At 33.1% G+C, this 144,179-nt stretch overlaps 2 protein-coding genes, 2 long non-coding RNA genes and 1 other non-coding gene across 10 annotated transcripts; 4 read left to right on the forward strand and 1 right to left on the reverse strand.

Moving 5' to 3' along the window:
* The first annotated feature begins 3,625 nt into the window (after positions 1 to 3,625).
* LOC107908118 (uncharacterized) lies at positions 3,626 to 7,270 on the forward strand. Of its 2 annotated transcripts, none has more exons than XR_001686914.2 (3): positions 3,626 to 3,775; positions 4,248 to 6,303; positions 6,756 to 7,270. It is a non-coding gene; the product is annotated as an uncharacterized lncRNA (long non-coding RNA). The 2 variants fall into 2 exon arrangements; XR_005910287.1 differs by having other exon boundaries at positions 7,079 to 7,270.
* Positions 7,271 to 41,182: 33,912 nt separating this feature from the next.
* On the forward strand, positions 41,183 to 45,717 carry LOC107908425 (uncharacterized). Of its 2 annotated transcripts, none has more exons than XR_005910289.1 (6): positions 41,183 to 41,442; positions 42,058 to 42,207; positions 42,760 to 42,826; positions 43,750 to 43,820; positions 44,465 to 44,686; positions 45,400 to 45,717. It is a non-coding gene; the product is annotated as an uncharacterized lncRNA (long non-coding RNA). The 2 variants fall into 2 exon arrangements; XR_005910288.1 differs by lacking the exon at positions 41,183 to 41,442 and adding an exon at positions 41,464 to 41,908.
* A 3,462-nt stretch (positions 45,718 to 49,179) lies between these two features.
* Positions 49,180 to 49,295, forward strand: LOC121215092 (U5 spliceosomal RNA). The gene has a single exon (XR_005910824.1). It is a non-coding gene; the product is annotated as a U5 spliceosomal RNA (small nuclear RNA).
* Positions 49,296 to 50,691: 1,396 nt separating this feature from the next.
* On the forward strand, positions 50,692 to 54,983 carry LOC107908424 (uncharacterized). 3 transcript variants are annotated; one of them, XM_016835585.2, is made up of 10 exons: positions 50,692 to 51,117; positions 51,372 to 51,471; positions 51,565 to 51,715; positions 51,931 to 51,988; positions 52,076 to 52,197; positions 52,313 to 52,405; positions 52,564 to 52,836; positions 53,017 to 53,240; positions 54,253 to 54,456; positions 54,733 to 54,983. In XM_016835585.2, exons 1-10 carry the CDS (start codon positions 50,996 to 50,998, stop codon positions 54,835 to 54,837), a joined length of 1,452 nt encoding a protein of 483 aa, XP_016691074.2. In that variant the 5' UTR covers positions 50,692 to 50,995; the 3' UTR covers positions 54,838 to 54,983. The 3 variants fall into 3 exon arrangements, with proteins under 3 accessions (XP_016691074.2, XP_016691075.2, XP_016691076.2); XM_016835586.2 differs by having other exon boundaries at positions 50,702 to 51,117; positions 51,375 to 51,471; XM_016835587.2 differs by having other exon boundaries at positions 50,705 to 51,079.
* Positions 54,984 to 55,166: 183 nt separating this feature from the next.
* LOC107908423 (potassium channel SKOR) lies at positions 55,167 to 77,457 on the reverse strand. Of its 2 annotated transcripts, XM_016835584.2 has the most exons (13): positions 77,175 to 77,457; positions 70,179 to 70,403; positions 70,036 to 70,099; positions 69,088 to 69,427; positions 68,252 to 68,547; positions 60,074 to 60,154; positions 59,392 to 59,490; positions 58,233 to 58,457; positions 57,834 to 58,022; positions 57,417 to 57,492; positions 57,020 to 57,314; positions 56,397 to 56,518; positions 55,167 to 55,541 (listed from the first exon to the last, which is right to left on the reverse strand). In XM_016835584.2, exons 1-13 carry the CDS (start codon positions 77,384 to 77,386, stop codon positions 55,300 to 55,302), a joined length of 2,466 nt encoding a protein of 821 aa, XP_016691073.2. In that variant the 5' UTR covers positions 77,387 to 77,457; the 3' UTR covers positions 55,167 to 55,299. The 2 variants fall into 2 exon arrangements, with proteins under 2 accessions (XP_016691073.2, XP_040944568.1); XM_041088634.1 differs by lacking the exon at positions 60,074 to 60,154.
* Positions 77,458 to 144,179: the final 66,722 nt, after the last annotated feature.

Below are 144,179 nucleotides of genomic sequence, written 5' to 3' on the forward strand. Positions count from 1 at the left end.
AGTGAATAAATTGCGTAATTTAGATTGATAGTGACAGATAAAATCTAGGTGAATTCTTTCCTGGGTATTGTTTCACTTATTGGTTGTTTACTCGATTATTTTCCTGATTCATTCTTTGTCATGTTCGCAATTAATTAACTTAGTTAATTTTAGTTTTAATTAATCACTCCAATTATTCGATTAAATAATAGAAATACGGTAATTACTTCTACTTTTAGTCTTTGTGAGAACGATATCTTTGCTCGCCTAGCTATACTATTAATCTATAGGTGCACTTGCCTTAGATTTTTAGTTAGTTTCGTGGATATCACTTCCCTTTTCCCCCATGGTTGAGGCAACCCCTGAAAAAGATTCAGAGATAGTAATTTTCAATTTTAGAGTTTCACTTAAGGTAAATAAAGTAAAAGAAAGGGATTAGCAATATTTTTATCTAATTATGTGGAAAATAAACACGAAAAGAATGATCCCGTGTGGAAATGAGGTGGCATGCAATGTTAGATGTCGTTAAGGAGTTAATAGTCAAGTGACTAACATGAAAGACTTTCATAACATGGGTGATTAAATTGCAAGTTTTTTGTTCTAGGTGACCAAAATGAAATTGCCCCAAAAGTTGGACCACCGATTGAATATTTTATCCTAATTTTTAAATATAAAATTTATTGAGTTAAAATAGGATGACTATTGTTTTTGGTTTGAATTATAGTTTTTTTGGGGAATAATATGAAAAAAATTACCTGAATAATATGGAAAAAATTTTAATTACCGAAATAATATGAACTATGAATGGGAACACCAAATTGACATGGTGGTTGAGGATTTGGGGTGACTACAAGGCAATAAATGTGTCAGAAAGAGATATGAAATCCTCGTAATGCAAATCAACAATCGACATGCTAATTTGGGTTCTAGATAGCTTCTCATGTTAGAATTTTAATTTTTTTTATATTTTTAAAATCATTTTTTATTTTTTGAATTTTAAAGAGTTTAATTTTTTTATAATTTTTATTTTTAATAAATTATAACTATTAAAATTTTATGTTTTTATGTAAAATATAAAAAAATAAATTTTAAAATTTATTAAAAATTTTATGTACTTTTAAAGGGTGAAGACCAAATTTACAAATATTATAAATTTTGAGGGCTAAAAAAATTATTTATTTTTACATTATTAATTTTATCGGCAAAAAAAAGATGAAAGGATCAAGATTTTTAAATAAAAAAGTATAGCGACTCAATGTCTCGAAACTAAAATTATAATAACTAAATTTTAAAATTTAAAAGAGTATAAAGACCTTTGATATATTTAAGCTTATAAATTAACGAATCCATAATCCAGTATAAAGCTAGAAATATTCCAATATACATAAACAATGTTAGATTTGTAATACCTAAGATTTTGTGTTTCCCTGAAATGCATGGAGACATATTATTAGGAAATAATTTTATATATCAACATTTACCTTTTTCTATAGATAAAAATCTAGTTATTTAATCTATAGAAAATTTTTCAGTGGAAATACCACTGATTGAAAATCATAAATTTATATGAAAAAACAACTAAAGAAAATGAAGCTGAAGATTTATTATTAAAATCTATTTTATACAGAGAATGGGATGAATTCCAATTAGAATTCATGGATATTGAGGAGATAAACAATCTTCTTAATATTGTATAATATTTATTCATAAAGGGAAAAATAGTCCTATTATGAATAAGGTATTCAGAATCTGTTTATATAACAAATCTAGACAAATTTTAAAAAATTATAAAAAAAACATAAAAAAACGTAAAAAAAATGATAAACAAAAAGAATATGATTTTCAGTCCTATAAAACCCTTATAAAACATTGGAAAGAAAAATTTACTAATAGTAATGATCAACTTGAAAGAGTTGAATATTTAAAATTAATAGAAGAACTTTATGAAAAACATAAAGATCTATTTAGTATGTTTAATTATCATTATATGTTAAAATAATAAGACTTTTTGTCATTATTATTAATGGTTGCTTCCATCATGATGACTTCTATATTGACATTACCCAAAATGATGAACGGTAGATATATCTTGATGGCAATTTTCCCATGTACTTTTGATTTGTTGTAGAATATAAGGTGAGAAATCTTCGATTTCTTCATCAGAATTATAAGTTGAGACTTTTATATCTTCATCCTGATCTGGGAATGAAGATTAGATATATATTAAAGACTAAAAAGCAAGTAGCGAGTCCTCAATTCGTTGCCATACACATTGTGAATGGAGATTAGATATTAGGAAATGGAAGTGCAGCCATATCAAAGGGAATTCAAGCTTTAAATTACTATTTGCACCATATGAAACCCAAACTCATTTAATATTTTTCGTCTAAAATAGATACTATTATATGCTCTTGCAGTGAATTATTATTATTTGAATTAGAATTTATGCGGAATGAGAATCAAACTTTAAAATACTATTTGCATTATGTAAGTGTCCAAACTCATTTAATTCGATATTATTCAAAATTCCAACATTATAAGTTATCGAGAACCCAAATCGACATGTCAGCTACCAATTTAGGATTACAAAGATTTCATACCTTCTGACATAATTATTACTTCATAATTATCTCATATTATCAGTCCTTATATCGATTTGATGTTCTTATACACAATCCATATTATATGTAAATAATTTTTTTTATATTATTTCCAAAAAGCCCTTAAATTATTTAAATGTCCATTTCCTTTTGTTGAGATAAGGATGTCAAACTAATTCGGGAAATGCCAAGTTTTAAACAAAGTTGAGCTTAAAGTTAAAAATTAATTGAATGCTTGCTTCAGTGGTTGTGGGTCTTGGTATTGAAATAGAGATCTAGAGTTGAAATCCCTTGCATGGCCAAAGTGGATTAAAACTCTTAAAAGAGTTGTTGAGCTATGAGGAAGTTAAGGGTTAGGTTTTTGTTTCAAGTTCTGTCAGGTGGGGTTTTGCAAATTGATTATTTCTTTGTTCCCTTTTTTCCTTATTCCTTTTCAAATTAATTTCTTTCTTTTTACTATCTTTCGTTAAAACTGTTTGGTGGGGGGATTGTATTTCTTTCTTGATTCATGTCTTGACACGGGTGTGGTGTTAATCTCTTGTTCGATATTTTTGTTGGGTATTTCTAATTCAGTGTATAATTTTTGCTTTGGGCTATTTGGGTTGTGTGGATTACACGGGTGTGTAGGCCACATGGGTGCGTGTGGGCCACATGGGCTGCCCAGTTAAGCTGTGTGGGCTCAAAATTTAAGATTTTTCCTTATGGCCAAATTGTAACAACCCGGTTTTGACCCTAATCGGAATAGTAGTTTCGGGACCACAAATCTGAATTAGAAAAATATTTTTATATATTTTTTCTGTGTTTATTATGTGTGAATTTACTAGTGTGAAAATTTCGTACTTTAATTTCGCCGTTTGAGTGTCTGATTAAATAAAAGGATTAAATCGCGTAAAATAAAAATATAGTGGTTAAATATGAAAGTGCCTAATTGTTGTTGTCTTTATAATTTAGAGGTTTTATTATGCAATTAGCCCACTATGTAAGTTAGTGGATGGCAAAGGACTAATGTAACCTTATTATATATGTTTTATATATATATATATTAGTAAAGGTTAATATAGTAAATTAACAATAAGGTTAATATATGTATAATATAACAAATTAAAATGCCATGTTCTTCATCTTTTGGCCGAATTGGAGAGAAAATAAAAGGGTTTAAAGCTTATTTCATTCGGCACTTTCAAGCTTTGATTAAGGTATGGATTTTGTTCGGTTTTTGATGATTTTTATGTTTTAGAGATCGTTGCTTTGTGTTCTTCAAAACCCATGTTTTAATTTTGTGAATTGTTGATGATTTTGAAATGTGTCATTGATGAATGCTTAGACTTTGTGATAGTTGATGATGAAAAATGAAAGATATGTGATAGATTAATATGTTTTGTATTGGAATTTTTAGTGAAATTGAGTAAATAGGGCTAAATTGTGAAATTAAATTTTTGGGGGACTAAAATGTGAAATAAATGCAATGTGTGAACTTGTATGAGAACCATGAATATTCGGCCCTTGTGTGGTATGGGCAAATTTTGTATAAATTGTGTTTTATGCAATAGGGAGTAAATTGCAAAAAGTGAAAATATTAGGGGCAAAATAGTAATTTTCCAAATTATGTGTTTTTGGATTAAATTGAATGTGTTAATAAATAATTTATCTTATTTTGAATATATTTAGATTGAGAACCAAAGAAATTGGAGTTAGATCGGGGAAAAGCCAAATTAGTCGAATAATCGTCCGACTTCGATTTTCCATCGTCCGAGGTAAGTCTATTAGCTATTTAATTTTTATTAAATTAGTTTATATGTATGAATATCAAATGTATTTATGTTGAGTTAAAATTTAAAAGTATATAAATCGAATGGAAAGTATGAAAATTATGTATATATATGTGTTAGGTTCGAATGAGTATGAATACACAAATATATATACATCAATGCCGTTGTAAATAATTTAGATATGGAACTATATATATAGGTATGTGATGTATTCGAACATAGGTATGTATATATGTGAATAAAATTTGAATTTAGTTAATGTTGTTTGTTATATATGTTTACATGATGTTCGAATAGATATATAAAGATATATATATGTATGTGTATCAAATATTGGTATAAGTTGGATTGAATAAGCATGTATATATATGAATAAATACTTATATATATTGAGTATAAGTAAGAAATTATATGCATATATATGTGTTAATTTTCGAATATGTATATGTATAAATAAGTATAATCTTTGAGTTTGATTAAGGGTATATATTGTATATACTTTAATAATTTTGAATGAATGTCTCTGTGGGAATTGAAGAATATACATGTATATTTTCGAATAAGTTCTGAACATATTTCAAGGTTTAAATGTTAAGTATATTTATATATATGGAAATATCGAATAGGTAATAATATAAATATATAGTTATTTCGTATAAGTGTAAGTATATGAGTTAAAATATAATGTATGAGTTGTATATATATATATGTATTAGTTAATGTATATTTGAGTTTTATAAGTTAAAATAAATTGCATAGATTCTATTTATATATATATTTAGCCGAATATATATATGCTGAATTTTATAAGTTAGATGAAATTTAATAGATTACATGTATGTTAGCCGAATGTATGTATTGAACTCGATAAGTTGAAATTAATCACATGAATTATATGTATGTAGTTAATGTTTGCTTTGAGTTTTATAAGTTGAAGCTTATAATATAGAAGAAAATATGTATAATATTCGAATGCAGGTATTGAGTTCTATGAACCGAATTTAATGATATGAACTATAGAGATGTTATTCAAATGTATGTTTGCTACGAAGATTGGAATAATAATTCAATTCTTGCTGAGATACAATTATTGAAAAGATTTATATGAGATATAAAGAATATCTAGATTTTCTTATAAAGAATTTTGTGGAAGACCAATTTCATACCCGTGGTATTCAGGCTCGATGCTTAGCGGATGTAGTGCCAGTGAATTAATTTAACTTTAAGTCTAGCAGGCTACGTGCCGGTGATCTGAATCAGGTTATAAACCTAGCAGGCTACGTGCCGGTGATCTGAATCAAGTTATAAACCTAGCAGGCTACGTGCTGGTGATCTGAATCAGGTTATAAACCTAGCAGGCTACGTGCCGGTGATCTGAATCAGGCTATAAGCCTAGCAGGCTAAGTGCCGGTGAATATGTTAAATTAAGTGATTATATGCATGTGATATATATATAAATAATTTTGGGTTATATATAATGAATAAATATATGAATACTTATTTATATGTATTCGATGAGCTTATAAATGTTTGGATCTATGTGTTTAGTGAGTAAGTACATATATTGGTTGCTATGAAATTGTTGAATATACATGTATGAAATCGGCACATGTGGATTAGAAGTATAAATGTGCATTTGATTCATGTAGTTGATAAGTAAAAATATAAGCTTTTGACATATGTATTTGGAAGATCATAGATATGCATTCATGAAATGAAAATGATAAGTATATTTGGAATTTGTATATGCAATTAATGATTGTGTACGTAACTTGATTATAAGCATATAATGATTTTTCATATGTTCGTTTATATGTATTTTAGATATGATATAAACTTACTAAGCTATAAAAGCTTACTTTGATTGTTCTTGTTCATTTGTTTTATAGATTTTGGAGACGCGTTACGAGCTCGGGGATCATCAGCATAGTCTGTCACACTATCGACTTCTTTTGGTATTTTGTTAAAAATTTGAACTCGATCTTATGGCATGTATAGGTTTGAGTATATTTTGGTCAGGTTTGGATTGTAAAATATATAAATAGTCATGCGAAAATGGTTTAATTTCTATGTTTGTGATCAGTTTGATTATAAAAATGGTTGTGTTTGTTAGGTAATGCTTCGTAACCCTAATTCGGCGACGAATACGGGTTAGGGGTGTTACACAAACACGTTGTCCCGATCGACCGTGGGCCTTCCAGAGGGTCAGTATGTGATTAAATGTACTATAAAATATGAAATATGGTCATCTGCTTGTGTAAACTCTGTTATCTGTAAGTATTCTTTTTTTTAGATGCCATGTGATAAGTAAACCCTAAAAATGTTATGTGTGTAATTTGTTTATGATATGTCATGCATGTAAAGCTGTAGTATGTAAGGATTCTGCTCTGATTATATCTGTTTCTAGGATGAGCTATATAATGTGGGAAAGATGTTTCTATGAGTGGCAATACCTCGCCATTATACTGGCAGCACAATTGCAAATATTCTGTAAGTGTCTTAACAACACTAAGTGGCGTGTAGGGTTGGATGTGTGTTTCATACTCCATATGGTGTGTTAGGATGGTCAGAGAGGATGCGTATTGGACGGGGGTAGGAAATATGTCTGTATCCATACTGTTCTGTTATGACCCTGTACTGTTAAATCTGTCTGATACTAATTATCTGTTTGAGCTATTTGTTACACACTGAGTTTTGAAAACTCACTTTCTATTTGACTATTATTTTCAGGTAACCCTCAGACTTAGGCGTATTGATGCAATCGGGAACTTGGTTAAATCATTATTTTCTTAAATTTGACTTATTTAAATTTGAGTTTTAAAGTCATGTAAATTTTGGACTCTCCGGACATTTTGGACTGTTTTGGGTTTAGAACTTTATTTCTGTATTTTGCTTAATATCGTTTAAACTTTTAATCGACAATATTCACTTTTCAGCAAAATTAGTAGTTTTCAAACAACGAACAGTGTCTTCCAAAATATCATTTTTTAAGGAGTCTCTGCTGCAAAATTATAAGTTTTTAGAAAACATAACCAAATAACGTTTTCAATACTAAAATTCGGATAAGATATGTTTTCGAATAAATCGGGTTTTTAAGAGTTTATGACTATTATCAAAATTTATGAAAATTGAAATTTTGAATCAAATTATGTAACACTTCATGATCTGGCCATAACATCTAGGTAGGGTCTGAGTTGTTACAATTCATATAAACCATAAAATATAATTTTGATTTTTTCAAGTTCCCCCTAAGTGGAGTTGAATTGAATAGCAAATATTTAGGGCTAGTTTAGCATTGTTTTAGAAGTGTTTTTAAAAAGTGTCTGTGAAAAAATACTTTTGAGAAATACTTTTGAAAAGTTTGGTTTAAGATTTAGGTGTTTAGCATTGATGTCAAAAAGTGTTTTTGAGAAATAAAATGTCCATTTTAGACATGATATTATAAAGTAATAAATATGTATTTAAATAATGTTCAAATTAGTTAATATTATGATATTTCAGCAAGAATATAAAAATAATTTATTATAACTTGTTGTTAATATTTTAATATATGAAATATAAATTTTAAATATTTTTAAGCAATTAATATTAATTATTTATAAAATTTAATTAGAATATATAAACTATATTTTAAATATTTAAATATAATCATTAAATATTTTTAATTAGATATTAACATATTTGTATTATTTCAGGAAATGTTTTTATTTTTATTTTTAATTAATAATTTTATTTTAAAATGTAATTTGAATATATAACTCATTAAATATTAACATAACATAGAAAACATAAAACTAATAAATTAAAATATTACAGGTATTTAGATTAAAATTAAAAAAATAATATTTATATACTAAATGTAAATATTAAAAATTTTTGATTAACATTTGCAATTCAATATGAATGAAACATGGGAGACGAAAAAGTAATAATACTTCCAAAAAATACTTTTGATTTGAAAAAAAGTTAAAAATCTGAATAACAATAATTTGGAGTAATAAATCAGTAGCAAAATTTTTCTTTGCAAAATCAAAATATTTTTTTTAAGTAGGCACGGCGTCCAGATTGCTTTTTCCAAAGCAACAGTGGGGGCCATTGGCTTGACACGTTTTATGTAAAAGGAATTGTGTATTTAGAATACCGTCCAGTTGAGCCAAATCCAAAGCAGGCTATGTCAGAAGTAAATGAGTTAGAATCGGTGAGCATTGGATTTGACAGGCTCAAACGCAATTGTTGCCGTCCTTGATAAAGAAAAATGTCATCATGAGTTGGATGAATAGCTGAAGGCAAATGCATGATGGGCGTCTACTTCCAAGCGAGGTAATGTTTTTGTCCTATGATATGATCATCACCAGGATTAAGGAAACTTTACATTATGTTTGAATTAAATTTGTAAGAAATGCAAATGTGAATTTGAATTTAGAGATGATAGTTATAAATTTTAAATATAAAAAATAAAAAAAATAAAGAAATAGTATTTTATTGAATGAAACTTAAAAAGATATTTATATAAAATTATATTTCTGAAAAGCTTATTAAGAGTGTATTTGATAAATTAAAATTTTAAGTGTTGAAAAATTTAATGCTAAATTTTGTAGGTGCTAAATTTATACTAGAACATTGTTTGGTAAATTACTAAATATAAGTACAGATATAATTATGTTGTTTGATAAAAATAAATACTATTTTTAAAAGATTATTTATTATTTAATTTTTATCTTATTATTATATTATATTATATTATTTTGGATAGTTTTAGATAAAAGATAAATATGATAATTTGAATATCTCATTCTAAAAAAATGATAATTCATTTTAAATTTTTAATAAAATAAATCAATTTAATATTTTCTACATTAAGTGATAAGTAGCTATCTACCTACTTATCTTTTTGTTGAAATTTTTATATTAAGTAAAAAACTAAAATGATTGTCAAACACATTTAAAATATTAAATGTTGAAAATTTTTAGTTCCAATGGTATCAAACACACCCTAAGTCTAAAGAGTAGCTAACAATTTAACTACTAAAAGATAAAGAAAGTACAATTGTAAATGCTAAAATATAGATTTTGTTCAAAAGATAGACAAACTTTTACTAGTGAATTTTATAATCGTTAAGGCAATTTTTGAGCAGTGCCCATTGATGTTTAACATTGCTCAACTCATAAATTTGTCATTTTTTGTGTTGATAAATTTTGATAACAAAATCTTTGGGGTTTGATATTTGCTAATAACCAAGTTCATGTATGATATTCAAACTGTTTGTTGGGGATAAATCCGATTAAGCAATGAACATGTAAAATAACAAGGAAATTGAAAAGATTGAACACAAATATTTTACGAGGAAAAACCCCTCTGAAGATGATAAAAACCATAGGCAAAGATAATTTCACTATAATGGCAAAAACGAAGAGTACAAAGATGGAGATAAAACTAAACCCCGAAACCTAAAAAATAAGAACCCTCAAAATATAAACACAAAATTCCTGAAAGCTTGTAAAAGCTAATACCTAAATGTGTTGTGGGTTCAATCTTTCTAGGTAGAAAAATATCTATTTATAGGCTAAATTTGTAAGTCAAATAATAATAAAATAATCTACACTAATTAGAGTTCAACTGAAACAAATCCTCAGAGTTTAATTAGAAGAAGAAAACTGAGAAAATTGCATTACACGTCGTCATGTTGCAACGTCCCCTGTCGTGTCACCGTGACATCGTTTCTACTTCTCCCCTATTTTCGTTGCCGCGATGTCGCTTTCTATTTGCGCATAAATTTGACCAAAATGTGAGGCATACTCTACAAATCTACACCTTGACTCGTATTTCCACAATGCCTTCTTTGTCAAAGCCCACCACGAGCCTATCTCAAACTATGCAATATATTAACTGAGTCAAAGTTGTGTTTGAACTTTGAAGTTGAAAGACTTCTAGTCTTCGACTTGTGCACTGCCAAATCAAAACTGACCCAAGTCTGATTTTCACGAACGTAGTGCCCTGTCTTTTCAAGACCTATACCCAAAAAAGAACCTCTCTTATACAATATGATCATACTTTTTCCCTCCTATGACCAAGTTGCCTCTACTTCAAATGAGTCAACTTCAACTCCTTAACAGACGATGGACGTCTTGTTTTACCAGTCACCATTGATTCTTCTAGAACATAGAAACCCTTTTACCTTTATCAAAATGAGAGCCTCACGAGATACCTTAATGCTTCTTGACTCGATGTTAATTCTACAACCTTTTGAGTCTAAATTTTCCAAGGAGATGAGATTTCTTTTTAAATTAGATACATACCTAATGCCTGACAGTGTTTTAATTGTCCCGTTGTTTAACACCCTAAACTCAGTCTGGACGTTATGGCCGAATCTGGTGATGTCGCATGGTATTGTGTTAGGAAACCGTAGCTTTTTTTAAAACATTTTCAATTTAGAATTCCTCAATATCTTTTATTAATTACAAAATCGTGATTCTTATACAGTCGTTAGCTTTCAAAACATTATGCGTTGCGGAAACTTTTTTAAAAACAGTTTGTGTCCCTGAGGGTATTTTGCTAAAACACCTGCATTTCTTTTAAAACTCGTATTTGTTCTACCTCTAGCAGATATAAAACATAAAACAATATAAGTCCAAATTTTAAGAAAAAATTCATAGAGGCCTTTATTACAGTAAAATACCCCAAATAAAACTTTAAAAACTTAATTAAGTACGAAACAGTGTAAAAAGGGGTCGTATGGCCACCGCGAAGTCTTCCGCCGCTCCGATCCGCCTAAGTCTGGGGGTCTCCTGTACAGATAAAACAAAAGGGCGAGTTTACGAAAACTCAGTGTGTAAACCCCCTATAAACAAGCAGACAAAAAACAATCATAATCTGGGCCTAAGCCCATTTCAGTAACAGTTTCAGTTTCAGTTAGGGTCTTAGCCTATTACAATACAATAGCAGTCATGCGTTTGGGCCTTAGCCTATTACAGTATCCATATTCAATACAGTAACAGATATGCAATATCAAATCCTACCCAACCAGCCTCTACACTCTAACTCCGTCCAACCCTACACTCTATATGGGGATATAATCAACCCACCCATCCCTACACTCAAAAAAGTACCGAATGTGGCACTAGACAGTGGTTTACAACTGAACTGCCAGTAAATTAGGCTTGAGGCCTTTTAGTGCACTTCCTCCGAACAATATAAACCTCACCCCCACCTTAATGCAATGCAATATACATATATGGCATGCTAAAACATGATATCATGCATAAAATCATGGCATACTGTATCAAATCAGTGAGACATCATCATGCTTATTAACATGCATAATCGTATCAGTCATACAGTCATTTCAATCAATTAGGGGTCTAGGTAAGCTTACCGACCCTACAGTAGGTCTACAGTGAACTCGGGCAACCCGTGCAACCTTAGTAATCAAATAGTAAAAATGAGACCACAAGCTCATGACATATGCCCGTGTAGCCTACACAGCCCAAAAATAGCCTTGGCCGTGTGGATCACACAGCTTGGCCTAATAATCCCATATGCCCATGTGGTTCAGCCGTGTAGGCCCACACCCTCGTGTGGCCCATATGGTCCAATTCTGTCTGACCCATGTATCACACACGACCAGCCTCGTTGATCACATGCCTGTGATTAGTCACACGACCTACCGCACGGGCGACCACACGCCCGTGTGGCGTTGACAGTCCCACTTTTTAGCTTTTCCCCGATTACTGGTTTTTAGTGTTGTGTTTACACACCTGTTATGGTTTCGCAGCAAAACACTTTCGAGCTCAGTAGTTTCTAAAATTGATCATTTCAACTTTATCGTTAATCTGAACTCATGATTAGCAACAACACAAAGTCGAATATACTACCAATTCAATCACACGATACCTACCTTGAAACCGCGAATGAGTATCCTAAAATTCCACAAAAGAAGGACCTCGTTCCAAACGACTACTTGCTGTCAAGACAATAGTAACCTCCAATTAATGTTTTAATTAGGCACAAATCCAAGCCTAACGAAGTTAAAGTTAACAAAAGAATAAGTGATATTAACAAAAATTGAACAAAGATACAACAAGCTGTTTGGCTTTCAGTCATTTCAGCCTTACCACTGAAGGAAAATGACGATTCCTCAAAGCTAAAGTTTCGACTAGCTGCCCTCAAACATTGATTACCTCTTAAACATAAATCAAAACCTTAGTAACCGATCGGTTAGATAGCCATAACGAAACATATCATAAACTTACCGAAAACACGAAAGAAAAAGGTCATTGGTACAGGAAAAACAACACCAGGTTGCAAGGAAAAGAAGAAGAAACAAAAATAGCAGCAAGTAAGGTGACAATTTGATAGCAAATGAAGAGGTTTGAGAAAAAAATTGCAGCAAAGTGAAGAGGGAAAGAAGAACAGTTATGATTCGGCTTGGGGAGAAAAGAAAATGAGGAGAATGGAATTCACAAGATTTCGACAGTAGGTGGAGGTTTGGGAAAAACTGCACGGCAGCAAATGAAAAAGAAAAGAAGATGAATGCAAAAAATTTTACAGAGAGAAAAAACCCAAAATAGTAAAGGAAAACTGTCAAAAAATTGAGGAAATGAGAAAAGGTAGCCGAATTTTCCACTACTAGTTTCGGTTCTATCCAACCACTTCCACCCATATTTTTCTTCCCAAATCACTCCAGCACAGTCCCCTCAACCACCAAATTCAAACCCCACTCAAACTCTTCAGAATTTCGGTCAAACTACAACACCCACACGGCACAAGTAGTAAAAATAAGTCCCATTGATCGTACAGAGATTTGAACACAAGACTTCCAACATATTTACACTCCACTTAACTACTAGACCAGCAGGCTCATTCTGACATATTTTAGCAACATTTATTTATAAGCCTACTGATTAGAGATAGGGGTTTATTCATTAAAAAAACAAAAATTTGCCCAAGCTAAGGCTTGAACTTGGGACCTCCCAAACACTCCTAGAACACATAACCACTAAAGTAGCAAATATTTGTGTCATAAACATACAGAAATAAATATATAAGGGATTTTTGGGGCGTTACACGTCGTGCATCCTGATCTGAATAGTATCAATACCAATTACCTTATTGGGTGAATCATTCCCCATATGTGCAACTCCACCTTCAATTGAACTGTATGTAGAGAACCAATCCCTGCTGGGACACATGTAGAAAGAACACCGTGAATCCAAGAACTACTCGGACGTAAGCTTGGAGCTTTCGCTTGTTGGCACCAACAAAAAATCATCACCCTTGTCATTGGCAAAATTAGCACCAGCTAAATCTTCCTTGTTGCTTTCAACGACCCTTTTATTTTGTAAATTGTAACAATCTACCTTGATGTGACCTAACTTTTTACAATAGTGACATCTCTTGTTTCACGTCCTTGATGCTACCAAAATCGAGGCTTGGCTATCTGACTTGCTATCCGAACCAAACTCATTGTCTAGTTTATTTTTTTCTTAACAGATGACCCTTCACATCCTTGAACGAGAGATTATCTTTGCCATAAATTAGGGTCTCCCCAAAAGACTTGTATAAAAGGGGTAACAAATCATTCAAAAGAGTAATAAATTGACTAATATGACCTCTAAGCTGCTCACCTTCGTTCATGCGGAGGTTTAGCATAGCCAAAGACTTTGTTGCGTAAAGGGTTTTTAACCTTTTCCACAAGGTGTATGACGTTTTCTCCATCAAAACCTCCTGGAATACATTATTCGTGAGGCACAACTAAACTGCAAACAAGGTCTTCTCATCAAGCACTTCTCATTCTAATTGTTCTATATATGTGGGCTTCTTCCCTAAAATGACTTTTTTCAAACAGTTTTGGAATAGTATTTTCGTCATCTAAACTTGCTATAGATTGAAATTTGTGATTCCATCAAACTTCTCAATGTCGAACCTTGTTGATGTCGTCTCTAAATGGGTTAAATACGAAAATCAATCAAGTTCTGATACCAATTTGTTAGGGATAAACCCGATTAAGCAGCGAACAAGTAAAATAATAAAGAAAGTGAAAAGATCGAACACAAATATTTTACATGAAAAAATCCCTCTGAATAAGATAAAAACCATAGGCAAAGATAATTTCACTATAATAAAAAAACGAAGAGTACAAAGATGGAGACAAAACTAAACCCCGAAACTCAAAAAATAAAAACCCTTAAAATATAAACACGAAATTTCTTGAAAGCTTGTAAAAGTTAATACCTAAATGTGTTATGGGTTCGATCTTTCTAGGGTATAAAAATGCCTATTTATAGGTTAAATTTGTAGGTAAAATAATATTAAAATAATTTACAATAATCAGAGTTCGATTGAAATAAATACTCAGAGTTTAACTAGGAGAAGAAAACTAAGAAAATTGCATTACACGTCGCCACGTTGCGACGCCCCCTGTCGTGTTATTGCGGTATCATTTTTGTGTCTCCCCTATTTTTGTCGTTGCGTCGTCGCGACGTCACTCTCTGTTTATGCCTAAATTTGACCGAAATACGAGGCATACTCCACACTGTTTATAGCAACATATATTAAAGATTGATTTAGATTGGATTAAGGAAATCAACTTCTCTACTTTGAAAATTTTGGATCGAATTGGGTATACTTGGAAGCATATCTCAAAGATTAAAAACTTATCTTGGACTTATTGAAGATATTCATGGAGCTGATTATCTTGTTGTTTTAGTGGAAGGATTATTGTAATTAATATGTTAGCAAGTCTCATTTCCTTATAAATTGAAAACAATTGTATAGGTGATGTACTGATTTGAGAACACTTATTTTTGTTTAGTGATAAATTTTTATTTAGAGTGCATGTAGTGAAAAATTAAGTGTGTTACTTGGTTATTGTCCTAAGTTTTCAAGGGGAACTTAGAGGAGAATTATCCAGATCTTAGGTGCAAAAGTGAGAAGTCTAATCTGGTGAGTGTTAGAGGTTGTAATCACTTGTTGTACAAGATTCTAAGATAGTGGATTATCTCTCTGGGCAAAACCCCGTAGATGTAAGGAAACTGAATTGCATGAACATATAAAGTGTTTATTGTTTTTCCTTCTTTGTTCATCACTAGTGCTTGAAGTAGTTGGCATTGCTTCTGGCATTGCTTGAATTTGCTTGCAAATATTATGTTAGAACTTTCATTGATATCAAAGCCTATCACTTAACACATCTGGATTTTCTGGTGTTGACATTGCTTGAAATGGAAGGTTCGTTAATATCTCGTCCCCTATTGCTTAATGGTGCTAACTACGCCTACTAGAAAGTTAGAATTATGGCTTTCATCAAGCCAAATGATGAAAATGCCTAAAGATTAGTTCTTACTAGATGGTGTCTTTGGTGAAAGACACCTAAATCATAATTGACTTAAACTACTAAAGAGGAGAAGCTTTCCAATGCTAATTCAAAAGCTCTTTATGCAATTTTCTATGATGTAGATGCTTAAGAGTTCAAGAGGATCTCCAAATGTATTATTTCCAAGGAAGCCTATGATATTCTTGAAACAGCTCATGAAGGCACTAATACTATGAAGCAATCGAAGCTGCAAATGCTCACTACAAAGTTCAAAACAAATGCAAGAGAATGAGACAATTGGTAAGTTTTATACCAAACTCTGTGATCTATCCAATCAAATTTTCACCCTTGGAGATGAGTACTTAAGTTCAAAGCCAGTTAAAACGGTTTTTCGGTCATTTCCTGAAAGATTTAGTATTAAAGTAACAACAATTGAGGAAGCAAAAGACATTGATGCTACGCATATTAATGAGTTGATTGAATCTCTATAAGCACTTAATTTTGGTTAAGGCTTATGGTATGGACTTGAGCTTCAAAATTTTCGATTGTTTATGAATTTCCCTTTTTGGATGTGATTATTTCAAATTTTAAAATAAATTAATATTAATTTAATTTTGAAATTGTGACTGAAATAGGGGCTAAATTGAGTTTTTCTACTTTAAGTGTTAAAAGATTTGGAATTGAATTGAATTATGTTTTGTTTAATTTTAGTTTCAATTAGTTTAAAATTAATCTTAAAGTATATCTAACTTAATTTAATCAAAATTTTGAAATTTTGGCATGAGGTAGGGTGGAAATTTAGATATCAACATATGTTTGTTTTTAAAAATAATAATGAAATCAAATTTTGTTTTAGAAAATTTAAAAAATTTATTTCTTAATAAAAATTAATTTGGGCCTCAAACATTTTATTGGGTTTAATGTTAAAAGATGCTTAAAGCTGAAGACCCAAATTAACTTTATTTGTTAAAGTCAAGGCCTAATTTTAAACTGTTGTATAAAGCCTAAGATCAGCTAAGGCCCAATTTTAAACTATTTTCCAAATGAACGATTTTTTAATATTGAAAAAGTATACAAAATGATAAATATGTTATGAATGCTATTAAGTGGATGTTTAGCCTTTCACCTTTCATCTTCCTTAAACTTTCACCTTTTGTCTTCCTTAACTCTTCACATTTCATCTCCTTGTAATCCCTTTCCTATTTATGCATTAGAAAATGAAGAGTCTAATTTCCCTATATATATAGGAGTATACTAATTGTAATGATGATGAAAAATAAGATAACGCGATATAAGCCATCATATTCTCATATCCATCTTTTATCTATCATTCTTGTTTATAATACGTTATCAGCACGAGCGTTTAAATTAATCCAAGAGTCTTGCATTTTTCGTTAATTTGGATCCAGTTGTGTAATACATTTTATCATGATGTCCATTACAATAAAATTACTTATGTTTATAATGTGTTTCATTTTTTTAAAGGTTTCACTAATCCCGTAATTTGTTAAAATTTCTAACATAGTCAAATTACTTGTAATTTATTTTGTGACCAAATTGTTGTAATTATTTGAGTACTCTTATTTTATGTTATGCTTGAAAGTTTTGATTACTTATGTTTGCTTGAAATTTTGTTAAGGGACTTCTGATATCTATATTAAATTTACGTTTTAGTTGTATCATCAATGTCGAACCTTGCAAAACTTGAATTTGTAGCTCTTGATATTACTAGAAAGAACTATTTATCCTGGATGTTAGATGTTGAAATACACTTAGATGCAAAAGGCCTTGGTGAAACTATTAATAAAGGAAATGAAACATCTAGTTAAGATAAGGCCAAAGCTATGATATTTCTTTGCCATCACCTTTATGTGGGATTAAAGACTGAATATTTGATTGTTAAAGATCCACTTGTCCTTTGGAATAGTCTAAAAGAAATATATGACCACCAGAAAATCGTAATACTTCCAAAAGCTCACTATGATTGGCTGCATTTGAGATTATAAGATGTTAAATCTGTGTGTGAATATAACTCTGCTATGTTTAGAATCACTTCCTAATTGAAACTATGTGGAAAGAAAATAATTGATGAGGATATGTTAGAAAAAACATGCTCCTCATTTTTCGCAAATAATGTTGTCCTGCAGACACAATATCGTGAAAAAAGTTTTAAGAAATATTATGAGTTAATGTATTGTCTTATTGTGGCTGATCAAAATAATGAACTGTTAATGAAAAATCATGAATCACGTCCAACTGGCTTTACTCCATTCCCTGAAGTGAATGTGACATCATATAATGGAAAGGATAAGGGCTACATTAGTAGTCCTGGTCGAGGACATGGTCGTGGCTGTGGTCGCAGTCACGGTCGAGGACGTGGACGAGGTGGTCATTTCAAGAATACCCACCGAAAGTGGGATTATAAGGATGGAAAGAATGATAAAGTTACAATTGGGAAAGTGGAAAGTTTGTGTTATCATTGTGGATGTAAAAACCATTGGTCCTGTACCTGTCGTACACCAAAGCATCTTGTGGAACTATATCAACAATAATTGAAAGATAAAAAGGGAAGAAAATAGAGACAAATTTTTTTGTGAGAATGACGAAGATAATTATGGCATCGTTTGTACAACTCACTTGGAAGTTGTTGATTTCTTTACCACTCCTGAGGGGAATAATCGATCTTTTAATTTTATTATTATAGTTTTAAAGAATAAATTTTATGTTAATTTATTATGTTATTGATAGCATGATTATTATATTATGTTTTGAACTATTTACAAAAAATTTATATATTTGAAACTTTGTGACATTTGTTTGTTTTATTTGAAGAATATGAATACCTTTCAAATTCAATTAGTGATAAATTGTGAAAACTTATGCTTAGTAGACAGTGCAACTACTCATACTATACTTACGAATAAGAAATATTTTTCTCATTTGATAATGCAAAAAGCTAGTGTGAGTACTATATCAAGTAGCGCCAAAATCATAGAAGGCTCCGGAAGATCAAATATATTGTTTCCTAGAGGAACTGAGTTTCAAATTAATGATGCGTTATACTCTCCTAAGTCTCAAAGAAATTTGTTGACTTTTAAATATATTCTCCATAATGGATATCATATTGAGATAATAAGTGAAGAGAATGATGAATATCTTCAAATTACGAGTATAGCTTAAAGAACTAAACATATTTTGGAGAAATTGCTCGGACTCTCCTCTGGTTTTTACAACACGAGAAACAGTACAATTGAAGCACATGGTATAATAAATCAGAAGTTTACTGATGAATTTATTATTTGACATGATTGGTTAGGCCATTCTGGTTCAATTATGATGTGAAAAATTATTGAAAATTCATGTGGACACTCATTGAAGAGCCAACAGATTCTTCAAGCTAATCATTTTTCATGTGATGCTTGTTCTCAAGGCAAATTAATCATTCGACCATCACCAGTCAAGATAAATTATGAATTTAACACTTTTCTAGAATGGATACAAGGAGATATATGTGGACCAATACACCCTCCGTGTGGACCATTTAGATATTTTATGGTTTTACTCGATCCTTTGACTAAATGGTCTTATATATACCTGTTATGAACTCGTAACCTAGCATTTGCGATATTATTTGTTCAGTTGATCAAATTACGAGCAAATTTTCCAGATTTCCCTATCAAGACAATTCATTTTGACAATTCTAGTGAATTTACTTCCCACACTTTCAATGATTTTTGTATGTCTGTTGAAATTAGTGTTAAACATCCAGTAACACATGTTCATACACAAAATGCTCTTGCCGAATCATTAATCAAACATCTCCAATTGATTGCAAAACTATCCCTTATGAAGTCAAAACTTCCAATTTCTGCTTGGGGGCATGCCATACTACATGCAACATCACTAATTCGAGTTAGGACAATAAATTATCATAAGTTCTCCTCATTACAAATGGTTTCTGGTCAGGAACCAAATATTTCCCATCTGAGAATTTTTGGGTATGATGTATATGTTTCGATTGCTCCACCACAACGCTCTAAGATGAGTCTTCATAGGAGGTTAGGAATATATGTTGGATATAAATCCCCATCAATAATTAAATATCTCAAGCCATCAATGAGAATTTTATTTATAACTCGATTTGCTGAATGTCATTTTAATGAGTCAGTTTTTACAATGTTAGGGAGAACAAATAAACAATTGGAAAAATAAATAGATAAGAATAAATTATCATTGTCTCATCTGGATCCTCATATGTAACAATGTGAATTGGAGGTTTCAGAGGATAAATCATTTTCAAATTTTATCAAATCAATTACCAAATGCATTTACTAATCCAAAAAGAGTGACAAAATCACATATACCAGCTGTAAATGCTCAAATCAAAATTGATGTCCTTGAAGGAAAAAAAATCTAGTTGCTAGTGAGTCTATAGTACGTTTGAAGCGTGCTTGACCAGTCGATTCCAGAGATAAGAATCCTAGAGAAAGAAAAAGAGTAAAAACAAATGATGGCCAGATCGAAGAAGCGATGATGTTAAGAGGACATCTAGAAGAGATTTTAGACATGACTGAAGTTCAAGAAAAATATCAGGTACCTGATAATGAAGACATCTTAACGAATTATGCCATTCCTAGAATTAAGTGGAACCGAAATCAAATCGACATGACATATTTGCATGCAATATAGTGTTAGATATTTTGAATGACAATATGGATCATGGACCAATGTCAATTGAAGAATGTAGACAAATAGATGATTGGCTAAAATGGAAAGAAGCAATTGAAGCAGAATTAAAATCTCTTGCGAAGAGATATTTATTCGGACATGTAGTTCATACACCTGAAGGAATAAAACCTGAGGGATATAAATGGGTTTTTGTGAGAAAAAGAAATGAAAAGGGAGAAATTGTAATATATAAAGCGTGTTTGGTTGCACAAGGATTTTCACAAAGACCTGATATTGATTATCAAAAGACATATTCTCCTTTGGTAGATGCAACTACTTTTAGGTTCTTGATTAGTCTGGCAATAATAGAGGGGCTTGATTTATGCCTAATGGATGTAGTTACAACCTATTTGTATGACCCACTTGATAATAACATGTACATGAAAATCTCGGAAGGTTTTAAACTGCTATGAGCAGCTAATTCATGTTTTCGAGAACATTACTCGATTAAATTAAATTGATCCCTTTATGGATTGAAACAATTTGGGCACATGTGGTATAATCGCCTTAGTAAGTACTTATTGAGGAAAAAATATAAGAATGATCCTATTTCCTCGTGCATTTTTATAAAGAGGTTTGGACCAAGATTTGTTATAATTTCTATGTATGTTGCTGATTTAAATATCATTGAGACTCCTGAAGAGATTTTAGTGACAATGGAGTGCTTAAAGAAAGAAGTTGAAATGAAAAACCTTGGATAGACCATATTTGTTTAGGGTTACAAATTAAGCACCTAAAAAATGGAATCCTTGTGCATCAAACAACATATGTAGAAAAATTTCTAAGAAGATTTTACATGCATAACGCACATCCGTTGAGCACCCCAATGGTTGTTATCTCACTTGATGTAAATAAAGACCCTTTTCCGTCCTCGAGAAAATGATGGAGATTTTCTTGGTCTTGAAATACCATATTTAAGTTCTATTGATGCATGTGATGTATCTTGCTAGTTATACATGATGTGATATATCATTTACTATTAACTTATTAGCAAGATTTAGCTTTTGCCCAATCTAAAGACATTGGAATGAGGTTAAACATGTTTTTCGTTATCTTCAAGGTACAAAAGATATGAGTTTGTTCTTCCCTAACCTACCCAAAATAGAACTGGTTGGTTTTGTAGATGCAAGGTACTTATTTGATCCTCACAATGCTTGACCACAAACTAGTTATGCTTTCACATATGGTGGTACTGTAATTTCTTGGCGCTCTATGAAACAAACAATTGCTACTACTGCTTCTAATCATGCTGAGATTTTTGCAATCCACGAGGATAGTCATGAATGTTTGTGGCGAAGGTCTGAAATTCATCACATACAAAAAGAGTGTGGTTTATGCTCTGGAAAAGAAGCTCTAACAGTCTTATATAAAGATAATACAGCTTGCTTTGCACAACTTAAAGAATGGTGTATTAAGGGTGATAGAACATAACATATATCACCAAAAATTTTCTTCACTCATGATCTACAAAAGAATGCAGATATAAATGTTCAACAAATTCGTTCAAGTGAGAATTTGGTAGATCTTTTTACTGAGACTGTAACACCCATAACCTGTTTTCATTGTCGAATTAGGGTTACGGAGTATTACCGAATGATTCAAAACAATCAATAACATAAAGCATCAAGTTACCGAATTAATTAATGAAATTCATAAATAATTCAAATAAGAGTAGAACTTACACTTATGGACCTTAAATAGAACCTACGAGGCCTTTAAAATAGTTTAGGAACAATTAGGGATCAATTTGAGACAAAACAAAAGATTTGGGGTAAAAGTAGAAATTTTCAAATCAGGGGTCACACGGTCGTGTGTCCAAGCCGTGTGACAGAGCCCAGACTATGTGGCTCAAACATGGTCGTGTGGCCATTCCACACGCCCGTGTAGCTACTCCACACGCTCGTGTACTCAGGCCGTGGAGCTCACTGAGTTGGCTCATACACCATGTCCTAGCCCGTGTGTCCGCCCGTGTTAGCTACTAACTTGGGTCACACGACCGTATCATAGGCTGTGTGTCAGCCCGTATGAACCCTGCACCTAGCACAATAGGGGTACATGCCCATGTGGGTTGTTCGTATGTGGCACATGGTAATGTGGCAACCTATGCCCTAGACCGTGCATATAAAAAACCAGTCCAAATCATGTCATTTTCACTCCCAAATGCTTAGGTGGCTAAACACACTAAAAGTACCTGCATACCAACCCTCAAAACATAATCAAGAACACTCAAACCACGTCATAACAATCAACCTATGTGTCTAACCAATGTGCCACCATTCACACCACAATTCAAATATACAACATTAAACTAATTAATCTAGAATCTCAATTCATAAGTATATGTCCTAGTGATTAGAAATCACTTAAGTACTATACCATAGTCCATGTCAAGGCTTACCATTTCCTATACTCATTCAGCCACAACCTTGCATCATGGAAACATACACCAAAGGACCATTTAACACAACAACCTTACAAGCACTCCAACTATATAGGATGAGTACATAAGGATTAATACAAAACATATTCCAAATTTCCTATTACATGTCGTATAAACCAAAGTTTGTATTCAAATTCTACCAAAGGTTCTTGGGTAGTGTGATTCTTCGAGTTGATCTGATCTCCCGATTTCCACAAAAAATATCTATAAGAAATAAAACAAACAACATAAGCAAGCTGTCATAAAGCTTAGTAAGTTCATCGTTTAAACGATAAAGCTTACCGAATTAAACATAATAATTAAAATAAAAAGGTTAATGAATAGAGTTCCTGTCACAAGGTTATTGCCAGAGTTCCTGTCAATCACAGCTCATAACAGGTGGGTAATGCTTAACACAATAATACTAACAAATTTTTACATTTCAATACCATACAGAGATCAATAGAACATATCTCGATGAACGATAAGTGGATGTGAGTACACAGTTAACCATTCAACCCACTAGATGCTTGAATAAGCCAAACCAACCAACATACCAGATACTCGTATGAGCCAGACCAACCAACACACTAGAATACACTATAATATAACACGATAGTCCGCAAAAAATGCAGGATATCAATACATTAATCCACAATCAACAGATAAGTTTCATTTAATATATATTTAAAACCTATTAGAATTGACCGAACGAACTTACTAGACTAAATTGAAACGATGACGAAAGTACAGGGACTATTTAGCAACTTCTCAATGCCTCGATTTTCAACCCATTCTTGATCTAAAATAATAATTCCATTCAATTAACTAATTCCAACAGCAAAATCAACTCATTTTATGCAATTAAGTCAATTTTGAAATTTTTACAAATTTACCCCCCAACATTTCATTTTTATGCAATTTAGTCCCTAGGCCTCAAACATGCAATTTAACCAATATTAATTAAAACTAAATTCAGCCGAATTGTATAACACACCACTACAGGCCATACAGGCTGTTATTTCATATCAAGTCATTGTAATTTTATCACTTTAACATTTTAATCCTTAAACATTAAAATTATCAGAAACTACTTTACAAAATAGTCATATTTAACAACCAAGCTTACTAATGTATCATTAAACTTCAAGAATATACAAAATTTCTCAATGACATAATCCATAACATTTAACAGCTTTACAGATTAGTTCTCGGATTAGCTAGATCAAGCTAATACGAGCTTAAAAACATAAAAATTACTAAAAAAGGGAAATGTTTACTCACCAAATCGAAGGGTCTAAGCTTGGCCGAAGCTTCCTAATTCTAGCTATGGTGTTTCGGCTATAGAAAAGAAAATTCAAAGAAGATGATAGCCAATTTGGCTTTTATTTTAATTAAATTTCTTTTATTTACTTAATTACTATTATACCCTTTTAATTTACACCTAAATTTAACAATTACAAGCCCTATTACCGTCCACTATAGTTATTTATGGTTTAATACAATTTAAATCCATTGATTTTCCCTTTTAAGAAATAGAAACCATCTTTATCAACTTTTACAATTTAGTCCCTTTAAATTAATGAGGATATATTTACAATTAATCACAATCTAGAGAATTCCACATCATTCTTACCATTTGACCATCTAGGGAGGGTCCAATTACACAATTGGTCCTTCAATTATTATTATTCTTTAATTATTAATTAATTAAACTTTATTTCAATTTAACATTAAAGTATTAGGACCTAATGAATAAATAACCTAAAGGTTAGTGGAATGATTGACATCCACCACCGCTTGGACTTTTTTCCATGGTTTAATCACCATTTTAGTCCCTTTAGTAATTTAAATCTATAGCAATTAACTTTTACCTCTTTTACAATTTAATCCTTTTACCTTAATTAACTATCTAAACATTAAAATTTTTTAATCAAACCTTCATATACCAAAATAATTACTCTGTAAATATTTAATAATAATATTCATGAGCTCGATTTACAAAACAAGGTCTCGATACCTCATTTTCTGAAACAACTTGACTTTCGGGACAACTACTTATACTAACCGTTAATTCAATTAATTAAAATAAATCAAAATTTAATATAAAAATTATTACTGACTCATATAAATTTGAATACTAATTATACGAACTTACTTGTTGGATTTGGGGTCCCGAAACCACTATTTTCGACAACACTTAAAAATGAGTTTTTACAAAGACGCTCCTTCTTGCTACATTTGAGAAGTTAATTTTCAACATTGGATTGTGTTGTCTCAAAGATCTTAAGTGATGCTTACATGAGGGGGAGTAAATTCACGCTACATTTTTTGTTGTACTCTTTTTTCCTTCGCTAGGTTTTTTTTCCCACAGAGTTTTCCTAGTAAGGTTTTTAATGAGGCGTATCATTTATATAATCAACATCCAAGGAGGAGTGTTATGAATGCTATTAAGTAGATGTTAAACTTTTCACCTTTCATATCCCTTAATCTTTCATCTTCTTTAACCTTTCACCTTTCATATTCCTTAACTCTTTACCTTTCATCTTCTTAACTCTTCACCTTTCATCTCCTTGTATCCCCTTTCCTATTTATGTATTAGAAAATGAGGAGTCTAATCTCCCTATATATAAATAGGAATATACTACTTGTAATGATGATGAAAAATAAGAGAATGCAATAAAAATCCTCATATTCTCATATCCATCTTTTATCTATTATTCTTGTTTATAATAAAATAGATAATGAGTTACTTATCATGAAGATTTTTCAATAATTAATTTTAACATTATATTATTGTTTACAAGCTTTACTTTTAAATTTTTAAAATTTACATTTATCAAATAATCTAATTATATTTCGTACTTAGTAATATACCAAACAAATTTTATAATTTAAATTCAGTACTTAATTTTTTAATACTTAATTTTTATACCAATTAATTTTTTTAGTTTATCAAAGGCTTAAATAAAAAATTGTCCCCCAAACTATAACGCTTTTCCCATTTAGGTACCTAAATTATTTTTTGGTCAAAAGTGGTACCTAAACTTTAATTTCGTTACTAATTTTAGTCCAAACCATTAGTTTCGTTAAAAAAATCTCATAACCAATAAAAGTGCGACACTTTCAAATTTTTTTAATGGCTTAAATATAAATTTGGTACTTAACCTTTTCCATTTCTCCTAAATTGGTACTTAAATTTTTTTTTTTTAGTCTTAGATTGGTACATGAACTTTTCTTCCTTTAACTAAATCAATACATTTTTTTAACGCTGTGAAGTTCAGAACAAGTGGAAGAATAGGGTTTTAAAATAAATAAAAATATTTAAAAAAATAAAAAATCTAAAAAAAAAGATTTCCTATTTCTATCGTTCTTCTCTTTGTATTCCACCAATAGCGAAGCCGATGAGAGGTCGGCGTTCTCCTTCTGTCTCTGGCTCCAGTTCCTCTTCTCGTTCTCATTCACGGTCTAGGTCTCGCTCCTACTCTTATTCCAGTTTAGACTCCAAGTCCAGTTCTCGCTCTCATTCCGTGTCCCGCTCCAAATCTGCTTCCCCGTCTAGCTATCATTCTCGCTCTAGATCATTCTCCCCTTCTCTCCTTCTCGTAGTGGTAGCTCTCGAAATCATAGTCCTCTTCAATGTTGAAGGTTACTCCCTCCATAGATTTTATGATTTTTTATGAAATTTTCATATCTGAATTTTTAAAGATATAACTCTAGTTGAAAGGCACCTAAATGGTGAGGTATGTTTTGTTCCAGTTATCTATATGAATCCTTAAATTGGGATTTTTCCAGATCTGAGTAAACAGTAATTTCGTGTTTGTGATGAACAATAGTTGAAATCCATGATTTCGAATATGATGTTTATTACATTTCAATTTGTTAGTTGTTTTTTAAGATATGATTTTTTTAAAGATCTGTATATATTCGAGATATAGGTACTTAAAGTTAGTAAATGAATGATCAACATCATGATAAGAACTTGGAAACTTGGATCCTGTTGTTCTAGTTCACCTACTCACTTTATGCAGTAATTTAAATTTATTGAGTTATGGTTGCTTGGAAGGGTTGGAAGGGTGAATTCTAACATATCTGTGTTTGTTGATTGAGTTGGAATCCAATATATGTATACAATGTCGATGAACGTTATGATTTTAAATATATTTTTTAGATTTTTATTTTTTTAAAATATTTTATTAATTTTAAATATATTTTTTAAATTATGACATTATCATGATGTCATAAATGTCACGTGACAAAATCCTATTCTACCACCCATCTCGAATTTAACGATGTTACAAAAAAATACTGATTTAGTTGACGGAAAAAAATTTTGATACCAACTTGGGAAAAAAATCTTAATTACCAATCTGGGAGAAGGTGATAAGTTTAGGTACCTATTTTATATTTAAGTCTTTTTTAATTAAATAACAAAATTAAATTTAATATTAAATTAATTAAATTAGATTAAATATTTTCTCCCTATCCCACTTTCATCTTCTTCTTCCTTCTTAACAGAGGCGAGGAGTAGCTGTGAGGGAAAAGGGAAAGATTGTGGTGGTTACTCATGGTTTTTTAGGTCTTGGCAAGAAGGGAAAGGCCGGTCATATATGTGTGAATACTCTTGTTCACACTCTCATGAAAAGAATTTAATTAAATAAGATTAGAAAACATTAAATATCTTACAATTTATAAAATATGAACTATAAACATAAATTGTATTCATCATTCATGGACAAGTTAAAGATTTTAGGTTTTATAATAATAATAAAAAATTAAAGGAGGAAAAAGAAAAAAAAAAGAAGAGAAATCCAAAAGTTGGACAAGCTAAATGAGTTTTGTGAAAAGAAAAAGAAAAAGGAATTCCATTGATTAGTTTATTCTTCCCTTATAAATGACATATAAAGAGAAATCTCATATTCTTTCCTTTTCCTCACAGCTCTTCTTAGTCACTGTTATCACGGAGGCACATACTTTGATTGGTTATGAGATTTTTTTAATGAATTTAATGGTTTAGACCAAAATTAGTATCAGAGTTAAAATTTAGATATCATTTTAGACAAAAAAAATAGTTTAAGTACTTAAGTGAGAAAAATACGAGTCAATTTTTTGTTTAAGCATTTAACAAACAACACGGCATGAATTGTGAATTTTTAAAAAAAGTTATTATTATAAATGTGATTTTTTAAATATTGTGGATGAAAATGAAATTCTAATAAATGAAGATGGACTATAAGTAAATTTTATCAAGTTTTCCACTTAAAACCTCTTTGCTACTTCAATGCGAAGCAACCATTGATCTATTTAAGCTTAGATATTCTTCTTTCTATTCCACTACAAAATGCAATAAAGAATAGAAACAAGAGACCATTGAAAGCAAGAAGGGTAGACCAAAGATCGAGTCTGACACAATCCACATACCAACTGTTGTGAAGTGACCATTTATGCAATGGCAAACTCAGGCTGTGAAGCTGTGAGCTCATTTAAACTTGCAAGTTCTAAAGACGTGAGCTCATTGGAAACTACGAGCCCACTCAAAGTTGTGAGCTCAAACAAAACTACGAGCTCTGCCAAAATTGCTAGCTCACTTGAAGTTACGAGCTAATTGGAAGCTGCGAGCTGTCAAGACTTTTGGTGAAGTGCAAGATAAAGTGCAAGATGGGTTCGCATGTGTTGAAATTGATTTTTATTTTTGGTTGCTTGTTGATATTACTTGTTAAAACAAGCAAATTTAGTATTGAATTGATGTTTTTAAGTAATGATTTAACTAATCAGTTAGTGTACAAGTTTTATCTTTATTTTTCCAAGACGATTTGATAGGATTAGTTGATAACTTGTAACCGTTTCTCTTATATATTCTAATATTTTGGAATGAAATATGATGAAAAAATTGATAGCAATTCATTCAATTTGCTAAATGTTCCTTTTGCATTTCTTATTAATTATATTTTGTTTTGTTCTCTCAACTTAAAAAATACCAACAATTGGTATCGATAGCCTAAGTCTTTAAGGGTTTTGTGAGTGTTTTCTTTTTTAAAAAAGTGTTGATTGTATCTTGTTTGTACTGCAATATCATCTGGAAGTTTTACACTCCTTCTACCTCCTATCTTTGCTGGAGAAAACTACTATATTTGGGTAGTAAAGATGAAGACATATCTTTAGGCATATGAATTGTGGGAAGCTTTTGATTCATACAGATAACCACCACCTTTGCGAGCTAATTCAATTATAGCTCAAATTAGACAAAATAATGATGAGGCTGTTAAAAAATATAAGATTTTGTCTTTCCTTGAAAGTGGTGTGTCTGATGTTATTTTCACAAGAATCATGGCTTGTGAAACTCCCAAACAAGCCTAGGATAAGTTGAAGGAGGAGTTCCAAGGGACTGAGAAGATAAGGCAGCAACAAATTTTGAACTTGAGGAGAGACTTTGAGAACTTGAACAAGAAAGAAACTGAAACAATCATGTAATACATAGACAAGATCATGTCCATTGTCAACAACATAATGATGCTTAGCGATCAGATCAGTGATCGAAGGATTGTTGAAAAAGTCATCACAGCACTGCCAAAAAAGTATGAGTCCAGGATCTCATCCTTGGAGGACTTGAGAGACGTGACAACAATCTCTCTATCAGAGCTCATAAATGCCCTATATGCACAGGAGCAAATAATAGCAAGTAGAAAAGAGGGGTACACTGAAGGTGCTTACTAAGCAAGGAACAAGGAGAGTTTAAGCTCTTCAAGAAACAAAGGCAAGAAGAAAAGGAATCAAACAAAAGAAAGGCCAAAAAGAGATGGTGAGAAGGAAAAATATCCACCATGCTCTAATTGTAAAAAGATGGGTCATTCAGAGAAGTTTTATTGGACCAAACCTGGTGTGTAGTGTAAAAACTACAACCAATTTGGCCATGATGTTACAATTTACAAAAACAAAGTGCAACAGTCTAATCAGACTCAAGCTGCTGATGAAAATCAAGCTTAGGAGGAGCTTGCATTCGTTGTCTCATGCTTCGCAGTCAACAACGAAGTCAAGAAAAACTAGTTGATTGATAGTGGTTGTACAAATAACATGGTTTCAGATGAAAGCATGTTCAAGGAGATTGATAGAGCCTTCTGTTCGAGAATCAGAGTTAGAAATGGCCATATCATTGAAGCCAAGGGAAAGGGAGATGTTCAGGTTAGCACTCCTGCAGGTACAAAAGTTATTACTGATGTTCTTTTTGTACCAAATATAGATCATAACTTGCTCAGTGTTGGTCAGCTTGTTGAGAAGAATTATTCTGTTGTTTTTGAAAAGAATAAATGTGATGTATTTGAATCAACTGGTCATGAGCTTATGTCAGTTAAAATGAGTGATATGAGCTTTGTTCTAAAATGGAACTTAGTTACCTTTAAAGCCTACTTTAGTTCAACTGATGGTACTGACTTGTGGTGTAAGAGACTGAGGCATATTAATTACAGGTCACTTAATATGTTGTATAAGCATGGTTTGGTTGAGAACATGTCTAACGTTGTTGAGCGAACTGCAATGTGCGAGGTATGTCAGTTTGGGAAGCAAGCAAGGCTTCTATTTCCTGTCAACAAGGCATGACGAGCTACTGAGAAGCTACATTTAGTTTAGACTAATGTATGTGGACCAATGAAGATTGCTTCACTTAGCAATAGCAGATACTTCATTTTATTTATTGATGACTACACTAGATATTGTTGGGTGTATTTTTTGAAGGCCAAGTCCGAAGTTGCTGAGGCTTTTTAGAAGTTTAAAGCTTCTGTGTAACACACCAAACCTGGCACAGTCGTTATGGCCGAATTTAGAAAGCTACATTGGCTACCGAAATGGCTCAAAAAAATTTAATTTCAAACATACTTTTTGAACCATTTGCACAGTTTGTTCAAAACTAGTAAAATCTAATGTTCAAATTTATTTTCAATCACATTTTAAATCCATTTGTCCACGAAAATGGTCGAAATAATCTTTCAAAATTTTGAAAAATATTTTAAAACTATTGGCTTATCAATTCAAAACAAATGAAGTAAAGTGTTTATTTTAATTTCGTAAAAATTATGCAAATTTCAAGAATTGAAATAATTAATATCTCAATCGTAGACATTCAATCATTTATTCAAAGTATTTCAGATTTTCAATCATACTTCTAATCATTTGTATATTAACTTTAGAAATCAAATGCCTTTAGAAAACTCATTTGTAAACATTAATAATTTTGAAAACTTAGTCTAATTTTATTGAAAGCTCATTTTTCAAAAATGCAGCGGAAATATATGTTATTGACAGATTCTATTTTAAAAACCGAGTTTCAAGCGAAATCTTATCAAATACTAATTTATGCAGTTTTTAAAACTTAATGTCATGCAAGCAATTTATGCAAATGAGAATGAAAAATCCCCAAAATAAAATCCCATGCCACAGTCCATACATAAACTTATTACAAACCTAAAATATCAAAATAAAATTTAATTACTTTAATTTAAAAAGACTTCCGAGAAACTCCTCCAAATGTCGTCGTCGAATCCTAACCTTGGGGTTATCTGTAGCATCAGAAAACTATAAGGGCTGAGGTATAAAGCTCAGTGTGAGATTAACATAAACACAATCACATACATATAAACATACACGTTATACAATCATAATAATCATATCAATTTCATATAACTCAATAATTCACACTTATACTATGCATGATCACGTCAATGCACACTTCGTAGAACGATGCAGATTTTGTGAAAACTATCCTCCCCATCTCCGCTACTCACAAAAATCGAGTTCCCCAGAACTTGTCCATCCAATAACACAACAAATTGTGAACAGTGTCACAGTAACGCAAATAAACTACCAATAATCAATATCGCGAACAAGCTACCAAAATCGCAGACAAGCTACCAAAATCGCAGATAAACTGTCAATAATCAATATCGTGGACAAGCCACAAAAATAGCAAGTAAACTACCAATAACTTCCACCTTTCACATATCCCACCCCATGCATGTGATATGGCCAAAATCACTCAAATTCATATACGCATGTTTAACATGCAAATCACATATGTACACATGGTACCAAAATTTCACATTTTGTAATCATGCAAAAATCACATATGCCATATGATCACATAACATGAGATGAGATTTACATATTTTTCAAATCAATAATAATCATTAATATCACACAACATGCTTTTCATAACATATACGATTTGGAAAACATTTACTTGATATAGTCCATAACGATGGGTTTATCTCTCTTTATGGATACATAATGTATCATCATCAAACAACATAATTTAAATAATAATTTTTTTATCAACATAAAATAAAGACTTAATTTTGTTTAGTGTTAAAACCCACACCTGATCGTAGTAATTCTAATGCGAAAACTCCTTCTAATGCCCACTTCCGAATTTATTTAGATCTATCTCAGATCTAAACATAAAACGAATAATTTATCATTAAAACACCCTTGATAAATCTTTGATAAACGATTACGCTTTGGCTTCTATGACAATACTTACTCTTTATTAATCCAATATGATTCCATTATTTGAATCATAGGAAATTATATGCTTGAAATCGATCCTTCAAATAAGAAACACCTAGTTAGGAAGATGGCAATCAGTCACTATATAAGGATTAAGAAGTTTTGAATAAAGTAAGTATTCCAAATACTTTTGATCTCACTATTTAGGAATCGGTACGGAAGACAAGATGACTGAGATTTGGGAGTAATAGCCACAATATCTAAGATATCCAATACTAAGAAGAATTAATAGACAATAATAAATAATCTTACTATGATAAATAATAAAATCGCTATAGAAAGGAAGGGAAAATACTATTATTTTACGGTTGTTTTCAAGGCGACAATTACGGTGGTAGACAATAAAAAAAGAAAGGGGTTTGACACTTGCGAAAATGAGGAGAAAATAGAAGAAAGAAAAGAAAAATGAGTATTAAAATCGGTGGTGCAAGGTGGTTGTCACAACAGAGGAGGGTGGCACTTAGGGCGGTGGTGGAGAAAATAGAGGAGAAAAGTGGCGGCAAGGTGGAGGTCTTGTGGTGACAATGGTGGTTCGAGGTAAATGAGTGGTGGAGGAGAGGAAGAAAGATAATAAAAATGGTGGTTGATGGCTAAAACAAAAGAAAAAAGGGAGAAAATAAGGATGAGCGAAAGAGGGGGTGGAAAAAATGAATAGGAAAATAAAAGATGGACAACAAAAGGTGTCATTCACCTTGTCCAGGTTCAATGTATGACACACAAGATAAGGGTGAAGAAAATAGGCATATAGAGGGGACAACGAGCAAAAAGGGGATCATGGGAGTGAAAAGTGGGCTTAATGAGGGAAGGTTGACTCACACACAATGAAGAATCTTTCCCCATGCGTTGTAACTAGGTTTGATGGTAAGGAGTGTTCACACTAGCAAAAGTTGTTAGTTTAAAAAATTAAATAAAAATTTGAGAGTGTGGAAAATTGAACATTGGACCTCTAGATTTTTATTTAAGCACTCAACCACTTAACCACATTACTCATTGTGATAATTTTAACATAAAATATTTAAAAACATGGGATAACCTTTGCTAAGGGTTTAAAAGAATCTGTACCAAATAGAAATTAACAAGAGGGAAGGGATTCAAATACAATGACAACTCCACCACTACTCAATCATTATAATTGATATTTCTTTATTATCAAATGGGCAAAAGATTACCAAAATAAAAGTTTGGTCGTGACCACTCTCAGTTCATTAACCCAATTTCTACTAACCCAGTTTTTGAGATGTCACATGTTGAAAACCAAACTTGTTACAAGCTAAGAATACTCAGGTCAGATAATGAGACTGAAGACACTTTTGAAAAGTTTCAAAGGTTTTGCGAAAATGCTGGGATCGAGCATCAGTTGACAAATACATACACTCCTCAAGAAAACAGTATATGTGAAAGAAAGAATAGAATAATGATGGATATGCCAAGGTGTTTTTTGTTTGAGAAGAAGCTACCAAACAAGCTGTAGGTTGAAGCTGCGAACACTTATGTTTATCTGCTCAACAGATTACCAATAAAAGCTGTGAAGGATATGACACATTTTGTAGAATGGTTTGGATTCAAGCCTTTAGTGTCACACTTGAAGATCTTTGGTTGCTTGTGCTATGCACTTATTCCTGTTGTTAAAAGGAATAAGCTGGAAAGAAGAGCTCAATCAGGTATCTTTATTAGTTACAACAGTTGCAAGAAAGGGTACAGAATCTTTGATCCCTTTATGAGCAAAGTGTTTGAGAGCAGGGATGTGAAGTTCAACGAATAAGCTTTGTGGAATTGGGAAGCTAAAAAAGTTGAGATGGTTGAACTAAGTCAGACTGAGCTGAATGTACAACCAAATGAAGCTCAAAATTACGATGATGATTATCTTGATGACTTACTAGTTAGAAGCACTAGGCCTATCTCTGATGTATATGAAAGGTGTAATGTAGTTGTGTTGGAGCCAATCAATTATGAAGAGGCAGCAAAAAAAAAAAGAAGGCTGGATAGAAGCTATGGAAGCTGAGAAAGCCATGATCAAGAAGAATGAGACTTGGGAGTTGGTTGACAGACCAGTTCGCAGGAAGGTCATTAGGGTAAAATGGGTTTATAAAACTAAGTTAAATGTGGATGATTCAGTAAACAAACTCAAAGCTAGACTAGTTGCAAAAGGATTTAGTCAACAATATGGTGTTGACTATGCTGAAACCTTTTCACAAATAGTTAGATTAGATACCATCAAGTTGCTATCAACTATGGCAGCGCAGAAAGGGTGGAAAATACATAAACTCGATGTAAAGTTAGCATTCCTCAATGGTATTTTGAAGGAAGAAGTTTATGTTGAACATCTATAAGGATTTGTAACTGATGGTGAAAAGCATATGGTATGCAAGCTGAAGAAGGCTTTGCATGGCCTGAAACAGGCTCCATGAGCCTGCTATGAGATAGTTGACAAGCATCTAGTAAGCTTGGGATTTGAAATAAGCATCAGCAAATCCACCTTGTATGTGAAGAAAGGATGGAAGGAGACCTTGCTGATAGTGTTTTTGTATGTTGATCATTTGCTAGTAACTGGCAATGGTGAAAACCTGCTAACATAGTTCAAGAAATAGATGCGAGTTGAATTTGAAATGTCTGATCTTGGAGACATGACTTATTTCCTTGGTCTAGAAGTGTTTCAGTTAGAACAATGAATCCTCATTAGTCAAAAGAGCTTTACATTAAAGATCTTGAACAGGTTTTGTATGGAGAATTGCAAGCCAGTAGGAACTCCCATTGCTCAAGGTGAAAAACTCTCAAGCCAAGTTGATTTGAAAGAGTTGATGAAGGGAGCTATAGGAGCCTTATAGGAAGTTTGCTTTATTTGACAAAATTGAGGTTAGATATTATGTTTTTTGTTAGTCTGCTTTTGAGATTTATGCACTATTGTAATGTAGTTCATTTTACAGCTGCGAAGAGGGTTCTCAGATATGTCAAGGGAACTCTGAGTTATGGAGTTAAATATGTGAAAGAAAAGGAGCTGAAGTTAACTAGTTTCACATGCAATGATTAGGGTGGTTCTGTTGAAGATATGAAGAGCACTTCGGGATACTTCTTCATTTTAGGATCAAATGTATTTAGTTGGAGCTCAAAAAAGCAAAAGATTGTTGCACAATCAACTACCAAAGCTGAGTACATCGTAGCAGGTGCAACTGTAAGCCAAGCATTTTGGCTAAGAAGGTTAATGTCTGATTTAAATATTAAGCAAGTGGAAGCAATAGAAATACACTATGACAATCAATATGTTGTTGTAATTGCAAAGAATCCTATCTTCTATGGCAAGACAAAACACTTCAAGATAAAGTATCATTTTGTACAAGAGGTCGAACAATCAAATAAAGTAAAGCTGGTTCATTGCAGTTTAGATGTTCAACTTGCTAATATTCTCACAAAACCTCTTAAAAAGATGAGGTTCGAGAGTCTAAGACATAATATTGGAGTTCACAACATTATGGCCAAGGAGGAGTGTTGCGAAGTGGCCATTCATACAATGGCAAACTTAGGCTGTAACCTACAAGCTCAAAAGATGCAAGCTCATTAGAAACTACGAGCCTACTCAAAGTCGTGAGCTCAAACAAAATTGCGAGTTGCGAGCTCACTTGAAGTTGCAAGCTCATTGGAAGCTGCAAGCTGTCAAGACTTTTGGCGAACTGCAAGATGAAGTGTGAGATGGGTTCACATGTGTTGAAACTGATATTTTTTTTGGTCTGCATATTGAGATTACTTGTTAAAGCAAGCAAAGTTAGTATTGAATTGATGTTTTTAGGTACTGATTTACCTAATCAGTTGGTGTACAAGTTTTATCTTTATTTTTCCAAGATGATTTGATAGGATTAGTTAATAACTTGTGACCATTTCTCTTATATATTGTAATCTTTTGGAATGAAAATATGATGAAAAATATTGATAGCTATTCATTCAATCTGCTAAGTGTTCCTTTTGCATTTCTTGCTAATTATCTTTTTTCTATTCTCTCAACTTCAAAAACACCAACACCAGTGTATCTATTCAGTGCTGGAGCTAATGATCTAAGTTTAGAACTTGAGTCTCTATCAATGGCGGGCAAAGTTACTTTGAAGCTTTTGGTTGACATGAGAGGCCAAAGAGTTTTGTTTGCCGAAGCCGGCAAAGACTTTGTTGTTTTCCTTTTCAACATAATGTCATTGCCTGTAGGCACTGTTGTTAGACTTTTTTATCAAGGAAGGCATGGTGGGTTCACTTGGAAACCTTTATAAGTGCATTGAAAAGTTGAGTGAGGTGTATATGCAACCATTTCAGGCCAATGAAGTACTGTTGAACCCTAAAGTTTTAGCCTCTATTGCACCAAACTATCCTCAGTTGTTGTGTAATATTGATGTTGGAAAATATGGACATTACACATATAATAAGGGTAATTACATGTTTTTATTTACTATCATAATATGTTAGCCCAAATTAAAAGTGATCTAATTTGGTTATGGTTTATTGGATTTTAATTATTAAATGAAGTATGGGTCAAATATATGTAGATACTCTAGTAACTAATTTCTAATCGATGATGGGCTGATTAAAAATTAGGGCTAATGTGTCAAAGTTATATAGATTAGGGTTATGGTCCCCAAATTACATACAATGTAACTTTTCTAATATCCTATCTTTAGAAAAGATCAAAGAGAGAGCCAACTTATCAAGATTTCTTGTGTGCTAATTTGGAAGATCAAATCCCTAATATTTGAAAATTTTCTAGTGACCCATGGATTCAGGTACAATTCCGCATCTAGTTTTATTCTTGTTTTGTTCTTAATGATTTGACATGAAAGATCTTGATTTATGATTAATTAAGTTTTATATCATATCTTAATTTATGATATTAACAAGTGGCATCCGAGCCTCATCATATCGAATCATTGAGAGTTGATTAAGGTTCTTCCCTTGAATGATTGATTCATGAAATTTCATGGGTTTTATATTTCAGATATATATGTTGATCTTTGAAGGTTTATATTGAAGTATTTTTTTAAGATATTGATTATCTTGAATTCATATTAAAATTTTAAGGTTTTGTTTTAATATTTTTTAATTTGGGTGATTTTCGAATTGATGGATTCAATTACAGAGTTTGGAATATTTGTGTAATATATACTTGCATTTTAATCTATTTCTTGCGATTCAGTTTGTTTTCTTTCTTCATGATTTGTGCTGCTGTATGTTATATATATTTGCAAATCATGTTATTATTATTTGTTACTTTAGTGCCCTTTCTTTGAAAGCCATAGGTCCTATTATTATTTTTAAATGGTATAAGGAATTTAATTTGATGTTTAAAAAAAATGGTTAACATATACTCATGGCTTAATTCTTTAATATATATATTTTATTATATATACATATATAATACATGCATGTTGTTTTGGAAAAGTATATAAATACATATATATACACAATTATCTTTTAATTTGATAAAAAGATAAGATTAAGATAGATCTTTTGAAAGAAATAAGTTCAGATTTTGGCTTTAGGTTTTAATTAAGGATGTCTAATATTTTAAATAGATTAGTTGAAAGAAAATGTTGCCAAAGTGACCTCTTTTGTGTAGATTAGTTTATTTAAAATATCAAAATGATTATATGTTTTTATGATTCATGCGTTTATTAATTGGCGCAAAGGTAAGTTAATATTTGACAGATTTTTAATGACATTTGTGGTGATAAATGTGTGACAATTATAAGGTAATTTATGTGAACAATAAATTAGTCCAAATATTAATTCATTATTTGACATAATTTATTATCAATGTTTGATTGCTGCAACAAGAGTACCATTTACTGTTAATATTATTTTCCAAAGACTTGATACTAATATTGTGTTTGATATCTTGAGATGGGATTAGTCATTATCTTGAATTTATTGTTTACTTATGAATATTGATGTGAGCTTGTTTTTATTTATTTTCGTTCTATATTCAGCTAGTTCATCTTTTGTTGCCACAATAACTGCTAATATAAATTCTATACCCATACTTAATGTGACTAATTTTAAGGAATGGAAAAGACGCTTACTTATAGTGCTTGGCTGTATGGACATAGACCTTGCACTAAGGGGAGAACAACCTGCACCTCTCACTACGGAAAGCACCCCTAATGTTAAGAGGGATTTTGAGAGGTGGGTTCATTCAAATTGCATGAGTCTAATGATCATGAAACACAACATTCTAGAAGCCTTTAGGGGCACAAAATTTGAAAAGATTACTTACGCCAAGTGTTTCTTTGATGAAATTGAGAAACGTTTTGCTAAAAGTAATAAGGTTGAGATGACATCATTTCTAAATTCTTTGATGTCTGTGAAGTATAAGGGTCAAGGAAACATAGGGGAGTATATTATGGAGATGTTTCATGTTGCCTCAAGACTTAAGGCACTTAAGATCGAGCTTTTTGAGGAATTACCTTTTCTTATGGTTTTGGTATCGCTTCCTAAATAGTTTAACCAATTTAAAATTGGTTACATCTGTCAATAGGAGAAATGGACTCTAAATGAGCTCATTTTTTATTGTGTGTAAAAAGAAGAAAGGTTGAAACATGATAAGTGTGAAGGTGCTCATTTGGTCAGTGCCTTTAAAAACAACAACTTACATTCTGAATAAAATACCCATTAAAGCAGTTGCAAAAACACCTTATGAGCTTTGGACAGGTCGAAAACCTAGTCTAAAGCACTTTCACATTTGGGGATGTCCACTTGAGGCAAGGCCTTATAAGCCACATGAAAGAAATTGGACATATTTTTGAGACGAGAACTACAACATATTTTGAGGATGTTGAGTTTGGAGGGAGAAATAAAGTTAGAGACATTTCTTTTGAGAAGGAATTGAATTCTAACTCAGTTCCTGCTATCACTTTTAACGATGTTCTGGTCCTCATACCTATCATTGATCAAGAAGTGAATCCAGAACCTCAATAAGACAATGTTGAACAACTCCCTATTCAAGATGAGGTAATTGTTCCAGAAAAACAAACTCAACAACCTTAAGAATGAATGTCATTAAAAAAGGTCCACTAGAGAAAGGATTATAATGGCTTTAATGGAATATTTCACTACACCAAAACAGGCTTTTAACAGCACTTTTAGTGGCGTTTGGACAAAAAACGCCGGCAAAAATCGAGCATTAGCGGCGCTTTATGGAGATCACCACTAAAGATTGAGCATTAGCGGCGTTTTTCAAAAAAATGCCGCTAAAAATGAGCGTTAGCCACCGCAAAAACCTAAGCCCAACAGCGTCATTTTCTGACCTTTCGAGGCTTTAGCGGTGTTTTTGAAAAAGCGCCGCTAATGCTCGGGGCTTTAACGGCGTTTTTGAAAAAGCGCCGCTCTGGGCTTTAGCGGAGTTTTTAAAAAAGCGCCGCTAATGTTCTGGTCTTTAGAAGCGTTTTTGAATAAGCGTCGCTAAAAAACATTTTTATCTTAATTGATTTATTTATATTAATTAAATACAATTCAATTTATTTCTAATTGAATATTTAAAATCTTCAGAAAAAAATAATGACACGTGGAAATAATTTGAAATAAAACACATGGAAAAATTAAAATACTATTATTTAAAATAATTTTAAAGTTTTTTTGGTACATGATTACTGATTGTTTTTAATTTATATATTAAAAAATTTATTATATAATCGTAAAAGAGATAGTATTAATTTTAAAATATTGAATTAATTATCACTATAGTTTAGGGTTTTTGATTTAGGATATATGATTAATTTAAGATTTAAGGCCGATTTAGGGAGTATGAATTTAGGGATTATGCATTAGGGATTATGGTTTAAGTGTTGGGATTTAAGGTTTAAGGGTTGAGGGTTTAAGGGTTAGACATTATGGGGTTAAGAGTTAGGGATTTAGGGTTTTGGGGTTTAGAGGTCGGGTTAGAGTTTTGGGTTTAGATTAATTAGTTTTTTTATTTATATTTTAAATATGTTCTTATATAATTGTAAAAGAGATAGTATTAATTTTAAAATATTGAATTAATTATGATTATAATTTATGGTTTATGGTATATGATGTAGGGTTTAAGGTTTAAGAGTTACTATTTTAAGGTTTATGGATTATGGGTTTAGGGATTACGGTTTATGATTTATTGTTTAAGGGTTGGGATTTAAGGTTTAGGGGTTATGTTTTATGATTTATGCTTTAGGGGATAGGGGTTTGAGGTTTAGATTAATTAGTGTTTTTTAATTTATATATATTAAATAATTTCTTATATAATTGTGAAAGAGATAATATTAATTTTAATATATTAAAATTATGATTATAATTTAAATTATTTAAGAGATAATCGATAAACTTTATATATATTAAATGATTTAGGATTTAAGTTTACTTGAGATTTGTTAAATGATAAAATTTTATACAATCAGTTAATGCTTTTATATTTAAAAATATTTAATCTAAACCATTTGATATATTTAAATATTAGATTTAAAAAAATTGATAAATAAATAAAAAAAAGTAACAGATTGATATGGATATATAACTATCTATTTTGGATAGGACCAAATTTATCTAATTCTTTTAAATATTACTTAAAATTTTAAAAAAAATTATTTATTAAAAATTTATATGAAAGATAAAATAATTTAATATAAAAAATTGTAAAAATGTTGAACTTTAGCGGCGTTTTTTCAAAAACGCCGCAAAAGGTGGCAAAAAAGTTGAACAATGGTGGCGTTTTTGATTTAAAAGCGTTTTTGTTTCAAATGCCACAAATATTTATTTGCAAAACGGCGCCGTTTTGTAATTATTTTTTTTAAATGAAAATCTTTCTTTTTTTTTTTTTCTTCTGTTTTCCAAAATCGATGCCCCCAATTTCCCCCCCCCCAATTTCCCTAAATCGGCAACCCTCTGCAGCCCATACCCGCTAATTTTGTTCTTTCTTCTTCCTGATTTCGCGATTTTTTATTTGGGTTTTTATTTTTCGAGAACTTTCTTTGGTTTCTCCATTAAAAATTGTTCATCTTCTCTTCTTTTTTTTTTACCCTTTTCATTTGCATCGTATCCATTTGTCTGTCATCATGCACCTATTTTCCATCTTAGCTAAAACGGTAAGTTAAATGGGAAGTGTAGGAAAAAAGTAGCTGAAAGTTTTGGGTTTTGCTTGGTTGATTTTCTTTTTGTTTCACATTTTCCCACTGACCAAAAAAATGGTAAAGATAGAATGTTTTTTTCCAATATCTAAGAGGATTTGCATATACAATTTACTTAAGTATTTTTCTTCTTCTTCTTATTATTATTTAGGGTGCGATGCGGGTTTTTTTTTTGGGTGGAAATTTGGGTTTGAATACTGTATTTTAGATTTCTAAAGTTTCTTTTAGTAGTGTAAATCTGCAATTCGTTGTGATGTTTGGATCGGGACCGGGGATGAATTTCATGTTTATGGCATGTTTGGTTGTTGAGGAAGCTAAGGAAAATAAAAAAGCAAAGAACTGGAATTTGAATTACCAGCTGTTAAAGCTATTTAGTACGTCAAAATTCTCTATCAAAAGATAAATAGACTTTGTTTCAGTTGAGGTATACTTAAAATGTCCTTTCCTTGATTAATTGATATAGAGAATTTAATTTTCAATTAATAAGGAAAAATGAATAGGGCGGTTTAGTTCTGTGCATTATGGATGCTTTCTTGCTTTACCTTGACATGCTATGAACATTTGGTTTCTCAGCGACAAGCGATGAATGTTGTTCAGTTCAACTTATTGATGGAGATGGTTCATTCAATGATATTGGAATCGACAGTTTTATCAAGGAAGTGAAACTTCATGAATGCGGTCTGTCATATGCCGTGGTTTCCATCATGGGACCGCAAAGCAGCGGTATGCCTTGTTATCTTTGTGACTTTCTTCTTTATACTTTCCTTTCCCTGTTACTTAGGTGTCTATTCCCAGTTCATAGTAAGCTGCTTTGTTTATTTACTTTGCATTATGTTGAATGATATTGTACTAGAAATATGTGGGATACAAATGATAGTATGATAAGCTTGAAGCCTAGTCATGTCAGTTTTCAGAAAATGGCATGTCTTTCATATTGCACTTTCATGTGAACTTGTTACTACATGATACTGTTAAATTACTTTTGTAGTTAGTGTTATATCCATATTTTGTTATTGTTATTTTGAATGTAACTATTGCCGTAAATGATTTCATTTTGGCATATCTTTCATATCTCACTTTCATGTGAACTTGTTACCACATGATATTGTTAAATTACTTTTGTAGCTAGTGTTATATCCATATTTTGTTTATATTTTGAATGTAACGCATTCCATAATTGATTTCAATTTTTAGCTGTTTTATCATTCTATGGTTGTTAAATAAGCTCTGCTTATGCCATTAAAGGTTTCTCTTCACTTTCCTTGATCTTGACAGGTAAAAGCACACTGTTAAACAATTTGTTTTACACCAATTTCAGGGAGATGGATGCATTTAAGGGAAGGTAACTTTTGTTTATGTAATAGCAAATTGCATTTGTTTCAATCGGTTCAAACAATTAATGAAATGAGCTTCTTATCAGGTCTCAAACCACTAAAGGTATTTGGATGGCAAAATGTGCTGGTATAGAGCCTTGCACTATAGTAATGGATTTGGAGGGCACTGATGGAAGAGAGTGTTGCATTCTCTCATTAACATGTTTTGTCAAAAAAATTGAAACTACATTCAGGAAAATTCTCCTTCCTTGCCCCGACCCTAAAGGACAATAAAAAAGAGTATTTTTGGCATTGCATTTTGATTTATTAATCGAGTGCTTAGTGCCTGCTTTGTTGGCAATTTATCAACTACATCTTAAAAATTCTAACAAGTTTTGACTGGCTTGGTGTTGCTAATGAATTGTTAGTTGTAGGCAGTAGTTCTAATATTGAATGAATTTTTGTTTTACCTGATAGTAAAATGAAATTAAAGGTCAGTCATCAATTCTTTCTTTTTCTAATGTCAAGGTTTTAATTCTGAATGTTCCATTCTCTTTTTACTTGTTTAAACAAAGGTTATACCATAGGTGATATTTGTTCCCTAGCATTATTTTCAGCAACATTGATTAGTAGAATATACTTGAAATTGGAGCAATCAAATCGATCATGATGAAAGTACAAAATTTGGTGATTTGCACTGGAGTTTTTAGTTAAAAGAAGAATTGGTGATTTTAGACAGAGGTCTTGGTGCTCCAATAACACGTAAAGCTTAGAGTGATGTACCAAGCTGAACAAATCAATAGTGGTTTGAGATTATAAAAGTTGAATATGAAGTTGATAATCTGTTTGTTTTTGTCTGTTCCTATCTATCTTCCTTGTTTTGTGAAAAATGCAGAGGATTAGAGTTTCTTTCCAAGTTATCTTATTAATTATTTTCTTTGCATTATTCCAGGATGACACAGCATTTGAGAAACAAAGTGCACTTTTTGCACTGGCGGTTTCAGATATAGTACTCATAAACATGTAAGCGGTGGCACCTACATGGGGCTTGATATAGTTTTGAATGTTCATTTTAAGTTAATTGCTGTCAGTACTGCATGCAAATAATATTATTGAGCAACTTTCATTTAGGTGGTGTCACGATATTGGTCGTGAGCAGTGTAAACTGTTTGCAATGTTAACTTTCAAGAATTGATTTTTTTTGTGATGTTAACTTTCAAGAAAAATCAATTATTTGGTTTTTCCTGCTTCATGTCTTGTTTTTGTTTGAGAGGAATTAACGAAACTGAAAATACCCTGTAAATTGTATTTTATAAATATTCTTAACCATTATTGATTGTCTGGTCTCTTTGCTGTAATCTATGATGTTAGGGCCTTCACTAATTTTCTATTTGTCTATTACAGTTTGGTAGTTTTGGGAGTGGTTAGGATATTAATTATTTTCTCAACTATTTTGTTCTGAAGGAATTAAGTTTTCTTGGGGTTTGAATTACTGGGAAGCTATTTCTGTTGTGATATACATACTTTTACATTTTAAATTATCTTAACACCTTACTATTTTCTTCTTCCTATGGATACCATTACAGCTTGCAGTTGAATGTTTCTTTTAGGTATTTCTGCCTCCAATTCGCCTTCTGTTTGTTGATTGAATTTTTTTAAGTTATTAGGTTTGGACGTTGGTGCTAGGGAGAAGCAAGGAAATTCTAAAGTTGATGATGGATTCAATGTTCGAAAAGAAAAAATCACCTGCATTGCTGCATCTGTTGATGTGGATGAGGAGTTTGAATCTTCTGGAGTTGAAGAAACTAGGAGTACTGTTACAAATGGCAACCGAAGCCACACTAACAGACGCTATCGTGATAAGACAGCTAATTTAACAACTAATTCTGGTAAGCTTTTTATCTTTATTTTGTCTTTAATAAGATTTTTTTTAATTAAGAAACTGTTTTTTTCTTTTTAAATGTAAAACTTTTATAGTAAGCAGCAACATAACTAAATCACCATGTGCTAATAATGAGAAGATTTATTGTTCCTATTCCCTTGGCTCCAATTTTTTTGATTCAAAACTTGATGTCTAAGTGCATGCTTGAGTATTTGGCAATCAATCCTGTGAAATAGTTTCTAGTTAAGGTGGCATAGAAGCATATAGTACTCCAGGCATAATCTCTTTTTGTAGAAATTTCAGGAATAACATATCCTCCTTTGTTTTGAAGTGTTCGATCTATTTTTGTTAGCTTGGCACTGCTTATGCTTAATTTAGTCTTCATACAATTGCTATAATTTGGTTATCAGCCAGATTTATGATTGTTTTCTACTGACTCATTTATGATTGTTTTCTATTTTTATTGATTTTTGTAATCAATCTCAATTCTGCTTTTTGCAAAGTAATACTATTGTTCCTTGTTAAAAAATTGAATAGTTTAGACAATCATTAGAAAGAATGCCTATTTGTGACACATGGAAGAGCTATGATTGAGATTGTTTGTTAGTATGGTTCAACCTGCTACTAAAGCTGCACGTAATTGTTTGTTATAGATATATTTTTTGAGCCTTAATGGCTATATATAATTTTTATCTGATCATTTGGTTTTGCATCCTTTAGATATTGAAGGTGTTGTAGAGGATTCAATCTCTTCAAGCTGGAAAAGCCAAGGCTTAGCACTTCTTCAAGTGGAGTGTTATTTAATTTTTCATTCCATGGTCGTTTATCTTAGTCGGAACTTGAATTTGGTGTTATTGAAATAGGGTTTTGTAGCTACTTTGTGTACTAGCTTCTTTAACCATGATTGTTAATTATTACGTGTTTTGTAGCTTCTTTTATATTTGGCCGAGTTAATATAGATCAGATGAGCTGTGAGGTAGATTGCTCATTTATTTAAACATTATTTTTTAATTCTAAATTTAAATTCATTAATTTTTATATTTAGCTTTAAAGTTAAAATTTTAATAGAAATTTTAATTTAATTAATTTTTTATCCTTAAAAGTATATAGTTTAAAGTTTAAATTTCAAAAATAAAACATAATATAATATTTATCATAGAAATAAATATTATTTAATTAAAATATTTTTTTAAAAGTCATGTTTTTAGCTGCGTTTGTGAAAAAGCGCCACTAAAAGAACATAATATAATATTTATCATAGAAATAAATATTATTTAATTAAAATATTTTTTTAAAATTCATGTTTTTAGTAGCGTTTGTGGTAAAAGTGTCGTTAAAGTCATGATTTTTAGTGGCGTTTGTGGTAGAAGTGCCGTTAAAGGTCATGATATTTAGCGGCGTTGTCTATAGCGGCACTTTTTGTGGCGCTTAAAGACACCGTTAAAAACCTAAAAAAGTGCCGCTAAAAGCCTGTTTTGGTGTAGTGTTTTGACCTTAAGCTGCATCAGATGAATATTAAGTTAATGTTTTCTCAATGGTTACATTGACCATACATTTATATGGTGCAACTAAAAAATCTTGTGCCTAATGATGCAAAGTTAATGGTTTGCAAATTAAAGAACTTCATCTATGGGCTTAAGTGGACTTCTCGTCAATAATATTACAAATTTTACCAAATGGTTATCTCATTCAATTTAGAGATGAATTTGATCGATAATTATATATACCACAAGTTCAGTGGGAGTAAGGTTCTATATTTGGTTTTATATGTTAATGACATACTATTTGTCAATAATAAGTTAAATCTTGACCAATACCCCAAGAATTGTTTTGAGATTAAGGAAATGCACAAGATTCCCTACGTCTCAAAAGTGGAAGTCTAATGTATGCTTAAGTATTTATACGTCCTGAGATTGCGTACATTGTTGGGATGTTAGGCAGATATTTAAACAACCCAGGTATGAACCATTGGTTAGTAGGCAAGAGGGTTATGAGGTATCTTCAGAGAACAAAAGATTACATGCTCACATATCGAAGGTCTGATAAGTTGGAGATCATCAAGTATACATACTCCGATTTTGATGGAATATTTATACAAAATTTTGTCACTAGGGTGCAAATTGTGACAATAATTGGTAGTCATTTATTCCAACAACAATAGGAGCACATCAAATTCAAAGTACATAGACTTAAAGTTCTTGGTTGTTAAAGTAAAAGTTCAGAATGTTAGTTGTCTATAAAGCATATTGGGACAAACTCTATAATTGCAAGTCCGCTTATTAAGGGACTACACCCAAGGTTTTTCATGAGCACATTACTCATATGGGTGTAATATCATTTAAGGATATTTGGTTTTAGTGGAAGTTTGTACTTTTAAATGATTTTATATTATAGACACATTTTCAGTTATTTCAATTTACGGATGTTAAGTTTATTTTCTGTAGAAAGAAAGTTTATTTGGTTTATTCACACTCTGGTTTTGGTAATGTTTGATCGCACTAAGGTTTAAGGAGGACCAGTTAGAAATAGACCAGTTAGAAATAGACATGTTTAGATCATATTGCATGTAATTTCCATGCTACACGTCCATACTTGATCTATGTCATTTGATTGTGTTGATATATGTGATCAAAGATGGATTTAGTTACGATATATGTAACGAAAGTCGCATTGGTTCTATGTTAACATAATTAATGGACGAGATTGTTCGGAATACCTTTTGGATATAATAGTAAAATTTTGAGCTCAAAAGGTTATATAATGACATGTAATTATAGAGTAATTAGTATATATATGTGGTCTAAGTAGGAGATTGTTATAAAATATGGACATCGCATATATAATAAGGGTAATTACATGTTATTATTTACTATCATAATATGTTAGCCCAAATTAAAAGTGATCTAATTTGGTTATTGTTTATTGGGTTTTAATTATTAAATAAAGTATGAGTCAAATATGTGTAGATACTCTAGTAACTAATTTCTAATTAATGATGGGCTGATTAGAAATTAGGGCTAATGTGCCAAAGTTATATATATTAGGGTTATGGTCCCCAAATTACATACAAGGTAACTTTTCTAATATCCCGTCTTTAGAAAAGATCTAAGAGAGAGCCAACTTCTCAAGATTTCTTTTGTGCTAATTTGGAAGATCAAATCCCTAAGATCCGAAAAATTTCTATTAACCCATGGATTCAGGTATGCTTCCATATTTAGTTTTGTTCATGATTTATTCTTGATGATTTGACATGATAGATCTTAGTTTACAATTCTAATTTTATATTAGATATTATTTACGGTTCTAACAATTGAGTCATCAAACAATTCAAGAAACCAAGGTTTTTACAGGTGTAGCAATAATGACTGTCAGTTGTATATTATAGAAGATCCGAAGGCTGTTTGTTCTCAGTGAGGTTGTACGATGAGTAACCAAGTAAAACTTGTTAAGATAGATCATAAAACATGTTTTAAATCCCTATCTTCATCAAATGAAGGTGAGGAGGGAGGATATGTGATAAGGGTGGTTACATATAGATGATCTTATAGTGAAGCCATTGTCAACTATTTCTAGTCTAGGTTTGCTTAACAGGTTTTCTGTCAAAGATAGTGGGGCACTCCAAGAGAAAACGATCAAAATCCGTATGGATGAGGTAATTACGTACATCTTTTTTTGTTTTTAACTATATTATAGTTTGAGATATCACATTTTTGTTTTGCTTGTGTGTCAGGCTGTGAAATTGCTCAAGGCATCGTCGCCGTCCAAGACTGTGCTTAATGATATCTTCTATGGAAAGAAGGCACATGTATAACGTTCTCACCTAGTAATTTGTATCAGTCGAATGGGGTCTTTCTATGTTCTAATTTACTTGTTTGCTTTTAATTATTTTGCATTCTAAATTTGTATGACAACTTATTACGCTTTTAAGTTAATAAAAGTTGAGAGTTCTAAACTTATTAAATATATATTTTTTAAGTATAAAATGTATAATGCATATTTTTTTTATATATTATTAGAAAGATTAATATTTTTTAAAGCGTAAAACGAAATATATCGCACTAATAAACTAAAAGTGTCATAGAAATAAACATTCCAAGTTAAAATGTTAAAAAAAAAAAAAGTTCATTCCTATTCTCTATGATTAATGTGAATGAGTAACCTGTGGAGTAGGATACAAGAATGATTTTCTGGTGGGTATTGAGTTTGCATAACTTAGTTCACGACATGCATTTTCAGCTTACAGTAAAGCAGGAATATCTTACAGAACCATTAACTTGGGGAATCAATCAGTCAGTAAAGGCGTAAAACACATGGAACAGTGATAGATTTAAAACAGCTAATTTACGAGATTATGATGCGGAAATTTAGAGAACTGATGGAGAACGGCTTGCCTTGAGAGTCAGAAAAACCAATGGAGAAAAATTCCATAATAGAACACAAGCAAGCGCAACCCAATCGACTTTTATAAATAATGTCCAAATGGCTTGAATGAAAGCACGGAGCCGTCCGGTGGGCACAGAGCGAGCTATTCTTTCGCCTTTTACTAAAGAATACCGTGTGCTCGCCGCTCTTTGCGGCATACGCCTATTTTTGGAGGGCTGTTCTTTCTAGAACCGGGCCATCAATATCAAGTTTAGAAAGCTTTAGTATTCATAGATTGTAGGGTTTCTTCTTTCTCTTCTACTCCATAGGATTTTGTTGGCCTGGTCTTTACATGATTCTATAGCAGAGACCAAGCGAATTGGTTAATAATAGAGAAATATGTCATACTGAAAACTGGTATACACTAGTCAAGGTTTTCACCATATATAATATTAAAGCTGCATGACCATGTTTCATGAAGTGCCTCGTGCTAGTTGTGCAGGGCTGAAGACAAAGGGCTTCTTGTTCGTCCAAACACAGTAGGTTTGTTTTAGTATTCTCTGTTCTTAATTTTTATTCGGACACCCTCTAGATTCTTGGCTTTGCCTAGTTGGAAACTAGTGAGGTAGGGATGTGCAAGGATTGGGTTGTTGATTTTGATAGCTCTAGTGGAATAATCAATGAAAAGGGATTTGAGATCAGCAGCCTTAAAGTATAACAATGGAACAGCAGTTTTGAAAGGCATGCTCCACTGATTCTGGAAATAAACCCTTACTTTTGGTTGGGAACTTAATAGCATGTAAACTACATCCTTCTATTGTGACTGCTACACCAGCAAGGAAGTAACTCACACTCAAAGCATCACCTTCAACATAAGCATCACCTACTAGTTAACAAATGTATATACTATAAGCAATATAAATTAAAACACCAAAAAATACCGAATTCATATATATAAAGCAATTATATTTACCGGTAAGATGTATACATATTAAATAGGTAGAAAAATTTCAATAGTAAGCATTAAAGTTTTGTGTTTCCGACTTGAATTTATATAAAAAATAAGATTGAGAATAATAATATTAAGATAGATGTAATTTAACAAGTAGTAATATAATAGTGAAAAGTTAATAAAATTGGGAGAAAGCAACAAGAAAATAGCTTTAAAATAACAAAAATAGTAGATTTTTTTGTCCTTTTGTGAATTCAGGTCGGGCCGGTGCAAAAAATACCTTATTTGAGGCTCAATTTGTTTTTAAATATGCTTCTTTTTTGCCTATATTTTTATTCAAATCCTACCACTTTTAAAGTAGACTTTTGGACCGGATCTGGTGGCCCGACCTATGAACAAGTCTAGATATATGAAAGAAAATATTTTTGATAATGTTATGCGTAAATTAAAATGTATAATATTCAATTTATTATAATACTACACATAATTAATGTTTTTGGTAAGTGAGATTAAAATTATTTTATTTCCTTATATTTTATGCAATTAAGTGAAGAGAGGAGAGGAAAACAAATGCATTTACTATAACTCTATTGGTGGATCTCTCCCTCTGATATCGTCAGCAAAAGAAATGTAAAATACAATTCCATCAAGATAGTTATTTATATTATAATATTTTAGTCTTTAATTATTATTAAACAACAAATTTTTTAATGTTTTTTAACCTTTTTTGTGTTGTTGCTTATTTTCCTTTCTGCCTCTCTCGTGCTTCTGCCTCTGTTACCTCCCTTCTTCATTAAAGTAGTTTTTCTATGTTAAATATCATTTCGAACATTCTTATTTTCTTTCTACCGCTTCATTTTTGCACATTCATGGAGAATTAAGTTATTTGATTGTAAAGTTGGGGTGGGTCTTTTCTTCTCCATTTGGGGCTTTACAATAACATCCCTCGCTTTTCCTTTTTGTTCCTTCAATTTTGGTACTCTGTAAATTAAATTTCTTCACATGAAAAGGAAGGACAAAGAAAGTGATAAAACAATGGCTGTTTCCACTGAGTTGGACTTGCAGAGCAGCAGCGATTGCTCTTTTGTATGGGATCCTCAAACTCACCTCTATTTTCATGCCAGGTTGATTTATTTATTTACTTCAAATTTTCTATTTTCTATTTTCTATATCTATAAACTATTACTATTAATTCTTCCTCTCATTTTTAATAAAATTAGTTTTTATATTTGAGAAATTAATTGTAGATTTTTTCCCTTTAAACTTCGATGATTCTATCCCAATATGTCATACAATTGGGTTTTTTTTCCTCTCTCTGTCTCTCTCAATGATCGTTTGTTCATTTTGGCACCGTACGCCTTCGTTTGATTTGTTGCAGTAGTGGATTTTACCATGACCCTGATGCCGGATGGTACTATAGCAGTAGAGATGGTCTCTATTACACATTTGAGAATGGAAATTATGTGCTTTTGGACATGGTAGTTAGCTCATACCTTCTTTTATCTGGATGATTAATCCTATGTTCGGTATGCTTTTCATTTTAGGTTTTTGATTCCAAAATGATTTTGCAGGAAGGATCTGTGGCTGATAATTCTGTTTTAGATGAGCCTTGTGCCACTGCTTCTTATAATGGTCCCGAGTATAATCGCTCTTCGTCTCAGGGCAATGAAGTTGATGCTCAGAATACTACTATAAATGTTGCTGACGAATCTACTAGTACAGGTAAAATTTCTCTTTACTCAATATTATGCTGTGGAATGATTGAAGGGTAGTTGAAGGAACAAGTTTTTCTTTGAGCGGTGCAATCTGTGAATCTGATTCATTAGTACAAAATTTCATCTCAAAAAAAAGTTCTACTTCTGTAAATAATGTTCTATTGATTGGATTCTTTTTCGCTCTAGTGCTTTAAACTAATTCACGGTACTTCTGATTACCAGGTCCAATAGAGGACACCAGTGCTCAAGCATCTGAGCAGCCACCACCACCATCAGAGTGGTTTGCTACTTCTGACATTTTATATCCTATATTTTGGTTGAACTAGTTGATTACATGTTTTCTTACTGAGGTATCATCTTGATTCAGGTTAGAAGACACACTCATCGACCTTTATCTTTCTGGGTATAACTTAGCTGCCAATTCTGCTGCTGATGCAAGTATTTCGTTGGAAACAGACGAAAAAGAGAATTTCAAGTTTCCTACTGATGGTTTGTCACAAATTTGTTTGTTTGAAATTTCTAAACGCTTGCTAGCTTCTGAAGATGATTGTAAAAAGTTGGTTATGTTCTGAAGTTTATCTAATGGTGTTCTGTTGAGGAGCAGGAAATGATGAGATGTACGAGTTGGAAGAGGGTGAATGGATCCCAGAGGAAAGCTTTGGTTTGGGCGGTTCAAGTGAAGTTGTCCCATATGAAGGTCTTGCGACAATGTTGCTATTGTTACATTTGACTGATATCCAATTTATTTGAAATAAACATCTACTTCAGTTTTGCCTACAAATTTTACCACTTAAGGGATTCCTGTGGGACAAATTCCACGAGTCTAAATCAACACACTGGAAAATTTTCATTCAGGTGATACATGGGATGAAGAAAACTGGCGAGCCCAATACGGACAAGTCACACGTTGCAAAGATGAGCCCTTGCTAGAATTTCCAGTTGTGGATTTGTGGGATTGGAGTATGGTGACAAAACCAAAAGAGGATGGAAAAAAGCAAGTGGCTAGACTGATAGGTCGGCTGGTGAAGCGGTCGGCTAAAGTTCACCCCTCCGTGCCTCTTGGCGGTGGTCTATTAAAAACTGCTCCTATATGTGAAGTTCATCTTGATCTGGTACGAGTTAGAACAGGTTTGCATCTGCCACTTCTCTAGAACAACTTTTGCGAACCAAACAAAGGGTGATTCTTGGGTTTTGATCGGGAGGAAGTAAGGAAAATATGTCTTCTTCTAAAACAACTCTCTTCATGAAATCTAATGTTAGTGCTCCTAATTTGTAAGGTTGTACCCCCTCCCCCATTATTTATTACAGGACAAGTGTACAAATTGCGAACTCCATGTCCAAGGTATTTAGCTTCCTTGTCAACATATGATTCTTCTGATCCAACAAAAGATTGGGGCTTCCCTGATTTATTAGTCAATAAGAAAAGCTTCGTCCAGTTCAAATCTAGACAAAAGCAAAAATCAGAAGCAACTAGAGAGAAAGGCTTAAAGGATTTGTCTATGTTGTCAGATCAGCTCTCTACATCATTGAAGGTAGCATTTGCTTTCGTGAAGTTTAATTCCAAGTTCTTTTTCTGTAGTTATGCATGTGAAGAATATAATTAAAAACTATAAGTAGATAGGAAAGTATAAGAAATTTAATAACAATGAAAGAATTGGTCATCTACTGAAGTAGAAGACAGTATTTATTTGGGGTGTAATTAAGCTGAGCTGAGCTCAAGTTATAAGAAGTTCAAGCTCCTCTCAAAATTTGGGGTTGGAATTTGGCTCAAGCTCAAATCTCACTTTTATAGCTCAAGGTCGATTCAAGATTAAAAAAATATTGTTCGAGCTCTTTTGGTTAGGATCATTTAAACTCGTTTATGTGTAAAAAATGAGATTGATTCTTATGATCAACTTCAAACTCGATTTTTATGTGTGAGCTCAAATTGATATTTTTAAATATTACCAAAAAACAAAACTAGAGGACTCAAGTAGGCTTGCAAACTACTTGAGTCAATTATTAAGATATTCGAATTTGGTTTACTCAATAGCTTGAGCTACTTGAGCTTGACTCAAAAATTACTAAACCAGAATCTTTTTTTTGTTTTTCAAGTCAAACTCGTGTAGCTTGTGTGCACATCTCATTCACACCCCAATGAGATGATATCAAGTAAACATTCCAAAGTTTCATGGGAAAATATACGATCTTCACATGTAGTCCATTTTTCCTGATTTGGCTTGTTAAAAATTCATTTAATTCGAATACCATTTATGTTGCCAAGAGACTGCCTAATGGTCATCACACACTCAAAACCTTTACATCAAATTTGGAGGCTCAATTTATATACCTATTCCCACTTAACTGTTATTTCTTTCTTGTTTCACCCAAAAGAAGAAATTAAAAAGAAATCAGTTTTTTTCTATAAGAAAATTCATATGTAGACTGGAGGTAATTTTTGTTAGTGTCTTGGAACTCAATTATATTGGTTGCCATTTTTTATAAGAGTTTGTGTGCGCTATGCTGATTCCTTTCACACTCTGCCTTTTCCTTTGTCTCTTGCAGGGAAGCCATGCATATCGTGATAGAGCTGCTGAGAGAAGAGCCTTGCGTGGTGGCTTTGGTCTGGGTCCAGGGCAAAAGAATGCAGGAAGTGATCATGATAATGATCCTACCTGTATAAAAGATGCCAAAGCTGAAGCCTTGAACATGTCATTTGGGGCTGGTAGTTATGCCAGACGAATTATGGAAGGCATGGGCTGGAAAGAGGTGAGTGTTGATCTTATTACATGTGGTACATGAGACAAATACTTACATCTATGATGATATTGAGGGGTATGAAACCTTTTATCCTAGATGATATTTATCAGTCATGACTGACACTAATTTCTCATGTTGATTGGATGAAAGAATTATTTTTAAAAAGGAAAAAAGTAAGATTAAGACGTTAGAGAAAAATGCTTCTTCGATTATACTTGACACTTTTGTCATAAAGTCATATATAACCACCATTTTCCTACTGTTTGAAACTTAATTTGGATGCAGGGGGAGGCTCTTGGTAGCACCACACAGGGCTTGACAGAACCATTACAGCCAACCGGGAACATTGGTAATGCTGGATTAGGATGGCCTCAAACAAGGCACCGCTAGGATTGCTAGCCACCATCAACCTTCTTTTTATACTTTGGGCCGATGGTATATATTATAGTTTCTGGAAACTCTTGTGTGGACAGTAAAGCACCATGATCAAAAGTTACATAAATGGAATAACATCATAATGGTGTTCACGGTTTAAATTCCTTTATCATCCTCTCTTTTGGGTACATAAATTCCTCTTGTTTTAGGTAATACTGGCTGAGTAAATGTGAATGGGGGTGATATCATTATTGTCGTAAACGTTGTGGGTTATATCAATATTGATTTATTGCTTTCAAAGGAGGCCAACTTTTCTTCCATAATGTCCACCCATAACAAATACGTTAATTATATAAGGAAAAATATATATTCAAAGTGAAACTTCAAAGTAGTATTCTGATTTATTACTTGCTCGTAAAATATCAGATAGTGTGTTGTGTGTGTATGAAGTTGCTAAAGAACTATACGTGAAGTGTCTTACGATCCATTAACCAAAAATAGCTTTTGATCATTACTAATCATACTGGTATCAAGAACTTTAGCACCATCCTGGGACAAAATGCAGCAATAACCTTCACCACATTGTAACTGCTCCTTGGCTTCCTTGACGAGTTCATTCATGCTTTGCGGCACCCATAACACCACTCCCTGTCTTTTCTCCTCCTTTTCATGCCATGGATGATATGGGAAAACTGTGCATTTTTTCTTCCACTTCTCCCCTGTTATTGCCAACATTATTTGCTTAAATTTGTCACAAAATAAGTTGATCTGTAACATCGCATTTATAAACTAGAAAGATCATATGCTTGATGATCAAATCTAATAGACTTTAGACAGAAGTCTCACAAACTATGTAAACAAAACATTCATGATACTCCCTATAAATTTTTTAATGTGGAAACGGAATAAGTGAGCTACTGGTTAAATATATAAGTTATATATTCAGGGGATGATTGGTAATTTATTTTCCTATTCCATGTTGGTATTCTTTTTCATTAATCTTCAAATACTACAGTTCAAAAGGTTCTTCCACAAGGAAAGGGAAAGGGGAAAAAAGGGAAGATTGAAGAGAAAAGATATATCAATAGAAAAATGGAAGATACCAAAAAAAATACTCTTCATCTTGCCCTTTTATTAGGAAGATTACCTATGTAACAAAAGATTAACAACATATATTTTTTTTTTCACAACTTCCGTATCTAGTTTATAGTGAAGTTAAAGAATAGATTGAAGATGATTGCAATTCAAAGGCAACAAAATAAATGAAAATTTTTGGCCATTAAACAAAATGCATTACAGAGTAAATGAGAAGATCTCTTTGAAAATTTATGTATTTAAGAATTTAACAGAAGAGTAGTATTGTTTGAAGAGCAAATCTGTTCAGGGACCAGTTTTAGGATCAAAATTAGCTATGTACTGATTAGCGGATAATTTCCTAGCTCGAAGGCAAAATATTCTCTGGGATGGCGGTTAAGAACTTTAATTTTAGAGAATGAGTTTTCATGGCAAGTGAATGTTTCTTAGAACAAAAGCTCACAAAACAAGGCATACAACAAACACAGGTTAGCTTGTACCTCGAATTTGTTGAGGATGATCAAAGAAGTCAGCCATTTGAGAAGCTCTTGCAGCTTCAAGCAATGCAATCAAATTTCTATTTCCACCTATGCGGGCATCATCAACTGGAGTATTTCCCCATCTACGAACATGAATTGGCTTAACAAAACTCAACTTCCAGAAAATTTTGTGGCAAAGGCGATATAAAACCCAAACTGTTAAACACTGTTAGCACACAAACATGATTCTTCTTTTGAAAATTTCATATTAATTTTTGGAATATTGACACTAAAAATCGCCCTCGAAGGGCTATATCTGAAAAACTAAATTGCTCTGAGCTACAATAGTGATAAGCTACACATGGCTCATTCAACTTTTGGACAGATTATATGAACAAACAGCTATTTATAATTATATCTAGAGTTCTAAAATCACAGTTCCAAGACTCAGAATCAAGTACTTTTAGAGGTATGTACCAAGTCCAGGAAAATGAGAAACATAAGAGGTTAAACCATGCATAAATGAACCCTCGAAGGAACAAGTTTTCTCAATGAAAAAAATGATCATAAAAATGCAAAGAAGAATATAGGAACACATGACCTATTTTGGTCTTTAAAACACCAGATCAATCTATAAATTATACCTGTCTATTGACAAAACGCTAGCTCCTGCTTCAATAAGTGTTTTGGCCACAAAATATAGCCCTTCTGAGGCAGCAACATGAAGTGGTGTTCGGTAGTCATAGCTTTTGGCATTAGGATCGATGCCACCAGCCAAAGCACGTTTTAGGAGATCCAAATCCCTTCTTGCAACAGTCATACAGAGAAAAGAAGCAGCATCGTCCATTGCAAGTAATGCTCCCGCTTGAACAAGTAAATGAGTAACTGGGTCATGCCCATGCTTGATGGCTTCAAGTAAAGGAGTGTTCCCAAACTTATCTGATTATTGTTAGGAGATTTCCTCAGAAGCAATATCTACTTTGGAAATATGTGAACAATTCTTGAGGTAAATTAAAGAGAAATATCATATAAGAAAGTTACCTGATATGTTCAGGTCTACCTTTTGTTCAATAAGAAAACCGGTTATATCTTCATATCCTCTGGATGCTGCAATGTGCTGTAAAAGAAAACACTTAAGATCACCCTAAAAGAAGGTCAAGATTTGTTATATTAAAAAGAAGATGATGCAAAAAGCATGACATCATTTAATGATACTTATACGTACTGGAAGCTAAAGTAATAGCACTTGAAAGAAAATACTAAATCTTATATAGTATCTAATAATGCATCCCTCTTTAGGTAAAATTAGGATGATGATTGATGAAATACTAAACATTAAAAAATAATCAGCTTAGTGATAATCCTATGAATTACATACAGTGCTTTGTATAAGATAAGAAAAGAGTATAGAAGAGCAATTGTTTAAAAATATTAATGGTAGCTCACAAGAAACCATACCAAGGGTGATCTTCCATCATAATCAGTCTTATTGGGATCCGCTCCAGCTCCGATGAGACGTTTCAGTCGATGCAAATCTCCATTGTAGGCAGCACAATTCAATCTTGCAGCTAGCTCCGATTCAAGCTTTCCAATATAAAGGGTAACATCCGACTCCAATATTTCATTTTTCATATTGGCATCTTTTCCCTATATAAAAATAGATTTGTTTAGATAAACCTCAGTAACCCACTCATGTAACAGTTGTACACTAGAGAAAGGCAGTTGAATGTTTTTGCTGCCAATAGTGTTAATACAAAAAAAAAAAAAAAAGGACTCTCATTATGATGGACCAGTATGTAAAGATGATGATCCAAAAGATGCAGGAAAAGAAGATTATTGTTATTGATGTTAATTCACCTCAAGAAGGTTGTTCAAGATAATCCTTCCATCAGAAAAGTATATCTCAATGATCTCCATAAATGATCGTTTATCAATTCGTAAAACCTTACATAACTCACGAACTTGGATTGTGTAAGGCTGAGGAGTGTTGCAGAGGAAAGAAACTTCACCAAAAGAGCTATAAGTTTGGAGATCCATGAGAGGATTCCCAGTTTCATCATTTTTGCCTCTCCCTACTTCCACCTGTGCATATTTGTAAACTGTCAACTACCTAGGCCTACAAATTAAAAATTAAAGAAGACACTAGTAAATATAAAAGTTATCAACTTTTTCTAAATTTCAACTATATACACAAATTTAATATGTCGATCACAACATCTTATATTAGGATACTATTTATAACAACTTTTACAATAGCTTGGTCTAAAACTTTTAACCTAATAAAAAATAACATATCTAGTAAACATATTGTGCTTTTCTTCCTCAAGAGGGGTGTTTTTTAGGAAATGTCAATCTTCTTATATAAAAAGTTAAAATTTGTGCTTCCGTGGAATTCCACTTTTTTCATGCACGAGGTGAAGGTCAATACGAGAAAACAAGATTCAACAAAATGGTTACTTTTACCTAACCATAATGAATTTACTTTTAAAGGGTTTATCTTTCTTTTTTAGCTCTTTTTTTCATGTTACTTTGGGGAGGTTCGGTTAAAGTTATTTTAAGGATAAGAAATATATTTTCTTATGGATTTAATGCTATATAAAGAACTCTTGCTGCAGGCAGTAACAGTAGTATCCAAGCAAAGTGTTAATCTTTGAGTTCCCTAGCCTTAGATATTAGAATATCAGGCTTTCGCCATATAACTGATCTATATCTATATCTATATCTATATCTATATATATTCTTATATGAAATTTGGCATTATGTTTCCGTAAAACAACAAGAGTTTCTTAATGTTGGGCCCAGGAGATGTTGAAGATGCCAATATAAAAAGTCATTAGTGGAAGTAATCAGCAATCATAACTGGAAAAAAGAACTGAATCAAGATCTCTAAAATTCAATCAGTAGATACTTTATAAGGATAGTAAACTAACTAGTAAAAAAGTTTATGTAAGATAGATCATTCTTTTGAAAACATAACTAAAGACAACAACATAGAGCTGGTTGAAGAAAATCTTACCAGTTTTCCATGACAAACAATATAGAGTTGGTCGACTACATTTCCCTGTTCAATAATCACTTCCCCTGGAAGGAAAAACTCCTCATGGACTTTAATTGCCTAACAAACCACAAGGAACGATGCATTTCTTAGAAAAATTGCTACAGAGCCAAAAACTTGTGGTGTACTTGATTGGCCAGAATGGCTATTCTATCCCATTCATATTCGGCATAGTAGACTTCCTATTTCATTGGTCAAATAGGCAGAAATAGACTTCTTTATTTTCAATTTCACATTTTTTTCCCTTTTCCTCTTCTTTATTTGCACAAAAGGATGATGAAAGAATATTTACATTTAGGCCAAAAAATATGCTTAATGGCTATAAATATGCTCCAAACCGATACACCGCTCATGATTGACCATGTAGCTGAGCTAATGCTTTGAGCAATGCATTTTTTTTTTTGAAAATTAATCTAAAACAAAGATAGTTCCATGACAAGTTGCAGCATGTGAAAACAAAAGGGTCTTGGAAAAAATGGGGCCCTTATGCAAGTAGGAGAACTAGTCTAATCCATGATTGATCAACAATATTGACAAGTTCCATGACAATAACTTAACCTATTGATGCAAAAGAGTGAAATGAAAAACAATAGTGCCTATCCTAAAGGAAAAGCTACTTTAGATAAGCAATAAAATGGCTTACAATTTGCTTAATGAATCCAGTTGAGCAACCCTTGAATAGAAAAACTTCTTTGATGAATGGCTCATATAATTTCTGTGAAATCTGTCCAGCAATGCCAGATATCCAACCATAAACACAGAAAAAAAACAATGACATGATAGTTTTTTTATTTTTTTTAAGAAGGGGGAGGGTGAACTGTGTTGTCTTAGACTCAAACCCTAGATCTTATGTCAACTGAAACTTCAAATGAACGGAAAACCTTTTCCACTAAACAATGGCTTAGTTGACAATGACATAACAGTTAATAGGTGAAAGATGAAGAAACAAGCATCTAGAATTGCAGTATTAATTCAATTCAAATATTGAAATAAAACAAAATTAATATCATAACAAAAATCAAAACAATGGGTTGTGAACCAAAATGCTAGAAAAAACAACATAAACCCAAATGAGGACTAAAGATTCAACCCATGGGCTAAAAGAAGTCCATGCAACATTGAGCTGAATCCCAATAAAATGACAACAAACTATGCTTTTGACTATAGCCATGACTCTAAAAGCATCAAAGAAAGATTTTGCTACCTTATTCCACATAGATTTTAAAGTTAAACTGTTGAAACTAGCATCATAATTATGTAAAATAATTTAAGCCTTTCATATTAGCACAAGGCTTAATTTCTTGATCACTTTGATGGCTATTTATTAATGTGATTATTTAGAAAAATCCACACACCACTATTACCTAATTACCAATCATAAGTATGATTCTTTTTTTTTTTGTGTGCTTATAATTATGACCTTAGAATCATTTGTTTTTGCAACATTTTCCTCTGTTCTTACAATTCAAATTACTTGCATATGTCCATTATAAAGTCTTGTTCATAGGAAGAGGAGCAAGTAACCACATCCATATACTTTGGGGATGTGAGCCTCTTGCTAGGTTCACAAGTCTCTTTAAATACAAGGCAATGGCATTGCAACTCAATTTGGATGACTAATATGCATTTTCCCCTCTAAATAGTTTTAGTTTTGGAAGTGCCATAATTTTTTACAAGCATATATTTTGGTTTTATCTTAGTTTAATTTAAACAGTCTAAACAAAAGCAGAAATCATTTAGTTTTATCTTCTTTCAAACTTCATTATTTTTTATCAACATTGAAGAACCGTATATAAAATATCTAACCTTTTAACATGTTGTCGGTCTTGTGCTGTAATGCTTAAAACTAAAATAGGGTTCAAATGAACATAAATGAGATGAACTCTATGGATACCATAATGTTGAATTCTTGCTTCTTCTGTTCATCTTATTCCCAAGTCCATTCTTTCCTTTTACCTGCCGCATTTCTAAGCAATCATGTCAGATTCAAATGAAACTAGTCCTATCTTGGAAACTACCATGATTCAACACGTAGCTGCTTCAATCACTGGAACTGGAGATCCAACCAGCTTATCCATTCATCAGGAAGAATTATCTGAAATTGTCACAACTGATTCATACGTTCTTGAAGGGTAAAGGGAAATGAAGTCTCTTGTTGGGCACAGGTTCTCAAAAAGGAGATCCTAAATTTGAGGCATGAGAGTGACAAGATTCCACGGTGATGTCTTGGTTATGGAATTCGATGCTTTTAGAGATTAGTGATACACATATGTTCCTTGCCTTTGCCAAAGACATTTGGGATGCTATTTGGCAGACAAATGTAAAGGTCCATGATGTTACCCAAATCTATGAAGTTAAAGAAGAAATTTCAGGAACCAAACAAGGGAATCGATCTATTACGAAATATTTGAGTCTCTTGCAAGGTTTGTGGCAGGAAAATGATCCTATCAGTGCATACAGATGAGTTATAGTGAGGATGTTGCAACCCTAAAATGATCCATAGAGAAGAACGTACCTTGGAGTTTTCAAGTATCTCTTCTTCCACTTGTGTTGATAATACCTCAAAATTTTCTCCTGTGATATGGGATAGATTCTAAAACCACAAATCATATAAGTTCTTTCAAATATTTTTCTTCTTATACCCCTTTGTCTAGCCACAAAAAGATTACCATGTTTGATGGATAAATAACTCTCTTACTCTAAAAAATGTTCTCCATGATCCTAACTTTTTGCAAATCTTTTTTTTTTTAAAAAAAAACTCACTAAAAGATTCTAAGTGCTAAGTAACTGTTTTTTTTCCTTTGCATTGTCTATTTCACGAACAAGATATAAGGAGAATGATTGAAAAAGCTAGTGAGAGATGGTCTTTATTACTTGGATGGCCAAGGTGAAAGCGCTGGAATTGAAACTTCCCCATCTACATCATTCCTTTCCAAATTTTTCATGTTCAATACCTGGTTAGGTCACCCTTCATTCCCTATATCTAATATATATAGTCCACCAAAACTGAAACACTCACACACAAATCGACCATCAACATTGCACATAACCCAGTGCAACAAAATAGAGCCAAGCATGAAGAAGTAGATAGACATCTTATTAAGGAGAAACTCAACAACAGACTTACATGTACCTCATTTGTCTCAATAAGGATCAACAAGCAGTTATACTTACTAAGGGACTGTCAAATAATGTATTCCAAGACATAGTCAACAAGCTTGAAATGGAGGATATCCATTCACCAACTAGAAGGGGAGTGTCGGATAAAGTGATAATGTGGATGAGTGTTTGAGTTTTGGTGGACCATATATATCAAATATAGTGTATATATCATATAAGATTTCTAATTTTGTAGGATACTAGTTGCTGTTAAGCTTTCCTAGTTTGATAGGATCAAAATGGTGAATAAATAGACAAATTATTAGATAGGTTTTTCTTACCACAACATATATCATCCCTTCTAATGAAATTAAGCCACATAAACATATTTTTTACATGTAAGCTCTTCATTCCAAACCGCCGCTAGCAATAACCCATATCTAACCACTATTAGATTCATTCCAAACCACTTTCCATGTAAGAAAACTGTTAAAAGGTGGCAACACAACAACAACATGCAAATCTCCATGGTGTAATTCGGTTGTAGAGCTTTTGTAATAGTTGACTTTTGCTAGTTTGGTTGTAATCCTTTTTTGTTTGATTAGCTAAGGTTTAATCATGTACTTAGCTGATTTAGTAGTCATTTAGGTTGTCTTTGAGCTGATTTAACAACTTGGATACTTACACAAGCAAGCTTTGTTTTTTACCAATGTAATTAAACTACTTATGTATATGGCTTTTTGCTTATTCAAGTAATGAAGTTAATCTTTTCTTCATCATCCAACATGCGGATTTTGCTTCTGTCTTTCATCTTTCAAACACAAAATTTTATTTTTGATATTTAGTTATTGATTTAAAACTCAACAAATGGTATCAAGAGCCTCTCATCTTTGAGGGCCTTTGCTGTGTGTTGGTTTGTGTTGATTCTATGAGTGATTCATGCTTGAAAGAAAAGAAACAGAAGCTGTCTTTGTTGGGTTGTTTAGTTGCTGCAAAATGATGAGTTTTTCACCACCACCACCACTAGTCTTTGCTGGTGAAAACTACAACATTTGGGATGTGAAAATGAAGACATATCTGTAGACTCATGATCTGTGGAGTGTTGTTCTAACTGACACAGAGCCACCACCTCTGAGAGCTAATCCAACTATACCTTAAATCAAGCAGCACAATAAGGACTGTGCCAAAAAAGTATAAGACTATGTCATACCTTCAAAATGGAGTTTCAGATGTGATCTTCACAAGAATAGTGGCTTGTGACACTCCAAAGTAGGCCTGAGACAGACTCAAAGAAGAGTTTCAAGGGTCAAACAAGACCAGACAGCAGCAGCTGATCAACTTGAGAAAGGACTTCGAGAATCTGAGGATGAAGGAGTCTGAGACCATCAAGCAATATGCTGACAAGATTATGGCCACAGTCAACAACATAAGACTACTTGGAGATGAGTTTAGTGACAAGAGGATAGTTGAAAAGGTCATTACTACTCTACTAGAGAAGTATGAGTCAAAAATCTCTTCTTTAGAAGACTCGAGGGACCTATTAGCTATACCCTTGACAGAGCTAATAAATGCTCTCTATGCACAAGAGCATAGAAGAGTAAATAGAATGGAGGAGCATTCTGAAGGAGCTTTTTAGGCCAGAAGCAGAGAAAGCTCAAGCTCGAGCTCAAGTTACAAAGGCAAGAAGCCTTGGACAGAAAAGAAAGAAAAAGGGAAGAAGGATGCTGTTAAAAAGAAGTTTCCACCATGCACTCATTGCAAAAAGACCACTCACTTAGAAAAATATTACTGGTACAGGCCTGACATTTAGTGTAGAAGCTGCAAGCAACTAGGCCACATTGAAAAGGTATGTAAGAACAAGGCAAAGATACAACCACAGCAGCAGAATCAAGCTCAAGCTGTTTAAGATGTGCAATCTCAAGAGGAGCATGTCTTTACTGCTTCTTGCTTTACAAGTTCAAGAAAAGTTAGTAAAAATTGGCTTTAGATAAAGGCATGTTTAAGGAGCTAGACACCAGCCTTATGTCCAAAGTCAGAATTGGGAATAGTGAGTTCATCAAGGCCAAAGGAAAATGCAAGGCTGTGATTTGCACTCAGTCAGGTAACAAAACCATTTCAGAAGTTCTTTTTGTACTTGACATTGACCAGAATTTGCTTAGTGTTGGTCAATTGTTGGAGAAGGGGTACTCTCTTATCTTTGAAGATAAGGCTTGTGTAATCAAAGATCCCTCTGATAAAGTGCTAGTGAAATTAGCCATGCATGATAGATCCTTCATTTTAGATGTGAATTGGCTAGAAGAAAAGGCACATACAGCTCTGGCTGATGAATCATGTTTGTGGCACAAGAGGCTGAGGCATGTGAACTATAAGTCACTAAGTTTGCTGCACAAGATGAGCCTAGTTGAAGACATGTCCAAGATTGAGCCTAGGAAAGATGTGTATGAAGTTTGTCAGTTTGGCAAGTAGACCAGACTGCCTTTTCCTGTCAACAAGGTTCAAGAGCTCAAGAGAGGTTCTAATTGGTTCATACTGACATTTGTGGACCCATGAAGACTTCCTCATTGAATGGCAGCAGGTATTTTGCATTGTTCATTGATGATTGCACCAGATTTTGTTGGGTGAGCTTTTTGAAACAAAAGTCAGATGTGGCTGACTTCTTCTGCAAGTTTAAGGCACTGGCTAAGAATCAAGCCAGTTGCAAGTTGAAGATTTTGAGGTCAGATAATAGGAGTGAGTATGTGTCTCAAAAGTTTCAGAAGATTTGTGATGAAGTTGGACTTCAACACCAATTAACCACCATCTACACACCACAGCAGAATGGTGTTTGTGAAAGAAAGAACATGAGTGTTCTCGATATGGCCAGGTGCCTGTTGTTTGAAGGCAAAATGCCTAACATTTTTTGGGCTGAGGCAGTAAATACCTCTGTGTATTTGCTAAACAAGCTGCCAACTAATGTAGTTAAAGGCAAAACACCATTTGAAGCTTGGTTTGGACACAAGCAAACTGTCTCACACTTAAAAGTGTTTGGCTGCATATGCTATACACTGATGCCAGCTAAGAAGAGAACTAAGCTAAAGAAGAAGTCCATACCTAGAGTCTTTGTTGGCTACAGCAGTATGAAGAAAGGGTATATGATCTTTGATCCATCTACTAAGAGGATTGTTGTGAGCAGTGATGTGAAATTCAATGAAGGGAGCTGTTGGAAATGAGATGGAACAGATGCAAGTTTGTCTGAGCAAGACTAGCATGATCTTGATTGGCAACATGTTGAAATTGAAGCTGAAACTGAGAATGATTATGATGATGCACCTATCAGAGACACTAGAACCTTAATGGACATCTATGAGAGGTGTGGTATGACCATTGTTGAGCCTTTCTGCTTTAATGAGGCTGCAAAAGAGGGCTGTTGAAAAGAAGCAATGGAGGCTGAATTGAGAATGATCCATAAAAATGACACATGGGAGTTGGTTGATAGAATAGCAAACAGAAAGGTTATTAGTGTAAAATGAGTGTTCATGACCAAACACAATGCAGATGGGTCACTGAACAAGCACAAATCTAGGCTGGTTGTGAAGGGGTACAGTCAACAGCATGGCATCGATTTCTTTGAAACCTTTGCACCAGTTGCAAGGTTGGACACCATAAGGTTGTTGTTTTCCTTGGCTACTCAAAAGCATGGAAAGCACATCAATTGGATGTTAAATCAACTTTTCTGAATGGATTTCTCAAGGAAGAGATCTTTGTTGAGCAACCTGATCGAATTAAGGTCCCTGGTGAAGAGCATAAGGTCTACAAGCTCAAGAAGGCTTTGTATGGCCTAAAACAGGCTCCAAAGGCCTGGTATGACAGGATTGATGCATAATTGTCAAGGTTGGGGTTCGAGAAAAGCATTAGTGAGCCTACAGTCTATGTGAAGAAGGCTGAAAAGGAAACCTTGCTAATTGTGTCTCTGTATGTGGATGACTTGTTGGTTACTGGTTGTAGAGGTAAGTTGATTGAAGAATTCAAGAAGCAGATGCAAGATGTTTTTGAGATGACTGATTTAGGCTTGATGACCTACTTCCTTGGTATGGAAGTGAATTAAAGTGAGCATAGTATTTTTATAAGCCAACAAGCTTTTGCATTGAAAGTTTTAAGCAAGTTTTGCATGATAAATTGCAAGCCTGCTAGCACTCTTACGACACTAGGATAAAAACTCTCAAGCAATAGTGATCAAGATCGTGTGGATGAGAAGAGCTATAGAAGTCTGGTTGGTTGCCTACTTTACTTGTCAACAACAAGGCCAGACATCATGTATGCTGCAATGTAGCTCATTTTAAAGCTGCTAAAAGAGTCTTAAGGTATGTCAAAGGGACCTTAAGCTATGGAGTGAAGTTTGAAAGAGCTAAGGAGCTGAAGCTGGTTGACTATTCAGACAGTGACTGGGCTGGCTCAGCTGATGATATGAAGAGCACATCGGGCTACTTCTTCACTCTAGGTTTAGGAGTTTTTTGTTAGAGCTCTAAGAAACAACAGACAGTAGCTTAATCCACTACAGAGGTAGAGTATATTGCAGCTGCTACTGCTGTTAATCAAGCCATTTGGCTTAGGAAGCTTTTGTGTGACTTGAATGCTAATTAAGAGGAAGCAACAAAAATCAAAGTAGATAATCAATCAGCTATTGCTATTGCCAAGAATCCTATTTTTCATGGCAAGACCAAGCATTTCAAGATTAAGTATCATTTTGTAAGGGAGGTAGAATTGTCAAAGGAAGTCAACTTAATTCATTGTTGCTCAGAGGTTCAGCTTGCAGACATTCTGACCAAGCCACTAGCTGCTACAAGATTCGAGTATTTGAAGAAGAAAATTAGATTTTGCTGCTTTGTAGCAAAGGAGGAATGTTAAAATGTGGCAACACAACAGTAGCATGCAAATGTCCATGGTGTAATTCGGTTGTAGAGCTTTTGTAATAGTTGACTTTTGCTAGTTTGGTTGTAATCCTTTTTTGTTTGAACAGCTAAGGTTTAATCATGCACTTAGCTGATTTAGTAGTCATTTAGGTTGTCTTTAAGTTTATTTAATAGCTTGGATACTTGTAGAAGCAAGCTTTGTTTTTTACTAATGTAATTGAACTACTTATGTATATGGCTTTTTGCTTATTCAAGTAATGAAGTTAATATTTTCTTCATCATCCAACATCAGGATTTTGCTTCTGTTTTTCATCTTTCAAACACAAAATTTTGTTTTTGATCTTTAGTTATTGATTTAAAACTCAACAAAAATTTTCCATTTTTTGAGCTCTAAACAAAATATTCACTGTGGGAAATAATCCATGCTACCCATATTGAAAATAAGAGAAAACAATAATAGAATAAAAGTATGTTACAGATTGAAAACTCTATCCCTGGTAGCAATGAGTTCAAATTAAAATTAATAATAACCTTATTTTTTAATTCAATAATCTACAGAATAATTTCTCGTATAAATAGGAGATTGTAGAAGTTGTATTTTCACAATTGAATTAATTCAAGTGAGATAAATTCTCTACATAGTTTATATATGTGTCTGCATGATGTAGTTTGTTAAGCCATAATAGTTTCTAAAGAAAGGTTTTTCTAGGTAAAAGGTTATGGATAAGCTTTATAGCAAAGATGCTAATACATCAAAAAACACTTTTAAACATTGGATTATAGAATTTCAGTTTCTATGAAGTGGGGAATGTTATGAAAGATGAAAGAATTACCTTGGTGCGAATAGAAGCTGGAATATCTTGAAGAGCACTTGCCTCAGTATAACTACAATCATACTGTAATCTTAGGTGGCCTTTAATCTCCTTACTTATTTGCTTGTCAAGATTATTTCTATTCATGTATTTGATAAGGTCCGCCATTTTATCCCTAAACCTTTCTGTCTTTGATCCTTTTACTATCAAGGCTGCCATGTTACCGAGCAAATAAGCACCCAGAATCATGTCAAAAGAAACATAAATCATCACAAATATCATTTCTCTGACATTGACTGCATGTATGTCTCCATAACCTGCAGGTGAAAGAACACGATCAACAAGGAGAATAGAGAATCCCAAGTCATATGGAGCCACTTCCATTTGCTATTTTAGAAACAAGATATACCAACTAATTGAACTTTTTGAAAGTACATAAAAAACCAATTTCATACAAAGAAGAATCACATACATGGAATCCCCTCTTCAAAAGATAAATAGAGTTTGATTAGATCTCACTAAAGGGTGACTTGTAAACACAAGCATTATGTAGAGGCAATATTAAAGTCTATTCAATGGTTATAAGATCTTCAACATCCTAGGATGAAGAATCCACTAGATGGAATATGTTTCAACCAACTAATATTTGTAGAAATGCATGGTTGTGTGATGATAGTAAAAACAGTTGAGGAAAATAATGATTAATGGCTTTATTGATATAACATGTAAGAGAAGAAAATGTTAAAGTGAATCATCAACATAAAAAAAAAGAAACCAAAATATAATAAAAAGCAATTGAAGTTTCTATATTCACCAAAAATCTCCTAATGGAAATCAAACAAAGTTGAAAAACTTACCAACGGTTACCATGGTTACAACAGAGAAATAGAGAGATAATATATAACGCTTCCACAGATCAATCTCCCTGAAATTTGAATAACGATATTCACCCATTTGTAAACTTCCTATCCATGTGTAACCTTCCTTGGAAGGAGGAACTGTTGTAGCAAGATAGTAAAAGATGCAACCAGCAGCATGCGTGCAATAGTATTCAACCACAATAAGCTTAACAATCCTGATGAAAAGGTAATTGATTCGAATGTCTTTCTCCAACTTCTCGAAAAATTCTGTCACTCGTAGAGCCCGACTTAGCCTAATCCATAGCATGTATCTAATAGGCTCTTTTCGTCCACAAACCTTGTCACAGTAAAATGACTTCAGACAACTAATCATCATACTCATTCCTAAATATATGCTAAGGCTAAGTAGTTATAGTTGGGTCCTATGAGTGTGTTATACTACGATGTATCCAAAATATATATGTTCAAACCTTTTTAAAATTTTCATATATATGAAGAGTTGAATCTCTATACCTTTTTTCGTCATATATGTGGATTAAAGGAGAAAATTGCTATCTATAATGGATATTGTAATTTGCCACCATACTTTTATGTACATACCATTTTACTTTGATACTATTGGTAAATTTTCCACACTAGTTTTATTTATTTATTTAATTTTGCAACTAAACTTCTAATTTTTATTCAACTTTGCCACTCAAATTTTAGTTTTGATTACTTTTTTGATTCAATGTTTATTTAACAAATTAGTAGTTCGATTTAGTAATATAATTCTTCATCATTATCATTTTTATCAATACTAGTCAAACATTTCTTTCTCCTCGATATTTGACATTAATGAAATGCAATGGTGGAAATAAACAAACATAACTTGTATAAGAAATTTGTTAATCAATTACTAGTTTCCCTTTGAAAAAGAAAAAAAAAGGAAGAAGAAATGGGTACCTTATAAATAGCATCCCAAGGCAAACATCCAAGGAAATCAACAATAAAACGAGATTTCAAGTACCTGGAATGAGGAATGAAAGGAATGGGTAATATTTAAGAGTAAGAAGCAAAGAAGAAGGAAGAGAGGGAAATGGAGATACCTGAGGGTGATGAGCCTGCGATCGTAAACCAAATGATGGGAGTGAGTGTGGCGATAGGCAAGGAAAAAGTGTACGACAATATCGAAGAGAAAGGCAAGTTGGCCAGCAATGTCTAAGAGGAAAAGGTTCTCTGGGAGTCCTCTGAAAAACCCGAACTCCAGGGGTGTGAAGAAGGAGGAGTATATTGCCCATATCAGTATGAAATGCGTCCACGCCACATACCACCTGTGTCAATCAGTTACTCTATGCGTCATCATCCTTCTCTCAATCACTACATTGTTTTCCTATTTTGTGTCTACATCATTTCAATCACTAGAAATGAATTATTCTCAATACCTAAATTGTAGGTAATACAAAACTAAAATTATCTGAGAAATAAAATAGGTTTAAATGGAAATTTTATTAATCAAATTTGATAGTGTTCATGCATATTTACTATTCTACTTTGACCTTACATGTAAACTTTGAATATTGTATTTATACTTTAATTTGTATTGAGTTGTTGTACACAATGATTAAAGAATAACACTTTCATTTTAGTTACTCAACTTTTAAAATATTTTTATTTTAATCATTCATTCATTAAATCTTTAACGAAAGGTAATTATATATAGGGGTATAAATGAATAGAATGTTCGATAAATTGTTCGTGAATCGTTCGTTTATTAAGCTAAATAAATAAGTATGAACAAGATTTTTATGTTCGTTTAATAAACAAATGAACACAAACAGAGGTGTGTTCTGTTCGTTTACGTTCACAAACAAGCTCATTTAAAAACTCGTTTATTGGCTAGTTTATAAGCTTGTGTATTGACTTGTTTATGATTTGTTTATTTATTAATGAAATTTTCTTATAAAAATTCCATTAGTATATATTAATAAAATTATCTTAAAACTCGTTTATTGTTCTATTAGTATATATTAATAAAATTATCTTGATTTGTATTTCTTTTATTTATAATATAATTATTAATATTTATATTTGACTATTTTATATCTAAACAATATGTGTGTGTATGTATGTATGTATGTATGTATGTATGTATGTATTGTTTATTATTTATTAACATTGTTCGTGAACATGTTGGATTAAGTTAAATGAACATGTTCGTTTAATGTTTGTGAACATGTTCGATTAAATTAAATGAACATGTTCGTGAACATTAAACAAACGAACATAAGCACACATAATTTTAAATAAACGAACATGAACAAAAATTTGAACTTCTTAACGAACACAAACTGAACACGAACAAGCTTAAAAATAAACAAACGAACATGAATAGAGGTTTGTTCGTTCAAGCTTGGTTCATTTACAACCTTAACTATATACGCCACAACATGTTTGCATTTTCATTTTGGTCACCTAACTTCTAGGTCGCTTTCATTTTGATCACCCAACTTTTAAGTCGCTTTCATTTTGATCACCAAAAAAATACACTTTCTTGTTAAATATTGATTAAGGTAAAAAAAAAACTAAGGATTAAAGTGAAAAAGTAGTAGAAACTAATAATGCATTAAACAATTGTCAAATTGTACTTGTTTATCACATTGTCAAAAATTTTAATTTTTTTTAATATTGAAAATTTAATTTTCAAAACATTAAAATAAATTAAATAAATTGTTGAGAAGTTTTTATCCTTTGATAATGTCAACCGATTTGTTATTGTAACACTAAAATGAATTAAATTAATCTCTTTCTAAATTTTAAAATTTTATTTTATGTTTCCATATTATTCTTAATTAAATCAACTCGATAACTCATATTCAATAATTGTCTATAAAAATTAATTTTTTACTATATAATCTCGGATGTTCCATACTAAGTTAAAAGAAAAGAAAAGTCTTGCAATTAATTAAATTAATTGCTTGTTCTTCGTTTGGGTAAAGAAGTGATGAAAAATTCTGAATTTTTGTTTGGTATGAAAGACTCAAAATCATATAATCAAAAGAAATTTGAGTTTTATAGACGAATATTCAAGATTATTTAATTGATTTGGTTTTAATTTGAAAACATAAAATAAAATTTTAAAATTTTGAAGGAGACTAAATTAATTAAGTTCAATATTCTAGTAACAAATCGGTTGCCACTACCAAGTGAATTTTTTTCAATAACTTATTTAGGGCTAGTTTGACAATGTTTTTGAAAAGTGCTTTTGAAAAGTGTTGTGAAAAAGTGCTGTGGAAAAGTGCTTTTGAGAAATGCTTTTAAAAAGTTTAGTTTAAAATTTGAGTGTTTAGCATTGCTGTCAAAAAGTGCTTTTGAGAAATAAAATGTTCATTTTAGGCATGTTATTATCAAATAACAAATATGCATATAAATAATATTTAAATTAGTTAATATTATTATATTTTAGTAAGAATATAAAAAAATTATTATAACTTGTTGTTAATATTTTAATATATGAAATATAAATTTTAAATATTTTTAAGCAATAAATATTAATTATTTATATAAAATTTAATTAGAATATATAAACTATATTTTAAATATTTAAATATTTAAATATTTGTAATTAGTATTTTAAAAAATATTTTTTATTTTTAATTAATGATTTTAATACATTTGTAATTAAGCACCAAGAAAAAAAAGAAAGTACTATGTTATTGGAGGGGTGAAAAAGTAATTAAGCACCAAAAGTGCTTTTGGGCTTTTGGTAGAGGAAAAACTAAAATTTTTAGCTTCTCATTTTCAGAAGTGCTTTTGAAAATCACTTCTAAAAAGTTAAAAATTTCAGCAAAAACAGCTTGTTTAGCACAACTTTTTTTCCAAAAGTGCTTTTGGAGTCAGACATGTTTTTTTTAAGCAATGAAGAATAGGCCTTTAATTGATTTTGATATTTAGAAATTTAAAATTTCTTAAAAAAAAAAGAAATTTAGAACTTTCATCAATTGGGTAAACAAGTACAAATTGATAATTTTTAAAGCATTATTTTAGTTTCTACAACTTTTTTCTTTAATCCTTAATGTTTTTCTTACCCTAACCAATACTTTTTTGTGTGACCAAAATGAATGTGTGAACATGGTGTGACGTGTATAGTTAACTGCTGTTAGAAATTAAAAGGTTGAGTGACTAAAAAGAAAGTGTCCTAAAAATTGAGTAACAAAATTGTAACGATTTTATTTTGCGTGACCAAAATGAATGCCTCTAAAAGTTGGGTGACCAATTAAGTAGTTTGCCCTAAAGTATTTGTAAAAGCAGCACCCATTTAGAGTTAAAAGCCTACAAACCACACCCTGGTTCCTAATCTAACAAATGGTAAACTTCACTATTAGTCATTAAACTATGGAAAACTTTCGTTTTAGTTATTTAGCTAAAAAACAGTTACAATTTGGTCACTGAAATATTCAAAAGTTTTCATTTAAATTACTGAATTATTCAAAAGTTTTTATTTAAGTCACTAGGTTATTAAGTTTTTTTTTTTAAAATTCCACCATTGAGCTTCAAGTGACAATTTGATGATTAGTATGATGGACCAGGTATATATTAATGAGTAGAAGAACATACCTTATATCTAAGTTGATCTAACAATCAATGTTAGATATTAGAGAAAAAAGTTTGAATTTTGGTTCGCAAATTCGTGATGTCTAAAACCATTTTATGAAAAAAATTGAATTGTAGAAGAGAATGGGGAAGAGAGCTTTTGATTGGTGCAGGTAGTGCGAAGAGAAAAAACCATATAGCATCGATTTTAATAGCCTAGTGACTTAAATGAAAATTTTTGAATAATTTAGTGATCAAATTGTAACGTTTTTTAGTTAAGTGATCAAAACGAAAATTTATCCAAATATAATGACTAATAGTAGAATTTACCCGACAACAAAAATAATATTGCACATAAAAAATAAGAAATATTAAAGTTTTATAATATTTTAGCTGTACAAAAATGTTTATACAAACTTTATGTTACCTTTCCCTTTTTTGTGCAGTGTTACTAGAAACATAGAACATAAGAGTTCATTTAAGGGTTGTGAAGGGGTTATGGATTGTTTTATACATTATATTTGAAAGAACAGATGTGATAACAACTTATAATGAGATTAATGTAAAAAAAACTAAACTAATAATAATTAATAAAATTTTTTAAGGCATAATGATTTATTTTACCCTCCAACTTTAAAAAAAATAATTTTAGTCATCTATTTAATTTTTCGTCCTTTTTAGCTGAAAAAGTTAACATATGTTGACTTATTAATTTTTTAAGATTAAATAATTCTTTAAAATTTAAAAAAACTTCAAAAGATTTATTAAAATTATTAAAAAATATATTTTTAACATTTTTAACTTTTGAAAAATTAAATAGTTGCTAACACCACATACTCATAGACTACCAGGTGCCATGTACATATCACGCCAGAAAAGTTAACATAAGTTAGCTTTTCTATCCCTATTTTGCGGCGATTTTGATAAAAATATAAGTTTAAAAATTAAAAAAATAAAAAATTAAGTGAAAAGTATAAATAATTTTTTATTATAAAATTAAAGCATCAAATAAATCATTATAATAAATTTTAATTACGAAAAATTTATTATATCAAATGATAAATATTTTTAGCGATGAAAATAAAAGTTAAAAAAAGGGATTAAGTACCAACTGATATATATATATATAATGTTTACAGAAAGTTTTTGTTTAAAAATGATTAGGAATCAAAGTTGAAAATTGGGGGATACAAAAAGATTGGCTTTGCTTTTATTTCGCAATAGATGCTAAAACCTCCAAAGTCATATAAAAGAAGAGTTGGGATAGTCATATAAAAGAAGAGTTGGGATGCTCCGCACGCACTACCGTTGTTCTTCAGAGGTGTCCGCCCATTAAACACTACTTCAATTATTTTTAAATTGTTACTAATTAATTAAACAAATAATACATTATTTAATATTTGAAGGAAAAAAAAACAAAAACCCAAATCTCCTACGATTTTATTAATAATCATAATTTTTTTCAAGAAACAAGTTATTAGTTGAATAATTTTCATTTTTCTTCACCCTCAAAATGAGTGTACATAAATTGGAATCTAACAAATTGCTTCGTTTGAGGGTTGATTTGGGGAGCAAATTGAATATATGCAAATTAATTCAATTGTTGTAGATTCCAATAATTTTCAATCTTAGATACCTATAATCAATATCTAAATTAAACCCATTTTCCATTATATAGAATATACAAATATTCTGCATTTTTTAAAGGTCAAATTGGAGACTCAAATTTGTTGTTAGTGTTCTGTTCGCTAACTTAGGGTATATTTAGTATTGCTTCAGAAACACTTTTGAAATAAAAATATTCCTAAACAAGTTACTTTTTGAGAGCAAAAGTTATCCTCCCAAGCTAAAAATTTATCAAAAAACACTTTTTTAAGAAGATGGAAATTTGTCAAAGTGGTTTTAGATCTCTTGAAATAACCCATTTTCTTTTTCAAACTAAAAAATTATACTTTTAAAAACAACAACTAAAAACCTTTGCTTTCTAAAGAAAAAAAAACTAAAAACTAAAAACCTATGATATATTTAATTTTGGTGTCCTTACTAAAAATAATAACATTCTTAATAAATTTTATATTCTATATATTAACTTATGTCTCACCACAACTTAGGTGAAATAAGAAATTTATTTATATAAAATATAATTTATTTATTTTTAATTAATGGTAGTTTTTCAAAATAATTTTGATTTGTCTAAGGAGAGGTTGATTTTTTATAGGTGTTTTATAAAAGTGGTTTAAGTTAATTGATTAAAATTTTATATAAAGTCTAAATTGTGCTTTGATTGACATGGTAAAGTTGAAGGTTTTTGGTTCATATATTATTACATGTAAATTTGTATTAGTTTATAAAAATAAAAATGACAAAATACCTTATAATAATATAATTTAACTTGTAAAAAGAACAATTTTTTCTAAAATTTGTCCAATTGAGTTGGGGACTCGGTTGATAGGTGACACCAAGAGAGATGATGTAATTATATAATAGTAAATATTTTTTATTTTAATTTGAAAAACAATTATATAATGCTAGAAACTCTATCATGTGCATGGATTTGATTCACACTCCATGTTTTGAGAAGTATTTACTATCCGAAAAGCAGAAAAGCAGAGTCTTTGTTTGAAGAAATACGTTGAGAAAGGGTGGATGTATAGAACTTGAGATAGTGCTTTTTTAACTCTCTCAAAATAGAATCTATTCCAAACATAAATGTCATGGTTCCTTACTTCGATAGGGTATAAATATTTAAATTTGATATTTTTAGATACTTTTTTAGACCTATTGCCGAAACTAAGTAGCATTAAGAAATTTGTATCCATTTTTCATGATATTATGCATGGATCAGATATATCATGATATTAAATGAATACAATTATTTATCATAATGTTGTCATCAATCCTAAGTTGGTGTTGAGTTAATTTGTAACACCATCTCAATCAACAACATTATTAATATATACAATTAACGAAGGTAATAAGGTGTGTATAATAAAATTAAAATGTAAAAAAAAAATTAAAATAAAGCTTTAGTTAAGTGGTAAAATTAAGGTTTTATGTATTTATATAAGTCCAAATTCCACTATAAGCATTTTTTTATATTTTAAATAAAAAGACTAAAGCATCATCAAATAATATAATATGAATAGATATTTTTATGATTTTCCTAAATGAGTTGATGTCCGATTGACTCACGACATCATAATAATATAGATGTGAATATTAAAATTAATATACAATAGTAGAACGTAAGGGTGAAGTAGGTTGGAATTTAGGATTAGACGAAATAACTGAAATTCTACCGTCCTTCTACCCATTTACTTTTATACCACCTTAATTAAAAAAAAAAAACCTAAACGTGTGAGCAAATTATTTTAAAGCTGTATTAAATAACAAAATAAGGAAGGAAATGGACAACATGTTAAGTTTGAGTTGCATGATTATTATACAAGTTAGAGAGAGAGTTGTGACCTTAGGAGTGTAGTAATGGAAAGTAAAAGAAATATATAGGTTACCAGTTATGAGGATGAATTATGAATCCATTGGCATGGGATCTGCTTCTGCTCCCACCTTCACTCAACTCCAACTCCGTTTTCAGCATTGAAAACACCCTCTTCCACAACGGTCTTCGTCTCCGCTCCACCCTCTCCTCTTCTAACCTAATCATTTGTGGAACGAAATCAATAATTGCATATGTTTCCTGAGACTCACTGCAATTTAAAGCCATGTCAGAAGAGAGAGCGGCACATCTTAATTATTCCCTTACAGTAATTTTACTTGAAAAAGTGAAGTTCTGTGGTGACACAAAGAATCTCTCTACAGGTTTTAGACAAAAGGCAAACCCTTATCCTATGTCTCATTCATTTGATTTGGATTTACCACTACTAGGAATTATATCTTAAGACTCACCAACCATCACGGTAATGGGAAAAGAATATTATTACAACCCTAATTGAAATTTCCTACATAATAAAATTATATATTACCTTATCAATTTTCATTAATGGCTATCATCATCCTCTGGTGTTGAAATTATTTTTTAATGTTAAAAAAGTTCCCTTTACATTGTACATACTTGTTACCATGTCTCTCATATATCATCATTGCTCAATACTCGTTTAGTTGCATGTTAGTGTTTTGAGTGCTTGGAAGTTTGTGTAATATTAAAATTAATTAAATTAAACTTTTTTAAATTTTATTTTAAAATTTCAAATTGTTCTTAATAAAATAAAATCGGTAATTCATATTTAATAATTGTCTATAAAATTTAAAATTCTTTTGATTATATAATCTCTGATCTTCCATATTAAGTTAAAAGCAAAGAAAAATATTGCAATTAATTAAATTATTTGCTTGTTCTTTGCTCGGGTAAAGAAGTGATAAAAAAAAGTTCTAGGTTTTGTTTGGCACGAAAGATACATTTAATTAATTGTAGCTTGTAAGGATATATATATATATATATATTTGCTTTTAGCTTAGAATGAAAGACTAGAAACCATATAATCAAAAAATTTTTGAGTTTTATAGACAATTATTAAGGATGGTTTAATTGAGTTGATTTTAATTTAAAAACATAAAATAAAAATTTAAAATTTAGGAGACTAAATTAATTAATTTCAATATTATAGTAACAAATCGGTTAACACTATCAAGGAAAAAAAGTTTCAATAACTTATTTTGTTGGAACATTTTCAAAATATTTATAGTGTTCCAATAGTTGTAAATGAAAAATTATAAAAATAACAAAAAATTTTGTCACTTGGTTATTAACCAAAAGTTGTCACTATTTATAGTGATGAGTTACGTCTCTTAAATTCAAAAGTTATATCACTTGATTATTAACAAATAGTCATAATTATTCAAGTAGATATCTATTGAATAATTATGTTTAATGCTAAAGTTTTAACTATCCATTTGGGTAGTTATGTCCATATAAACAAACATGAGGCTACTTATAAATATGAGTGAACTTTCATTGTATGACACATTCAAAAACATAGAATAAAATTTATTTCTATTCTCTCACCATCTTTTATATTCCTAGATTGTTCTATAATGCAATAATTCTTTATAGAAAATGATATCCTCGTTGTGCTCTGCTTAATGCTCAGTAGATTGTTTCCATCAATGCAAAATGTAGACAGTCATTGGATTTCATTGTATCCTCGAGGTTCATTTGTTAGTAACTCTTTTTGCACACCATAATATAGGTGGGGGCGAATAGAAACTTAAAGAAAGTGGCATTGATACATGCCTTAAAGTCTTGGTTAATTTCTTATAATTTTATTTTTATCCCCACTCACCAACAATTTTAAGGTTCCATTTTTGCAAGTTTTGAGAAACTAATGAAGGCATGTTTGTTTACCACATATTCACATGACATTGCAAGTATGGTAATATGAGGATGGCTATCGACAAATGCGGTTGCATCGAGGTCAGTGATCTTGTCAAATTTTATTGTTTTACTCTTATTGCATGAATTAGATTTCAATTGTTATGTATTTATTGAATTGCATTATGCAAAAGATGTGGGTGTCTCATACATCAATTACTTGAAAAAAAAAATCAAATGCTAGTTCATTGTATGCATGACTTTTTAAGATGCATGATTATGTATAAGATACTTGTATATTTTCTTTAGTAATCATTCATATAGTCACATACATATCATATTTATATTATACTTTCCATGGTTTCGGAGTTCAAAGTTTGATTAATCTCCTACAAACATACTTCAGTGTAAACAATATACATGCAAGAGTCAGCGTAGAACTCACCTACCACAGTTCAAACCTCTAGATCAATATATCCATCATGAACCAGTAGCAACCACTGCTTAGAAACATAATTTCACTATTAATACTCTTGTACGTACAAATTAAATATCAATTCAATCGCTGACAATCTCATTCAAAAGCCCTATACTTACAACTTACTATTCAAAAACCACATATAGACTTAGTCATTCGGAACTTGACATGCAGAGCTAAAGCACTTACCTTGATGCAAAGTAACTACCGATCATAAAAGAACCATAGCCTCTAGATCATCGAAGTAGGATACATTCAGACTTAAAGAGGGTTTCAGTAAATACCACTTAAGGAAGAGAAAGAAGAAAGAACCTTCTCAGAACTCATCTCTCACACACATATATATAGCTTAACTTACTTAGTGGAGTTTAACAAGTGTCATATGTTTCAAAACTTGCCTTCTTAATAGCTTACAGTTTTCGAGAGAAATTTTAATAAATATCTTGAAATCACAATTACCCAGCTTGGCTATTTTACTGATTTCTAACCAAGTTACTTAAAATCTAACTAGCACAATATTCCTGATAAACCAGGCGTACTATACCTTTGGCGAATACTCATTCTATACTTACCCTTTATCTCTTAACACGAACTTCTCATTATTATATCAGAATATTTTGAAGTCAAATTCTTACTTTCTTATGTGGCGGATACTATATGCCCACACATATATGCCAAAACAATCATTTGAGCATTTAACACTACTCCAGACAACTATTTATAACTATACACCGAAACTTTTGACCCATCAGATTTGGGGTGTTACAGGTGAGTTCTAAAGCTCAACTAGTGAATGGATGTTTTTGTGCAATTTCATGTGTAGAATATGTTACTTCAGTGTTATGTGAATGATAAATTATTCAAAGGTTGAACTATAAGTACGTTATGACGAAGTTATGATGCATGGTGATTGTATGCAGTGTGACATGAAATATAAAAATGATTGTAAGCTAACTATGTTGAGTATATGATTTGTTTGGCGTAATGTGATATTGCGTAATAACATGATATGGTTGGCTGATAATAAGTGTGTTTATGATATGTAATTGGAATTGGCATGTTATATGACATGATTCATTATCGTTATTGGCAGAATGTGTGTATGATATACAATCTATTTATGTGGCTTTGAGGAGGTTTGGATGGTCATACACGAGATTCCATATGCATCATATTTATGTGGCTTTGAGGGAGGTTCGGTTGGACTAAGCTAGAAAAGAAGGTTGAATAATACAGAGTCTTGGTGTGCACCCGTATATGAGAGCCCTTTATGGGACATTTGAGAGCCCTTTGGGAAACGTATGTGAAAGTCTTTAGTGGGATGATTGGAAGTCCATGGCCATGAAAATTACCGTTTTAACACCATTATACCTAACTCAACTATTGGATCAAATATAAGAATGCTAAATTAAATATCAGAGTATTAAACAATCAAACATTAACAAGCAAAGCTTCATTTGATACATATTCGTAACTTATCGAGTCATTAATTAACCAATATCAATGTTAGGGAGGAGCTCGAAAAGTTCCTTAAACATTTTAGTATTTAAAATAGTGTTTTAAAGTGAAATATGAATTTTTGCCAAAAACATGGCACATGGTTGTGCGGCCAGGCCGTGTAAGTATCTGAGCCAGTATGGTTCCAAACTGCACTAACATAGCCGCGTGGCTAGCCCGTATAACTCTTTGAGGCCACGTGGGCCAAATTTGAAGGAAATTTTACAAATTTTAAACTTTTACACCTTAGTCCCTGCATAAAAAAATTTAGTTTCATTCCAATCCAAAACACCAATTTCAATGTAAAAGACACTCAAACACTTATGCATTACCATACAACATTAATTTACTAAAATCTCATTTAAATCTTACAAGAATTGCAAAGTTTGTAGCATGACTTATCATATTCAAAACCCTTAACTTAAAAAACTATGTACATGTCTTTTTTACACCAAAACATAATACCTACTTTCTCGAGCTTGAGGATGTGATGAGCAACTAATGACCCCAAATCAAACTTGTCAAATCTAACTGTACCTATCCATTGAAAATAAATGCATAAAGCTAATGAAGGCTTAGTAAGCACTACAAGAATAAATGAATATGACATATGTATAAAATGTTACAAATATATATCAAAATTCCATACATGAATATCATTATAATTAGACATTTATTTCTACTAACTTACTTACCTTGAATAATTTCCATGCTTACCTTAATACTTTAAATACTCATATTACTTGCATTTCACACATTTGCCCACAATAGACTATTTAGAACAATTTAGGATATACAGATCAAGTATAGAGGTGCAATTATATGCACAAATAAACGGAGGGCACATAGGAGCTAATACAGAGAGCACAACCGTGTTGGAAAACAGAGAACGCACTGAGGATCCTTAATGGCATGCTACTAATATCATAATAGTTCTAACTCTGTCTACTTGGGTAATAAAGCTGAATTTCATATCTGTATATACTTTAAATAAGTATTTCAGAAAATATTTCACATCTTTTCCATCTTTCATAATTAGTCCCTATATCACAAATCACAAAATCACACATTTTTAACACATATACTTCTTTCAGAATATCATTGCTTAATATTCAAACAAATATACCATTTCATATTCTTCACCTATAACTATTTCATAATTTAACCCTTTATTTAATATATATAATTAAATATATATTTAATTTACATTTCTATCCTAAGTAATTCCATATGACAACATAAGCATTTAAATAAAATAAATAAAAATCTTGTAGTACTTACAACAAAATGGTTGAGATGATACATTTTCTCCTCTTCTCACTCCTTGACCTTCTCTTTTCCTTTTTCTTCAATTTGAAGTTTCCCCTTCTTTTCTTTTTCTACAATTTCATAAGAAACATATAACATTTATGTGTTAAAAACATTGTGAATTTTGTCTAACTCTAGTCGTAAAGTTAACCGGTAAGCAACTAGACCGGCTCGTTCTAAAATCTTATACGACCAATGAATCTTAGACTTAGCTTCCCTTTCTTCCCAAACGAGTGAACCTTTTTCCATGACGACACGTTCAAAAATTCTTTATCACCCATATTGTATTCAATATCTTTCCTTTTGAGATCATCATAAGACTTTTGTCTATCTGAGGCTACTTTTAAATGGTCTTTGACCAACTTCATTTTCTCTTCTGTCTCTTTTATCAAGTCAAGACCCATTAATTTGTTTTCTCCCAATTCTGTCCAACATGGAGGAGTTCTACATTTCCTTCCGTACAACGCTTCATACGACGCCATTTGAATACTAGACTGGTAACTATTATTATAGGTAAATTCAACCAATGGTAAATACCTTTTCCAACTACCTTCAAATTCGATAATGTAACTTCTCAGCATATCTTCTAACGTCTAAATTACCCATTTTGATTGCCCATTAGTTTGAGGGTGATATGTAGTGCTAAAATTCAGTCGAGTACCTAAAGCTTCATGTAGTTTCTCTCAAAACTTCAACATAAATCTCGGGTCTCGATAAAAAATGATGGATGCTGGCACTCCGTAAAGCCTTACTATTTCATCTATATAAAACTGTGCGTACTTATCCATAAAGAAATCAATCTTATTGCTCATCGGATGCAATGCAAAAGAACTGTGATGTGCTTCATTCAAAATACTTTACGTTAAATCTTCTTGGTTAGGTACACATAGCCAACCATGAAATTTCAAATTCCCTTCACTATCAATAACAAATTCACCATTTTTCCTTTCTCAAGCTGTTTCTTGATCACCTATAATTCTCTATCTTCTTTTTGAGCATATTTCATCTCATGCAACAAAGTTGGTTTCACTCTTAACTCAACTAATAACTCACTATTTTGTTTCATCTCTAAATGTTCATTTATTGTTTTTAAGGTTGGCAATGGTTTTCTTCTTAAAGCGTTTGCTACTACATTCGCCTTCCTAAGGTGATAATCAATGATACAATCATAGTCCTTTAGAAATTTAATCTATCTTCTCTGTCTCAAGTTCAAATTTTTTTGGGTTAGCAAATACTTTAAACTCTTATAGTTTGTGTAGATGTAGCATTTTCCCCTGTACAAATAATGTCTCCATATCTTTAACTCAAACACCATCGTAGCCAATTCAAGATCATGCGTCGGGTAGTTCTTTTCATGTGGCTTCAACTGTTTAGAAGCATATGCTACTACCTTTCCTTATTGCATTAGCATACAACCCAAGCCACTGTAGGAAGCATCACTATAAATTACATACTCTTTACTAGATTTTGGTTGGATCAACACAACAGCTTCTGTCAATGCTACTTTTAATCTTTTAAAGCTTTTCTAACACCGTCCTGTCCATTCAAATTTTACATTTTTCTTCAGCAACTTTGTCAAGGGTGACGCAATCATACAAAATCCCTTAATGAATCTTTTATAGTACCTGGCCAAACTGAGAAAACTTCTTACTTCTGTTACTTTCTTTGATGGCTTCTAATCGAGTATAGCTTCTATCTTATTCAGATCTACTTGAATGCCATTTGCAGATGCAACGTGTCACACCTTAAAAATGAAGAATCCAAAAAGGCGAGTTTGGTATGCATGTTAACTATTTGGCACACCATGGTAGCATAATTTGCCACCCTGTTGGCTTGCCAACGCATTAGAGTATTGGCGCATACTAGCGTTAGAGTATCTTCCTGTTAGCGATATATAAGGATTTAATTACAAGGAGTCTTCAAGTTAAGAAAGAATACACGCAATGAAGAGTTTTCCCTAAATTTTTAGTTGAGCACGAAGAGCCTACCAATTTTATGAGGAAGCTATAAGAGACTTCATTGTCTTTAAGACCATGCCATACGCAAGTCACTGTCAAGGTATAGTATGCTCGATTTGCATGAGCACTGTTCAAGTTGGTTCTTCTAACAGGATTAGTTGGGAGCCAATTGAATTGATTTAACCCTCCCATGACTGGTCTGTAACACCCCATACCCGAGACCGTTGCCGGAGTCGGACACGAGGGGTTCACAGACTAAATTCGCTTACTATCGCAGTCCATTTTAAAAATTTCCAGACAGCTGGCTAACTGTGTCACTGTCACCTTAAAAATCATATCTTGAGTTTCACAACTCGAAAATCAGTTTCGTGATTTTTCCCTGAAACTAGACTCATATGCCCATCTACATATTTTTTTCTAGAATTTTTGGTTGGGCCAATTAGTACAGTTTATTAGTTAAAGTCTCCCCTGTTACAGGGTGCGACTACACTGACCTTCATGCATTGCAATTTGGATATCTCCCTGTACAGGGATTCAATACTGATGCCATTTGTTTCTATAGAAACTAGACTCAGACAGGAATCTATAAATATATGTCATGACTCCTAATTATCTCTGGTTAATTTATAATGAATTTCCAAAGTCGGAACAGGGAATCCAGAAACCGTTCTGGGCCTGTCTCACGAAAACCTAATTATCTCTTAACATACCACTCATATGACCGTTTCGTTTCTTCCATATGAAATTGGATTCATCAAGGTTCATTTGAATAATTTATTCACTATTTAATTCTATTCCTACTATTTTTAGTGATTTTCCAAATCTACATCACTGCTGCTGTCAGCATCTGCCTTTAAGGTAGACTTTACCTATTTCATAGTTTCCATGATTCAACTAGCCCTTTTAGCATAAATAGCACAAATTATGATAGTGATTGACCATTCCCATGGCCAATCCTTGTTAAGCATATCCACACCTCTCAATAACCATATCCATACTAAATGATTATAACATTATGCTCAAACATATATAAGCCATTTTCACATGGCTATCCAAAATTATACAAATCCAAAGGGTCCATGACCCACTACAAAAAGGGTAGTCCTATACATGCCATTTTCAGAGTTCAACCAAAAGTGTACCAAAAGGGCTTTGATAGTGTGGGCGACTTCGACTTCAATAATCCCGAGTCCGATAGCTGACAAACCAAAATCTATAAAACAGAGATTCAAAGAACGGAGTAAGCATTTAATGCTTAGTAAGTTTTAAGCAAGACAAAGTGTTCTCAATCACTATTATTGGTCATTCATTTCAACTGTTCGATGAAGTTAATCTAGAGCTTCATCTCGATCTATAATATCATTAAACGCAACACTTGGCTGCCACATATATACTTTCGAATAATAATGACCTAGATGGTCAAATATTTCCAAAGCACATTCTCACATTTGGAGTTATAATATTAATCACATTTACCTACCTCTTTGATACTGATAATTCACCTCGAAATCACTCCACCGATGAGTAAGTAATACGTACCTGAACATCTTGAATACATAATACTTATTTGATGGTAACTTAATGCAGATACTCAATATCAAAGTCTTACTTGAATCCTAGCATTTAGCCGTCGGGTCTTTAAAGCTTAGATATAGTACGCGCATGAAGCCTACGGACATTAATCAGGATAATATTCTCGCATAAAGCCTGCGGGGTTTTAACCCGGATATAGTACTGACACAATTGCCCTTCGGGACTTATCACATTTATACACTTTCACATCCATCACGTTGGCCACTCGGCCCTGTCACATATATACACTTTCACATTCATCACATCGGCCATTAGGCCTTATCACATATATACACTTTCACATTCATCACATCAGCCATTAGGCCTTATCACATATATATACACTTTCACATTCATCACATTGGTCATTCGGCCTTATCACATATATATACACTTTCACATTCATCACATTGGCCATTCGGCCTTATCACATATATACACTTTCACATTCATCACATCGGCCATTAGGCCTTATCACATATATATACACTTTCACATTCATCACATTGGCCATTCGGCCTTATCACATATATATACACATTCATCACATTGGCCATTAGGCCTTATGTGACAGCCCAAAATTGACCCTAGTCGGGAAGTGGTTTCGGGACCGCTAAACCGAGTCACCGAAAGGTTTGAATGTGATGTTTATTGTCTAGAATATGTAATCATGAATGTGTGAAAATTTCAAGCTTCGATTTAGTCGATTGTATGTGAATTTAGTCAATAGGACTTATATGAGAAAATTTTAAAATGTGATAGGTCAATGCATGAGGACCTATTAGTGCATGTGGAAGAAAAAGGGGACTTGCATGTCAAATTCCCCCTCCCTAATATGTAGTGGCCGGCCATGCTATGGGTGGAAACATGTCACCAACATGTTGTGTTAGTGATGTATGGTAAGGAAAATAAAATAATAAGCATGATAATTAAATAATGAAAGGAAGGGTGATGAAAAAAAAGAAAAAAATAATAATGGTCTCATGCATACACCCCATTGCCGTGAGCTAAAGGAAGGAAAAGAAAGGTTTTGTTCATCCTTTTTCAACCTCTTTTGACCGAAAATCCTAAGGAAGAGGATTAGGAGGAAGTTTGGCCATGCATGTAACTAGATTGAGGTATGTTTAATGTTATTCTTTGAGATTCATGTATATTTTAAGTTGTAAGTTCAAAATCTACCTAGCCATGGTTCAAACTTTGTTAAATGATAGAGATGACATTCGGCCATGAATGTTACGTTCTTGGTTGGTATTTTGATGTCTTTGGTGATGAGGTAAGGAGATGGTTGACTTTGGGTGTTTAATAAAAGGGTTTGGATGTGAGAGTGTGTGAGAAGTAGAGATGAGGAGTCTTAGCAACTCCATGAAGGTTCGGCCATGGTAGTTTGAGGATTAGAGATTTTATTTCTTGTTAAAAATTTGATGAATCCTAGTGTGTGAAGTGTTTGAACCAACTAAGGATTAATAGATGCATGGGTACAAAGTAGGAAGAATCGGCTACTATGGTTGACACCAATGCCGAATGTAAAGATGTTATAGTAAATAATGTATGTGATTTGAGTTGATAATGTGAAAAAGGATAATTAGATGTATTATAAAGATATAAAGATTTTACAAATTATTTTGGTTAGGTGTGTGTATGATTAAGTATATTCGGCAATATACTTAAAGTGAGTACTTGATATTATATGGGAGTATGTATATTCGGCCACATGAGTAAATATATATATGATGTTAAATTTGATTATGTATAATGGGCATTAAGATGTGGAACTTAAGAAATGTAGTCATATGTGGAATTACATGATGCTATAGTTGACATTGTACACACATACATCCATTCGGCCATCAACATGAGTAATTAGTGAGGATGGTTGCCGAATATACAAACATACATAAGCATGTGTAATTGAATTATGAATGTTTAACAAGATGGTTAAACTAGTGAATTATTGATTAAGCTCAAGGAGCTAAAGGAGGAGAATCAAGCAAAGGCAAAGAAAAGATCACTGAGTAGCCGAGTTGGAACCGTCTTACCCAACACAAGGTAAGTCATTAAGCATGTAGTTGGTATTATTTCAAATGGTCATAATGTTTATGTATTGATGCTGAATGGAATGAATAAATATACATATATATATATGCATGTACGTATGTGATGATGAAATTGTTGAATGAAAAGAAAAGAGGTAAGATGTACTGAGTTGTTGATCTCGGCACTAAACGTGCGGGTATAACCATTTATGACCATGAGATTGGCGCTAAGTGCGCGGGATTAAATTGTACAGCACTAAGTGTGCGATTTGACTATGTTGCACTAAGTGTGCGAAATGAATATGATGCACTAAGTGTGCGAATTGACCATGCGGCACTAAGTGTGCGAGTTTGACTATGTAGCACTAAGTGTGGGATTTGATTACGTAGCACTAAGTGTGCGAGTTGATTATATAGCACTGAGTGTGCGGACTCAATATACATTCGTGAATCATTATGGACACTATGTGTGCGACACTATTGAGTCGATCGCGGACAGCGGATCGGGTAAGTGTCTTGAGTACATGGCTAATAGGTGCTATGCTTATACTTGGTGTTGAGCTCGGTAAGTTTGAACCTATGTGACAAATATGCTTGAAGTCGTACATAAAATTTATCGTAGGATGGGTGAAAGGCCGTTTAGTCGTTTGATTGTAACGAAAGTAAATTGATTTATGAAAATGCTTCAATGTCCTATTGATGAGTATATGGAATGTGAATGCATGAATTGATATGAAACTGAATCGATAGGTTGGAGAAACTATGGTATGGTTCGGTATGGATGGAGTAAATTGCCTCGTTCCATTTTGTTTCCTCTTGTGATAATGTTATTGATGGATGGTAGTGCATTGCTTATGACTTACTGAGTTATAAACTCACTCGGTGTTTCCTTGTCACCCATTATAGGTTGCTTGGACTCATCTATTTTTGCGGGGTCAGGCCGTCATCGAAGTCATCACACCGGCTAGCAAGTTTTGGTACTTTCTTCTTAGTTGGCTTAGAAGAACATTTTGGCATGTATAAACTATTACGTTGTGTTTGAACTTTGGCATGTAAACTTTAAGCCATGCGAAAATGGCACGAATGTTCGATTGAGTTGGATCAAGGGTAGGCATGAAATGGACCTAGTTACTTTCGTAACAGATGCTGGCAGCAGCAGTGTCATGAGATTGAAAAATCACTAAAAATAGTAGGAGTGGAATTAATTGATGAATAAATTATATAATCGAAGCTCGATGAGTCTGTTTTCATGAGGAAGTAACGAAAAGATCATATGGGCAGTATATTAAGAGATAATCAGATTTTTGTGGGACAGGGCCAGAACGGTTTCTGGATTCCCTGCTCCGACTTTGGAAATTCATTATAAATTAAACAGAGATAATTAGGGGTCGTACCATATATGTACAGATTCCTCTCTAAGTCTAGTTTTCATAGAAACAAATGGCATCAGTATTGAAGCCCCGTGCAGGGAGATATCCAAGTCGTAATGGGAAAAGGTCAGTGTAGTCGACCCCTGCAACATGGGAGACTTTGACTAATAAACTGTACTAATTGGCTCGACCAAAAATTCTAGAAAAAAATACATAGATGGGCACATGAGTCTAGTTTCTGGGAAAAATTACGAAACTGATTTTCGAGTTACGAAACTCAAGATATGATTTCTAAAACGACTAGTACACAGATTGGGTAGTGTCTGGAAAATAAATTTTATAAGGGGTTAAAGTCAGTTAACACCTCGTGTTCGACTCCGGTGTCGGTTTCGGGTTCGGGGTGTTACATTTGATTGGTATCAGAGCCATGGTTTAGTCGGTTCTAGGACTACCATAGCGCGTATGAGTCTAGCTATACATGCCGAATGTTAATGTTTAAATGTGTGATGACTTCTGACGGTTGAAATGTTTTTGTTTTGATTAGTAAATGGACCCCGGTGAAGAAAGAACCCTAGCGGATGACGTTGAGAGCGTAGCGGCTGCTCCTGCACAAGGGACGCCGCCTGTTGAACCTCAGTCATCTGCGAATAATCAAGGTGAGGGGGCTAAACAAGCCTTCTTTACCATGATGAATGAGTGGGTCGCGCAATATGCCCGAACCAACCCGGCTGTCCAACAATTCCCAAATTTGAATAATCCACCCCAAGAGCCTGTAATGCCATCAGTCGCTGATCCTGTGAGGCTGAGTAAGCCACCTGTAGACTTGATTAGGAAGCGTGGGGCCGAGGAGTTCAAGGCCATAGTAACTGATGATGCCGAAAGGGCCGAGTTTTGGCTTGATAACACCATTCGGGTGTTCGATGAATTGTCATGCACACCCGACGAATGTCTAAAATGTGCTGTATCTTTGTTGCGAGACTCAGCCTACTATTGGTGGAGGACCTTGATTTCCATAGTCCCGAACGAGCGAGTAACTTGGGACTTCTTTCAAACGGAATTCTGAAAGAAATTTATTAGCCAACGGTTCATTGATCAGAAGCGTAAGGAGTTCTTGGAACTCAAGCAAGGCCGTATGACTGTATCTGAATACGAACATGAATTCGTAAGACTCAGTAGGTATGCCCGGGAGTGTGTAGCTGATGAGGTTGCTATGTGCAAAAGATTCGAGGAAGGATTGAATGAAGATTTAAAGCTACTAATGGGTATTTTGGAAATAAAAGAATTCGTAACACTAGTCGAACGAGCCTGCAAGGCGGAAGAACTTGGAAAGGAGAAGAGGAAGGCTGAATTTGAAGCTAGAGATTATCGTAAAAGATTGACGGGTAAAGCTCCGTTCTCAGCTGTAAAGAAGTTCAGGGAGGACATTAATAAGTCGAGGGCGACTGCGAGAATTTCCATCAGGGCAAGACCATCGATGGGCTCCCGAGCTACTTCGGTAGCTAGTGTGGGCAATAATCGTCACGAGAAACCTGAATGTCCCCAATGTGGAAGACGACACCTAGGTGAATGTTGGGGCAAGTCTACTAGCAGGGCCTGTTACGGATGCGGTTCGAAGGACCACTTCATTAGAGATTGCACGGAGCTGGATGAGAAGAATAAGATTCAAGGTGCAAGACCTAGTGGAGTGACATCTAGAGGTAGACCACCGAGAATTTTAGGAGGCAGGGGTGGTAGTCAGAGGGGGGCCTCTGATACGGCCGATCGAGCCGAGAACCGTACTCCTGCTAGAGCATATGCCATTCGCGCACGAGAGGAGGCATCCTCCCCCGACGTCATCACTGGTACCTTCACTCTCTTTGATACTAATGTGATTGCATTGATTGACCCTGGTTCTACTCATTCATATGTATGCGAAACCTTAGCAACCAGTAAGACTCTACCTGTTGAGTCTACTGAGCTCGTAATTCGAGTATCAAACCCTTTGGGTCAATGCGTACTTGTTGATAAAGTGTGTAAGAGATGCCCTTTAATAATCCGAGAATCCTGTTTTCCGGCCGATTTGATGCTTTTGCCGTTCGACGAGTTTGATGTTATTCTTGGTTTGGATTGGTTAACCGCGCATGATGCGGTTGTGAATTGCAAAAGCAAGACTATCGATTTGAGGTGCGCAAATAACGAAATAATCCGAGTTGAGTCTGCGGACTTAAGGGGGTTGCCAGCTGTAATATCAGCAATGTTGGCCCAGAAATATGTAAGGAAAGGGTGCGAAGCATACCTCGCGTGTGTACTTGATGACAAGGAGTTAGAAAAGAAACCCGAATCGGTGCCGGTGGTTTGTGAATACCCGGATGTTTTTCCTGAAGAGTTACCGGGTTTGCCACCTGTTCGGGAGGTAGAGTTTGGTATTGAGCTTGTACCTGGAACTACGCCAATTTCGATCACTCCGTATCGTATGGCACTAACCGAGTTAAAAGAGTTGAAAGCTCAGTTGCAAGAATTGACGGATAGAGGTTTCGCTCGACCGAGTTTCTCACCTTGGGGTGCACCAGTATTGTTCGTGAAAAAGAAGGACGGAACCATGAGGTTGTGCATTGACTATCGTCAACTGAATAAAGTGACGATAAAGAATAAGTATCCGTTACCGCGTATTGATGATCTGTTCGATCAATTAAAGGGAGCATCGGTGTTTTCAAAGATAGATTTGAGATCGGGTTATTATCAGTTGCGGATTCGAGATTCGGACGTACCCAAAACTGCTTTCAGAACGAGGTACGGTCACTACGAGTTCTTAGTGATGCCGTTTGGGCTCACTAATGCCCCTGCGGTGTTTATGGATTTGATGAATCGGATCTTCAGGCCGTATTTGGATCGGTTCGTAGTTGTGTTTATTGATGACATCTTGGTCTATTCAAGAGATGAGACCGAACATGCTGAGCATCTGAGGCTAGTGTTGCAAATTTTGCGGGATAAGCAGTTATATGCTAAGTTCAGTAAGTGTGAGTTCTGGTTAAGAGAGGTTAGCTTCTTGGGTCATGTGGTATCTGCATCGGGTATTCGAGTTGACCCGAGCAAAATTTCAGCCATACTTAACTGGAAGCCTCCGAGAAATGTTACCGAAGTCCGGAGCTTTCTAGGGCTCGCCGGTTATTACCGACGATTTGTCAAAGGTTTCTCGATGATAGCCACACCAATGACGAAGCTACTTCAAAAGGATGTTAAGTTCGAATGGACGGAGAAATGTCAGAAAAGCTTCGATCAACTGAAAACTCATTTGACTGAAGCTCCAATTTTGGTGCAACCCGAATCGGGTAAAGAGTTTGTCATTTATAGTGACGCATCCCTACTTGGGTTGGGTTGCGTATTGATGCAAGAAGGTCGAGTTGTGGCCTATGCGTCGAGACAATTGAAGCCACACGGGAGAAATTATCCGACCCATGATCTCGAACTAGCCGCCATTGTGTTTGCATTGAAAATATGGTGACATTATTTGTTTGGTGAGAAGTGCCATGTGTTTTCGGATCACAAAAGTCTCAAATATTTGATGACTCAACGAGACTTGAATCTGCGACAAAGACGTTGGCTTGAGTTGTTGAAAGATTACGAGCTTGTCATTGATTACCACCCGGGAAAGGCTAATGTGGTTGCGGACGCCTTAAGCCGGAAATCACTGTTTGCTTTGCGAGCGATGAATGTACACTTGTCTGTTCTACCTGACAATGTGTTAGTAGCTGAATTAAAAGCCAAACCATTATTGACTCATCAAATTCGTGAAGCTCAGAAAGTCGATGATGAATTGGTTGCAAAACGAGCTGAGTGTGTTCCGAACAAGGAATCGGAGTTTCAGATTGATGATGATGGTTGTTTGAGGTTTAGAAGTCGTTTGTGTGTTCCAAGGAATTCGGAACTCATTCCGATGATTCTGAACGAAGCCCATTGTAGCCGAATGTCAATTCACCCGGGGAGCACGAAAATGTACAACGACTTGAAACGTCGGTTTTGGTGGCATGGTATGAAACGAGACATCTCCGACTTTGTTTCGAGATGTTTAATATGTCAACAAGTGAAAGCGGAACATCAAGTGCCTTCAGGGTTACTTCAGCCGATCATGATACCCGAGTGGAAATGGGACCGAGTCACAATGGACTTTGTGTCCGGACTGCCATTGTCCGCAAGTAAGAAGGATGCGATTTGGGTTGTTGTTGATAGACTGACTAAGTCGGCTCACTTTATCCCCGTGCGTACGGATCTTTCATTGGATAAACTAGCCGAATTGTATGTCTCTCAGATTGTGAGATTACATGGAGTACCTATTTCTATCGTGTCGGATAGAGATCCGAGATTCACCTCACGATTTTGGAAGAAATTGCAAAAAGCTTTGGGTACCAAGCTGCATTTTAGCACCGCTTTTCACCCCCAAACCGATGGTCAATCCGAGCGGATAATTCAGATACTTGAGGATATGTTAAGATGTTGCATCCTCGAGTTCAGTAGTTCATGGGAACGGTATTTACCTTTGATTGAATTCGCTTACAACAATAGTTTTCAATCAAGTATTAAGATGGCACCTTATGAGGCTTTGTACAGTCGTAAATGCCGTACGCCATTGTTTTGGACCGAGCTTGGTGAAAGTAAAATTTTCGGAGTTGATTTGATTAAAGATGCCGAACAAAAAGTAAAGGTAATCCGCGAAAGTCTGAAGGTAGCCACAGATCGTCAAAAATCGTATGCGGATTTAAAACGAAAGGACATTGAATATCAGGTGGGAGATAAAGTGTTTCTTAAAGTGTCACCTTGGAAGAAGATACTCAGATTTGGCCGTAAAGGCAAGTTGAGCCCGAGATTCATTGGGCCGTACGAAATTTCCGAACGAGTGGGGCCGATTGCATATAGATTGATTTTGCCCCCTGAACTTGAAAGGATACACGATGTCTTCCATGTTTCAATGCTTCGACGTTATAGATCCGATCCGTCACATGTGATTAATCCCTCAGAAGTTGAAATTCAATCTGACTTGAGCTATGAAGAAGAACCGATTCGTATCCTAGCTCGTGAAGTGAAAGAGTTGCGAAAAAAAAGGGTTCCGTTGGTTAAGGTGTTGTGGCTCAAACACGGGATCGAGGAAGCAACCTGGGAACCCGAGAGCTCGATGAAAGAACGATATCCAAACCTATTTACCGGTAAGATTTTCGAGGACGAAAATTTCTTAAGTGAGGGAGAGTTGTGACAGCCCAAAATTGACCCTAGTCGGGAAGTGGTTTCGGGACCGCTAAACCGAGTCACCGAAAGGTTTGAATGTGATGTTTATTGTCTAGAATATGTAATCATGAATGTGTGAAAATTTCAAGCTTCGATTTAGTCGATTGCATGTGAATTTAGTCAATAGGACTTATATGAGAAAATTTTAAAATGTGATAGGTCAATGCATGAGGACCTATTAGTGCATGTGGAAGAAAAAGGGGACTTGCATGTCAAATTCCCCCTCCCTAATATGTAGTGGCCGGCCATGCTATGGGTGGAAACATGTCACCAACATGTTGTGTTAGTGATGTATGGTAAGGAAAATAAAATAATAAGCATGATAATTAAATAATGAAAGGAAGGGTGATGAAAAAAAAGAAAAAAAATAATAATGGTCTCATGCATACACCCCATTGCCGTGAGCTAAAGGAAGGAAAAGAAAGGTTTTGTTCATCCTTTTTCAACCTCTTTTGACCGAAAATCCTAAGGAAGAGGATTAGGAGGAAGTTTGGCCATGCATGTAACTAGATTGAGGTATGTTTAATGTTATTCTTTGAGATTCATGTATATTTTAAGTTGTAAGTTCAAAATCTACCTAGCCATGGTTCAAACTTTGTTAAATGATGGAGATGACATTCGGCCATGAATGTTACGTTCTTGGTTGGTATTTTGATGTCTTTGGTGATGAGGTAAGGAGATGGTTGACTTTGGGTGTTTAATAAAAGGGTTTGGATGTGAGAGTGTGTGAGAAGTAGAGATGAGGAGTCTTAGCAACTCCATGAAGGTTCGGCCATGGTAGTTTGAGGATTAGAGATTTTATTTCTTGTTAAAAATTTGATGAATCCTAGTGTGTGAAGTGTTTGAACCAACTAAGGATTAATAGATGCATGGGTACAAAGTAGGAAGAATCGGCTACTATGGTTGACACCAATGCCGAATGTAAAGATGTTATAGTAAATAATGTATGTGATTTGAGTTGATAATGTGAAAAAGGATAATTAGATGTATTATAAAAGATATAAAGATTTTACAAATTATTTTGGTTAGGTGTGTGTATGATTAAGTATATTCGGCAATATACTTAAAGTGAGTACTTGATATTATATGGGAGTATGTATATTCGGCCACATGAGTAAATATATATATGATGTTAAATTTGATTATGTATAATGGGCATTAAGATGTGGAACTTAAGAAATGTAGTCATATGTGGAATTACATGATGCTATAGTTGACATTGTACACACATACATCCATTCGGCCATCAACATGAGTAATTAGTGAGGATGGTTGCCGAATATACAAACATACATAAGCATGTGTAATTGAATTATGAATGTTTAACAAGATGGTTAAACTAGTGAATTATTGATTAAGCTCAAGGAGCTAAAGGAGGAGAATCAAGCAAAGGCAAAGAAAAGATCACTGAGTAGCCGAGTTGGAACCGTCTTACCCAACACAAGGTAAGTCATTAAGCATGTAGTTGGTATTATTTCAAATGGTCATAATGTTTATGTATTGATGCTGAATGGAATGAATAAATATACATATATATATATGCATGTACGTATGTGATGATGAAATTGTTGAATGAAAAGAAAAGAGGTAAGATGTACTGAGTTGTTGATCTCGGCACTAAACGTGCGGGTATAACCATTTATGACCATGAGATTGGCGCTAAGTGCGCGGGATTAAATTGTACAGCACTAAGTGTGCGATTTGACTATGTTGCACTAAGTGTGCGAAATGAATATGATGCACTAAGTGTGCGAATTGACCATGCGGCACTAAGTGTGCGAGTTTGACTATGTAGCACTAAGTGTGGGATTTGATTACGTAGCACTAAGTGTGCGAGTTGATTATATAGCACTGAGTGTGCGGACTCAATATACATTCGTGAATCATTATGGACACTATGTGTGCGACACTATTGAGTCGATCGCGGACAGCGGATCGGGTAAGTGTCTTGAGTACATGGCTAATAGGTGCTATGCTTATACTTGGTGTTGAGCTCGGTAAGTTTGAACCTATGTGACAAATATGCTTGAAGTCGTACATAAAATTTATCGTAGGATGGGTGAAAGGCCGTTTAGTCGTTTGATTGTAACGAAAGTAAATTGATTTATGAAAATGCTTCAATGTCCTATTGATGAGTATATGGAATGTGAATGCATGAATTGATATGAAACTGAATCGATAGGTTGGAGAAACTATGGTATGGTTCGGTATGGATGGAGTAAATTGCCTCGTTCCATTTTGTTTCCTCTTGTGATAATGTTATTGATGGATGGTAGTGCATTGCTTATGACTTACTGAGTTATAAACTCACTCGGTGTTTCCTTGTCACCCATTATAGGTTGCTTGGACTCATCTATTTTTGCGGGGTCAGGCCGTCATCGAAGTCATCACACCGGCTAGCAAGTTTTGGTACTTTCTTCTTAGTTGGCTTAGAAGAACATTTTGGCATGTATAAGCTATTCCGTTGTGTTTGAACTTTGGCATGTAAACTTTAAGCCATGCGAAAATGGCACGAATGTTCGATTGAGTTGGATCAAGGGTAGGCATGAAATGGACCTAGTTACTTTCGTAACAGATGCTGGCAGCAGCAGTGTCATGAGATTGAAAAATCACTAAAAATAGTAGGAGTGGAATTAATTGATGAATAAATTATGTAATCGAAGCTCGATGAGTCTGTTTTCATGATGAAGTAACGAAAAGATCATATGGGCAGTATATTAAGAGATAATCAGATTTTTGTGGGACAGGGCCAGAACGGTTTCTGGATTCCCTGCTCCGACTTTGGAAATTCATTATAAATTAATCAGAGATAATTAGGGGTCGTACCATATATGTACAGATTCCTCTCTGAGTCTAGTTTTCATAGAAACAAACGGCATCAGTATTGAAGCCCCGTGCAGGGAGATATCCAAGTCCTAATGGGCAAAGGTCAGTGTAGTCGACCCCTGCAACATGGGAGACTTTGACTAATAAACTGTACTAATTGGCTTGACCAAAAATTCTAGAAAAAAATACATAGATGGGCACATGAGTCTAGTTTCTGGGAAAAATTACGAAACTGATTTTCGAGTTACGAAACTCAAGATATGATTTCTAAAACGACTAGTACACAGATTAGGCAGTGTCTGGAAAATAAATTTTATAAGGGGTTAAAGTCAGTTAACACCTCGTGTTCGACTCCGGTGTCGGTTTCGGGTTCGGGGTGTTACACCTTATCACATATATATACACTTTCACATTTATTCAAATATACTTCACATACCACATATACTATCATGTACAGACTTGGTCTTGGCCGAATCTACATCCATCACTTTCCAATGAATAATTCAATTTTACGCCATACTATCATTTCATGTTCGAATACTCATAAGCTTACAATATCACGATTTAGAATTCAAGTATGGGTTTAATCAATAGCTTATGAGCAACTAAAACAAGTTTTATCCATGTCTACAACAAAATCACATATTCACTACGAGCTGTTTTCCTAAGCAATGGTCACTAAATTATTTATAACCGGAGCTACAAAACTCCAAATCACTTGCCGTTAATTTTTCCTGAATATAGACTCGTATATCTTCCATCCTTAAAATCTCCAGAATTTTAGGTTTGGCCAATCAATACCAGATTTTTCTTAAAGTTTCCCCTATTTCACTGTTTGACTAATCTGACCACTCTTCACTACGAATCAAATTTCTCATTTTACAGAATTCAAAATGTGTTGTATTTGATTTCATTTGAAACTAGACTCATTAAGGAGTCTAAGAATATAAATTTTATCTTATAACCATTTTTGTACAATTTATAATGATTTTCTAAAAACAGAACAGGGGATTTCGGAATCATTCTAACACCGTCTCACACAACTTTAAATATCTCTTTATAGGAAATTTGTTTGCTCACAAGGTCTCTTTTATAAGAAACTAGACTAATTAAGCCTTGATTACATATTTTATTCAGCTTATAATTCCACACCAACAATTTATAGTGATTTTCTAAAATCACGTTACTGCTGCTGTCCAAAGCAAATTATTACAATTTGCTCTTAACTTTCCAAGTCCGAACACATATGAACTTACCATTTGAGTTTAAGACATATCATGGCCACATCATATCTTATTAAATCAACTCATTATGTCCTATTATGATTGAATTTACTCAACGTTTAATCACTTAAAACTTACCTCGGAAGTGGTCGACGACTAGATATCCACGGCTATTTGTTTACTTTCTCTTTTCCCCCATCCGACTTTGATCCTCTTTGCTCTTAAGCTTAAGTAAAACAATAGATTTGCTTAAGTACTTAACCAATATTATTCACTTAACTATCACATTGGGCAATCACATATCATTTAATCTATATCTAAAACAATAGATTTCAATATGTATCATATTCGATAAAACATACCATGACTTGATTTCATGCTTATTTAATTTAGCTAATTTCATAGCCGATTAATCACCTTACCCCAACATTACTCAATGCCGAATATTAACCCAACATCACAAGCATAATCGCCATGAAACTTACCTTGATACACATTTTATCCCATTGCCGAATACATATATATATCACCAAACAAATTTTTATTCACATCTCTATAATTGATCATAATCGGACATTATAAACAAATCAACTAGTTTAGCATTCAAATTCTTCTAATCATTCCTCAATCACTTACTCAATGAACAATAATCCAAGCACATCAAAGCATAGTCGAATGTATCATTCTTCTTAAATTCATATTCGAACACTCAATTAAATACTTACAATTTAGCACTAATTTGGCATTTCAACATAGCCAATTGTCATTAAGCAATTAAGCCACAAATATTCAATTTTACCAAGCTCAACTCATCTATAATCAACCCTCAATACACCTAAGCATCAAAAACAACATCAAAGAAATACAAACATCCATGACCGAATGTCATCTTCATAAATTTACAAAAACATTTGCCATGAGTTAGCTTCTATACTTGATGACCACTCCAAATATACAAAGACTTTCAATGAAAGAGCATTAACATACCTCTTCCTAAACATCAACCAACCCATCATGAAGTAAGAAAATCCTCTTCTTCTTCCTTCCTCAAGTCACGGCAATAGGGGGAGCAAGGATGAGACAACTTTGTTTTCATCACCCCTCCCTTTTTATTACTTTATTACTAACCTTTTATTTTATTATTTCTAACATAAATCACTAACACAAAAATGTTTATAATAGGCTTTAACCCATAGCATGGCCGGCCACTACTTGTCATAGGTGGAAATTTGACATGCAAGCCCATTATTTTCATAACATGCACTAATAGGTCCTTATAGATTAACCTATCACCTTTTAAAAGTGCCACACATAAGTCCTATTAATTAAATTCACATGCAATCGACTAAATCGAAGCTCAAAACTTTCACACATTCATATTCACATATTTTAGACAATAAATATCATATTCAAATAATTTGGTGACTCGGTTTAGCGGTCCCGAAACCGCTTTCCGACTAGGGTCATTTTAGGGCTGTCACATGGTCAAACAGTAACGTAGATCTTTACCAGATTTTCTTTCACCTACCCTAGATTTGGTAGGGAAATCAGAGGGACCGAGAGTATATAAAGTGAAAGGAGGGGGACATTCTAGATGATTTTTATTTTTGCTCAACATTTTGGTGTTTCTTTCTGACTTAAATGTTCTCTTCTTCTTTATTAAGATAGAGCTAAGATTTCATTTAATAAGTGGATGATTCAACTTTTTGGTAAGTTTTATAGCTCTGTATGTTTTGAGTGCTAAAGAGTAAGGATGTTAAAAGATGTAAGAATAGAAGGGTGTGAGTGGAAGACCCTACTGGGGGTCGCATGTAGTTGAAAGATTAGTAAACTATCTAAAATTGGGGATTCTAATGGAAATTCAATTATCTTTTAAGCATTTGTTGCTGCATTGGGAAGGACAATTGAAACAAAACTCCAGGCCGAGGTATAGGTAGGTCTCTAGTGAATTTCTAGACCCATCTCCTGCACGTTATCTTATAACGATTCTTTGTATGGTTGATGTCTATATAGATGAGCATGTATATATAAATGTTTGTGTACTTTTTGGGAAGTATTTGTATGTATGTACTGAAGTGTACGATGTGCTACATGAAAATGTTGATGTGTTGTAAGCATGTACAAGAAATTATGTATTGGGAAGTATGATTCTGTTTAGGGTATGAGTGAAATCTGTGTAAATGTGTCAATTATGTTAATTGAGTGATGCATAACAAAGTCTGGTTGGTGATAACGGGGTTCGGGTAGAGTGTAGAGAAAATATGTAATATGATAATGGATCCCGCGATGGTGCTTTGATGACGTTCGTTGGGACAGTAAACATGCGAAAGGGCCAGTATAGAAGATATGTGGAATGACCACGACCATGGCATATTCTAGAAATAGTGGATGAGCCACACTTGTCTAGTAGGTTTCCTACATGTCCTAGGGGCGATAATGGGCAAATCTCAAGTGATGTTGAGTTTAGGTAAATCAATATTAGTTTTATATGGTGCCTTGGTGGCAAACCAAACCTAGGCTTTGTGGCGAGTTATTTGTAAAGCCTTTGTGGCGAGTTATCTGTAAAGCGCTTATGGAAAATTATCTGTAAAGCTCTTGTGGTGTATTATCTAAAAAGCCTATATGACGTATGTGACGTATTATTCGGAAAACCTATGTGGCATATTATTCAGAAAGCCTTAGTGGCGAAGTTATCTGGGAAGCCCTTGTGGCAAGTCATCTAGAAAGTCTATTTGGTGAATTCTGTAACACCTAAGTGTGAGATGTTAGTCCGCCTTTGTGGTGAGATCTGGGCATTCCTTTACGACATTTTTTGAAAGTGTTCCCTATAGTGTAACTGATGAATAAACCCACCATGATAATGGATCCTGCGATGGTGCTTTGATGACGTTTGTCGGGACAGTAAACATGCGAAAGGGCCAGTATAGAAGATATGTGGAAAGACCACGGCCATGGCATATTCTAGAAATAGCGGATGAGCCACACTTGTCTACTAGGTTTCCTACATGTCCTAGGGGCGATGATGGGCAAACCTCAAGTGATGTTGAGTTTAGGTAAATCAATATTAGTTTTCTATGGTGCCTTGGTGGCAAACCAAACCTAGGCTTTGTGGCGAGTTATTTGTAAAGCCTTTGTGGCGAGTTATCTGTAAAGCCCTTATAGCGAATTATCTATAAAGCTCTTGTGGTGTATTATCTAAAAAGCCTATGTGATGTATGTGACGTATTATTTGGAAAACCTATGTGGCGTATTAATCAGAAAGCCTTAGTGGTGAAGTTATCTGGGAAGCCCTTGTGGCAAGTCATCTAGAAAGTCTATTTGGTGAATTCTGTAACACCTAAGTGTGAGATGTTAGTCCGCCTTTGTGGTGAGATCTGCGTATTCCTTTGCGGCATTTTTTGAAAGTGTTCCCTATAGTGTAACGATGAATAAACCCACCATGATAGAGAACTTGGCATATCCATAATTATAGGTGGTGTAAGTGCCTGCCGAACTTAGAAGTTCTCATTTTACGTAACGAAGACATCTTGGATTCTATTCGATGATATAAAACATTGTATTCATTGGAATAAGTTCATTGTTAGATTGACTTAAAGATACGGTATGACTGGAATTTTGTTAGTCGCCAAAGCTAGTACAAGAATCTGCCAAGATTAGTATACGCATGTATATCATTCTGAGAAATGTATCCAAAATCTATCTTTAGAAGAGATTGTGAAATAAAGTATGCATTATAGTGTGAAGTTTGTGATCCGCTCATCACGCAGAATGTGTATAAGGTGGTTAAGTGTAGAGATGGATGTAAAGTTATTCGCTAGGAATTAGACAGGTATTCGTCAATGTTGGAAGGGAAGTCTAGAATCTTCAATTTGAGGAAACCAACAATAATGTTGTAGGTAATGTTGGTTAAGACTCACTATGTTCTGTTGAACTTAGAGGCATCTATTTGTAATGCAATTTCTTGGAATTGAACGAGTACGCTAGAAGGGACCAAGCCAAGAATAAGCTAAAGTGATCATTTGTAGAGCGATATTATGCATACAGAGAGGCACTCAATAATATGGTGAATAGTACTTTATGCCATGATTAAGTGGATTTTAATTAAGTTTTAAGTTGTAATGTATTAATCTACTTTCAAGAATCTATTGTATTTAGTAAACCTCCATTTTAAAAAAATCTTTTAACTTAGGAAGAATATAAATATATAAAATGTTCAATATGGTTTTCGTTGTTGAAAATTTTTTGTTAAGTATTTTTGTATTGTGGAATCCTATATCTGGGTCCGGTAAATTGATTTAGGTATAGGGCGTTACACAATCTGTCCTAAAAAAGTGACTTCTTTTAACCAAAATTCACACTTACTCAACATAGCATACAACCGTTTTTGTCTCAAAGTCTACGACACAATCTGGAGATGTCTATCATGTTCTTCTTCTCCTTTTGATTACACTAAGACATAATATATAAATACCACTACGAACTGATCTAAATAGGGCTGAAAGATCCTTTTCATAAGATCCATAAAAGCGGTTAGAACATTAGTCAATTTGAATGGCATAACCAAGAACTCATAATGACCATACTGAGTCCACCAATAACTCGAATTCATTCACTTGTAACTGATAATACCCTGCTCTAAGATCAATCGTAGAAAATATACTAGCTCCTTTCAACTAGTTAAACAAATCATCAATCTTGGGTAACAAATATTTATTATTTACTATCAATTTATTCAATTGATGGTAATCTATACAAAGCTTTAATGATCTATCTTTCTTCTTCACAAACAACACCGGTGCTCCCAATGGTGATACAATAGGACGTATAAATCCTTTATCCAATAGCTCTTATAGCTGTGTTTTCATTTATTCAACTCAGTGTGTACCATTCGATAAGGTGCTATAGATATTGGCGTGGTTCCCATAATTAACTTAATCCCAAAGTCTACTTCTCTTTTCGATGGCAAACCTGGTAATTCTTCTGGACACACATCAAAAAAATCTTAAACTACTGGTATCCTTTCTATTTCAAAACTTGCTACACGAATGTCTAAAATGTAAGCAAGAAATACAGTGTATCCTTTTCTTATAATCTTAGAAGCCTTCATTATAGACACCACATTTGATAATGCACTATATTTTGCACAAGTTACAATCACTTCATGTCTATCTGAAGTTCTTAAGGAAATTTTCTTTCTTCTAGAATCAACCATAACACTGTGTTTTGACAACTAGTCCATGCCAAATATCACATCAAATTCATGAAATGTAAGTGCCATAAGGTCTATTGAAAACTCACAACCCTAAATTTTTAAGGGCATCTTCTGCACACTTTACTAACTTTGTCACTCTACCCAAATGGGTTAGTAACTAACATTTCGTGTTCAGTAGGTTCTACTGATAATTCTCTCTCTCTCACTAATGTGATACATATGTATGAATGCATGGAGCCAAGATCAATTAATGCAATTATAGAATAAATAAATAAAGAGAATTTTCCAATAATCACATCATGAGCATCTCCCTTTTCTCATGTTTTGATAACATAAGTCTGAGGTGTTCGGGCTTCAGATCTATCAATTGTTTCTCTCATTAATCTCATACCACTACTAGTACCACTAGAAATTCCAAGTCATCTACATATTTCTGGAAGTGAGTTACCTCTCGCAGGCTGTTTTGTAACATTTTCTAACGCCTTTAGACAATCTCTGATCAAATGATCTTTCGATCCACATTAGAAACAGGCTCAAGAATTCAGTCAAAATTCTTCCTAATGAAATCTTTTGCAATGCTCACATGATGGCAGTGTTGGTTTTCTTCTAGAACCCCCAGTACTAACCATAAAGTTCGCCTACTAAATTTGTCTGTCAGACTTCTAGATCTCTTCCCAACAGTAGGAGAGTTATATCTGGAATCTCTAGAATCTCTAACTCTCTTTGAAGATGGTGGTGGTGCTGAATTAGTTGCTACTCTTTTCCTAAAACTCTTTTCTTTCTATCTGCTCAATGACTCTTTAATTCTCTGTGCTCTCTTCACCAACATTGAAAATCTTATAGATTTAGAGCAATGATAGAGACAAATATGTCTTCATTCAAACCCCACTCAAACGTTTTGCACATATCTTCCTATGAAGATATCAATTCCTTAGCATATTTACTCAACTAAACAAATTCACTTTCATATTCGATTAGGATCAAATTGTTTTGCTTCAAATCCATAATTTCCCTCTTTTTATTCTCTTGATACAATTTCCCCACATATTTATTCTTAAATTTTGTCAAAAAAAGCTCTAAGTAATCTTTTCATTAGGATTGCCACTTCGAACTGTAATCCACCACTCACATGCTTCCCCTTTCAATGATGATACTGTACATTTTAACTTTTCTTCTTCAGTGCACTGTAATTCTTCGAATACCCTTTGAATACTTTCTAACCAATCCTTAGATTCTGTAGTATCATCCATTTTCCTTCATTTGAATTCTTCGCCCCATACTCTCTGATCTTTTCCAGAGGGGGTTGGATTGGTAAAACAATAGCAGGGGGAAGTGGAGTTGGAGGAGTTGTGTTTGCTTTCACCACTTGTTGAAACAATTGGTTTAAAGTCTGAATTAATGCTAGAAGCAAGTACGTCACCCTTGACAGGTGCCTGTTCGGACTCACTTCTTTTCCTTCTATTAGGACCTTGTTCTCTATTGGATCTTAGATTTACAGGTTTATCAGACTCATTCTAGGCTTGGTCCATTTGTTTATTTTCTTCTCTAATCAAGTTCGGGGTCCTGCTTTCTACCTCATCTTTAGAAGCTTCTTGAGACCTAATTAACATTTTTAATTCTATAATTCAAAACTATCACTATTAATAACAAAAACTCATCTCATCACATCAATATATAAAATGGCATATGCATATAGACTTATTAACGACCAAGAATCAGAAAACCTAAGCTCTGATACCAATAAATGTAACATCCCTATACCTAACCCTTTTACCGGATCAGATATAGGAATGTTGTCATGCCCTAGAATTTATTTATTAAATTGTGCAAATTTGTATCACAAGGAAGAAAAAGGCTTAGTGGTTTAGTGTCTTAATTAATTGTTAAAGGTCCCATGTTCGAATTCCCCTAACTCATTTTATTTATTTTCTCATCCTAGCCGCAATTATTGACCATTCTAGAAGGTCAACACTCCCTCTTGTCGTCCAAGTCATTCCATAAAAGGGGGAGATTCTCCTTTTTTTTGAGTCAAACTTTCCTTCCACAGTCCCTTTCTACTTTGTCCCCAAATTTACCCAAAATGAATTGTTGACTACCCGTGGCCGGCCTTAGCTCTCCTAAAACCTTATTTTTCATTTTGTTACTTTTTTCCTTGCTCTCCTCCTTTGCCACCCACCACCTTCTCCTCCACCTTTTTCAACTTTTTCGATTAGTTTTCGACACTTTTAAAGTCATTTTTATTCAAATCTCTTCCCCTCCTCCACCATACCACTTTCCTTCCCCACTGCTACCGTCACCACACCATTGTCACTACTGCCTCTATCGCACCACCATTACCACCGCCTTTGGCCACTGTAAATTTTTTTCCATATTTCTTCTTTTCTTCCCCTCTTTCAAAAAATCCTCTTGTAAACTCCTGAATCTGGTTATTTATTATAAAAAATCATTGTTCAAATTATTATTTTATTTAAAATCTTTTTTTGATTATATGGCCTAATCCTCCTATTTAATCGATTTTTCGGGATTTCGTTGCCAAGCCCTTTCTCTTCGTTGAATTGTAAGTATGAAGAATTATCATAAGCATTATATTTTGGAAGTATTATTTTTATTTAACAAAGATCCAACTATTCGATTTCGTGCACCATTGAATAATACTTATAAATCTCGAAATACGCACATTAACTGTAGAAAGGGGTGATAATTGATAATCTTTTTGCGTAAGTAGTGTCGAATTAGTGTTATTTATGTAAGAGAATATTATTACTTTGTTAGATTGGTACTAACACGTATTTTGTTTTAAAATAGTGGCTCAAGGAAAATCGGATTCATCTCTTTCGAAGTGGAATCGAGATCTAATCCATCAAATCTAAGGTATGGTAAGTGATATTATTCGATATTTTGATTAAATAAATAATGATGAAGAATATTTATATATATTGCTTATGGATATTGATATTTAATATCGTGATTATGTGAATACAAGTATATTCATAAAAATCGGTAAAATTGACAAGCGAGGATAACAAGGAAGTAAATCATGAAATTCTATGATTTTTTGGTGTGATTGGTTTATTGGATGATTCTAAGATGTATGATAATATATGATTTTCATCACTCATGTCATGTGATTTATGACTTATAAAAATATGGTATACTTATTTATATGGAAATAATATATGTTACTAAATTTGGATATAAGGATTTGTATGTTAATTATGCCCTACTATGATGCTCTGATTTGCTTGATAAAGCATGCTATTGTGAAATTATGTGTAAAAATATGAGATCTGAATCGCATGCTAAGCATGCCATACTCTGATAATCTGATTCACATGTAAAGCATGCTATTGAAAAATCTGTTCTGTTGCCATAACACATGGATGGGGTGAGAAAAATGTACGAAGGAAGTATCTGGCAATAGATCTGCATTTCTGGTGGCCTGTCCACAATATTATGTATCTGGCAGTAAAGCTGCAATTTCTGGTGGTTCGCTACATTTTGGTGTGTTATTGGTTGGATGAGTTCTGGGGAACTCTGTATGGTGTGTAGTGGAGTTAGGTAGGATTTACGTTCTAATATTTGTATTGTATTATGAGAATTTTGCATTGATTACTTCATTACACAATCTGCTATATCTAATTTATAAATGAGTAATTTATATATGTTATGGACTGATTAATATGATGTTGTGATTAATTATTTTGTGAAAAAATTGTTATTTAAGACTTACATTGAGCTTTTTTAAGCTCACCCCCTTTAAACTTTGATTTTAGATAATCGAGACTGGGATGGGCTTGGCTGTGGAGGTACTCTTGGTTATTTTTCGAAAAACTTTGCAAGTAGTGGTATTGGATATTTTGGTTTGTGTTCATGCTTTATGGACTTTTATTTTGAGAATTTGGTTTGGATTTTTAATTTGGGAACTTTGGATAATGTTTTGGGTTTTTTTTTCTGCATGATTTGTTATGTTAAATTATAATTTAAATGATTTGAAGAAATAAAACTAAAACGACAGACTATTTTTATAACAAAATTTATTAGACTCCAAGTAACGATTTTAAACTCAATACTTGATTTTTAAAACCCATCACAACATGTTTGTAAAATCGATGATTTCCAAAGTATTAATATCAATTTTCTGATTTTTCAAAATGACATTTTTCACTACGATGTTTTGTTTTGAATCTTGACATTTTTCATTTGAAGATAATATCAAATTTCTAAAACAACACTTAAATAACACAACCTTCGGTTTTCGCAAAGAGATTTTCAAGAGATAATTTTTAAAATATTTTATTGGCCCATCATCATGACCAATGCAATCTTCAAGATTTGGCCATAACGTTTGGGTCGAATTTAGGGGTTACATTTAGTGGTATCAGAGCCAAGTTCAAAAACTGGGACTGTGGTTATTTTCAAAAATTACATGCACGTACAAAAAATATTTTTGAAAAAAAATCATATCTAGTTGAAATTATTATTTAAATTTGTTCCCAAAAATATTGAGACTCCGAAGTTGGCCTAAATAAGTATTTTCGCCCCTCTAATTTTTGATACTATATTAAACTATAGATTCTGAAAGTTTTTACTATAAGACTTTTGATCTAGAAAATTTTTTTTACTCTACTCTGAAAATTAGACTTTGAAAATTATAGATAATGATACTTTTGTGATGAAACTTTGGAACTGATAAATAAAACTCGTTTCTATTTATTAGATAAAACTGCATAAAACTTTAAAACTTCGACCAAAGATGAGTTCACATGGAGTACGTACTAGAGGTATGAGAGATCACGGAGAGTTGGGTTTAAATACGCAAATCGATTCGTCTGCATTACGAGGACGCTCGTCTGAGCCTGCGACTGAACCCGAACTTATGATTGATCTAGCTGAGAATACTCGCACTATGGAAGAAGATAATCTGGAGCCTACTGACGCTGCTGTGTCACAGGGTATGGTAAGGGTGCTACAATGTGTTGTTGGGGCCTAAAGAGGATATGAAAAGTGCGAGACCATTGCTAAGAGACTTAGTACTAACAGAGCCAAGTTATTTATGGGTTTTGTTGGGAGAACCCTTACTGTGGCGGGATACTGGCTTGAGGTTACGGAGAGAATTTTAAATGACATGAAATGTACCCAATAGCATAAACTGAGGGGAACAGTCTCGTTACTGAGGGATGAGGCTTATCGTTGGTGGCAAGCCATTGTGAGGGGTACCCAAGCTAATAGGTTGACTTGGGAATTTTTTCTGGAGGCTTTCCAAAACAAGTATGTTGGGAAGCGTTATGTTGAGGCTCGTTGACTAGAGTTCATTGAGCTCAAACAGAGGGATAGATCCGTGACTGAGTATGACACTAAGTTTCTGCAGTTAAGTCGCTATGCCCTAGGGATGGTTACCATTGAGCAAGACAAGTGTGTCTGATTTGGGAATGAGTTGAGGTATGAGATAGTGATATAGGTGGCCCTTTTACAAGAAAGGGTTTTCGAAGCGTTAGTGGAGAAAACCAAGATTGTAGAAGAGGTAAAACGTTTGGAATGTGAATCAAGGGATAGGGTTAGAATTCCTGCCAAGAGAGATGCCGGTCCCACTGTTCAAGCTTCGTGACCTATTAAACGAGTTCGAGATGATCGACCCCTTACTTATCCAATATGATCCCTGTTAGAGATTCAATGAGAAGTATTTCTGACAGATTTGATGGAATTATCCTTTCGCGAATTCGATCTCATTATGGGGATGGACTGGTTGGTAGAACATCAAGTCATATTGGACTGCACTATCAAGAGGGTCACTTTGAAGACTCCAAGTGGTAAAGAGATAGTGATGATTGGAAAGTGTAAAGATTACTTATCCAATGTGATCTCTGCTTTAGTGGCTAAAAAAATGGTACGCAAGTGATCCGAAGCATAATTAGTGTATATTTTGGATACAAGTGTTAGTGGGTCATCTGTTGAGAGCATCAATACTGTAAGGGACTATCCCGATGTCTTTTTAGAGGAATTACCAGGGTTATCTTTGGAGCTTGAGGTACAATTTGGCATCGACTTACTACCTGGATCCGCTCCGGTGTCTATCGTGCAATATCGTATGGCACCCAAGGAGTTAGTGGAGATTAAGGCATAGTTGCAGGAACATCTGGATAGAGGGTTTATTAAACCAAGTGTGTCGTCATAGGGAGCTCCAATTTTTTTTGTTTAGAAAAATATGGGTTAATAAGGTTATGCATCGATTATCGATAACTGAACAAGTTGACTGTAAAGAATCGATACCCTTTATCGAGGACTGATGACCTATTCAATCTGTTTAGGAGTGCGAAAGTGTTCTCAAAGATTGAATTGAGGTCCGGTTATTATTAGTTGAAGGTGAAAGAGATGAACATTCCTAAGACCGCTTTTAGGACTCGGTATGGCCACTACGAGTTTCTAGGGAGGCCTTTTGGTCTCACGAACGTTTTGACCACTTTTATAGACCTTATAAATCAGGTTTTTCAGCCTTATCTCGATCTGAGGAGGAGCATGATGAGGATTTAAGGTTGGTACTGCAAATTTTTCGAGAGAAGCAATAGTACACTAAGCTTAGTAAGTGTAAGTTTTGGCTCCATGAAGTGATGTTTCTAAGGCATGTGGTATCGATTGAAGGTATTCGTGTTGATCCTAATAAAATAGAGGCAATCCTAGATTAGAAAAAGCCTAAGAACATCAGTGAGATTCAAAGTTTCTTTGGTTTGGCCGGTTATTATAGAAGGTTTGTGGAATGGTTTTCTCTAATTGCGGCTCTATTGACCAAGTTGTTGAGAAAAAGTGCTCTTTTTGAGTGGACTAAAGGACAGCAAGAGAGTTTTGGTAAACTTAAATCTGCATTGACCTAAGTGTTTGTTCTGATTCAGCCAGAGTTTTGATGAATATAATACCTACTTTCCTGAGCTGGAGGATGTGATGAGATGAGCAGCTAACAACCCCAAATCAAACTCATCAAATCTAACTGTACCTATTCGTTGAAAATAAACGCACTAAGCCAACGTAGACTTAGTAAGCATTCTAATAATAAATGAATATAACATATGTATAAAATGTTACAAATTTATATCAAAATTTCATACTTGAATATCATTATAATTAGACATTTATTTCTACCAACTTACTTACCTTGAATAATTTTCATGCTTACCTTAATATTTTAAATACTTATATTACTTGCATTACACACATTTGCCTATAGTAGACTATTTATAACAATTCATAGTATACGGATTAAGTACAAAGGTGCAACTATATGCACAAATAAATGGAGGGCATCGAGGTGCTAATACAGAGAGCACGAACCTGCTAGAAAACAGAGAGCATACTGAGAATCCTTAAGGACATGCCACTAATATCCTAATAGTTCTAATTCTCTCTTCCACATTTATTCCCCATATCACAAATCACAAATATCACACATTTTTCACAGATATATATCTTTCACAACATCATTACTTAGTATTCGAACAAATATACCATTTTATATTCTTCACCTATAATTATTTCATAATTTAACCCTGTATTTAATATCCATAATTAAATATATATTTAATTTACATTTTTATCCTAGTAATTCCATATTACAGTATAAGCATTAAAAGAAAATAAATAAAAATATTATAGTACTTACAACAAAATGGTTGAGATGATATATTTTCTCTTGTTCTCACTCATTGACCTTCTCTTTTCCTTTTCTTTCAATTTGATGTTCTCCCTTCTTTCCTTTTTATTCCATTTCATAACAAACATATAAAATTTATGTGTTAAGAACCATAATCAAATGACCTTTACTATGCTACTTAATATATATAAACATGTATGGCATGACAATCTCATCATCTTTTACCTTGAGTTCTTGATATCACGTTTTAACCCTAACTCTTCCTTTTCTTCTTAAATAACTATTGACCTCCTTTTCATAATACTAAGGTAACCACTAGGCTTTACTATTGATTTATGTAGGAAAACATAAAATAATCTTGGTGAATTAAGCTTGGAAGGTTCAACAATGTAGGAATGACCTAAAGGGAATGAAAGAAAATTTTGATGGAATCTTGGGGGGTGGGTGACAGTTTGACAAGGTAAAAAGATGATGACTTTTCATCAATTTCTTTACTTTTCTACACAACTATACTAAAATATCTCACTAGTTTTAATTAAATATGTAAAATTTCTAATAAATCCTCTAGCCATCAATCTTTATACTCTGATCCCTAATCATTATGTCTAAAAATATCTAGTTGGCTATTTAGCATTTTATCCATCTTAATCTTTTATAATTCATAGGAATATTCATACTTAACTTTTGGTAAATTTTATTCTTAATCCTCCCTTCCGTTCTACCACTATTATATATTTCCTAGCTTTTATTTTTCTTACTTTGGCCACAACAATTTATATACTCTTTCAATTTAGTCACTACTTCTATTTAGAATTTTCCCATCTAAGGGGTATTTTGTTTTCTAATTTCCTATTGGGTCTAAATACTTTCTAATTTAATACTTAAAGTTTCTACTTATTCTATTTCAATAATTTCCAACTAAATCCTAACTCCATACTTTACTGCAACTAGCTTCGAGGCATACGTGGATGTTACAACCGTATACGTGGAATTCCCGTTAGGATTATGTAATATGGAAAGTTCGTTAGCATTATCTAATATGAAGAAGTTTGCCAAGACTATTTTTTGTAGAAGTCCATGAAGAATATCTAATATGGAGAAGTCCGCTAGTATTATTATTGCGAGGAAAGTTCTCTAAAACTACCTTCTAATTATTATTCCACCTTACGTCCGTTTATATGAGTCCGCAAGAAGGTCATCTATTATTTTGAGAAGGCTATTATGCCTGTGTTATAAGTTTGATCCTAGTGTACAGTTAAATTGAGTGGAAGTCATAGGATATATGACAGTTTGCCAAGTCCCAATGGGGACGATACAAGGGTATTCTCCTATACTCCTGAAATGATGAAACTGTTTACCTAATTAAGTTGTGTCTGAAATATGATGTGAGCTATCTATTTATGCAAAACCGTATATGAAATATTGGTAGACCACCACGATTGTCTTGTAAGTATGATTTTGCAAATAGAAAATATGCATATAAGTGATCTGTTTAAAAGAAGATAACCAGCGGAAGGATTGTAATATGAGTATGAGTTTGGTAAGATAAACCACTATTAGCAGTTCACAATAGAGACTATTCAATAAGAATAGTCTTATGGGAATATCTATAGTCATTGGGGTAAGGCGTATAATGGGAATTGTTCATGGAGTATCTTTTATAGTAAGCAAGTAAGAAGCCGCAAGGATTTATTTCTCGAAGAGGTAAATGCATGAAGAGCTATGAGGGAAACTAATTAAATGGAAATTAGAAGGGAAACCGCCAAGGAAACAATGACAAAGAGGATGGCGTACTGTCCTAATACGGGCATAACAATCGTGGGGTCCTAGCCTCGAAGTGCATTCGTATTAGCATTGTGTTAGTAAGGTATGAAGACTCATTAAGCTCTTTAGAGCTTAGTTGTGTTGTTATGAATTATAGGTAAATAGGGAATTTTGAAATTCCAAGAAGGGACCAAGCCAAATATCGTCGTGCATCGACAAATTTTAACTCTTAGTTGTAACATGCATACAACGGGGCGACCAAGAGGCGGAGTCTCAGGGTCTTTATTGTAAATGAAATTAAATGGTCAGAATACAAATTGTTTTAATATTAAGTGATTATTTTAACACGTTAAAGTTTACTTGGTGAAACTATTGTATATTAAATCAAGGATTTATCATCGATATAGATTCTTGTAAAATCTAAAATTTCTTAGTAGCAATATCAACTATTCTGTGTGTTCATTATTTTATTTGTGAATAATAATGTGGAAAGTCTAAGTTAAATTTTAAATTTGAGTGTAGCATCCTATAGTATGGACATGGAGACTTGGTCGGTTATGGGGTGTTACAAGCCCTTTCAGATTCTAGTTCCCCGACAGACATAATTACAAGTTCAATTCCCATAGCTTCAAAAATTAGTATAGTTTGGAATGATTTCCTTTGACCTTTTCTTTCCCAGACACATGCAAGTCAGAATCCAATGTTTTGGAAATAAAATAATTGAGAATTCAAGATATATACTACATAGATTTTGCGAAAAATGCATGCCAAAAAAAATCTGTAGGCTATAAGATATTTAATGTAGTGAAATGTTCTTTCTAGCATGGTTGTTGAAACTATCATTAAGGATTCAAGATTGTTGTGAGCATTCCTGAAACCTAAACCATTAAGAACAAATATAACAATGAGAAGTATGGGATTGATACTTAACACTCCAATATATAAACCAAAATTGCCTACAAAAGTAGAAAACAAGCATGCCTAAGCTTTTAAACATCCCATCTTCCCTTCCCCTAAAAAGTAGAAAAAAAAATTCACTTGATTGTTTCAAATATATACTAGGAAGAAATGGAATTTTCACATTGAGAAGATGAGAAAGGTAGTTCTTCACGATGTTGCATGATGCAGCAAGTAAAACAAGAAAAAAAGTCATCATTCAAGAAGACAAATGACAGGATTATTTCATAAGTTCAAATATTTGTAATTCATAATTACTATATGACAGGCTTAGCATCAAGTTGGAAAACCAGAGAAGGTTGGCAAGGGGAAGATCACACATTAGAGATAATAATATCATGGAATGGTAAAGGGTGATGGATAATAGAATCGACACTAATATATCAGATTTCTCCTTATTATTAAATCATATAATATAAACAAAATAATATCATAGTCTACGGATATTCCAAAAAATAGAAAATTGACGGGATGCTCTAGTTACTAATTTCTACCAGATTTTCTTCTTTTCCTGTATCATTCATAGCAATCTTCTCATCTTTGTGTAGTTCCATAAAACTTACCAACTTTACTCTTGTCAATGGGAAAAGAAAACATAATGCAGTGGTAGCTTCTGACAAATAATAAAGACATAAGAAGAATAAAGGAAATACGATAACAACTTGTTTCTATAGATAAGAACAGAAAAAAAGATAGTGAATTTCCACATTTTGGGTAAAGAAGAAGATTACTATGCTTATGGACTAGCCTTAGAATACTCGGATAACCATAAATATATGTTAATGGCAACTAAATTCAAAGAAAAATTAATAACTATATAAGGAAAATATAAGTTCAAACAAGATAGTAAAGTTGAATTAAAAATTATTATATTTTTATTATATGTTAATCACATCAGAGGTGAATATTTAATAAAGATAAACAAGACCTTGTAAAGCTAATCACATTCTAGTTCAAACCTATCATCAGCCTGAATCATAAAAAGCCACCTTTAACTCAACTGTTGCAAAAGAAATGTAAAAGGAAATTGTTAGCCTGGAAATTTTACCCAGAATATGGGAACAATGTAATAATCCCCTTGTAGATACTCAAAGGAGCTCATCCTATTTTGCCTGTAATCAAACACAATATCTGCTATAGAAAAAAGATATTTAGTTTCATTTCTTTAAATGTTTGTCATAAGTTAAATATAAGGAAGAGCAAAGAGAAGAAAATTACAGTCTTTGCCACTAAAAATCCCAGTGAAAAGATCATCAATCACACAAGCCTAGCACCAACAACAATGTTCATGTTATGTGACAGCCCAAAATTGACCCTAGTCGGGAAGTGGTTTCGGGACCGCTAAACCGAGTCATAAAAATAATTAACCGTCATAATTGATGCTCATTACATGTACATGTGCATGTGTGAAAATTTCGTGTTTGAATTTTGTTTAATTGTAGGTGAATTTTTGTAAATAGGACTTATGTGAGAAAATTTTGAAATGTGATAGGTCAAAGCATAAGGACCTATTAGTGCATGAGATAAAAAGGGGGGACTTGCATGTCAAATTCCCCCCCTAAATAGTAGTGGCCGGCCATGACAAGGTGGATAGACAAATTGTGATGGGTAAAACATATTATGAAAAGTTTATGACAACATGTTGTGTTAAGAACAATAAAATATGAGGGGAGTGGGAGGAGAAACCAAAGTTGTTTCATCCTTGCTCCCCCATTTTGCCGAAACTAGAAGAAAAAAAAAGGCTTCATCCTCTTTGTTTTCTTGACCGAAAAATCAAAGGAAGAAGAAAGAGCTCTCTTGCTTTATGTTCGGTTTGGATGAGGATGAAGAAGAGGTAAGTATCTTGAAATTCTTGGAAAAATTTTGTATAAAGAAGGTGGTCAGTTCAAGTTCTAATCATTCCATGGCTTAAGTTTTGATTGTTAGGAGGTTTGATAGTTGGCCAAGTAGTTTGAAGCTCTTAGCACATATATTTTTTCTTCTTCTTTCTTGAAGGTTGAAATTTGAGTTGTTATTATGGAGGTGCCGAATGTGGTCCTTGAAGGGCCTTGAGGAACAATATATGTGGCTTGGGTTATAACATTCGGCCATGGTAGTTTGAGGATTAAGGATTTTATTTCTTGTTAAAATTGGATGAGTCTTAGTGTGTGAAGTGTTTGAACTAACTAAGGATCAAATAGATGCATGGGTACAAAGTAGGAAGAATCGGCTACTATGGTTGACACTAATGCCGAATGTAAAAATGTTATAGTAAATAATGTATGTGATTTGAGTTAATAATGTGAAAAAGAATATTTAGATGTATTATAAATGATATAAAGATTTTAGAAATTATTTTGGTTAGGTGTGTGTATGATTAAGTATATTCGGCAATATACTTAAAGTGAGTACATGATATTATATGGGGGTATGTATATTCGGCCATATGAGTAAATATATAGATGATGTTAAATTTGATTATGTATAATGGGCATTAAGATGTGGAACTTAAGAAATGTAGTTATATGTGGATTTACATGATGTTATAGTTGACATTGTACATATATACATACATTCGGCCATCTAATTGAGTATGAAGGTGGTGTTAAATCTAATTGTGATGCCCATTCCGAAGTATATATACATATATATATATACATAAGTATGCCCATTCGTGATGTTACCTTTAATTATGTGTATAATCGACTAAATGGGTAATTAGTGAGGATGGTTGCCGAATATACAAACATACATATGCATGTGTAATTGAATTATGAATGTTTAGCAAGATGGTTAAACTAGTTGATTTATTGATTAAGCTCAAGGAGTTAAAGGAGGAGAATCAAGCAAAGGCAAAGAAAAGATCATCGAGTAGCCGAGTTGGAACCGTCTTACCCAACACAAAGTAAGTCATCAAGCATATATTTTGTATTGATCTAAATAGACATAATGTCTATGTAATTATGCCGAATGGAATGATAAATTTATATACATGTATGCATGTGGTGATGAAAGTGTTGAATGAAAGAAAAGAGGTGAGATGTATTGAGTTGTTGATCTCGGCACTAAGTGTGCGGTATAAACATTTATGATCATGAGATTGGCACTAAGTGTGCGGGTTTAAATTGTTCAGCACTAAGTGTGCGAGTTTGATTATATAGCACTAAGTGTGCGAGTTGATTATATAGCACTGAGTGTGCGGACTTAATATATATTTTTGAATCATATGGGCACTAAGTGTGCGACATTATTGAGTTGATCATGGACAGCGGATCGGGTAAGTACCTTGAGTTCGTGACTACTAGGCGCTATGTTTATAGTTGAAGTTGAGCTTGGTAAGTTTGAACCTATGTGACAATTATAATTGAGGTCACGTACATAAGATTTATCGTGGAATAGGTGAAAGGTCGTTTAGTTGTATGATTGTAACGAAAACAAAATGATGTAGGAAAATGCCTCAAATATCCTATTGATTAGTATATGGAATGTGAATGCATGACTTGGTATGAGATTGAACCGATAGGTTTGAGGAACTATGGTATGGTTCGGTATGGGTGGAGTAACTAGCCTCGTTCCATTTTGCTTCCTCTTGTGATAATGTTATTAATGGATGGTAGTGCATTGCTTATGACTTACTGAGTTATATACTCACTCGGTGTTTCCTTGTCACCTATTTTAGGTTTCTTGGACTTGTCTCTTTTTGCGTGATCGGGCCGTCATTGGAGTCATCACACCGGCTAGCAAGTTTTGGTACTTTCTTCTTAGTCGGCTTAGGAGAACATTTCAGCATGTATAGGCTATTATGTTGTGTTTGAACTTTGGTATGTAAACTTTTAGCCATGCGAAAATGGCATAAATGTCGGTTGGGTTTGGTTTTATAACGTTAGGTCGTAAGCCTTGGTAAGTCGACCCTTTTTTTTTATGCCATATGTCATGGTTGATTATTTTTGGTGTTAAAATTCATGATATGGCAATAGTGTAGTAGCGGGATGTTTGACAATGATTAGCCTTTGGCATGGCTAGTCATGATCATAATTTGTGATATGTATGATGAATTACTAGTCAGATCAAGGAGAAATCACGAAATGGGCATAGTTGCTTTCGTAACAGATGCTGGCAGCAGCAGTGACGTAAGATTGAAAAATCACTAAAAATAGTAGGAGTGGAATTAATTGATGAATAAATTATGTAATCGAAGCTCGATGAGTCTATTTTCATATAGAAGTAACGAAATGATCATATGGACAGTATGTTAAGAGATATTCAAGTTCTCGTGAGACAGGGCCAGAACGGTTTCTGGATTCCCTGTTCCGACTTTGGAAATTCATTATAAATTAACCAGAGATAATTAGGAGTCATGCCATATATTTACAGATTCCTCTATGAGTCTAGTTTCTATAGAAACAAACGACATCAGTATTGAAGCTCTGTGCAGGGAGATATCCAAGTCGTAATGCGCAAAGGTCAGTGTAGTCGATCCCTGTAACATGGGAGACTTTGACTAATAAACTGTACTAATTGGCCCGACCAAAAATTCTACAAAAATTCTACCATATAGGTATATGAGTCTAGTTCCAGGGAAAATTCACGGAACTGGATTTCGAGTTTTATAACTCAAGATATGATTTTTAAAGTGACTAGTACGCAGATTGGCAGCTTGTCTGGGAAATGTCAAATAAGTGGTTTGAAGTCTGTTAACACCTCGTGTTCGACTCCGGCGACGGTCTCGGGTTCGGGGTGTTACATGTTATCTGCCTCTTTGGCTTGTATAGATATTCTTTCCCTTTTGAATCTTTGGCTTCCCAAGAAGATTACTCTGATAGTCTCTTGGATTTCTTGGGATTATCAGTATTTTTGTTATCATTATTGTTTTTTTAGTTGGTTGGGAGTGGATTTTGAAGAATAAAAAATTGAAAAGGAGGGAAATAGTATGAGTATTTTGGAAAGAATGACAAGAGAGTGGAGGGAGAATAAGGGAGCCTGAAGAGAGCCATTTGGAGTTTGGGTACTATAAACAGTTGTTTTGTGTCATGAGGTTCTTTTTATTTATATATAGGATGGAAAAGTATGATAGTTCGGGCCGGGTTGGGCCCGGGCCAAAACCCAAAGCTCGACCCGTTTAGAAACTTCGTCTCAAATTTTATCCAAGTTCGTTTTTTGAGCCTATATTTTTGCCAAAACCCTCTCACTTTTCAGGCGAGCCTTTGAGACTAAACGGGTGGTTTGACCCATGATTAGGTTTTATGTATAACGTGATAATCATATATTTGAAATTGAGATCATACTGTCCATATTAATATGATGGTGCATATTTTTTATATATGGTTTGGATATGTACTATAATCTCGTGGTTTTATAAAATTTTGAAATATTGTAAAATTTGAAATTTACTTTGGAATTCTTGAATCAAAGATCTCGTGAGTATGAAAATAACAATATGAATGCTATTTGACCTATTTAAGTGATATACATGATTTTGATCATAGTTAGAAAATAATTGATAATATTATTGGTGAAGGGTGAATAGATGTGTGATTTTGTAGTCACTTAATTAGATAATTGATGGTCCTCTAATATGACTATATATGTTACACCCTTATATATGTAGCGTGTTAAGAAAAATAATGTTATTTGACTATGAATGGAAAAAATAAAAAATAAATAAATAAATTCATGCATTGACTTTGAAAAGAAGCTATGACAAATAGAAAATATGTTGTCTAGTTTCACCAAGAGATTTGAGGCCTCTTTACAACAATTTACTTGGTGAAAAAGACATGATGTATGGTTTTATATATTTTGTGATTGTTAAATTAGTTTCTTGGATATCAAGAAATAAATAAAGTAGCCAAATATGAAATCATCATGGTAAGAAAAGATAAAGTGATCATTGTAATTTGACAATAGTAGAAAAGATATCCTTGATAACATTATTTTGTGAAAGAATAGGTAATTGAACATAGTGGGGATGTTGGTCTTGTGAATTTTCAAGAAACAAATAAATATAAAGTTTTACCATGTGGTATAGATAATTAACACAGCTAAGTTGAAATTTTGAAATTTAGGGATGAGGTACAAGCCTATAATATTTGAGTCATTTATGATTGAAACTCAACTAACGCTTGGTATAACATCAAGTCTTAAGTTCAATGAGACAGGGTATATCAACAGTATGTGACTGCTAGCACTATAAAATAATATATAATAATCATCCCAAGGGAAAAAGTGCTAGGTACCCGTAATGGCAAGGAAAGCATGAGACTATTATACTTTTAATAGACCCATAACATAAATATGTTAGAGTGTTATAATTACGGGAACACTCTTGATGGGGTCTACCTATGTGAGTGGAAGCGTGGCCGCTTCTAGGAGCTCAGAGGCTTGGCTCTAACAACACTCATGAAAAGAGGTTACAGACGCACGGTCATAATAGTGTCCCTGAATACTGTGCATTGATTGGTGTTGAAATCATTGTATGAGATATGTTCGATTAGTCAAATGGAATAACTAGTTCAAAGCATAGTCTACCATGCAATTTTTATTAACTTTAATATGCTTTCACTAAGTGAAGGTTCAAACGTACGACACCTTCATTTATGCTATTAATTTTCAAGATTATCAAAATATAGAATACTTTCAAAATAGGGGGAGATTGTTGGAACATTTTAAAAAAATATATAATGTTCCAATAGTTGTAAATGAAAAGTTATAAATAACCAAAAGTTGTGTCATTTGGTTATTAACCAAAAGTTGTAACCATTTATAATGATGAGTTATGCCTCTTAAATTCAAAATTTATGTCACTTGATTATTAAAGAATAATCATAATTATTCAAGTAGATATCTATTGAATAATTATGTTTATTGCTAAAGATATGACTATCCATTTAAGTAGTTATGTCTCTATGAAGAGACATGAGGCTTCTTATAAATAGGAGTGAACTTTCATTTGTATGACACCCAAAAACATAGAAACAAAGTTTCTTTCTATTCTCCAACCATCTTTTATATTCCTAGATTGTTCTATAAAGAATTCTTTATAGAAATTGATATGGAGGTGAATAGAACCTTAAAGAAAATGACATTGTTACAGGCCTTGGATCCTTCAATAATTTCTCATAAGTTTATTTATATCCCTACACTCCAACATATTTAATTGATTTTGATATTTATAAATTTAAAATTTAATTATTGAAAAAAATAGAACTTTCAACAAGAGGGTAAACAAATTCATATTGCCAATTTTTAAAGCATTATTTTAGTTTCTACCACTTTTTCACTTGAATTCTTAATATTTTTTTACCCTGATTAATACCTTTTTAGGTGACAAAAACTAAAACAACTTAGAAGTTGGGTGACCAAACTGAGAGTGTGAACATGATGTGGCGTGTATAGTTAACCACTGTTAGAGATTTAACGGTTGGGTGACTAAAATAAAAATACCCTAAAAGTTAAGTAATGAAATTCTAATAATTTTATTTTAGGTGACCAACTAGATAGTTTACCCTAAAGTATTTGTAAAAGTAGCACCCATTTGGAGTTCAAAGCCTACAAACCACACCCCTGTTCGTTATCTAACAAATTGTAAACTACACTATTAGTCACTAAACTATGGATAAGGTTTTGTTTAGTTAACTAAAAGAGTTACACTTTGGTCACCGAAATATTCAAAAGTTTTCATTTAATTTACTAAACTATTCAAAAGTTTTTATTTAACTCACTAAGTTGTTAAGGTTTTTTTAAAAAAAGTTCTGCTAGTAAGCTCTAACCGACAATTTGACAATCCATGCAAAACTATTTGACAATTTGACAATTTGACAGTTAGTCTACGAGATTGAAGAAAAAAGTTGTTTAAGTTTTGGTTCGCATATTCATGATGTCCAAAACTATTTTATTGGATTTGAAAAAAAAATATGTATAGGAGAAAGGAGAAAAGAGCTTTTGATTGGTGCATGCACTGCAAACAAAGAAAGCCACATAGCATTGATTTTAACAGCCTAATGACTTAAATGAAAACTTTTGAATAATTGAATGAAAAAATTGTAACCATTTTTAGATAAGTGACCAAATCAAAAATTTATCTCTAATAGAATTACTAATGGTGTAGTTTACCCGATAACAAAAATGATATTGCACATCAGAAATAAGAATTATTAAAGATTTATAGTATTTTAGGTATAGACCAAAAGCAATTATTAAAGAAATCGGGCTACCTTAATGAAAATGACGAGACCAAGATTTTAGGGAAATAAGATTTGGGAATTAATGAACTGGTTAAAAAGGCTGGAATAATTTAGGCTCCAAATAAAACAAGGAGCACAAAGAAATGAGTTTCTATGGCTAAAGAGAAAGGGGTTGTAATTGCAAACGGATGGAAGCCCAACTTGAACATTCTAAAACCATCAAAGAAGGTTGAGGCATCCTCCTTGAGTCCAAAAAATAATCCATTTTATGATAGATTGAGAATGGACCCGATAGAATTGGATAGAGATTTGGAGCCCATTCACTTTCAAGCTATTAGCCCGATGTTGAAAGGAAAGAAAATTTTGGCAATTAGATTTATGGCTAAAGAAGGTATTTCAACTAGAAGTGAGGGACACAACTGCCATAGTATCTCAAAATCAAAACAAAGTATGGGGGTAAGGGAACTCATCGGCCATGAGAAGAGATCAGTGAAAAAGTGGGTGAAAATACAGAGTAGGAACCAATGGGCTTCAAGGGTGTCGATTTGTCACCACTTTCGGTGGCTCTAGCTATAGATGATATTTTACAAGGGTTGAGTAACGAGGTTGGGGATGACACCGCTATGGCCAGTGTTTGAGGAGAGGAGATCGGGAAGGAGGATGAAACTATTAAGGGTGTTGAGTTTATATGAGGGTTTCGATAACACTTTCATGGCCTACTATTTTGTGATGGTCTCTGATTTTAATTTAATGCTTTGGAATTGTCAAGGGTGTGGACACTCTCGATTCCATAAATTTTTAAAAGAATACAAGACAAAAGTTTGTCCAAACATTGTTTCTCTCTTTGAAACTAGAATTAGTGAGACCAAGGCTAACATTGTTATTTCAAAGCTGAGGTTTGAAAACTCATTCTGAGTCGAAACATTGGGTTTTGTGGGTGGTATTTTGATTTTCTGGAATGATAGGTGTTGAGGTAGTAAAAGCTCATCCTCAGTTTATACATATGCGTGTTCAGAAATTACGAAGCCACACTTTATTTCTCTGTTCTGTTGTTTATGTGAGTCCACTACTACGTACAATTACTCAGTTATAGGAAATTTTGGGTTAGAGTGTTGATAAGGTTGAAGATCCTTGGCTAGTGGTAGGGGATTTCAACACGATTTTGAGAAGTGATGAATGGAAAGGAGGTTTTGAGTCTCACAAAGTGGGTTGCAATCGATCCGGTTTGTTTGTTTTCTAGCATAGTTTTCACGATATAGGGTATTAAGGGTTGTATTTCATTTGGAGCAGAGGGAACCTATTTCAGAAGCTTGATCGAGGACCTTGTAATGATCTGTGGTAGCCTTTCACACTAAATTTAGTTGTAAGACATCTACATAAACTAAAATCTGATCACCATCTTATTTTCATTTTGACAAATAAGGCAAGAGCTGTCACATCCCAAAAATTGGGTTTGAAGAAATCAGGTTAGTGAAATCAAGAGTGGTTACATCTTGATTTGTGAGTTAAGATTGTGAAAATTGTGACAAGTAAAATAATCTAGTTCAGTGGTTTAGTGTTGTGATTATGTGTGAAAGGTCCTATGTTCAAATCCTGTCTCTTGGAATTTTGTTAGTTTTTAGCTCAATTCCTATTCCTAGTCTTCTGGCTTAAATCTTATTTCTGAGCAAGTTATGACAGAATGAGTTTATTGGATCAATGGTAAGGTGTTAGCTTACCTTAGGTCTTGTGTTCGACTCTCGTGTTGCGTGTGAGTGTAACATTTTGTCCTTGGCACTTGTTAGTTGTTGGGTTAAAGTTATTTTTCTAAAAAAATTTGTGAATAAATATCTGTTTATTTTTATTGATATTTTTAATTTTGTTCCAAAAATTCCCACTTTCACTCCATCGTTAACCATCCACTTTTCCCTATTTCCACACATTAATTTTGGTTTTATTCTTCCTTTTCTTCTTTTCTTCTTTATCTTTTCTTTTGTTCTTTTTGGTTCTCTTGAGATTGTTACTGACGTTCTTTGTTGGGTATTATTTCTTTACTGTCATTCCATTTGTTCCCTATGTTCGTGCGCGAGTTTTGTCTTTCCATTATGGTTCAAAACGGGGTATAAGTTTGTTTAATATCTTTTATGTTATTTTGAATTGAATTTATTTTTCGTGGTAAGATATGATTGGTTAGTATTTAGTCTTCTTGTTATGTAGTGCTTGACATTTTCGTGATTTTGTTTAGGTGAAGGGTGTGAGAAACAGGTTACATCAAAGGAGTGATTTCCGTTTTGGAAGCTGTTTCCGAGTGGTAAGTAATCGAACTTCACTTAGGGACTGAAATTTTGTTAAAGGAATATGATGTTGGATGATATTTTGTTGGTTAAGTGAGTTAATTGGATGAATTATATCATCAGGTGTGTGACTCAAACCTGAGTTATTACTCGATATTTAATAAATTCATGAAACTTAGGCTATTCTCGAAACTGCTCAATGACCGCATGGCCGTGTGCTAGGTCATATGAAATCTTGCATGCCATGTGGGGCACATGGCCATGTGAAATCCTGAAGACCGTGTGGATCACATGGGCTAGCTTTTTAGGTTATGTGGTCCTTTTGGGCCAATTTTGAGGCCCAATTAAGGGTCAAATAAGGGACTCAAAATTCAAGTCATGGGGCATTATGTAGGCCCCCAAAAGCGTAAATTTTAGTAATACAAACATAGGTAAGTGTAGGAAGTATGTTAAATAAGTACCGACCAGTAATACAAACATAGGTAAGTGTAGTGTAATAATGTGATATGATTTGCTATAAGTAGGTACATGAGTTAAGTATGACTATTTTGTAAACCATGTGTGTTATGCATATTCTGATATCTGTTCTGATAAGTTATTCGATTCGACCATGTAATATGATATGTTATGATTTGTATAAGTTATGTGTAAGTTACGTTCCGTATAATATCTGTTTAAGTATGAATGCATACAACCTATTTGATATTTATGTATGTTAACGTGATTTTGCATATGCATTAGGGTGGGTTCAAATTTTTTTGGGGAAATTTTTTTTGACAGTATTACTGCATTTTTAGCGGTTAAGCCACAATATATGTTTGGCAACTCAGTTGCACTATTATGAGTGGCATACCACCACGACCTAGTGTGATTGGATGGTTGGACTTTTGAAGTCCTAATTGGTTTGATTGGTTGAACGGAGTTGGTGTGTAGCAGATGGGGGTAGGATTTATGTCTGCATTTGTTTTAGTCTGGTATGACATATGTGCTTCTGAAAACATGACATTCTAGTCTGAAATTAAGATATTCCGAACCAAAACATGTTCAATTTATATAATATTATGATCTGAAATATATATTTGTTTCTGGTAATACAACATTCTGATATGTTATTGTACATTAAAGTAAATTTTGTGATCATATTTACGTGTGAGGTTGTTAAATAAAAATTGTGCTTGTAGATTGAGACACACTAGTCTCCTAGATCATTTGTTGGTTTAATACGTTTCAGGTTAACTTCTGGCTTAGGACCAGACAGCACACGAGAGCTCAGATCGATTACCCGATAAAATATTTGTAGGTTTACGTTTTAATTATTTTTGGACTGTAATATGTTTTTGGGTTTGTTTTTGGTTTTTGTTTCATTAGTCGACATTTAATATTTTTTAGCACTAAACTGCAAATCACACGAGCTAAAAAGTTAGATACCAGTTTTCAAAACAAAAAAAAAACTTTGAAATTTACCATTGCAAGGTTAAGTAATATTTTAAGTATTTTTCTGAAAATAAATTTATGGTTTGTAATGAAAGATTATTTTAATACTAGAAATGATATGCTAACGTTAGTACTTTCAAAATGCACGATTTTGAATGTGAATTCTGGGTTTTAAATAAGTGTTTTTGAACTTTGATTTTCCTAACCATCTTTAGGAGTTTAGCCAAAATTTTATGTTTTCGAAATGTGATTTTAGTTTGATCAAAACAGAGGCTTTTAATCAAATTAATGTAATTCCTAAACATTCGGTCATAACTTCTAGGCTGGGTTCGGGGTGTTACATTTAGTGGTATTAGAGCCATGATGCATAACTCGGGCTGTAGTTTTTGGGTTTGAAAGTTTATACATAATGTGTTTTTGAAATTGATTCTTAAGAAAATTTTTGGGAAATTTGATGTGGGTGAGTATGCACAAAAATTAACTAAAGTTTTGAAAATGTTAATCCAAGACCCCGGCGTCGATCGAAGTAATTTATTTATACTTTGGTTATTTGTACTTTAGCTAATTTAGTTAGTCTGATGAACTTTAGAGATTACCGAATAAAACTTTCTCTACTTTAAGATAACTAAGCATTGCTGCTAAATATAAGACTTATGATTTTTAATAACCTAAGTTAAACTTTAGACTTCTGAACTAAAGGTAAGTAAAGTGGGTTTACATGATACCTATGGACACGTTGCGCGGAGACGTGGTGGACGTTGCAAAGTGACTTTCATCGAATCCTCTTCTCTGTGCAACGTGCCCAATTTAGAAATTAGCAATACTGTTGGGACACCCATTTCTGAGGGTGGTAATCGTTAAGTTGAAGACGATACTGTGTCTCAAGATATGTTTGGAGATCTGCAAAAGGGGTCAATTGGGGCTCAAACTGTATCTGTGAGTTGAGAGACTATGATGGAGCGACTTCGGTCAGATGAGACCGAGTTAGTGGAAGAGATTAATCATTTAGAAAGTGAGGAAATGGGAATGAATAAGTACGGTACAAGTGGAGCTCTAGTCCTAAAAACTTAATCTACAAATTAGGAAATGATCAAGAATAGTTAGGACTCAGTGGGTTGAGGCGATTGTGAGCGTATGCTAGGTTTTGATTTATGTTTTCTGTGATATGCATTATCAAGGCGAGTATTGGAGGTTAAAGGGGAGTGTGTTTTAGATATGGATCCATTAAGCACCTAGTTAAAGACTGTTCACGACACTTCCTTAGTCAGATACAAGTGTCGGCTCAAAGAGGATATCAGAAATTGATTTGTACAACTAGACGTCATAGGGATTGAGATGCATATGGCAGTAATACAATTACATATTGAAACTTTACCCTACATTGACTAAGTTTTTGATGGTCATTGGAGTTTTTAAGATTTTAGGATTGTATCATTGGTGGTAAATTGTTTGGGTTTGCATTGAAATTAGAGTTACGTAGTGAAAGCGTGGTGATTAGTTTGGAATGAGGAATTTTAAATTTTGTGGTTAAGTGTTCTGTGTGACAGCAGGAATTTCAAAGACAGAATTCTTTTAAGGAGGGGAGAGTTGTCACATTCCGAAAATTAGGTTGAAAGAAATCGTATTAGTGAAACCAAGAGTGGTTACGTCCTGATTTGTGAGTTACGATTATGAATATTTTGACAAGTAAAATGATCTGGTTCAGTGGTTTAGTGTTGTGTATGTGTGTGAGAGGTCTTATGTTCAAATCCTATCTATTAGAATTTTGTTAGTTGTTAGCTCAATTCTTATCCGTAGTCTTCTGGCTTAAATCTTATTTCTAAATAAGTTATGATAGAATGAGCCTTCTGGTTTAGTGGCAAGGTGTTAGCTTACCTTAGGTCTTGTGTTTAACTCCCGTGATGCGTGTGAGTATAACATTTTTGTCCTTGGCACTTGTTAGTTGTTGGGTTAAAGTTATTTTTCTAAAAAAAAAATTGTGGATAAATCTTTATTTGTTTTTATTGTTATTTTTAATTTTGCTCTCAAAGTTCCTATTTTTACTCCATCATTAACCGTCCACTTTTCCCCATTTTCATACTTTAATTTTGGTTTTGTTCTTTCTTTGTTTTCTTTTATTCCTTTTGGTTCTCTTGAGATTGTTGCTCACGTTCTTTGTTGGCTATTGTTTCTTTACTGTCATTCCATTTTTTCCCTGTGTTCATGCACGAGTTTTGTCTTCCGATTATGGTTCAAAGCGGGGTGTAAGTTTGTTTAATATCTTTTTCGTTATATTGGATTAAATTTATTTTTCGTGATAAGATAAGAGTGGTTAGTATTTAGTTTTTTTGTTATGTAGTGTTAAATGTTTTCGTGATTTTATTTAGGCGAAGGGTGTGAGAATTAGGTTCCAACAACGGAGTAATTTCCATTTTGGACGCTATTTTCGAGTGGTAAGTAATCAAACTTCGCTTAGGGACTGCAATTTTGTTAAAGGAATATGATGTTGGATAGTATTTTATTGGTTAAGCAAGTTATTTGGATGAATGATTATAGGTTTTGAGAGTTCCCGGTTGCGTGGCTAATCAGAAATATCATTAGGTGTGTGATTCTAACCCGAGTTATCACTCGATATTCAAGAAATTCACGAAACAATGGTTGATTTCGGAATTTGACAGAGACTACATGGCCGTGTGCCAGACCGTGGGGCGGACCATGTGTGCCACACAATTGTGTGTGTTTATATAGGCCGAGTGGGGCACACGACCATGTGAAATCGTGTAGGCCGTGTGGGTAGACCGTATGGATCACATAGGCTAGCTTTATTGGTCATGTGGGCCTTTTGGGCCAATTTTGAGACCCAATTAGAGGTCAACTAAAGGACTCAAAATTTAGGTTCGGGGGCATCATGTTGGCCAAGAAAAGCGTAAATTTCAGTAAAATAAACTTGGGTAAGTGTAGCAAGTATGTTAAATAGGTTCTGATAAGTAGAAAAATGCGACATGATCTGCTATAAGTAGGTACGTGAGTTTAAGCACAGTGTTTTCCGATAGTATTACTGCATTTTGGTGGTTAAATCGTAATATATGTTTCGTAGCTCAGTTGCACTATTATGAGTGGCATACCACTACGACCCGTGTGTGATTGGATGGATGAACTTTTGAAGTCCTAATTGGTATGATTGGTTGGACAGAGTTGGTGTGTAGCGAATGGGGTAGGATCTGTGTCTGCATTTTTCTATTCTGGTAAGATATATGTGCTTTTGAAAACATGACATTCTGGTCTGATAAATGCATATGAAACTAATATTTTGAACTAAAATATGTTTCGGTTATATAATATTATGATCTAAAATATATATGTTTCTGGTACTACAACATTCTGATATGTTATTGATACATTAAATTAAAATTTGGTGATCATATTTACATATGTGCTTGTTAAATAAAAAATATGCTTGTGGGTTGAGACACACTGGGCTCCTACCACTTTTGTTTGTTTAATACGTTTCAGGTTAACTTCTAAATTAGGACCGAATGATGTGCAGGAGCTCGGATTGGTTACCTGATAAAATATTTGTGGGTTTATGTTTTAATTATTTTTGGACTGTAATCTATTTTTGGGTCTGGTTTTGGTTTTTGTTTTATTGGTTGGCATTTAATAATTTTTAGCATTAAACTGCAAATCACATGAGCTAACAAGTTAGATTTCGGTTTTCAAAATGAAAACAAACTTTAAAATCTATTGATGTAATGTTAAGTAATCATTTAAGTATTTTTTTTTAAAAAAAATATGGTTTGTAATGAAAGATTGTTTTAGTACTGAAAATGATCCGCTAACGTTAGTACTTTCAAAACATGAGATTTTGAATGTGAATTCTGTGTTTTGAATAAGTTTTTTCGAACTTAAATTTTTGTAACCATCTTTAGGAGTTTAGCCAAAATTTTATGTTTTTGAAACATGATTTTAGATTGTTTGAAACAAAGGATTTTAATCAAATTAATGTAATTCCTCAACATCTTGTCATAACTTCTAAGTCGCGTTTGGTGTATTACAAGAGCTGAGAGAGGAGATGGACCATTTCGCTTCCTTGCTAGCTCGTTGAAGCACCTTGAGTTAAAAGAGGCTTGGAGTATGGATGATGGGGTTGTTGGAAATTTGGAGAAATTTACCTAATCGATTGAAGAATGGAATAAAATGGTGTTTGGAATTATTTTTTTTAAGAAATGACGAGCTATTTGGGAATTGGAAATATTATTTTACAAAATTGTATTTTGTAGAGCAATACATGATTGGGGATTTTCCCATCAAGGTACAATTTCAAAATATCCAAAATTACCTACTACAAATTCTCATTTTCAATGTCACGATGGAAGAGATTAAGCAATCGATTTTTAGTATGGCACCTTTAAAGGCACCTAAAATTGATGGTTTCCATGCAAAAAAATTTTAGGCTAATTGGGATATAGTGGGGAGTAGCGTTTACGAGATGGTCAAGAATATTTTTATGGGAAGGATCCTAGCATTAATAGAACATCCCGTTTCCTATTTAAAAGAGTTTTGGCACAAAGTCTATGAAACAATATAAACCAATTAGTTTGTGCATTGTTTTGTACAAGGTAATCACGAAAAAAATTTCCATTTGTATTTTGAAAATGATGCAAGCACTGGTGAAACAAAATCAACCTAGCTTTATACCGTCACGAAACATTCAATATTATAGTTGCCTAGGAGGCAATTCATTTGATGAAACAAACAATGAGTAAAAAAGGGTGGATGACAGTAAATGTGGATTTAGAGAAGACGTATGACAGGGTCCAACAGGATTTTTTAAAGTATACTCTAAATGAGGTGGGCTTACTTGAAGCTTTTGTTCATACAATAATGAACTTTGTTTCTTCATCTTCCATGCAATTCCTATGGAATGGTTCACTTTCTGAAAGCTTATCTCGACCAAAGGTGTAAGACAGGGAGATCCCCTCTCCCCTATCTTTTCATCCCGCGAATAGAACATCTAGGTCACTTGATTGAAGTTGTCATTGAGGAGAGTGCTTGGGAACCTTTATTTCTCTCTCGGTGGTCCAGGTGTCTCCCATATGTTTTTTGCCGATGACCTTGTCCTCTTCTGTAGGGCTGATGAAAGGAGTGTAGATTTCCTTCAACATGTCCTTAATAGTTTCTATCATTTTTATGGATGCTGTGTTAATCGACAGAAGACTCAAGTATTCTTCTCATGTAATGTGCCCAAAGGGGAACCGTCTAGTCTATGTAACAAGCTTGGTTTTACCAAAGTGAGTGACCCAGGGAAATATCTAGTTGTTCCATTTTCCACAATTGAGTTGGTATAGGTACGTTTTAGTTTGTTTTGGACAAAGTTCGTGCTCAACTTAATGGGTGGGGGACAAGAAAGCTATCGCTTGCGGGACGTCTCACTTTGGTTAAGTCCATGTTACTTGCCATTCCAAATTACTTTATGACAATGGCCTGAATTCCTATTTCAATCTGTAACGAAACTGAGAAGGTGGCTCGTGTATTCTTATAGGGGTTTACGCAGTCCGGAAAGAAATCATCACTTGTGAGTTGGAAGGATTGTTGTAAGCTTGGTTGGATAGGGGTTTAGGCATTTTTTAACTGCAAGACCATAACAAAATTTTCCTCCTGAAGTTGAGATATAAACTAGTCACTAGTACAGAGGATTTTTGGGTTCAGATATTGAGGAATAAATACAAAGTTCATGGACTGCTACCGGTTGCCATCCATCGGAACAACTGTTCTTATACTTGGCATTCCATAGCTAATATTTAGGATGAGGTTGGAAAGGGAATCATTTGGTTAGTGTGTGATGGTAGGTAGTTAATTATTGGAACGATGATTGGTTAAGGAACTTGGGCATCCTTTAGCAACATTACATCGGGCAAGAACCGTTTCAAGATTAACTTCATGTTTGTGACATAGTGACAAAGGGGGTATGGAACTCCCAATGGCTAGCTTCGGTGCTTCCGCAAGGGATTGTGAAGTGTATATTGGCTTTCACACCACCTTAATTGAATGTAGGATCAGACCACCTGACGTGGAGGTGGCTATCGAGGGGAGAATTCTCACTATCGGAATCGTATAAACATCTTGTTTCCGTAAATGCGCCAAATAGGGTTCAAGTGATGAGTTCACATGAAGAGTATTGGCACCGAAAAGGGTGTGAGTGTTCCTCTGGCTACTGGCTCGTGGCAGACTCTTGACAAACAAGGAACAAACAAGGCAAGGTATGACTATATTTCCTTACTATGATCAAGGTGGTTTGGATGTAGAATCTACGATGCATATTGTTAGGGATTGCGGGTTTGCTTAAACAATTTGGAAATCAGTGGTACCAAGGAGTTGTTGGAATGTTTTCTTTAATTTGTCGCTCGTTCGTTGGATTATTTGGAATATTAGGAATGAAGGTAAACTAGAGCTCCAAAATGGTGAATGGGCTAATTTTTTTCCTATTGTTAGCTGGTCCCTTTGGAAGAGCCGTACGAATTCATATTCAATTAGCTAGTGGTAGTAGCCATGATTTTATAACATTTCCTGAAGCTTGGACGAGGTCTTTGTATATCAAAGGCTAGAGGTTAGAGGTGGAATGGAACAGTTGATTATTCATGTGGATCCATCGACATATATGAGAGATTTATTGGAAGAAAATGTCCAACGCACTATGCGTACTATGATTGATGGAAAATAATACTATTGTAGCCTATGGCTAAACTCTTATTTATTTACCAAAAAAAAAAAATTTAGGTATACAAAAATGTTTATACAAACTTGATGTTACCTTTCAATTTTTTTTTGTGTAGTGTTACTAGAAACATAGAACATAAAAGGTTATTAGAAAAGTAAATACCTAAAATAACCTTCTCATTAAATTTAATAACATAAGAAATTTTATACGTCAATAAATCTATACATTTCAATCGCTAATCAAGCAATCAAAGTAATTTATTTTTAATTATTAAATATATTTCTAAAATAAAAATTAATATATAAGAAGTCTTAAATATTAAATTTTGGATTTGGCATTGAGAAGCCTTTAACTGATAAATAACTTTATATGTGATATTTTAATATTATCATCATAAACCCATAGAAGTTTACTCAATAAAATAAATTTTTTAATATTCAAATATTCATTTATATTGCATATGTAAAAATATTTAAAAGTAATTAAAGTCTTAATGTCAAAAAATATATATTCTAATAAAAATAGATAAAATATGCTTAAAATTATTTAATTTTTCAAAAGAAAAATAAACAGATTTATATATTTTTTAAAAAAGTAAATAATGTTAATATATAATTTGTATGAAATATTGTAATGGTTTTTGTTTTCCTTTCTTATGAGCATAAAAAAAATTCAACTAAAAATATTAATTCAATAAGAAATATAAATGTGTACTTGATTAATTGAAAACGTATATAGTTAAAACTCCATTAATAATAATTAATAAATTTTTTAAAATAATGATTGAGTCTTAGCTTGGTTGGCATGAGTATTGTTGCTAGTGTAGTGCGCTGAAGCGTTTTATTCTCCTATTTATGAGTTGGGGAGAGGCTATGGGTAGTTCTAGACACTGTGTCAAAAAGAGCAAATATGACCTATAATGTGAATGACATATTAACAAGTAATTAGATTTTTTAAAATTATTAAAATGTATAAAATATTAAAAATATTTTTAACTTTAAAAAATTAAATAATTGCTAACATGTCATACAAGTGGACAAATGTTCAATTTTCCATCTATTTAAAGATGATTTGATAAAAAAATACAAATTCAAAAGCTAAAAAAGATTAAAAAAAATTAAATGAAGGGTTAAAATAATTTTTTTATAAAATTAAAAGCCAAATAAGTGATTATACTAAAATTTTAAAAAAAATATTAGTAAAAATTTATTATATCCAACCATAAAAAATCAAAATAAAAGTTAAAAAATGATTAAATAGCAACGTGAGTATTTTCAAAAAATATATTAGGGATCAAAGTCTTTTTTATATTAGCGATGCAAAAGCTGCCAAAGAGCATGAAATTTGGGGGACACAAAAATATTCGCTTTGTTTTTATTTCTCAATAGATGCAAAAACCTCCACCAGAGTGAAAATATTTTAGGGATTTCATAGTAAGTTATGTAATATATTTTAATTGTGCGAATCTATAAATTCATGTTTCAGAACAGTTAGGATGCTCCGCACTACTCATGTCTTGGGTTAGGCCAAATATTGTTTTCAGAGGTGTCCATGTATGTTACGGCCGCCTTAACAACGACGACAGATATGTTTACAACCTTGTCCCACCATGTGATATTTATGTACCACAACCTTGGAAGGCCCAGCCATTAAATATTACTTCAATTATTTATTATTATATTTAAATTATTAAAATAGTTTTATTCTACTCTATACTATTATTAAAATTACTAGTTGAATTGAAATCACTAAATAATTAATTATAAACCAACTCAATTCAATAAATAAAAATATTACAAACAACAAATAATACATTAAATAAGCAATTTTTTTTGTTCTTTTTAAATAAAAAGATAAAAGTATCCTAAAAAAGTATAATATGAAAGATCATTTTCTTAACTGAATTGTTGTACAATTGGCTCATGATACAATAATGTAGATGTAAATATTAAAATTAATATCCAGTAGTAAAACTTATAATTGTTTGAGTGAGCGTGACGTATGTTGGAATTTTAAATTTGAAATTGAGAGCAATCAATTTTAGATGAATTTAACTTTTTCTTCAAAACCTATTTAATGGATTTAATATTAAAAAAATTTCCTTTACATTGTACACACTTGTTAACCATGTCTCATACCTCACCATTGCTCAAAAGTTGTCTAGTTACATGTTAGTGTTTTGAGTGTTTGCTTGAGGACAAGTAACAACTTAAGTGAGGAGGAGTTAAATCTGTCGTGTATATATATGTGTGTGTGTGTCAAATTAAGCTTCTTATACACTTAAAGAGCTTATTCACAAGTATTTTATAAGGTTTTTTATTGCTTTTTCATAATTAATAGGTTTCATATTTAATTTGACTTTTTATATTTTTTTGGAATAAAATGACAAGTTTATGCCATGTAACACTATCTATTCGACCTGATTGCTAAGTTTGGGTATTGAATGCTACACTAACGAGAATGACTAAACACAATTTTTATTTTTGATTTAATTACATACTTAAATAACTTGAATTTAAGAATCTAACTGAAACTTTGACTCGTATTAAACTAGTAATAAAACTTTAAGATTTGATTCCAATGGTCACTTACAAATTTTGGACAGAGACTCGATAATGTATATAGTGAACTTAAACCCTAAGACTCGATAATGTATATAGTGAACTTAAACCCTTGGGCATGCATTACCTCCCACGAAGACCCTTATCAGCTTATTAAACCCTTCGACTGACTTTTTGTCATCTTACACTCTATGATTGCATTTTAGTGAAGTTTATTTCGCATCTGCTTAAACCACGTGGGATCCGTAGCTTCCCTGGCAGACTCATCTTGTTGTACATTATGTATACCTCATCATCTAAGGAGTCTCCTCCTCTTTTCATTCTAACTGAATTGAGATGTAACCTTGGCATCCCTTATTATTGGCCTTGGAAAATTTTCTCGTTATCCCGGTGGTCTATATTCCTTAGACATGCTAAACTCATTCATTCTTGTGACTTATCGCCCCAATCACACTGTGAACTCCACTTAAATCCCTTGGCATCACACTTGATCCGCAGAATTTCCAAATGTGATCCCCATGTTTTACGTTCTAACGGGCTTACCCGTGTTTAATGTCCTGGTGGACTACCCTGTGTTTACTGTCTAGGTAGATTACCTATGCTTCCATAGCCAAGCTATGGTCTTACTCATTAGACCTTTTTTAAGGTGTCGCCTCGTAGGACCTTAACGTTTTCGTGGTGTCACCCTATAAAGCCTGCTGACCGCCGTCGCGGTGTTGCTCTATAGAACCTTATAATCGTCAATATTGACTTATCTCATAGCCACCTTGATGCTTGAACACCAGAGTGTTTCCTTCGTAAGGCCCGTAGCCTCACACATCATGGTTTGTACTCAGCAGCCCGTATGGTGGTATATAATAAAAATTTCACTGTCCCTATTCCTCCGCCCGTTCCTCCATTTTGCCATTGTAACCTTGATACTTGAACACCTCAATCTCTCTTTCGCAAGGCTCAGAGCTTCACACATCAAGGTTTCCAGTCAACAACATCGTATGACGGTATCTAACAGAAATTTTCATTCCGAAGTCCTAACTTCATCTATCCCTTCAATAATTTTCCTCCGCCATACATATACATTACTCAAACTTATCATATATTTTATCATTAAACAAACATCACACCAAATTATCTACCATAAAATAATTAGTAGTCAACTGGAAAAGGTTTACATAGTATTGTACAAACACACAGCCTAGTGTTTCTCTAAGCATATACATACTATATCTTAGGCAACCTCGATACATAATCAATGTGATATATGCAAGTCACACAAAAACATCTATCATCCAGAAGGCATGGTACATAGACTCACCTTACTTCTTTATCTTTATCAACTTGGCTTGCATAAACGCCAGAGCCTCCTTTGTCTTAACAGCTAAGCATGACAACCATTTATTGGTTAAACTAAAGGTGTTCAACCCTTAAAACCTAAAATCCATCATTAAATAGAAGCTTTTAGGAGTTATTACTCTACTTCTTTCTTCAATCTACGAGTAAAGAGAGGTAAAGAAGCTTACCAATTCCTCAATCTCTCTATTACCAGACTTTAATACACACGACTGCTGCGACATATAGAGCTTTCGTTTGTTACATCCTCTTCTTTTTCAAAATGATTGAAGAAGATGATGTTGTGGAGAGAAAAAGTTCTAAATAGAATGGAGAATTTTAGTCTCTGCACTCTCCTATATATATATACACTTTTATCATGAATTTCACATTCGGTCTCTACCGTTCATCCTTAATCATTTTTTCTTCCACTTTAGAACCAGCCGATTCCATTCTAACCAAACCAAAATTAATATCCAAGTAATTATAATTTGACAATTTAAGTTTCTGAATTACTTGGTGAAGTTTGATAATTCACTATTCCTTTCAATTTAGTCCTAACTCTCCTTAGATTTTAGGCCAATAAGATACTCAGGTGTTACAACTCTGCCATCCTTAAAGAAAATTATGTTCTCAAAACTTCCTTTCTTACCTTAATTTAGGGAGACTCTCAACAAATTTCACCCATTTTCCTTGATAATTCTTTGCATACCTAGTGGCAGGCTCCTCTACTATCTCCAATTATCACAACACTGCCCTAACACTTATAGTTTCATCCCGAACTTATTCTACTCAAATGGTGAATTTTATCCTCACTTTTTGTAGGGCGGTTAATTTCACAAGGATTATTTCATAATCGTCTTGGCAAATTCTTATTTGCACCATATGTTAGGCTTTAGATTATAATAATAGATATTCAAGTTTGGGAAATGGAGTTCTCTTCTTCTTTCTTCTAAGATAAGGTTATTTGAGGCTTAAGGAATCAAAGGTATATCTTTAAGCTGAAATTGAGATATCAAATTTCATCAGTGATTGCTCGATGTCAAGGTAAGTTTTATGACTCTACATGTTGTGTTATGTAAAAGTGGGACTGAATAAGTGCATGAATAGTAAGATGAGGGAGTAAGGTTTTGTATGGGGTTCATCTGGGTTTGAAATGATAGTATGGTTACTCAAATGAGCTTTAAAGGTGTTCCTCTATTTTATAAGCAGTGATTGTTACAGTATATTGATGAAGGTTGGATCTAGAGTTCAAACTACTATTCGTGGTTGTTAGGTGAGTCTCTAATCTGACTCTTGTATGAAATATTTTTGTAGAAATTGATTGAATAATGAAACCAAAGCTAGAAAAGTATAGTATGATGGTAATGTAGCTGTATGAGTGATAGTTGAAACAAAATGCGTGCTATGGTATGGAATATGAGAAGTTTTGGTTCGGTTACATGTGTATCTCGGATGTGTGTTATGGGGTATGATCTATCAAAAGATGAATGTGATTTGTGTTAGTGCATGAATGGTTTGTGAAGTGAACCTGTGCCTGTCTCCACGGTATTGTTTAAAGGGGTTGATTTGTCACAAATCGATGTGGCAAATTAGGCTTTTTGACACACTTAAGGAGCTTTTTCTTGAGCAAAATAGAGGTTTTAGCGTATTTTTCCATTATTTTTGAGATTTTAATATTTTTAGGTATTAAGTGAAAATATCTCATTTTTGTCTTATTTTTTTACCCAAATTTGCTGGTAGCGCCATTAAGAGGCCTAACGTGTGCTTGAGTGCTGTAGGGACGTGTCGGAGGTTGAAAAAAAGCGAGAATGGCTTGTAGGGTAGGGGTATTACAATATCCCACCCCTGGAATCGTGATACCTCTGACAATGTAGAAGACTAATAAGACCCTTTAATAGTATCGCGATATCCTTTTTGGGTATCGGGATATCCTCCTTTCAAGGAAGACCCTAAGTTTAACAAAGCCTGAGATATCGTAATATCCTCTTCTAGGTATCACGATATCGCCTTTGTCAATGGGGCAAACTTAGACAAAAAGAGAAACTTTGTCTACCCGATCCACCAATCACTCAAGGCCTGTGTTGGGGTATTTTTGGTATCAAAAAATCATCAAAAAACCTTTCAAAATAGCCAAAAATTGTAGAGGAGGAGAGAGACACATTTTAGCTTAGTTTTAGGTTTAGTTTTCTCTAGGTTTTTTCTAGTTTTTTTTCCTACATTTTTCTACGTTTTTTTTTATCTTTTCTCTTCTTCTACCTTGGATTAGACTTTATTTTTTGCATTTACTTCTAGTTCTTGCTATTAGTTAAGTTAGTTAACACTGTAGCTAAGGTTTATTTGCATTTCCAATCCTTGTACTTTTCTTTCAAGACTTTTTAATCTTTATTTTATGTATTTCAGTTTATTTTACTTTAAATCTGTTAAATCTTTTTCATTTTATGTTTCTTGCCTTAGATTTTCTTGTTAGATGCTTTTGGTTCCATGTTATTTAAGTTTTATTCAATAAAAATTTCAACTTTCATATTTTTCTTAGACTTTATTTTCTTGTTTGCCTTATTTTCCCTTGTTATGTTTATTTTCTTCACTTTAAGCATGAGTAACTAAACCTGTAAGGAGGTTGGTTGATGGAGACGTGGATAAACTAAAATCTTTGGACAAAGGACTAAATCGTAACAAATTGGGCTCATTTGAATAGAACTAAGAACTTAGCTAGTGACACCGCTGAGGGAATATCAAGATAAAGTGAGACCAAGAGGTAATAGTCCCAGATTAACCAGTGAGATCGGGAGATAAACCAGACCTAATTCATCGATGTCGGTAATTTAAGCGATTTATGTCCCTAGCCCGAGATTCGATGAACCACATCGAAGTCAACCAACCCCTATTGGTGATTTGCTGGATAGTCCCTCTAGTTTACCTTTCTTGCAATTTAATCGTTAGGGTAGAATATTTAAATTTCTTGTAAAATCTTTTTTTTATGAATTGACGTACTATAAAAATTGTGTTAGTAGTGACTTAGACTCTATTGTATATGCTAATCATTTCTCAATCGCCTCTTCCTTTGGGTTCGATCTTTGGAATACTTTGGTGTTTCATTGTAACACTATAAGTATTACAACTGACATTGTACGCTTGCAGTAAAACCAAACTTTAAAAATAGTTTCATAAATTTAGTGTTTTAACGCGTATGAGTGCAGTTGGTCAGGGTTCCATCAAGACTTTAAACATAATATCTTAAAGGAAAAGTCTATGGGCATGGCACCTTCTAAAGAGGAACTAAAGGAAGGTTATCACCCAATGGGGTTCCTTGAGTGTCCCAGGATGATGATGGGCAAACTTCAAGTAGTATGAGTCTAGGTGAACCCATATCATAAACATGTCAGGAAAGAAAAGACTTTGTGTTGAAATATTTAAAAAGAGCCTTCGTGGTGCAATATGAAATAAACGCCTTTGTGGTGAATTATGGAGGGATAGCCTTTGTGGCAAACCCTACAGTGATAGCCTTAGTGACAATAATTTGAGAAATAAGCCATTGTGGCACACTTTGAAGGAACGTCTTACATGGCAAATTCTGAAAACGGTGACCTTGTGACATATTATAGTAAGGCTCACGATGGCGTACTCTAAAGGAATGACTCTTGTGTCAGATTTTGTATTAATTTGCTTTGGCGTGTTCAATATGGCTTATAAGTGTGATTAGAAAGAACAATAAGGCACAGTGTCTTTATGGGCTACGATAAAGTGTTATACAAGACCATGATTCGACTGCGAATAATGAAATGATGAGGTATAGAAGAAGTTATGGGTAAACATAAAAGAAACGTATTCCGAATAAGGATTTCTCTAATCATATATATGAAGGAAGGAACCTATTATTTGTATATGTGATCAAACATGAATTGTGGAGAAAACAATGACTTAAAAGTTATGTATACAAGAGTAGCAATGTTTAGGTTATATGGAGCTCAGTAAAAGATATGGGTAAAGTCTTATGAAAGATTACATTGAAAGATGTAAGTGGCGTACCGAAAGGTTGATGGGTAATTAATGAGTTCAGAGTAAGGTGTGATATCCATAGAGAAGGATGAATGAAGAATGAAATTCTATGAAAAGTATTTGCCAGAAACAAGTTAGAAGACCATATTATTAAATAAGTTCTAACGATCCTTTAGTAACAATGTGCAAGCACTGTGCAGGTAAAAGGGATGTTTTTCTCACTAAGTTTTGATATGCTTACATGAGTTTATGTTTTTGTTTCAGGTTGATTGTGAATATGTGACTGCCTTCGGATGTACTAACGTCCAGAGATTGAATATTGTAATAAAATATAAATACAAGGCGATATTCGCAAGTATACAGGTCGAGTTATAATATAGTTTTACAATGATGTAGGTGAGTACTCTGAGGATCGTACCCAAGGAGACGACTACCAGATCAATTCTAACCTAAACACTAAAGGATCTAATTAGTACTTTAAATTAGTTATAGTACGAAAGCATAAAATAAAGGATCTTTAGGGTTGTAATAATAAAACAAAATATTAAAAAGTAATAAACTTCAAGAGATAGAAATGGTGAATGAATCAAATCTTTATTATGGGTGATTAGCTCGCTTCGGTAATCCCTATTAACTTTCGTTTCAGGTTCCTCGTCAATCAACTAGTTGCTACCTTAGTAGGATCTTTTGATCTTCCATTAACATAATGAGTCAGCAAGGATTGCTTATCTTCTGACCTCACAGTCTAGACTGGCTTGGTGTGAAGGTGTTCATAGATGGATTATACCAAATTTGGGTTAATTCCCACCTTGATGACTTCCTAGGGTTGTCAGGCCTAGGTTTTGTTTCATGTTCGTCATTTCCCAAATAGTGGATCTGTTGAGTAACCCTACAAAACAGTCAATAGATCATAACTTCACTCGTTAATCCCCCAAAGGAGGATTATTTCCTCATGGAAGAATGAGGAATGAAGAATAAAAATCTGAGAAAAGTATTCTCCAGAAACAAGTTGGAAGACCAGATTATTAAAGAAGTTCTAATCATCCTTCAATAACAATGTGCAAGCATTCTGCAGGGAAAAAATGATGCTTTTATCACTAAATTCTGATGAGCTTACATGTGTTTCTGTTTTTGTTTTAGGTTGATTGTGAATATGTGACCGCCTACGGACGTACTAGCATTCCAAGTGTGAAAATTTTAATAAAATATAGAAAAATAAGGCGTTATCCCCAAGTAAACATGTCAAGTTGTAATATAGTTTTACAATGATATAGGTGAGTACTCTGAGTATTGTACTCAAGGGAGGCGAGTGCCAGATCAATTCTAACCTAAACACTAAAGGATCTAATTAGTACTTTAAATTAGTTATAGTACGAAAGCATAAAATAACTGATTTCTGGGGTTTTTAGAATAATAAAACAAAATATTAAAATGGAATAAACTTCAAGTGATAAAAAAGGAGAATAAATCAAATCTTAATTATGGGTGATTAGCTCGCTTCGGTAATCCCTAGTAACTGTCATTTCAGATTCCTTGTCAATCAACTAGTTGCTACCCTAGTAGGATCTTTTGATCTTCCATTAACATAACGAGTCAGCAAGGATTGCTTATCTTCTGACCTTACAGTCCAGACTGGCTTGGTGTGAAGGTGTTCATAGATGGGTCATACCAAATTTGGGTTAATTCCCACCTTGATGACTTCATGGGGTTGTCAAGCCTAGGTTTTGTTTCATACCTGTCCTTTCCTAAATAGCTAATCTGTTGAGTAACCCTACAAAATAGTCAATAGATCATACCTCCACTCACTAATCCACGAAAGAGGGATTAGTTCCTCATGGAAGAATGAAGAATGAAGACTAAATATCTGGGAAAAGCATTCGCCATAAACAAGTTGGAAGACCATATTATTAAAGAAGTTCAAATGATCCTTTAGTAACAATGTGCAAGCATTGTGCAGGTAAGAGGGATGCTTTTCTCTATAAGTTCTGATTAGCTTACATGAGTTTATGATTTTGCTTATGGATGGTTGTGAATATGTGGCCACCTCTGTATGTACGGATATCCAGAGTGAGAATACTGTTACAAAATATTGAAATACAAGGCGATATCTGCAAGTATACAGGTCGAGTTGTAATATAATTTTACAACGATATAAGTGAGTAATCTAATTACCAATTAACTTGCTTCCATGTCAAAACATAACATAATTGCTACATAATCACCTATATCAACCAAAAACACCTATACATATTAATCCAATTATCAATTAACTTGTTTCCATGTCAAAACATAACATAGTTGCTACATAATCACCACACCATATTAGATTCATGCCATATCTAGTTCAAAAGCTTTCCAAAGCGTACCATATCTTGACCATGTTGAGGTCAATTCATCACATATCACTTTGGGCATTCAAACATGCTTTAACACATTATCAAATTAACACATATTAACAAGGCACCAAATGTACCAAGGCTACATCACCCAAAATGACATATACATGCCAAATACATCAACTAACATTCAACTAATCATCAACCATAAGTTCACCTATACATGCCATTATAACCTTAACCAAGACATCAAAATCTACTGATATAATCGTTGGATAGTGTGATAGATCTCCGACGAGCTTTCAACCCGATCGAGCTTTCGATAATCTAAAAAGTAAAGGGAAAACAACACATAAGTAATGAATACTTAGTAAGCTTGTATACACTTTAGTCATATTAATCCATTTCAAATATGAAATTTATACATATAAAGAATAGTCTTATACCAATACTGCAAGATTCATGAAACCATATTCAACAACTCACAAAGTGAATAAAACCACAACATCATATATACATATCATCCCTAAAATAGTAGGATTTTATAAAACTTTAAACCCTTCCAAATTTTCTTATTTTCATTTGTATTTCATTACTTTCCATTGCATTTAGTTTCTTTAACTTAAATAACAACATCAATTCAACTTATCATTCCCTTTTTCATCATTTTACACTTCAAGTATGAACTTACTATTTCATTACCTCAGTAATCGTCATATGTTGTTGGATTTATGTCGTTTCATAACACGGTAAATTGCATACTAACATATATATATTTATTTAATCACAATATAATCACATATTAACATTCAATTTAATCAAAACTATACAGAATATAGTTCATATGAACTTACCTAGCTAAATTGCAGAAATACAAAAATTTAAAGGCATTTTGGTAATTTCTATTTTCCTCGATTTTCCACCCGATCTTGATCTAAATTAATAATTTCATTCAATATATTAATTTAGAAAATAAAACAATTCATTTATGTAATTTAGTATTTTTTACATTTTTACAAAATTGCCCTTAAAGTTGTACTTTATTCAATTTAGTCCCTAAGCCCAAAACATGCAAATTAACCTTTTTTTACCCAAAATTGAGCTTATTTGAATGTTCATGGTATCCAAAATAGTCCATTTATGCAAAAATTTCACATTAAATCCTTGTACTTTTATTAATTTAACAATTTAGTCTTTAATCGATAAATTCATCAAAAAATCACTTAACAAAAAACTTTTAATTATCAATCAACATTACAAATTCATCATTTAACATAAAAAATCACAAGATTCATCAATGGAAACAT

The sequence above is a fragment of the Gossypium hirsutum genome, chromosome D02, assembly GCF_007990345.1.
Source record: "Gossypium hirsutum isolate 1008001.06 chromosome D02, Gossypium_hirsutum_v2.1, whole genome shotgun sequence".
In the NCBI taxonomy this organism is placed as follows: Eukaryota; Viridiplantae; Streptophyta; class Magnoliopsida; order Malvales; family Malvaceae; genus Gossypium; species Gossypium hirsutum.

Bases quoted from the DNA above. Each gene is read 5' to 3' on its own strand.
- LOC107908424 (XM_016835585.2), top strand. From the start codon at position 50,996: ATGAAAAGGAAGGACAAAGAAAGTGATAAAACAATGGCTGTTTCCACT. The intron at 51,472-51,564 runs GTAGTTAGCTCA...ATGATTTTGCAG, and splicing joins ATTATGTGCTTTTGGACATG to GAAGGATCTGTGGCTGATAA. The intron at 51,989-52,075 runs GTTTGCTACTTC...ATCTTGATTCAG, and splicing joins CCACCACCACCATCAGAGTG to GTTAGAAGACACACTCATCG.
- LOC107908423 (XM_016835584.2), bottom strand. From the start codon at position 77,386: ATGGCTTTAAATTGCAGTGAGTCTCAGGAAACATATGCAATTATTGAT. The intron at 70,100-70,178 runs GTATCTCCATTT...TCCTCATTCCAG, and splicing joins CGCAGGCTCATCACCCTCAG to GTACTTGAAATCTCGTTTTA. The intron at 69,428-70,035 runs GTACCCATTTCT...TACTGTGACAAG, and splicing joins CTTGGGATGCTATTTATAAG to GTTTGTGGACGAAAAGAGCC.